The 144,179-nt window shown below is 38.1% G+C and overlaps 1 protein-coding gene and 1 long non-coding RNA gene across 2 annotated transcripts; one reads left to right on the top strand and one right to left on the bottom strand.

The window, feature by feature from the left end:
• Positions 1-35,767: 35,767 nt before the first annotated feature.
• Positions 35,768-141,954, bottom strand: LOC139730347 (alpha-N-acetylneuraminate alpha-2,8-sialyltransferase ST8SIA3-like). Its single transcript, XM_071641214.1, has 10 exons — positions 141,869-141,954; positions 90,604-90,741; positions 81,998-82,213; positions 47,066-47,164; positions 45,731-45,856; positions 42,473-42,629; positions 40,227-40,342; positions 39,763-39,852; positions 36,709-36,944; positions 35,768-36,000 (listed from the first exon to the last, which is right to left on the bottom strand). Exons 3-10 carry the CDS (start codon positions 82,192-82,194, stop codon positions 35,768-35,770), a joined length of 1,254 nt encoding a protein of 417 aa, XP_071497315.1. The 5' UTR covers positions 82,195-82,213; positions 90,604-90,741; positions 141,869-141,954.
• On the top strand, positions 65,821-67,278 carry LOC139730345 (uncharacterized). The gene is made up of 3 exons (XR_011710919.1): positions 65,821-65,999; positions 66,414-66,567; positions 67,159-67,278. It is a non-coding gene; the product is annotated as an uncharacterized lncRNA (long non-coding RNA).
• Positions 141,955-144,179: the final 2,225 nt, after the last annotated feature.

The following is a 144,179-nucleotide window of genomic DNA, read 5'->3' as shown; positions in this document are numbered from 1 at the left end:
GAGGTGAGGCCCCCATGCAAATATCCCCATCACAGGCACACCTTTCGTCTAGTGATGAAGAACAGGTAAATCTAAGGAATTTCCGGCCCCAGAAGGCAAAGAAGAAGGTAGTAGAGACTGTGCCAAAAGCAACCAGAAAGAAGTGAAATCAGCCCCCTAACTTCCTAATAAGTTTATGTTGTTTTGATCTTTACAGAAATTATTTTTTATCTGAGTGACTTTCCTGGTTCCTATTTCTTACTATGGTACATTTTCCTTTATGTTGTTTTCGTATTTTATTTGCAAACAAACTAGGTTGTCCCATGTGACAGCCCAGCTGAAAAATCACAAAAGTAGGTGGAAGTACACTCTGAAAAACAAAGTATAGAATTTTTAGCTAAATGTTAATGTATTATATAAACATGAACAAGCTGTTATTCATACGTAAATGCTTTCTAATGATACATCATATTAGAGCAAAAGACAAATTCATCACACTAAAAAGCATGAATTCAATTGCAAAGATATACCTGTGGTCTCATTACAATGTAACATCTTTGAAGCCCAAAATAACAATGAAAGCTAAAGATGATGGAGGAAAATGAAGAATTTTCTGTCAATTCAAAATTCAAGTGAAATGAGAGAAAAAGCAATAACTTATGAACTCGAAAAAGTGTTAAATTTCTCTCTTTTTTTTTTTTTTGCTGAGTGTATACTAATTATATTTAAGTACACATTAAGCACCACAAATCGTTTGAGAAATATTCTTTACTTGAATGATTTTCGTAGTTGTTATTACCTAATGATTTTATCTTCTCTTTTTGTTTTTGTTGCAAATAAACTCGATAGTCCAATTTGACAGCCCAGCTGAACCCCCCCCCCCCAAAAAAAAAGTAAATTAAAGTAGGTTAAAAATACTTCCCCATTTTTACATTTCATTGACAATAGGCTAGTAAGCTCTAAGCATGAAAAAAAAAAATAACTTCTCGGACTTGAATCATTGCAAAATGTTCAAAAGTGATCAAAATAAGAGAGAGTTAGAGATGCACAAGGCTAAAAATGAGAGAAAGAAAAACAAATTGAATGGTTAGGATCATTTTGACATGCTCTGCAGAAGTATCAGACAAAACATGTATATACTTCACGATGGATAAAGCACAGGTCTAGAAAAGGGAATAAAGAATATATATATATAAGTAACAGAACTGCAACAAAGTTCATTCTGTATTCACCAACGGTTTATTTCTTGTGAAGAAATAAACCGTTGGTGAATACAGCATTAACTTTGTTGCAGTTTTGTTACTTATCTTTTTATCTTGCCAATACGTGGACTACCTTATCAACATATATATATATATATATATATATATATATATATATGGTTCAAAAAGTTTGCGAATATCATCCATGTGACTGTAGGCAGAAAAAAGATTGTCTTCCCAGATGAGAAAAACTATAAAAAAAATGAGTCGTCAGCCGACATGCAGACAATCCTATTCGTCGACTTTTGGTGGTCACATTTATCAAATGATATTGACCAATCATATATAATATCAGCAGCTACTGCGGAATCACAACAAGGAGCATCAATGACGGCTAGCAGTCAAATGAGGAAAAGTCAAAGTCAGCGCCAAATTTATACCTTTCCATTTTCCTGGTACTGTCTGCAGTTTGTCCGCATGCCTAACTTGTGTTGTCCGGAAGGCATCCTGATTGTCCGCGTTCATTCCTTGTGTAATCCTAGATGTTTCCGCGCTGCCCGGCTACTATTAGCATATTCCGAGGTATTTCGCGCTCTTCCGGAGTGATTCCTAGGAATGTCCGCAGTCAGTCCGCGGACAGTCCGCGGACAGTCCGCGGACAGTCCTAGGAATGTCCCAGGACAAGCCGATTCACAAAGTTATTCCGCGTCTGTCGCGGACAGGATGCCGAAATGACAAAATTTGCTTCCGCAACCCTTCCGGGGCTTGTCCGCGCCCAAGTGGACGTCCGCCCTAAAGGCTTTTGAAGTTTTTGGAAACTCATAAAATTATTTCCGATTATCAATTTGATTTCGCCAGAGCACAGTACCATACAATCCAACGCAAAAGCGTGGCAGTTGTCGTTTTTTACATGTAAAGTTTAATTTTGATTTAAAGACTGCTAGTCAAACCATACCACACTTGCTTTTTCACTCCGCCAGGTTCTGCCAAAAGGTCTTAAATGGACGCGTCTATTATAATGCAAATGGTGACGCGACATTTACTCCTGCGACAATTGCTTTAGTCTTATTTTCTCAATAGAGTTATAGGGTTAGGGTTAGGGTTATGTTTGTGGGCAGAATTCATGTTTGGATTAGTGCGCAGGTTTTACATGGGGGCAATTGTCGCATAAGAAAATGTCATGGGACCAAGCAAAAGCCTCTAGTCGGCTTCATTACTTAATTCTCATCGATTTTCAGCAGCAGGTTTTACGACCTTCATCTGAGACAATTGATCATTACTTTCCTTGGCAAAAAGGAAAGGAAAGAAGGCCACCTCATCTACGATTTCAGCATTATGATATTGTCTTAACGGGGCTGTTAATAATACTTTTTCGTTTCGTCTCGTTTTGTTTTGGGTTGTTTTTGCTTTTACGAAGGGGAGATGACTTTGTACCAAGAAATTTAAGGGACATGGACACGGGAAGGGCGTCGTGCTTCGGTTGGGTATACTGCAGTCAACCTTACACCCATTTGTAGTTGAAAAATATGTTGTACAAATTTACATGCTGCTTAGCTGTTAGTGACTAACGTTAAGCAAGGGAATTTATAGAGGCGCGCTAAGTACTCATTAACCGCTTATTTATCCACTGAGCTGTTGTGGCTCAGTGAGTAAGAACACGAAATATCAAATCAGAGGCATGTTGCGGCACTTTGGTAACTGCACGTTTTGGTAAGAAAAATTTGTTACCAAAATGTGCCGATAGTGCACCTATACCTGACGGGATCAACTGTTACCAAAGTATGCAGTTAAAAGTGGATTTGCCTGCACATTTTGGACAATCTGCACATTTTGGTAACTGAACTAAAAACCCATGCATGGGCTTGAGAGTTATTATACGGTCAAGGACTTAAGGTGATAATGGTCCTGCAGTAAAGACAGGCAAGACACTTTTTTTTTATCTCACTCGAGCCAAAGGCTCGAGTGAGCTATTGCGATCGCTTTTCGTCCGCCGTCCGTCGTGCGTCGTGCATAAACTGTTTAAGCCCCTGTCACACTTTGCCGGATAGGCCCAACGTGCAAAAAACGGGCGCTATTTTGCTCATCCGTTGTTCAAATCGTCAATCCGGTGGACAAAGTGCAAAGTTTCCGTTTTAGAGGAGAGTACGTGCACGGTATGGTAGCCGAACCAAACGAAGAAACAACGAACCTGGGGCGATTGTGTACAGGACAGTGAAACGTGCGCAAACGAATGAGAAACGAATATGAACTGCTTGCCCACAGGACAAAACGCACGAGGAACAAATAGGTGACGCATGAGACGTATACATCGAACGTCAGAGATCCATTGGCATTACGGCTATCGGGCTATGCATCTATTACATCATCTAGGAGCGTCTAGTCTGGTAGGAATGGGGGGTCCCCATGCACCCCCCGAACACATTTTTTTTTTAACTTACTTTTTTGTAACCCTTAGGGTGTCTAGTTAATGATTTTTTTTTTGTTCCCAAGAAAAAATCGTGTCCCATGGGGGTCATTGGCGGCCATCTTGGCAGCCATCTTGGATTTTCAGGGAAAATCATTATCTTCCATAACTTTTGAACTACACAGCATAAAATTATAAATAAAGCATTTCTTCAGGGTAAACGTGACACGAGGATTCGATTGCAATGGTTATTTACGTGATTAAAGCAAGAAAAGCCTAAAAATATGCAAATTTCAGTGTCATTTTCGCCAAAAAATACCTAAATAGTTTAAATTTTGAATTACACAACATACAGGGACAAATAAAACAGTAATTCAGAGTTAATATGGCATGAGGAATCGTTTGAGAGAGTTATTTACATGATTAAAGCAAGTTACATACAAGAAAAGTCCAAACATGTGAGGAAAACCAGTGTCGTTTACTCTAGAAATATTCCCAAGTAGTCTATAACAATCTCATATCTCCTATCATGAGTAAACTAACCTCTTTTTCTTAACAGTCTGGTAGGATTGGGGTGGGGGTCCCATGCACCCTCCTTTTGTATCCCTTAGGGTGTCTATTTGTTTCTTTTTGTCTCCAAGTGAAAATCGTGTCACATGGGGGTCATTGGCAGCCATATTGGATTTGCGAGGAAAATCATTAATTTCTATAACTTTTGAACTTTCCAACATACAAGGACAAATAAATAATTCCTCCAGGGTAAATTTGGCATGGGGAATCGATTGACATTGTTATTTACATGATTAAAACAATTATGATACATGAAAAATTCAAACATGCGAATAAAAAAACAGTGTTGTTTGCTCTGCCCAAATAGTCCATATACATACATGACAATTATATACCTCATATGATTGACTAACCACTAAAGTCTAGGAATGGGGGATCCTCATGCACCCTAAATGTTTGTATCGCTTATGGTGTCTATTTGATGATTATTTTTTTTTTGTTTCCAAGTAAAAATCGTGTCGGGGGGGGGGGGGGGAGTCATTGGCGGCCATTTTTTATTTGAGAGGAAAATCAGTAAATTCTGTAACTTTTGAATTTCACAACATACAGGGATAAATATAACATTTCCTTCAGGGTAACTGTGTCATGAGGAATCGATTGAGATGGTTATTTATATGATTAAAGCAAGTTTGATACAAAAAGTCCAAAATACGAAAAATTTGGTGTCATTTACACCGTAGAGTACCCAAAATCCGTATACATACATGACAAACTACTTCACAAAAGTGACTTGGCACTTTGTCTTTAGATCATAGCTCAAATATGGTGTTTTGTATGTTAAAAAAAATATGCAACATGCAACTCCAAGCATTTTGACGCCTCACTTGTTGAAATCAAATGAAAAATGTAAGCACGATGGCAATGCATATGCAGATACCCCTAAAAAAGCAGATCGAAAGAGGTGAACATACAAATTTTGATCACAACATGTGAAAGTGACTAATCGACAAAATTCAAACCTAAAATGTAATTGAACACTTTTTGTGTGCATCTTCTATTTCATACAATTTTGCATTTGAAGAGTTTGAGTAAGTGTATTTTCATAAAGGAAATCACTGTACCAAAATGCTCTGTCGGTTTCACCAATTTAGGTGTCAGATTGTTATCATTAAACTTATTTAAGATTAAGTTAAAAATGGTTCATTCAAACGTATTTGTTTAAAGCCCTCCTGTCTGAAAATAAACATATGAAAATCACTTGACAGTCAGAAATCCACTCTCTCTCTATGACTTTAATTTGTCTAACATATTCTTAATTCTCATTCTATGCAATTATACAAACCACAGATTCGGTAAGCGATAATATGTTAGCTTTTGGTTTTACACTTCTGGTAATTTCCAGTCATCATCAAAACGATCATTGTAATCAATGTCTGGCCCCTCCTCTTCATCCTCCTCCGTCTACGGAGTAACTTTCTGAAGCAAATCAATGAGGGAAGTGGGAAGGATAGGGCCACTTGACCACACCGGATCCATGATACCGAAGGCTGTCTTATGCCACCTTTGTCCAGGATTAAAGAGGTAGCGCACCAGAAGATTGGCTAGTCAGATCGCTTGAAGATGGCAGGATGGTACCCATGGTTCACACATTGAAAGTGTGTAATAAGGTTGCCTCTGCCAGGTGGGAGCAAGGAGAAATCCACCTTGGATTTGGTCATCAGTTGCTCGCCCTCTCCCACCATCTGTTTCAGCATGATGCTACGAACGCCATTATGATAGACTTCTCCCGGGCCTCGCTATACATTTTAGGCATGTGAATGCTTCAATGTCATCTGTCACCTCTGGCTCCACAGACCACCCATCACCAAGAATTGTGAGGAAAAAACACTCAACTTGGCATATTGTAAAGTCATATTCTAAGATTTTAGTAGTGTTTATTATGATATAATACTGAGCAACTTATTAGATTTCAGTAAAATACTTCTGAAATCATGAAATCAAACAACTCTCACCTGAATGCTATGTGGTATATGGGATGGCTTTTGTAGATTCTTTAGGGGTCCAACTTTTCCCAACCCATTAAGGCACTTTAATTGTTACATCTTCCCCGGTAAACACATACCGTCCAGGTATCTTGGTATACAGTATATGAGCTCCCGTTGATTCTATATAAATGCAAGTTAATTGACATTGACAACCTGGCAATACGTGACAGTCCGTTTATTAACTCTTTATGTGCCATGGCGGAAACCCCCTGTGTGCCACGTTATTCTGAGACACTAAGGTATTCATGCTTTGAGAAAGAATTATGTTTTTCCAATTTGTATAACTTCTACAAATTTCTGTTAAGATGGGCATAATAGTAGGCATAGTTAAAGAGCAATGCCAAGCTTTGTTTTGATATAGATTGCCTGACGAATCTATTTCAAATTTTTCTTTTGAATTACAAGTTGCTACATTACTGTAAAGGCATGACTTTTGCACATAAAACCGTGACAGAAACATAGAATGCACGAGCAAATCTAGTTGGGAACACCGCTTGATAGCCAATTACCGCAGAGAATGCAAGCCGTATGTGAGAGGAACAAAAGCACGAGAGACGCTTTCATTGTGCCGCGGGATTAGCAGTGATTAGCGATTTATCGATCGGTTTTTCGCGGCTTTGTTTGTTGAGCAGAATATGCGAAGTTGGCACGCCGTCGACTGAGTCGGACGTGCGAACGTGGCACATAAAGAGTTAAGAAAGATACTACATTGTAGAATGGATTAAGCAAGGACCAAGGGGATCAAGAAAATGTGTGTCTGGATTCCTCACCAAAGCTACCTTGTACCCAAGTTTAGCAGCGCACTTGAGGTAGAGCACGATCCTGGTGTCCGTCTTCTTATACTGGTTAGACAGTCACTCATGGATATCGCGCCATTGTCTCTTGGAACATATCATTGTGTAAACAAAAGGAATGTAACAGAAATCACATTCTCTGAAGCTTAAGTGATTCCTGTTACATTCTTTTTGTTCACCTAATTATTCATCCCAGGAGACAATAAGCTCTATCCATGAGCTGCCGTCTAACCAGGAGAAGGACACCAGGGTAGCGCTCTACCTCGAATATTCCACTATTAAGCTTGGGTACAAAGCAGCTGTGGTAAGGACACCAGACACAGACATTTTCTTTATCTTCTTGCACCATGCTTACTCCGTCACCCTCACTATCCTCCTTGATAAATGGACTGTCGAGCATTGCCAGATTGTGAATGTTGAGGTGGCATACAGAATCAAAGGGAGCTGTACCACAATACTTGGACGACATGTGTTTACAGGGGAAGATGTAACAAGTGCCTTCAAGAGTAGGGGCAAAGTCGGACCCCTAAAGAATCTACAAAGCCACCCCATGTACCATACAGCATTCAGGAGAGAGTAGTATGACATTATAATCTCTGCAATATTGTACTGAACTGTGGTAAATTGTTCAATATTACATTATAATGAACACTGCTGAAATCTTACAACATGACTTTGAAATGTGCCAATGTTTTTTGTCCCCCTCTTAAACCTTGGAGATGGGTGGTCTGTAGAGCCAATAAGAGGTGACAGAAGACATTGGAGCATTCACATGCCTAAAGTATGACCATTAGAGCTGGAGAAGTCTACAATTGTATTTACAGCAGCATCATCCAAAGCAGATGAGAGAGGGCGAACAAATGACGACAAACTCCAATGTGGATTTCTTCATGCTCCCACCTTGCAGAGACAACCTTATCCCACACATTAAATGTGTGACCCATCGCCTTGCCATCCTAAAGAGAGCTGACCAACCAATCTTCTGGTGCTCTGTATATGACTCCTGTGATTCTGGACAAGGATGGCAGAAGGTAGCCTTTGTTATGATGGAGCCAGTGTGGTCAAGTGGCCCTATCTTTCCGACTTCCTTCATTGACTTGCTTCAGAAAATTACTGAGGAAATGAAGGAGGATGAAGAAGAGGAGCCAGACATTGATTACAATGATCGTTTTGATGATGACTACCGGTATAGAAATTAAAGAAGTGTGAAGTGAAAACCTGATATATCGCATAACCGCTTCTGTGGTTTGTACAGTTACACAGGATGAGCATTCAGAATACTTTTCAAGAAAAGTGAAGTCATATTGTGTTACTTTATATTTTTTCAATATACGTTAATTCCATACTTCATGAAAAGCATATACACATGTCACAAACGTTGAAATATATAGATGATGACTGGCGGCGGAGGGAACATACCCAATGTTCCACCCGAAGGGTTTGAAATGCTATTGAGGGATGTTATAAGTGCGGTGCGGTCCTAGGCCTTAATTCTGTCATTTGTCACGTGGAAATGTTTTCCCATGGGAGAACATTTCAAGAATGTTCGCCCATGGGCGAATATAACGAATGTACTTCCATCACGTGACTGTGTTCAGCCAATCACTAATCGGTATGTGACTAACCCTTTCAAAATATCATTATGTCTTTTGATAATAGCTTGAATATTGCGTCTTATATCAGACAACTTTTAACAGAATTCGAAAGGAAACTTAATTCCAATCAATGTGAACTTGAATTGAATGCATACAGGATGTAAGCACAAAAGCGATTCATATGCAAATATTTCTAAATTAAAGTAGCAGCAATCCACATTGATATACAGTCCCTATTCACAGGCTGATATCCGGCTGTCAAATGAAAAGTTTCTCTTTTTGTTTCGGACAATAAACTTTAAACAAATACATTTGAATGAACTGCTTTTTTAACCTGAGAATAAATGAAACCATTTTGGCATCTAATTTTTTTTAATCGGCTCGACATGTTGACAGAGTGATTGTTTTCTTGAATATATCCCAACTCAAACTCGTTTTAAATATAAAATGAAACAAAACTGAACGCGCATAAAGAGTGTTAAATTTCAGTTCAAGTTTAATATTTGTCCATTAGTCACTTTTAAGTGTTGTGATCAACATTATTATCATGTGTCACCTCTTTTTAAGGGTATTTGCATATGAATTACCACAGTGCTTACATTCTTATTCTATTTCACCAAGTGAGGGGTGACAATGCTTGAAATGAATTTTCTCTTCAGATTCTATTTAATGTTTTTGATACAAAACAAAAAGGCCTATTTGGGCAATGATCTAAAGACAGAGTTGTTAGTCACTTTTGTGAGGTATGCAATTTGTCATGTATGTAGCATGAAATATTTGGGCCATTTCCAGAGTAACAGCACTTAATTTTTCATTTTTGGGACATTTCTTGTATCAAATTTGCTTTCATCATGTAAATGACAATCTCAATTGATTCCTCATGCTGTGTTTCGTCTGAAGAAATGTTTTATTTGTCCCTGTTTGTTGTGTATAGTTCAAAAGTTGAAATATTTGGGTACTTTTCAGTGTAACCGACACAGAATTTTTCATATTTTGGACTTTTCTTGTATCAAGCATTTTTAATCATGTAAATAACCATCTCAATCGATTCCTCATGTCACATTTACCCTGAAAAAATGTTTTATTTTTCCTTGTATGTTGGAAACTTCAAAAGTTATAGAAACTAATGATTTTCCTTGCAAATCCAAGATGGCTGCCAATGACCCCCATGTGACACGATTTTTGCTTGGAGACAAAAAAAAATATCAAATAGACACCCTAAGGGATACAAAAAGGAGTGTGCACGGGACCCCCCCCCCCCCCCCTTTCCTACCAGACTGTTAAGAAAAAGAGGTAAGTTTACTCTTAGGATGTATGAGATTGTCATGTATATATGTACATAGACTACTTGGGAATATTTCTAGAGTAAACGACACTGGTTTTCCTCGCATGTCTGGACTTTTCTTGTATGTAACTTGCTTTAATCATATAAATAACTCTCTCAAACGATTCCTCATGCCGTATTAACTCTGAATGACTGTTTTATTTGTCCCTGTATGTTATGTAACTCAAAAGTTAAACTACTTGGGTAGTTTTCGGTGAAAATGACACCGAAATTTGCATGTTGTCAGGCTTTTCTTGTTTCAGCCTTGCTTTAATCATGTAAATAACCATTGCAATCGATTCCTCGTGTCATGTTTACTCTGCAGAAATGCTTTATTTATAATTTTATGCTGTGTAGTTCAAAAGTTATGGAAGATAATGATTTTCCCTGAAAATCCAAGATGGCTGCCAAGATGGCCGCCAATGACCCCCATGGGACACGATTTTTTCTTGGGAACAACAAAAAAATCATGAACTAGACACCCTAAGGTTTACCAAAAAAAGTAAGTTAAAAAATGTGTTCGGGGGTGCATGGGGACCCCCCATTCCTACCAGACTAGTCCACCACTCGGCCACTTCTGCTTCTACTACCTGTACACTTCACTTTACATCTCATATCAGCTCCCATCAATATGCCAAGGGATCGAAGGCCAAGACTTAGCCTCCTTCTCAATATGTTGGCTATAAACTTGTTGCTAGACGTATGACACCGCTTTCATCATTTTGGTCCTAAATATCACTTACATGCAGATTTACCCAAAAGTTTCTCACTTTTAATACACAAAATCACTTTCATTCGTGCCCGATGTTACTTCACAAATTCAACTTTCTCTATTTTTTGTTTCCGATTGATTTTTTTTTTCAGATGTTCTTTATAATGATTAACAGCCAGATGAACGCAAGTAAAGGCACATAATTATTCTTCATTGAACTCATCCATTGTATTTGAAGATCCTGAAGTCATGAAACACTATTTTGACTGCATTCAGAATATCAATGTCGGCAATACATTTTTCAAATTTGGACATTGACTCAAGGTTTGAAGCAGTCTCTATTCTCTCTCAAACAGTTTCTGTTATACATCAAATCAAATGCATCACAGTCACATGACAGTAAGATGGCTCACTTAGAATTCCTAATGCTATTCGAACCTTGACGTCATGGGTTTTGATTTTGATGGCTTCTACTCATTGTCTCATTTTCAACTCAAAGTTCACTCATAACTTGATATGATAGCGAATCTGATCAGGGCTGCCCTTTGGCTGGTAAAACCTACAACTAGTGTAGTAATTATGCATACTTCCATAAATTCTGTTCAGATCTCTGCAGTTCCTCAGTATTTACAACAATCTTACAACAGCCATGATACTAAACTGACTGAAAATCTTGCTTTTCCGAAAGACTTGTTTTCCTGTCACAGAGGGGTGAAAAGTCCCCCCTCCCCCCCCCCCCCAAAAAAAAGATAATGGTCTTTCCGACCTTGACACATATGATGCATTCTTTTTTATGCGCCTCTCACCTTTTCACCTGAAACACAACATTTGCATGGTAAATCGGGGAGACTTGGCAAAGTAGTTCGAATTTGTTTCGCCTTTGTGTCTGTGACAATTAGTCATTCAAACCAAAATTGCCTGTGTCTCTCAGGACCAATTTGCCACTTCTTGGACCGCATCTGCCTTCTCTGTTGCTTGCTTTCCCTCCTCCAGGCGGCAATATACTTTTGGAGGGCCATGTTGGCCTTCTGCAGCAACGGACTTTACAGGAGACCTAGCGGATCGAAACGCGAGGAAAACGACCAAGTACAGTACAGATACAGGAGAAAACATGCAACTGTAGGACAAGGGTCGGATCGCGCTATCCGTTTTTGGCGAGGAAAAACTTTGTGCATGCACAAAGTTTTCTGGTCGCTTTGACGAACATCACCGGAAGACAAACGTCCATCCAAAGGATAAAAGGGACATGAAATGCATTTTAACGGATATCAACGGATGCCAAAAATCGACCTTCGGTTCCCATGCGTTTGCCTTATCCGGCAAAGTGTGACAGGGGCATTACATTTCATCTTCTCTTCCAGAATCGTAAGCAGACTTCAAACAAGCTTGGTAGGATCATTCTTTGGGGGTAAGGACCCAATGTTGTTCATGTAGAGTATGTGGCTCCCAGGATGGTCCAGGGGAAGGTTCAAGTGAAAAGGGGTAAACCTTAAAAATCTTCTTCTCCAAACCCAAATGCAGTACAGTCTAGATATGTTGTATGTAGATACCTTTTTACATGAAGAATATAGTTTATTTATGGCAAGACCAAATATGGCCCCCTTGGTCCCTCGAGGGGGTGAAAGTTTGAGGGGTGGGGGCCAAAGGGGAAACATACGTTTTCATCTTCTCCTCCAGAACTTTCGATCAAACTTGGTGGGGATCATCCTAACGGGGTAGGGACCCAAAGTTGTTCATGTGGAGCATGTGGCTCCCACTGGGCCCAGAGAGAGAGGGCCCTCAAGGGAAAAGAGGAGTAAACTTCTTCTCCAAACCGAAAAGCAGTACAGTCCAGATGTGTTGAATGTAGATACCTTTATGTTGATGAAGAATGTAGGTTGTTTATGGCAAGACCCAAGGTGGCCCCCTTTGGCCCTAGAGGGATGGTGGGGGAGTTTGAGGGGTGGGGCCAAGGGGGGGGGGGGGCAACACGTTTTCATCTTCTTCTTCAGAACCAGTTGACGAATTTCAATCAAACTTGGTGGGGATCATCCTTAGGGGGCTGGGTCCTAAGATACTTCGGATCATGTTGGGCATGTGGCCGCCATGGGGAGCCCCCCCCCCCCCGGGAAATATGTAGAAATTTGTGCTCTAGGATCATTACACTCAAGGTATGTTGTACGTGGATATCTTTATAGCTGAAGAATATCATTTGTTTATGGGAATACCTAGGGTTCACATGGGCGTAAATCGCGGGGGGGGGGGATGGGGATATATCCCCCCCCCCCCCCACTTTTGAAGGAGGGGGGGGATGGCCTGTACAAATATCCCCCTGAAATTCTCCCAAGAAAAAGATGTAGGAACAAAAAAAAAACAAAAACAAAAAGAAATGTGGTGATATTGATTTCAGCATGATGGATTATTGCATAGCCTATAATCTAGGCGGAGAATGCAGTTATTGTCTTTGCAATCTGCTGTTAAGCTAAACGTATGATGCAGCGAGATAATTGTCTTTGTCAAGCGATACATCTGATGCGACGAGACTACGAACAGTGGACGCATCTACCGCGTCCGCTAGGCGCCACGATCGGTGGCAGTTTCTTTTTTTCCGTGTAAGAAGACTGCCACCGATTAAAAAATAAATGAAGAAAACAACGACAAACAACTGGATCATAGGCGGTGTATTCGCGCGCATCCACTGTTCGTAGTCTCGTCGCATCAGACCAGCTGCATCCCCACCTAGGTTATAGGCTACATACTGTAATGCATGAGCCATGACGTTCGCACGCCCGCCTCGTGACGAGAGCATACTGCTGAACAGTGCTAGCAGCGCTCGCGTACTTCTCTCGCACGCCAATGCATGTAGAGCAATATCGACCGTAATGCATGCTTCGGATGTTGAACTACTATAGTAGCCACACAACCAGATGGCAACCAGCTGCATGCAACCAGGGAGGTGCTCTTCCCACCTCCTTGATGCAACACAGTCTCATGGACGTAGGCGTGAACGAGTGCACCATGCCGAGCGCGATACGACTCACGTCGAGCTCCGCATGAGTTACCCAAAGATCTAGATAACAAACGAGTTCGTTAACAGCCTTGTACGAGTTTCAGTCGTAGGAATTGCAACACATTTACCCTCTCCATATTGGCAGTGATTTTGCTCAGTTAGTATAATTCGTTTGCCTCCAGAAAAAACAAAAGGAACGGGTGTCGATTCCCATATTTTGCCATATGCAAGTACCTCCTTTAATCTAATGAACATTGCTTTAGATTAATGGTTCAGACCTATTAACCAGATTTCTTTTTGTTTTCATGGGAGATGTGCAAAAACACAAGAAAGTTCACCCGTTAACAAACATACATCAATAGATTAATAGGACAAGTTTATTCGCCGCCAATTTTATTGATATGCAACATTCATCTCACGAACAGAAAAATACATTCTTTAATCCCTAATTAAACAATCCCACAGAAAGGGCAAGACATTCTAACAGTTTGCCAGAATAGTACGAAAAGATTTTAACTTTTTTTTTTCCAGTGAATAGGACCTACTTGGAATTGAGTACTGAAACGGATATTGTACCTTACCAAATCATTTTCACACGTTGGTAAGAATGTATAAAACCTGAAGTGTGCCGTGATCCAGAATGCATTTTACAACTGTATTTATGAGCCTGTTATGTTGCTTCAAAATAACGTTGCTTATCATGTCATTGTGCTTAGAAGGGGTCAGATATGAAGTCTGACAAAGATGGAAAAGAGGTGAGCAAAATAAATAGAACTATCTCTACGAAAAGGAAGGGCTGAACTCATTTTGATTTCTGCAAATATGAATGGTGTTCAAATGGTAATAACATATACAAAAGAATCTTTAAGAAAAAATCTCAGGAAATTATTCAAATTGTCGGCATCATATGCCCAATTATGTTTGAACTTTCAAAGGCTACAGTATGTTAACATCTGATAGACCTGGGCTTCAGAAGTGCTCTGATATGTAGGCCTATGTTGCGAGATTTATAGTTAGTAAACGTTGGGTTGTCTTCAATTAAAGTACGGTTTGCTTAATCTATTCCTGTGAGGTAACTGAAGTTAAAAGGTAAAATTTCCTTCAATACGAGATGAACTTTTAAGTTTTCAATCTCCTCCTATATACGGTCCTTATATAACCTTGTGTTTCTGATAATGTTTATTGTTTACTCTCCAAAGGAATGGGGTTAGACATAAAAGATAATATTCTATATGGTCAATTGGAATTACGGAACATAATTATGTTATTAGAGTCCACAAATATTGTTAAAGAGACACATACGGAGAAAAAACTGTGCTTGTTTGTTTAACCTTGTTTGCTTTGTTACTGTTTTATGTTAAGGTTTTTAACACATAATGTACAAAACTGATCTCGCAGAATAAATTTATTCATGTGAATAAAAATATATATATAATTATATTCACCTTTATCCAGCAATTTGTTCTCAATAGTGTTTTGATCAGAGGAAAACTAGTGTGTTAGTTATCGCATGTCACAAGTTATCCCGGGTTACATGAAGAGCTGTCATATACCTTGCCACTACAACTCGACTTCTGTGGAAACCGTTCTTCGTTATTCTGCCAAGTACCATTATATCCCCCCCCCCCAAAAAAAAAAGCGCAAGCGCGCGAAACCGAGCGCTTTAAAAGTTCAGTCGTGTGCAGTGGATGAAGTTGGGGGAGACAAATCATTTTGTCCCCCAAGCAATTCCCGAGATGAGGACAAATCTCGAACTTTCTTTATGGAAAATTTGACAACTATACCGCCAGAATTATGCACCGGATCGCTGAATTGCAATCATAGATATGCAAAAGCTACTGGGTCCCTTTCGATAGACTTTGTACACTTTTGAGATTGACGTTTTATTTCCTTATATTTATCAAAGAGTGTGCAGCAGATCTTTCACTTACAAAAGCTCCCTAATATGCAGAGGCGTCGATGGAGGGGGAGGGGGATGGTTCCCTCATAAAAGTATTGGGGACAAACAGATCATTTTGCTCCTCCTTGTAACTCCCGAGATGTGGAAATATTCTTACTTTCTTTGATAGAAGACTGTCTAAATATTTCACCCAAAGACGGCTGAATTTCAATTCTGAAAATACAAAATCTCCCTCGCGTAAGAGGGGGATAGGCCTAACCCCTCCCATACCCTCCCCGTTCAATCCTTTCTACTTAATACACTCTAGATTGACAGATTTCAAAATGTTTCATCCAAAGTGTGCACCAGGTCTGTTACTTCAGTTTAAAGAAATGCAAATGTTCCTTGGGTGGAAGGAGATATCTAGATACTTTCAATTAACGGAGGATCCCCCCCCCCTAAAAAAATATTATACACTTCTGGGATTGAAATTTCCCCAGATTATATCATGATAATGTGTTTACGAGATATTTGTTGCTGCCCGGGTAATTGCCAGCAGTTGCGCCCGGTACGCCCCATCCCTTGATTTCCAAAGCGAAAAAAGTACAGCTACAAACGGCAGTTTTGGGACTGTAAAATGTCAAAATTTCAAGCTCACTCGCTTCGCTCGCTCGCATTGAATAGTCATGCCATTCTCCTGATGTTGCTGCCGGGTAATTGCCAGCAGTTGTGCCCGATGTCCCAAAATACCACAGGACAATTCCTGTGGTACTGTCCTGTGGTACTATATCCTGTGGTACTTTCCTGGTACTGTCCTGTGGAACTGCCCTGTGGTATACTGTCCTGTGGTTGGTCCTGAAATACCACAGAACAAGTCGTGTGGTACTGTGCTGTGGTACTATCCTGTGGTAATATCCTGTGGTACTGTCCTGTGGTGCTGTCCTGTGGTACGTCCCAAAATACCACAGGACAAGTCGTGTGGTACTGTCCTGTGGTACTATCCTGTGGTACTTTCCTGTGGTACTGTCCTGTGGTACTGCCCTGTGGTAATGTCCTGTGGTACGTCCCAAAATACCACAGGACAAGTCGTGACGTACTGTCCTGTAGTAATATCCTGTGGTACTGTCCTGTGGTACTGTCCTGTGGTACGTCCCAAAATACCACAGGACAATTCCTGTGGTACTGTCCTGTGGTATGTCCCAAAATACCACAGGACAAGTCGTGTGGTACTGTCCTGTGGTACTTTCCTGTGGTACTGCCCTGTGGTACTGCCCTGTGGTACGTCCCAAAATACCACAGGACAAGTCGTGTGGTACTGTCCTGTGGTACTTTCCTGTGGTACTGCCCTGTGGTACGTCCCAAAATACCACAGGACAATTCATGCGGTACTGTCCTGTGGTACTGTCGTGTGGTATATGTCCCAAAATACCACAGGACAATTTGTGTGTATACTGTCTTGTGGTGCTGTCCTGTGGTACTTTCCTGTGGTAATGTCCTGTGGTACTGCCCTGTGGTACATCCTAGAGTACCACACGAACCTGTGACACAATACCACACAGTTCCTGTGTTAACATATATTTGTGTGGTACATTGTGTGGTACCAACCAGTACCACAGGGAGTACCACATGAGCCTGTAAAACAGTACCACACAGTTCATGTGGTAACATTTATTTATGTGGTACATTGTGTGGTACTGAGGTACATTGTGTGGTACTGACAAGTACTACAGGGAGTACCCTACAAGCCTGTGGTACAGTACCACACAGTTCCTGTGGTAACATTACAAGTGTGTGGTACATTGTGTGGTACCGACAAGTACCACAGGGAGTACCACAGGACTTTTTTGTTAGGGCGGTGCGCCCCCCACCCCTTATTTTTCAAAGCGAAAAAAAATATAGCTACAAACGGCAGTTTTTGGACTGTAAGATGTCAAAATTTTCAAGCTCACTCGCATCAGGGAGGTGGGAAGAGAAACACCTCCCCGCTCGCATTTAATCGTTATGTCATTCTCCTGATGTTGCTGCCAGTAATTGCCAGCAGTTGCGCCCGGTGCGCCCCCACCCCCCTTAATTTTCTAAGCGAAAAAAGTACAGCTACAAACGGCAGTTTTTGGACTGTAAAATGTCAAAATTTTCGAATTGCTCGCTTCGCTCGCTCGCATTTAATCGTCATGCCATTCTCCTGATGTTGCTGCCGGCAGTTGCGCCCGGTGCGCCCCCCTTATTTTTCAAAGCGAAAAAGATGTAGCTACAAACGGCAGTTTTTGGACTGTGAAATGTCAAAATTTTCAAGCTCGCTCGCATTTAATCGTTATGTCATTCTCCTGATGTTGCTGCCAGTAATTGTCAGCAGTTGCGCCCGGTGCGCCCCCACCCCCCTTAATTTCCTAAGCGAAAAAATATAGCTACAAACTGCCGTTTTGGGACTGTACAATGTCAAAATTTTCAGGCTCGCTTGTTTCGCTCGCTCGTATTTAATCGCTATGCTATTCTCCTGATGTTGCTGCCCGGGTAATTGCCAGCATTTGCGCCCGGTGGCCCCCCCCCCCCCTTAATTTTCAAAGCGAAAAAAATGTAGCTACAAAAAACAGTTTTGGGACTGTAAAATGTCAAAGTTTTCAAGCTCGCTCGCTTCGCTCGCTCGCATTTAATCGTTATGTCATTCTCCTGATGTTGCTGCCAGTATTAAATTGCCAGCAAATGTGCTCGGTGCTACCCCATTAATTTCCAAAGCGAAAAAGAATATAGCTACAAACGGCCGGTTTTGGACTGTACAATGTCAAAATTCATGATCGCGTTCATGATCTTCAGTGTATATTAATAAGAATTAAGACAAGAAGTTTCTCTGATACCATTTTATAGGCAAAATTGTTCAATAATAATCTACATAAAATGTACTGCTACCTTAAAACATGTTGGACTGTTTCAAGTCGATAGAACACGCAAAAAAAAAATTGTGAATCAAAATTTTAATATTGCACCATTTACTACATCAATATGCAAAAAGTTCTCACTGTGGGAGGGGGAAAACCCCCCTCCCACACCCTCCCCCCCTCGCTCGCATCTCTCCCTCGATCAAATCCTGGCTACGCCGGTGATAGGCCCCACTATTTAGAAGGCCTTCACAGTGATGTCGCACAGGCGGAGCAAGAGCTGAAATACCACGATGTAGTCATTCAATTATCTATGAATATTTCTTTTTCTTACGTGTTCTTTTATAGGAAAAAAATCCCAAATTTTACCAAAAGTGTGCACCAGATCGCTGAATTTGAGGTCTGAAAATGAACCCCCTCTCACACTCTCTCCCAGGCCGCTCCGCTCCCTCGCACTCGGAGATATTCAGACTCGAAGTCCCTCCCCTACCCCCCCCCCCCTCCCATCATTAAAACGGAACGATGGCCCTGTGATGATTGCTTCACTGACTTAACTCAAGAAAATTGAAGAATACAATTTATAGCTACAGGAAAATATCTCCTACGTTATTCAAGAAATGGATATCCTTATTAGCATTTTATTGATTTTATTTGGGCATTATTCAGGGCTGCGCTACGTTTTTGGGAGGGGGGGGGGGCAAAATCGCCTGTCAGTCAAGAAGAAAGAACATCAAAAGACAAGAGAAACAACAACAACAAAGTCTTCATACTTTTTAAGGTCTGATTTTCCGCCGAAAGTCGGCTGACAAGAAAACAACAACAAACAAACAAAAACAAGAACAAAAAGTCGTCATATTTTTCCTGCCACTTCCCTCCCACTTTGCATGGAAAAGAGTGGGACATTTGATCCCTGTAAAGTGTGTGTGTGTGTGTGTGTGAGGGGGGGGGGCAAGCTCCCCCCCCCCCCCCCCGATCTGCGCCGATCCGGTTATGGGCTTGTAATCGTGGTGATGGTGACTATCGCCAATCATCCCCCCCCCCCCCACTCCTCAGTACGGTCACACAGTATACTCGCAATTGGATTTTAAGTAGAACGCGTCCAGCAAGTAAGACACATACACTGACTCGCCCAAGTTCTTGTCCGCCCTCAGAAATTGTCCGAGATGCTGGAAAATCCCTAAACGCAACAAGCCCGTGTAGCTTGCCTGGAAAGGTGTGACAGGACCTAAACATGGTTGCGGGTAAAAAGCTTAGCGTGCGCACCTCCGGACGACTACGGGTGAGATACGTGCTAGGTACTGTCGTCTGCGGGGACCTCCGGGTAGTAAGAAATTATCCTTCGCAAGTCGAATGCAAGGCTTGCCCGGAAAGGTGTGACACGGCCTTAACATTTTCGTCATTACCCTAAATTTCATTTCTGGAGAAAAAAAAATTGCATAAATTTGCATAATTAATGAATTTCAGAATTCTGTGTTGAAGTTTCAGAGCCCTTACCTATCTCCATAAGTCAGAGCAATCAGAAGCAAAATCGGCCGAGAAATGACAGAGAGGAAGCAAATCTTATCATTTCGAGCACACATACACGTACACACACGCACACACGCACACACACAAACACACTGTTTCACAGTCCCCTTCGGCTACCGAACTCATTCGTTGGGGACAAAAACCAAATGCAATTACAACATTTGTTTTTGTGATGATTGTGGAGGCGCAGAAAGTTACCGCCAAAATGTGCCGTCATTGTCCTGCACATTTTGGTAAATTTACCAAAATACGCAGTTACCAAAATGTGCCGTAACATGTTACGGCACATTTCGGAAATTTACCAAAATGTGCAATTTACCAAAATGTGCCGTAACAAGGCCCCGGTTGGAGTCCCCAGGCTGCAGTTGTTGCGCCCTAATGCAAGACACTTTAGGAACTTATATCATTGCATATAGTCATAGTCCTTTGGCTGAAGAACTGCAGTGGTTGTTCGCGTAACACACGCAGTCATTGTCTCTAGCGGCAACGCAAAACAAATTTAAAACAAAAGTTTAAAACAAATACAAAAAATAACATCATTTTTTTTTCAAATAAAACGTGAGTTTTCTTTTCGTCACCTTTAGCACTTTATAATTGTCTTCTTCTTTTTTCTCTTCTTCTTCTTGTTCTTGTTCTTGTTCTTCTTCTTCTTTTTGTGGCTTGTTTGGCCCATCAATAGTCCAACGATATTATCAGATTTCAATCTTTGGTAGTCCGACAACGAAGTTAACTGGCACAAAAAGAAAATAGTTATTGCTATTATTATTGTCTCCATTCAGTTAGTCTGCAAAATACTTGACAGAGGGCAATGTGCCCGAAAATTTGTGAAAGCAGAATAATGTTGGTGTACAATTACAGTCACTACTGTAACATTGACTTCGGTTTCATGGAGGTGACGGATGCCTTGATGTCTGACGTCCGAGGCTGGCAGCAGGGCCCAGAAGTTTCAACCCCAGCAAGACTATTCGCCTCCCCTAACCCCCTCCCTCCTAGAACTCTGGTGGTCATCTGTACCTCATGCGCGTTCTTAATTTTTCGGGGATTTTAGGGGATCAGTTGGGGCAAAAAAAAAAATCCCGAAAATTCCTTGATATAAGGGGTCTTTTAGCATTTTTCCGCGAAATATTTCTCATCAGGGGTGGTTTTCAAATCTTTCCCAAACAATCCTGCAATAGGATCCCGAAAGTAAAAGGTTAGTTCCAAACGCCGAAAAATATGAAAAAGGGTGCATGTTTTGCTGTCCCCAAAGCATGCCAGACTGGGCTTCTTTTCGCAGGACATTTCGCCACATGCGTTGCACCTACGTCATGTTGCTTGTATTACAGATACGTACACTAGCAGATCAACGACGGTAGGCTCTGGTTTGGCTATGGTTACCGTAGCATTCCATAAACTGTACACATCGCGGTTCCACAAAAGAGGTGTTCATGTATTTCCCAGGTATTTCGTGGAGAATGCCGAAATTGACGAAATTGTCATGGCACATTCAGGTCAGTAGTTTGCCCGGTAACTTGTAGCAGCGTATACACCGTGTATCATTTTCGTACGCCAGTAAAACACAGTCCCATACGGCAAGGGACTGTGTTTTACTGGCGTACCAATATGAGTTTTGACATTTGAATTTTGACACGTAGTGTATTAGTTGCATAAGTACAACAACCACTGGGTGATCGTAACTCACAGTATATACGTACCCAGTACAACCCGGCTCACGGCATATGCCATTAAAAAAGATAACAAAAATCCAAATTTTGCTCTAAAATTTCATCTTTTCAGTATATGATACCACCAGCTCAAGTATCTTCCTTCTGAGGAAAACTTCTTTATCATGCTTATGGCATGCCCCCACTACCACCACTACCTCACACATAGGCCTATATCTGCATGGATACTAAATGGTCCACCACTTGCCAAATATGCACGCCTGCATGCATCCGTCAGCTAACAAGGATGAGGTTCTGTAGAGTGGTATGGCAAAACTAATGGGATGGGGGGGGGGGGGGAGAAACATACGGAAGTCTTTCAATTTTCTGAATGATATTGATAACATCAAATTTGCGTTTCGTAGTTTTAACTAAATGAATTAAAATGCATGGAAAAACTGAAATTTTGAAAATAAGCCTTAGCCAGAGGATTCACGTTGATGTTAGACAAATTTGTCCAACATAGTTGCCTGTTCCCATACATAGGACATGCTGTGGTAGGTACGAAAATTATTACATTTTGTGCCATTGAATTTAGGCCATATGATATGTGGTCTATTACAATGATATATATATATATATATGGTCTATTTTATGAATGACATACATGGTAGGTGTGACTCACACCTCTATGATCTACGTATACATCTTTAAACATGGTAGAAGACTTGCTTCTTTTTAAAAGAAATTATTGATGTTTCATTTATAATAATAATACTACTAATAATAATAATAATAATAAATTATTATTATTATAATAATAATGTCTTATTCATCCAGACTAGCCTCTTCAGTGTTGCCACTGCTCTACCAGAGGGCCCAGCCATTATTAATACCCCATGCAGCGTTGCCAGGTACCCTTTTATATACCTGGGTCGAGAGGGACATTGTATGTAAAAAAACATCTTGTCCAAGGACATAAGCACTGGGCGGGATTCGAACTCGGGTCCTCCGATTGGGAGTTGAGAGTCTTATCCACTATGCCACAGCGTCCCCATTATATTATGTCATTATAGGTTCTCTAAGAAATACATATGTAATCATTATACTCATGACTTATTTCAATATTTTTTTTTCTTATCAGACGCATCAATTCTATAGAAATCCCTACCTTGACAATGAGTGAAGGGAAGTGCTGCTGGAAGTACATCTTTTGTAGTATATTCAGCATGAGAACGTCCCTAAATAATTATGTGTACCTGTCCATGCAGGTGCTGAAATTGTGGACATTTTCACCTCAGCACTCTTCCTTCATTTATGGGGCGATTTCGCTAGCTTCCCTTTCCAAAACACGTGGGAAGGGGCAATTTTGCTGGCGTCCCGTCCAAAACCCTGAAATGGGGGGGGGGGGGGGGGGGGGAATCTTGATGGCTTCCCTTCTAAATAGGGATCAAAATTCTAACCCTTTTCCGTACTATCTCTAGGAATCTGGGGCAATCTGTATAATGGTTGACCGCCTGAGTGTGTGTGTTTGTGTGTGTGTGTGTGTGTTGGGGGATATGTTTCACAGACCACGTACAATCAATGATTATCTCAATCATTGGCATCGAGTCCATCAGAACTGCTAGCTAGGGGACAACTATCTCGTTAGTCCTACTCAAAACAATGCCTTTATATAACGTTTGCTTTATTTGTCTTCTTGTTTTCGTTTCTCTTCATCATTGCAAAGAAAATTAACGTAATTAATGAAACTTCCTTAATCAATTTAAAGTTAACGGGAATTATTAGACAAAGTATTGTGTAACTTTCGTTGCCACATTACTTGGACATAATCTATCTTCCAATATTTTTACAAGTAAATGTGAGCATTTTTTGTCTTTCATTTTAGAACAAATCCAAGAAGCAGTATTAAGGGCAGTGAACTGTCGCAATTTCTGGTTTATAATGAATTGTCCCATTCCTGTTACAATTGATGCGAAACCTGAAATATCAGGTTTATGATGGAGTATCGATCATAGCAAGGCTAACTGTCGGCCCCGTCTATCTCGCTATAGTGGGTTTTCCCCATCTTATAGAATTTTGTTTTCCCAGCCATATCATGAGGAAATCTCGGCTGTCCCGAAGACCTCGCTACAAGGGATTTCTTAAATAGAATTTATCATTTCAGAAAGAACATTCTCAGCTGTTAAATAAATCTGCAACTTTTTTGAGAATATTGTGATGACGAATTGCACACTATATTTTACCAATATTCGTACATATATTAATATCATATCTAAATATCATTTATGTGAAGAGTTTAAATCTGATCTATTTTTGATAAGGGATAAATGTCAGTGATACAGCAAGAAATCAACAAGAAATCCTTTTAAGATGTCAAAATTACCACATACTATGTATTACACCTCGTAATTATTTCCTTTATTTTCAGCGGATTAAATATCTCAAATTTAACTCCTTATGTGCCACGTCCGCACACCTGACTCATTCAACGGCATGCCAAGTTCGCATATTCTGCTCAAACGCACAAACCCAGCCAAACCGATCGAAATCACCAAAATGCCACAGTAAAATAAAAGGACGATTCCATCTTCCTGTCACAGGTAGCTTGTATTCAGTGTGGTGATTGACTATCAAGTGGTGTTCGGTACTGGATTTACAAGTAAATTGTAAGTTTCTGTTTCTGTTTTGCGTCTCAGCACACAGAGGGTTTACACCATGGCACATGCATCTGATTTTGCATTTAAACTCTGTATTTGAATATATATATATATACGGCATATACGGTGTACGGCATATACGGTGTATATATATATATATATATATATATATATATATATTGAAACAAAGAAAGGAAAAACTGACCAGAAACAAATGATAAATAGTGAATAGAAATCTTTGCTCAAAGTTTTCAGTATATACTATGTCCCTGTTATATTATACAATATATCAAACTCTGTATATATACATACATATATATATATATATATATATATATATATATATATATATATACATATATATATATATAAGATGACGAAGTAGGGTAGTAATGCATTTAGTTCCAACAGTGCTATCTATTCAGACCAAATTTTCGACGCATACATGTACATACGTCATAAATGTTCATGTCGACCCTGAGGAAGACGTATGTATGCGTCGAAAATTTGGTCTGAATAAATGGCACTGTTGAACTGAAATGCATTACTAACCTACTTCGTCATCGTTTTTGTACTCGTACCAACACGCGGACTACAAACATCATTTCATATATATATATATATATATATATATATATACATGTATATACATGTATATATATATATATATATATATATATATACATATATACAGTATTATCTACGATGTGTATAAAACATCACAAAGTAACGTTTGACTGCCAGACTTTAACAGTGTTTAAACTAATGTTTTATTTTATTTTTTACGTGATACACAACATTTTCTTTAATAAGTATATGACTAAACTCGGATGCAAACATCATCTTAAAGTCGAGCATATATCAAAAGACAACGTGCCAACCACACACACACACACACACACACACACACACAAATAAAATCATTTCTGCATCATTTACGTATATTTAGACTTAGTAATTTATCAAGACTGACAAATTAGGGGATTCCATTGAATGCTTGATTGGGGGCGATTGGTAATGTAACTTTTGAGATGTTCACCAAAGAACAGAGTTGCGAGGAGAAAGAAAAAAAAAACACTTACCCGCGCCAGGATTCGAATAAACTTTACATGTACATATTATGTAATTGTACAGTCCAGTGAAACCGTAGTAGAAACAATTAAAGCGCAAAGTGTCTGCTATAGGCTAACATATCGACAGCTGGGAGAAAGGATATGTAAGCTACTGCTCTACATGAACAAAATCACGTCAACTGGCATTTCGAGGAAAAAAAAATGACTGTCAAAGATGTAACTCCTAAACCGCTCCTTTTCTACGAGGTTAACTTCAATCGACTTTTTTTCAGTGATGACGTCATCTAATCGGAACCATTAATTTGATGGATTTGGAACAAAAGAACAATGATAAAAGAAAGCACGGTGATATCTTCTAAATTGGTAACGGATGACCGAGATTCGCTCAAATAAGTTGTAAATCTTTTGACGGCATTTTGATTTTTTTTTAATTTCACACAGGAATGTGATATTCTAAATTCTTGTTCAGCATCAATAAACCCATCAAATAACATCTGCAAGTCATCAGCTTTCAGCATATGAAATTCAAAATGGGAGATTGGGGTAATTTTCTATCCAAAGGAGCTGTAACAGATTACACTTTGCATTTTTCTGCTCATTTTAATGGTATATCCCCATCGACGAAAGGGCGGAATTCCAATTTGACGGGCCCGGGTGACTTCATATCAAGACTTAAAATTTGGTGAACATATCCTCCTTGATATTATAAATCTATTTCGTGTAAATAAAATCTTTTTTTTTTTTTGCTTTGCGTATGCTGTCACAAATGTACACACTAGTAGTTATGTACATGTATGATGTACTGTATGCATGGTTGTTTTAATGTGTATGTACACAGGTTGACCAAATTAATGGAGAACATTCTATGTGGTATAGATATAGTACATACAGGCTGACCAGATCAGTGGAGAATTTTCTAGGTGGTATACAATGTGGCTATGCAGTACATGCATGTAGCAGGAAATACATTATAGCTCACTCACTCTAGAATGATTTCACCCATTCCAGAAAGTTCTGGGAAGTGCTTACATGTTTACCAATGTGATTGGTAGTTATTCTTGGTAATGATGTTTTGTACATAGTTAGGCAGTGAGTCATCCAGGATTCCTGGAACTTGGACTAGCTAGAATGTGTGGCCCCAGGTTGGAGAGACTTACAGAATGTGCTAGAAGGGGTGAATAGATAGTATATAAGCTAGAGAAATTCTGCAGTAGGCAGAGTACCCAACACCTCTGCTCTGAGAGTTACGTCACTTCTGGCTCTGCAGCGACTTGTTATAGTCAGTCCTGTGTTACCTGCTGACCTGTTATGTTTGTGGAGATAAGGCCTGGGAGACATTTTTGCCTGCAGAGAATTAATGTGCCCTCATTGGAGATAGACACCATGTTTGTGTCAATGGACATTGCTACGGCAAAGCTGTGATGGGCTCGATTCTTAGCTGAACATTATTAAGTGAATCATCATTCAACGCATCAACTGGACATGGTCGTCACAACGTTTGGACTCTGCACGTTTCGCCGTGGACATATATCGTGGATTTTACCCCGGATCTATACCGTGGACTATCGTAACCTGCGCCTCTGGAGTTACGTCGGAGGAATCATTCATCGGTGCGTCAAGGATCATTCGTCTGTGCATCGAACATCGTATTTGGACACTTTCAAAGGATTATTTAATACGTGTAAGTGATTCCACTATCGATTTATAACTGTTTCTATTGATCATTGTTGTATTGATGTGACGCCGATTACCAGTCTGTACCCACAATATCACTGTTAATAAACCGCCTGAACATCAGTTGATTGTTTCTTTTGTGCGATCATTCTCAGAGTGATTTTGGTCGTAACAATGCGCATATTAGTGTAAACAACGCGTGCACGGACAAGAGAGTGCAAAAAATTTTGAAATGTTCAAAGTGGTCTGAAACGTATGCAAAATTATTTTTAGGTCATTTGACACAGTATCAAAAAAATGACGCACACGTACACTTTTTGCTTTTTTTGTTCATTGTACACACACCATGCGTAATGTACTCTATCAATTATCATTGCAAAGTGATATTAAGTAATGGAGATGTTCAGTATAAGGAATTGCATGATTTTAGTAAATGGCGTCATAGTGAGGTCACGTTTGAGTGATCACATCGAAAAAAAAGTTGTACCATCCTGAGATCATGAAAAATACGTGATGTGGGTGTCGACTCAAAGGACATTGAACCTTTTGAGATAATCGATACGCAATATCTGTACACAAGGAAATAAGTAAAAGATAAAGAATTCGTACAGACACAGGTGATCCGTAATCCCAAACAAAAACACATAATAAAAGATATGCAATCAGTCTCGTACGCAAGGAATCTCCACCATAATTTAATGAAGTGCAATGTACGTATTCAATATTTTGCCCCCAAAATGTACAGTAGTATAATCTATGTCAAAGCTCACAAATTGATGCGAAGGTCACTTCACAACATGACTACATTACTGAGGATATCTGTCAATATCAGTCACATAAAAAGATCATGTTCATTATGTGATACAGACAATAAAAAAAATAATAAGTTAGCCATTCATCGCAGCATGCACAATACAAATGTACGTTCTAAACTTACAAGAAAAGAACCTGAGCTGCAAACCTGTTCCTAAGCTTTGGTCTTCCCGCAATATTACAAATGCATATTTCTTAACATTGGATTCACTTGAACAGCAATCATCATAATTGTAAAATGAACGTTTTGGACCCATTTATTGGGAACAAAGAATTAAAAAAACAAAACAAAAAAAAAACAAGATTTGCGGGGTGCCAAATGGTGTCATTTAGATAAAATATCTGACATGATTATCTCTGTAGACCTGTATTTCTGTTTAAATTATTTCTCTCAAAAGAAAGAGTTTCACAGGGCTTGCAGATTTCCTCTTTTAAGCTCATCAATAAAGTCACTTTCATTATCGGGAGTCTTTTGGCTAATTTGATGTCATTAGTCGTGGTCACACTGGCAAAAGATCATGAAGTTTAAGACCGCGATCTTTAACATCTCAAAACTTTGTGAGAGCAATCTTCCCTCGAAACTTTTCACCAAACTTCTCGCGAAATTTCCCGGACCTCCGCCAATCTTCTCGATCTTTGGGCAGTGTGAACGCTAGGAGCTGAAACTTCGTGATGTTAGGCCTGTTGGCGGTCATTGTCACGGTCATTGTGATGTACATGTGTGCATTGTTACGTCAGACAGCGCACTTTTTCTTCTTTCTTGCTCATGCGCACCAGTGACCCAAACTTCGAGAACATACAGACCAAGAAGTTTGGCTGCGAGAGTGACGGACGACCAAAGAGTCTTCACAATTTTTTGTCAGCGTGAAAGCGGCCAACGAGTTGTTCTGCTACTTAGTTTCTTTCTTGATGAAATACTTGATGAATAGATGTTTATTTTTATTATCATTATTATTATTATTATTATTATTATCATTATTATTATTATTATTATTATTGTCATCATCATCATCATTATAAGAGCACAGAATGGACTCAGCCACGCAGGGCTCTCTCTCTCTCTCTCTCTCTCTCTCTCTTAGAAAAGGAGGATTATCTTTAAGATTCTGTTATTGGTATCATTCAGTTCATTCTCTATCCCCGTATAATACTTACAAGACTCTATTCCCAAACACAACCCGACACTAAGTCTACGTTCATCATGAGATGTACTGTTATACTCCGAACACCAGAAATAAAATATGGATGGAGGTATCGTGTTTTCTCCGTTATGGGACCAAAAACTGTGGAATCGGTTACCTATTCAGTTACGCCAAATGTCATGTACAGAAACATACAAATGCAAACTCAAAACGTATCTGAGTTTTTTTTTTTCCTCACACTGAGAATTATACATGCATATTTGCAATCAATGTTTAGAAAAATCTTTTCACATAATTTTGCGTACACATACAAGAAGTACTTTTTGTTTTCACCTTTGCTCATATGATATCAATATCTTTCATACATTTCCTTACATTACAGACTCCGAAAGGAGAGGTGCTCGTTTATTTCAGTATGTTAGCACTAATTCTTCTTAATAAGAGACTGCCTTAATTCAAAAGTTGATATTTGCACTTCTGAAAAAACAAACCAATAACAAAACAAGGGATTCAGTGGGTCTAGCGCTTACCTGTGTATCGCAAGTTCACCTTCCACACGCCCTTGCAGACTATTACCTAAGGAAAGCATAGCAACCTTTATTGCGGTACGGTGTGTCACTGTCACAGCTCTTTTCACAGCACGTTTGTGCTTCAAAATGAATATATATATATATATATATATATATATATATATATATATACAGGGCTCCACACTAACTTTTTTTTTTATTTGGTGGCCCGATGGGGCCACCAAAATCATCAATTTCCAATTTTTGGTGGCCCCCCAAAACAATAAAAAACATTAAAATTCCTGCTTTTTTTGATGAGTCAAAAATAGTAAGAATTGGAAGCTGGACATATCTACTCATATCTAACTTCAACAAACTCGCAACACTCACTCTCAGGCACTCATTCAGTCCTTTTCATCCATCCTTTAAACAAATTTAACTGCTAAATGGTAAGACTAAGTATAAATATTAATTGACAGGCACATGGGTTGCAACATCTTAACATAAAATAGATAAATGACATTTTTCAAAAAACTTTGGTGGCCCGAGGTGGGCCACCAAATTTGCCCTTTTTTTAATTTGGTGGCCCGACTTTCATTTTTGGTGGCCCCGGGCCACCGTTAGTGTCGAGCCCTGATATATATATATATATATATATATATATATATATATATTCTATTTTAGGGTTCATTAGGGTACACGGGATCGGAAACTGATGAGGTTCAAATTCTCCCGACCTTCACGGGGGGGGGGGGGGGGGGGGGGGGGGGGTGGGGGGTAAACATTCTATGAGACCCCCTACAATGGGGCGTGTCATTACTTTCATGAACTGTTTCACAAAACTTGAGTTGTTTTCTAGAACTTTAATTTTTCCTCAACAGTCGGAACGGTAATTGAATACTTACAGTTAGGTAAACCCTCCCATCAATCAGCTCCATATCCTACCACACCCCCGTTGTTTTGCCAATAGTTCTAAAGTGACACATACAAACGATTAAAGTACTTTTATTGCAATTATCATATAATTACTAGTTCATTTCTAATTACAAAGAGACAGAAACAACCACAGAGAAAACTTGCATGTATATACGTAGCTACGCCCCCTCCCCCCACACACACCAAATATTCACAGACAAGCATGCCCACTTTTATATTTTATATTCACCTTGAATTCAGTACGTTAGATATACTAGGAGGGAACTTTCAACATTCGCATTGGCAATTTTATAGTACTAATTATTTAGAAATTAGACTAATGTGTACAAATGCACATACAAACACACACACACACACACACAGACACACACGCTCTCTCTCTCTCTCTCTCTCTCTCTCTCTCTCTCTCTCTCATTCTCTCCACCGTCCTCCCACAAGTACATGCTCAAACACAACCGAACACACCAAACATTCACAGATAAGCGCGCACGCTCACACACATACTTACAAGTGCTGATATGTAAGGACAGGCTTTCGTATTTCCAGCTCTTTTGTAGTAGAAGTTAGTTGGTCCCAGGTCTCCACAGGTTTGACAGAATAACGAAACGTATTTTACAGCACTGTTGCCCGATTTCCAAAAGGTAAGCATAATCATTTACCCAATGGCAAATCCAGGTTTTAATGTTCTGATTCCAGTCTTGAAAAGCTTAGAGGAGAAAAATGTTATTTCCTTTCTATATTTCTTTCATTACACTGGTAAGTGTCGAGAACCTAATGTAATCAAGTATTTGACCGAGCAACTCAGGGGAAAGAAATCCCTGCCTGATTCTCCTGGCTGTTCAAGCAAAGGAGGACCTGGGCGACCTCCGTAAACAGCAGGATCTACTAGACCTAGTGCTAGAGTCACACCCGGCCAGGTCACAAAACGGAATTGATCCACGTGAAAATGAGCCGGATTAGTCCCGGAATGGAGGGCAATTTATGCTACAGTCACACAAGGCCGGATTTAGAAACAGGTCCATAAGGAATTAAAACCGTATCGTCCCGGTTCGACCCGTAGAGACCCGCATTGACCGGTATCGAACCGTATAAAAATCCGTTTTAAAATCCGTTAATAACTTAATCCTTTTCTACCCCTATCGGCCCGTGTCAACCCGCTTTTACCCGTACCGACCCGGATGTAAACCTTGTCATCATCCGTTGCATGAAGGCAATGTGGTATACAGCAAGGGTCCATGCGGTTTTCCGCTGCGGGTTGCAGCGGGTCGATGCGAGTCAATGCGGTTCGAACCGGGTCAATTCGGATATCAATACGGACTTCAAATCCGTGAGAATATCTTAAACATGACCAAAAAAATTTCACCGCCGTATCGTAGCCCCCGGAATCCATTAGGAATTGACACGGGTTACGATCCGGGTCACTGCGGGTCTCTACAGCTCGAACCGGGTCGATACGGTTTTAATTCCGGTTTTAATTACCGAGTCCATAATATGGACACGAAATCCGGCCGTGTGTGACTCCAGCATAAACGTTCAAAGACTGACCTTAAGGAAAAGGTGTGTCTATTCTATCAATGCGACTTCTGCTCGAAGGTTGTTCAGAAACATCGTGATTCTGATACAATAGGGCAAACGCTTTAAGTTAAAGAAGGAGACCCAGGATGACCAAGTAAGAATTTGCGTAGCAGACCTGAAGACGTTGGTGATGCTTCAGCCTTTGAAAAGTATCACAAACACTGTCTCAATGCTGCAAAACCTACATCGAAATCGATACCAGACCGTGAAAGGACAACACATACCCACACATTGTGTGATGAACACGTCATCCTCGTCGTTAAAACCACCATCAATGATGTCACACTAAACATGAGTCAGGTCAATGATGCTTACTTGTCAATCCTGAAGAGATATCACACAGATGATAATTAGACTAAAACTATCACACATACATAAAAAAAGGAAAACTTATTAACGTCTTCAGGTCAGTGCGACGCAACGAACCAAAAAAGCTTGTCAAATTGAATGTGTCAGCAAAGCTATCGATCTCAGTCTCTCAATGATGGATGATAGGGAGGTGATTGGTAACCTGCAGAATGTGGCTGGCATACTCCCACATGAATATACAATATGCAAATTCCCGGGTGGTCATTTCCAGGTACTCGTATCTCTGATGATCTCAATGATCTACCATTACTCCAATTCTTCCTAAACCACCTCCTCTATGGTATTTATGTTGTTAAAGTGTCTGGAGTGCGGGACCAAGGAGTACGCAAAATTGTTGATGTAGCTTGTCATTTTCAATTCCGACACACCCATACTGATCGGTAAGTTCAATATCAACTAAAGAGAAATCATGGATATGTCAATAATGTCTAAACACCCTTGTCAAACAGATTGCCTCTCGCTATCCACTCTCGAGTTCGTGACAAGAACTTTATTCAAAACCTTTAAAAAGTCTCCATTAGAAATAGGCCTCTAATTACCACAAGATGCTTGATCTAGAAAAAGAGAGTTGAGCAGTAGGTTCTTCAACCAATGAAGGATGCGGGGGGGGGGGGTGTCTTCCCGATTTTGTCAAGGGGGTTGTGAACATCTGGTTTGCCATTGACAACACTCATCTCTTGGACTCACAAGCAACGGAGACGCTCGGGACCCACTAGCCACTACCACACTTTACCTTACTGCTCTGGTAAATAGTTACCTCAACGACATCCCCAAAGCTACTGGACCTACAATGAGGAAAAAAAACATCATCAGACGTTGCAGTGACGTCTAATGATCTTAAACTACGTCATCTAATGGAGCTGCACTGCATAGACAATCCTTTCAAGAGTACACAATTCAAGAATCTGGATGGAACAAACATGGAACGAAAGTCATTAAATGTAATCCTGATATCAACTTACCTCTTTTATCGCTTCTGGTTGTAGAGAAGATTTTAAAGATTCTTCTTTTTTTTTCTTTTTCTTTTTCTTTTTTTTTTTGTTTGGGGGGGGGGGGATCTACGGTCCCCACGGGAAGCATGGTGCCCATTTGTGCAAATTGAGATCATTATCCCCTATGGATGCTACCTGCCAAGTTCATGGTGAAAATCCATCAATATGTTTTTAAGAAGAAGATGAAAATATATACTCCAAGGCACCCCTGGATCCGCCATGAACAAACTTGAAACTACACTCGTCAATGCACTAACTCGTAGTATTAACTTACCTCTATCGCTTCCGGTTCTTAATACAAAAGAAGATTTTGAAGGTTCCTTTTTCTTCTGAGGAGGGGTTTCCTCCCCCCCCCCCCCCCCCGGGGGGGGGGGGGGGGGAGCGGCACGGTACCCATTGGGGGAAAAAACTACATCCTATACATCCGAATACTTGTATTAGCGATCGCAACAGCTCAGGTGAGCTAGAAAAAAAAACAACAACACTATGGAATTACATACCATACTGTCCCCTAAGGGCCTGGGAATGGGGGTGGTTATTAATTTGTACAAATTACCCTTGTGAAAAACAAGTTTAGTGACAAATCTGATCGTGCGATTTAAACGAGAAGATGAGCATTTTAAAATTGGCCCCCATTTTGGTCCAACCTCCCTAATTAACCAACGGAGGCACCCAAGAATCTGACACTCCAACAAATTTGAATCCTTCATCCTTTAACCATCGAAATTCTATCCACCAAGTTTGGTGAAAATCCGTCATGGGTTTCAAGATAAAGACGCTTAAAATGTAACACGTTTTACGCACAACGAACAATGGACGCCGGACGATTAATGATCGCATAGCTCAAATGAGCCTTTGGCTCAGGGCTAAAAATACGTGTCAGAACTAATACCGGGAATACCACTGCAACTTATACAAGTGCCACTAGCATATCTGGCGATGTAAAGGATAACAATAACAGTTATGACCATGTTAATAATGGCTTGAAAGTCACTCATGTGCTGCCACTTTGTGAAATTAAGGCAACCTATTGGAAGTAACCCAAGGGTTAGTCTAACAGGTCATTTTTATCACAAAGCTGTACGAATACAAATTACTCTACGGACTTTTCGGCAAGACGATGATTATTTCTATAAGTCATCATCTCGTCACCTAGTAAAACCTAATAAATACACATTGCAAATATTGCCCCAAACACACATCTGTAAAAACAAAGTACAAAGTCAAATTATTTTCGTGAAGTAGACCACTTCGATACACAGGTGTTTTCACGTGGTCTTTTTAAGTTTACACTTAAAACCATGAACGGCGTAACTAATACAGATGTACAGGTGCAACAACCTTTGGGCAATGGAGCCGTGGACCATCAAAGGGGAAATGATATGTGATGCACCGCCTCTCTTAACATTGCGCATAGAAGAAAGTTCGGCACTGTCACAAGCGAAAAAACTCAGGGACTTTCGTGAAAACTAATCAGTATATCACAGCAACATATTAAGTGTCAGCAGCCATTCTGACCATTAACCAAATGAATGCAATCATACGCGAGGCTGACTGCAACACCCAACAGCCACCTCACACTTTCTTTGCAACAACCTTTGTTGGGAGGATATAATCCTACTACGCTACCGGGATTTTTTTTTGTGTGTGTGAATTTTTGAATTCGTCGCAAATGATCTCGCAAATATTCCAATATTATGTACGTGATACGTGATTTTCTTGACATCTCGTCGTAATCCTCGTTCTCGTTGCTGACAAGTTCCTGGTTCCTGGTTGTTCACAATGTCGAACATTCTTTGACAGTTGCTTCCATGCCGTCCCCTCTGGTGATCATTCTATGATATTATAGGCTTCTAGGTTGTTCATGAATATTCTACGGTGGTTCCTTCCACACCGGATCTTTCTTCCGCTGCACTCATACTGACAATAATACGATAATAATTATGATATTCAGCGAGGATTTCCCACTGATATTTTCAATCTTTTTTTTTATCAACTGATGTCATTGCACAAGACATTGTTGTGGCTTCCCCACTGCTACATTCCAACTCCTCTCGTGTGATCGACGCTTGAAAATTACTTTCCTACAGTGCGTCTTCCCGACGTCGTATGCAGTCATCGTCATCGGATTTACATCCGACCATGCGCGTTCACCATATAAAAGGGAACAAACTTGGCCCCATCCGGTATGTTCTTTGTGTCTCAGATGGATTCAGATGCCACCATTTCACGCGATACCGAGTACTGAATACCTGTTGCACATTTACTTTTTCTTTCACATACACATTTCGTGAGTGGGTTTTACACATCCCTTTTAACGTTCCTTCCATTTATAGACTTGCGAAAAGTTAAGTTTTATAGTACACTAAATTGATGCCCACTGATTTCAAATTCTACATCAACATTCCAGAAAAATGCATGACAATACGTCGCATTCCCTACATGACGTAATGACAACTGCAATATTTTTCTTGTTTTTTGGAAAGAGCAAGGAGGTACAAATATACGTGATAGATATACGACGACATGATTATGTCCGATAAGTACGTTATCTGCATGAACCACCGTGCAGACGTAGCACCCCCAAATTGTGCAGCTGTAGCAGGAGCGAGAACTCGTCATTCATCGAGTGCACTTTCTTGGCCTTAGAGACAGTCTCATTGTCAAAGTAATGATATGGTACATCGATCTCTTTGTCATTATACCGCGTCAGGAAAGGCCAGAACCCGAAGAGATTTAGCTCGTCGCAGACTTGTATTGCACTCATTACCAAGTAGAATCCTGTTAATTCGAAATAAGATCAAGCATTAACAATGGAATTACGGGCAAACATGTGTGGTTATCAAGCATTAGCCTAGATTAAAATGGCAATATACTTCAAACGAATGTTGAAAATGGGTCAACATTCCACTAACGTTAACTCATATTCCGCAAATTAAAAAAAAGACCAATTTCTCGAGGTGAGATGTTACGAGGGCAACAACATTACCCAAATTACGAGGCAAGTACATGGCCCAACCATATAATCAAGACATTCAAAATGTTATAGTTAATGTGACAAGATGTCGGGTTTGGGTTCCCCTCATCTTTTTAAGATGAGCTTTAGGTAAACACAAAAATAAACAAAAACAATGTGATATCTTATTCTACCCTACATTAAAATCCATACTTGGTTCGATCTCGGAAAAATAGCTTTGTATCACAATACTTATTCTTACGTTTGAATGGTTTGTGTTACTGTCAAAAAAATCATTATTTCAAACAACTTTTATTATTACAAGTGAACTGAAAGGTGTAATAGTTTATATATATATATATATATATATATATATATATATACATATATATACACGTGTATATACACGTATATATAACCAGCTCTATGTAGTGCTGATCATACACATTATAATAAATACATTAACACAATGGAGCACGTGTTTCTTCAGCACATTTCTTTCGTCGGTATTCTACCAAGACGAGGAAGCTTACCTGTTGACAGCCTCCTTGTTAATGATCGTTCGGCCCAAAATTTCAGTGATTGCTCGAAATGGGTCGGGTATCCACAGACAACCTTTGGATCCGAGCCTTTATTTGCTTTCACAGCTCTGTATGAAGCCGGAAAGAAAGCTGGCATTCCTAAGCACGGAACCCATATGTAACCCCTGTAGTTCGACAATGCTTTGTTGAATGATGCGTGGTACCTGCTATTGGCCAAGCTGCCATGCCTGTGAAAGGATTTCGATATTTATTTTCTGTTGACAGCACATGTGATATTACTACAGGAACAATAGAATAAGAGTCACAAATCAGACACATGTACATCGTTAATGTCATCGATGATTTAATATGCGCATGATATTACTGACAAAATCAGAATTATCTTCCACACTAAAACGGAGTCAACATTGTTGATCCTGTTTACAGTTGTTCAATTCTAATGGGATACTGACACTTTCTCATTTTTCTTTGTGAGCTTTGTCTTGCAATGATCTTCATAGTGACACATTTGTGTTGTATGTAATACAAAAAATCGATGTAGTAATAATTTTCGTGATTTTGAGATTATTTTCATTGCGCGTCATCAATGCAATTATTGGATACAAAAAGGGAAACGAAGCCAATACATGATGCATGAAAGAATCTTTTGATGCTTGGAGAAGACTGAAAAGTAAAAAACAAAAAACAAAAAAACAAAAACAAAAAACAAACATCACTAGTCTTGTAGCTTTAAAAAATAACGCCGAGAAAGGAGAGCAGAATCACAATTTTCGTGATTTTGAGATTATTTTCATTGTGCGTCATCAATGCAATTATTGGATACAAAAAGGGAAACGAAGCCAATATATGATGCATGAAAGAATCTTTTGATGCTTGGAGAAGACTGAAAAGTAAAAAACAAAAAACAAAAAACAAAAACAAAAAACAAACATCACTAGTCTTGTAGCTTTAAAAAATAACGCCGAGAAAGGAGAGCAGAATCACAACTATGCCCTTGAGTAAAAAACCCAAACAAAAAACGAATCAAATGCAACACAAAAAATAAATTTAATCACCAAAACAGATGTCACAGAATTTGTGTTACATGGCATCACAGTGCCATGCAGATTTGTTGTCATTTTGGGAAGATCGTCTTGGCATAGCGATAAAGTGCGTCAAAGTCATGAATCGGCACAAGATCCAGCATTGGAACATAGCTTAGGAATTGCAACTTTGAAAGTTTCCCTGTTTCATGATTTGGCATGGGTACTTTTTGGTGAAAGGCGTATTGCCTGAAGGGCAAATCTTCTGTTCCACATATAAGTTAGTTTTCGGCCGTCGAGCTCGGTACCCCTTCCCTGGATGGGTCTCCACAGAAGAACTAATGGGAAGATTGGGACTATTAAAGAACATTGCCTACACGCCCTAATGCCATCAACAGTAGTCCTAGGAGGTTACATACTGACACAGGTTATTTCCTTAGTAATTTCTCATTTCAAAGAATTACAGAACAGTAAGAGCGGATAAAATCAATGTGAATATGCCCAACTGCTTTTGCTACCGAACCAGCAACCGAGGTAGACAAATTAAAATAGAAAAGGTAAGTTTAATATATTCACTACCTGTCTTAGGAATGTAGATGTCGTACTGTTTCACAACAGGAATGCGAAATTACAAAGAATCTTCAAGAAAATGAAATCGCATCTCCATCATTGGAGATCCAGAGACCTATCCCTTTGTGAGGAAAATTCAGATTGTGAAAACTTTGGGGTCATCTCAGCTGGTAATACGTCATTAGTCTCAGTTTCAGACTAAATATGAAGGGAACGAAGTTGGCTACAAAGATTGATTTGGAGAGACCCTGAATAAGGCGTGACATATTGGTGAAAATATACGAGGAGGGAGGATTTAAAATATTTTATATGAAGTCGAGGTTGCAAGATCAATAAGTAATGGGTGCAGAGATTATTTCCTGTTTAAAAGGGAATAAACTATTTGTCTGTACTTGTTAGTACTTGCAGGAAGTGATTGTTTTTCCCTCTGCACTTCGATGTCTCAAGGTTAAAGATTACTAGCTCACACTGGTTATTAGAGGCATAAGAAGCAGGGCCCTTTCTTCAGAACAGAGAATTAAATGTACCTAATAAAGTAATATGGAACAAAAATACATTCTATGTTTATGTAATATTATCTATGTTTAATGCACGAAAGAAAAAAAAATGTTTGAAATCACGGGTATGTTAGGTAATTGAAGTCGACCGGTAAGTTGGAACGACTGCAACTGCAAAAGGGTTGCAATTTACCGGTTACTTCACTCTTTTAGATTGTTATAATGACATGCAAAGTAAGGAGAATTTTTTTTATTCACTTCAATAACAATAATAACAATAATTAAAACACTGTCTTCTTTATCCAGGGTAGTCTCTTCAGTGTTGTCACTGTTCTATCAGAGGGCCCTGCCATTATTATTACCCCAGCGTTGCCAGGTACCCATTTATACACCTGGGTCTAGAGGGACATTTTGGGTAAAAACATCTTGTCAAAGGATGTAAGAACCGGGCGGAAATCGAACTCGGGTCCTCTGTTTGGGAGTCGGGAGTCTTATCCACTATGCCACAGCGCCCCCAATCATCATCTCCTTGAATCTCTCAGCACCATCCAGTAATTCACCATTCAGTGTAGATGGGTAGATGTAGTGACGTAAAAACAAAACAGCTGTACAACAGCCATTTACAATCAAACAAATCCGGATAATCTAGTCTTTTCACCGAATTTGTCTTATATCGGTACTGGATCCACAGATCTAAAGAACCTCTTTAAATTACCAGCTAGCATGACCATTGACTAATCAATACTAAGAATATTATATATTGTAGTATATTCCAGAAATTAAACACTCGGATTCATGTTGATTTATGGCTGGCACTACACGAAGGATTTTTTCTTTAATCTTTCAAGTAGTTTTTCTTTTTTAACATTTATGAAACTTACATAATTTTAATTCAAATTTCAGTCTCATTGTCACATTCCGGTTTGCTCAATGATGGAAGGTTTGAAAAATCTTACCTCCGGGTTACAATACTGGGATTCATTGTTGTAAAATTACTCTTGGATCCAGCGTCTTCCTTGAAAGGTCCTAACGTTGCTAGGTTGCAACTTCAAAAAAGAAAGAAAGAAAGAAAGAATGAATGAAAGAAAGAAACAGACAAATAAACCAGAAGGATTGAACGCGCTTTGAATGTTCAGAAGTTCATTAAGTGCCACACTGGGGAGAAAATGTACTACTGTAAAGATCCCAGGCTCTCAAACTTTTCTTAGTTCCACCTTAGCATTTAAGAAACTGTTTATTCCTCTAAGTCATCTTGAACATGGTGTGAAACTGCATTTGAATTTGTATGATCAGTATCATGTTCTTTTTTTTCTAACTAACACGACTCAGCTAAACACAACGTGTACAAAAATAAATGGTACTTCAGCGTGCAAGAGACAAAATGAACGACATGGCCCAGGCGTGTATAGTCCATTCTTACCGAAAGACGAAATCATTGCTGTCTATTGCTGTCCCGCAGTGGCTGCCTCTCAGCAACCCGCTATTCCCAACGATGGCGCACGATTTGAATCGTTTCGTCAAGGTAAAGGGATTCGTCTTGCAAGGAATGACACAGAAACGAAAAAAAAAAACGGATTAAAAAAACCGTATATACATGTATTTGATAGTATGTAAAGAAAGGAAAACCCGTTCATCGGAACACAAACTGTTAAGTCGCCTTTACACTTTCCTTATCACGGATCCGGTGTGCGAAATCACAATTTTCCTCTCACTGCCGGTGTGGATGCATTCCTAGCTGAGGATACACGGACAAGTACGGTGTCTACACAAATAGACAATTTAGCAACGCGGACCACACCAGAAACGTGTTAACGAGGATATCAAGGACGAGCACAGATACCAATGGGCTTCTTTACAGTCATTACGCTAAAACCAAAACCCAAAGAGCAATGTGGATTGGGTGAAAGCAGCAACATTAGTGGAACATATCAGTGAAAGTCTAAGGAAAATCGGACAATCAATGCAAAAGTCATAACAATTTAAAGTTTTGGTTTTGTAATCACTGGATAAGGAGGCTACTAGAGTTCATGACGTCATGGTTTCTGCAATTTGAAAATTTCAGTGAAATCGGTGGCTTTGATTGTTTTTGATGTCAGACGGTATTTCATGGTATAGTCATTTAGTGACGGGTTTCTAGAAATACTTTCAGGGCCTGATCACCAGCAGTTGAAGTTCCATCTCAGCGGCGGGTGAACTACATGACATTGTAATCGTATGGACCGAAAACGTAACGTGCCACGACTGTTGCATGCGACACCATACTCATCTACCGGGTAATAGCCACAAGTAGTGTTTGTAGCCAGTAAGTCTTGCTTCATCTGGTGGACATGTTGTCTTGAGTACGGTCGAGACGGGGGAGAGAAGAAATGGGTTCGGATCTCGAAACTTACCTTCAAGTTTTGTTTAGATGTGTATTCTTCCAGATTATTGACTACAGTTCCTTTATACCTTACCCTAAGTACCTTGAATTCATAGTGTCGACAAGTAGAAGTATATGTTGTATATATTTTCTGGTGTGCTAGCTCTGGAGACATGTCGCCCGAGAAGGATTAAAATTTTCCAGTAACCAAATGAGCACCTACAAGGACAAGTCATTAATTGTCATCATTTCGGGGATATCAGTGTAAAGAACGTAGATATCCGTGTAAAGATCACGAAGAGACCCAGTTGTCTCCGTGCACTTCCTTGATGTCTGTGTTAGCTCCGTATACTTTTCCGGTGTCGTCCACGTTATTACCTTGTCTGTCCGTGTAGACACCCATTGGGATCGTATCCACACCGTCATTGAGAGAAAATCGGGATGTTGCACGCCGGAATGCCACAGATTACTATATCCGTGATGATCCGTGAAGTAATCCGCTGAAGTGAAAGGGGGGCTTAAGAGGGACTTAAGGAAAGCGAAAGAGCTGTAAATGATAGTAATGATTTATTATATAGTAAATATTTATTGATCTATGTTTTGAACACATCACTATAAGAATCTGTTTATCATTTACAAACTGTATATGAGATTTCAGTTGCAAAAAAAAGAAAAAAAAACCACTGAGAAAATGAGTCAAATAAACCTATTGGCCACAATGTATTACAAGTTTGTGTTATATACATATATATATATATATATATATATATATACATACATATACATATATATAAATTTATTTATTTATTTATCTATATATTGGCCCGCCTCACCCCCAATAAAATTCAAACATGGTTAATTTCTTGTTCGGTTCCAATAATTTCTAAATTTTGTTGAGACGGCGTGATTTTTTTTTCGGAGTATTTTCTTACACTTCTTTAATATGCCTTTGTTGGAAAATGACAGATTCTAAAATGTATAGTCAGGCCAGAAAAAAAAAAAAAGTTCATTTAGTAGATTACAACCATAGGCAGCTTAAGAGTAGGAAGCATAGATCGACATATCAAGCAAATGCCGCAGAGCACGCCGTGCCGAGTGTTATTTGATGAGATACCAACTGCAACTATACACATGTAGAACGCACGGACGCTCCACACATTGCACCGATAAGCGATTACGTAGGCGATAAGCGATCGCGATAAGCGCCACCTATATCTAACTGGAGCTTTTGAAAAAAAAAGTATGAAGGCGGGAGAGATGGAGTCTTTGTCTCAATATTCGTAATTTTGACACTATATGTTACTCACCTTCGGTAGCCTGTTGTAGAAATCGGATGATATGGTGACTTCTTTTTTCGACTTGGTACCATATACATATCTAATCTTCTCCTGACGCTTCACGTTTGTTTGAGTCATCACAAAGTACTCTGCGCTCAGTTTCTCGTGATATTCAGTTACCTCAGTTCTGGACGTATATTAAAACACAGAAAAACAGGGGAAACATGTGTCATTTGGGGGACTAAGTTCAGAATGACATCACAGTATAGGAGTACAAGCTGGAAAACATTCCGCACAGTGGACGCCCTTCAGTGGTATCGGTTTGCCCATTAGCACTTGTCAACGAACTCTGTCAACTTGACTGGGAGCATTATTATCAATGGCACCACTCTAAAGCTGCAATGGTAAACAGTGAAACACTTCCAGGACAAGCTGAAAGATTTAAGAAAATAGATAAGATTGATGTCATAGCACATATAACAGTAAATGTCAAATCCAGTACCCAATGTGGCTGAAGTTAATTCCGTAAAATCATTTGCAATTTTTTTTTTTTTAAATAGGGAGCTGAATACTGTCGACTGATATCTAAACGAAAACGAAACCTCAACAAATCTCTGGAAGATAAATATCTACTACATTTTAGCTCCGACCAATGCAACTGCAAGTTCGCTCTGCGATCAAGTTATGGTTAATGTCTTATAGCTAAGGCTGATGACATTACTGTGGGAATATACACATCGTCGAGAGTCTATTTACTTAATATTTGAAGACCTGAATATAAGAACGACTTTTTGGCCAAATTCAGTTTGACATGGGAAATTGTAGCTTATGCATGGACTCATCTTGTGTATAAATGATAAATCCTAACTACCCCCGGAAGTGTCTGAAATGAATGAGTGAAATCTTATATGAAAGTAAGAATGACCCACGTCCAGGACTTGGGCCATTTTTACATTCACATTATAGCGCCCTCTCTCATCGCTTCTCTCATCTCATATAGCAGCTTATCCTGTATATGATACCAAGTACGACCCAAGTCCATCATACAAAATGGCCTCTCCACAATTAAAGTAAATGTCAATTATATATGTGACCGTGCACCTCAAAACGAACGTAAAGTCGCACACACTGATTTTGCTTGAGGACTAAAAATAAGTGAAATGGGTCAAATTAGTCGAACTTGACTTTTTCATATTTTCTAAAAGAGCGGGTCTTCTTTTACATTATGCTAAAATTTGGTATCATAAAATGGGCAGGAAAGTGTGTTTTTTTAGCAGTTTATCTCGAACATTTTTGGTAGAATAGTGTCATTAAGTGTGTCTTTAGAATCCCTCTTTCATTTCTGAAAAACCTTGTCCACACTCTTCACTTTCAATTCTAATAACTTTTGAAAGGATAGTGCTACTGCTTTGAAAGTTGGCATTAATTCTGGACAGAATGTGTTAATGAGGCATGCTTAATTTCAGTTTAATCTGATAATCCCTTCATTGTTGTTACTCTGGTGGTTTACTTCCTGTTTTTTTGTCCCATTCATCGCACAGCCAGCACGGTTTGGTAAAGATTAAGCGTTTGAATAGACACTGTACTTCAGAGCCTTTTTTTCTCAGGTCACACTTTTCCTGAGTTTGAGCTTTCTTTCCAATATTTAGATAGGTTTGGAGAGTCCATTTGATTTGAGTTATACATCATTTTATAGCTTAACCCTAACTAGGCGCGGGGGGGGGGGGGGGGGGGGGGGGACTCGCTATCGCGAGAAGCTATCGCCGCGACGTTTCATGACTTTTTTCTTTCGAGTCTCCCGCATCTTTTGACACCAAATTTGCGATACCCGGGCGCACGGTTCCGAAGTTGCGCATAAATATGCACGTGCATGTCAGACCAAAAATTGCTCAAAAACGTGAATTCGTGTACAATTTCAATGCAAACTTTGTTTACAGGCAAATTTCATAAAAGCATGATTATTTTGAGGTTTTATTGATTAAAATCAATTAATAACATATTTTCTTATCTTCTTGAACGATGTCGCGGACAAATTTCATCGAAAAAACAATGAAAAACGTAAAGTCGAAAAAACAACGAAATACATAAGAAATTCAAAAAAACAATAAAATACTGTTAAAAAAAATCTGATTGCGCAGTTTTTTTCTCCTACATTTGCTAAGGTCACTAAAAAGAATATTTACACAAAAAAATGTACCTGTTTTGAGTTTTATTTAGTGATTTATACCAAATTGTCTAATTTCATGCATCATTATGCATACATTAGTATAATTTAGTGAAAATAATAATTTTTGCAAAAATTAACTTCATGGTACTTTAGATTACATCATAGGCAATGTGTGTGCCAATTTTCGTCGCGATAGCGCGGTCGACGGCCGAGATCTGGAGGGGGGCCTGGGAGGCCTCCCCCCCCCCCCCGGCTTTATCATCTACCTAAATAGCCCAGCCTAGTTAGGGTTAAAGTCTGCTCTTTCAGAATATAGTCTTAACTAAAAATTCATGTCTGGCGAATTTTTGTTTGTTTTGAGGTGCACGGTCACATAATTATGTTCTAATTTGTATATACAATGTTGCTTTCCCATCACAGTTAAATAGAATATTACTGAACAAATAAAAAGAAACCAAGTTTTTTTTAAAGTTTACTCGAAATGGCCTTCCATGGACTTGGGTCGTTCTTATTTTATTCAGATACTCATTTGTTTACAAATAATTACACAAGATAATAAAAACATGACAGATACAAAGCAAAACATTCCGGAATCATCATATCTAAGCCTATTCCATACCTATTCCATAGAGATTAAAGTGAAAAAGTCCCGCCAAGTTCATATTTTACATAATTAATGAGGTCACATCTAGGTATGAATATCGGTTGATGGAAACTGTTGCTATTGCGCGGTTTGAGGAAACAATAAATTGTATTCCCAATTGCTAAACTGAAAAAGAATATTGGTTTTGTTAATGGCGTCTTCTACTTTCCAGATATATGAATGAAATGCAAATCCCTAATTTCAGGTACATTTAAAGGACTAGCGATTTTATTTTATTTTATTTTATTTCATTAGCAAATACTTGCAAAGATTCGTCGTAAAGGCAGCCACAATATTTCCACCAATGTCTTAGTCGCACACGGGCAAGACTTCGGTTACTATACAGTGAACAGATACGGGAATTTCATTAAGCGCTCGTTCTAAAGATGCCGAAGACAACAATGTAACACAGCAGACAAGATGAGAGAGAAATAATGAGGATGGCCAAGTAATCAACGTGATAACAAAGCTTTCTCACCTCAGAGCATCAATGTTGGTGACATTGATAGTCCAGTTTTTCATTAACAGTGTTTCATAGAGGTAAAGTTGTTGATCGCTCGTGTCTTTAAAGTTCCACAAGGCACCAGTTAGAGAATGCTGCATTCTGAAAAACAATGCACAGACGCATCCTATACAGTGTGTCCCCCCAAAAATTACAATAAGATTTTCGCTTTGATAACTATCAATATGATCAACCTGTCTAAATGCTACTTCAGGGTCTTAAAATATAACACTTAGCTATACTTTGCAGAAAACCACCATCAATTTGCTTAAGTGGTTACAGAGAAATGGGAATTGTTGTAAAGCATGTCATGGGTATGATTCTTCCAAGTTTAACACTTGGATGCTCTTGGAACTGCATAATGTGTGAAGATAATGGACGGAACTTGGAGGGAAGGGATTCCTGACATGCTCTACAAAATTCCTTATTATATTTCTCTTTGAGCACTGAAGCAAATCGGATGTTTGTTTGTTTTTTTGTTAGATGTGGGTAATAAATTATAGTTTAATACCCTGAAATTGTATGTGGATTGATTTTCAATTTAAAGTTATCATTGCAAAGGTTCCCGTTGTAATTTTTTTTTGGACATACGGTACATCAACAAATCACAGACACTGTACAACATTCAAAAGCACAACCACAGGTAGTCAACATTGATGTATAAAATGGTCTGATTCCATTCCCCCCCCCCCCCCGGCAACAGCATGCTCTTAAAAATGTACTGGATCTATCGTATGCACCCTCTCTACATACCGGTAAACTGTCATTTTGTCGTTGTTTTATACTGTATAGATTTGACGAGAGGTCGAGGCCCTACAGCTTGTTGAATACTAGTAGAATAATGCAAACACAGCGACGTCCAGTGGTGTCACATCTATCGCTCCCACCATATTAAACCAAAACATCATCCCCATCATGTTCCTGAGTGTGGTCTCCTTGCTGCAACTACAAATACATTATGGACAAGACCAGGAGAATCCACAAACACCAATGTCAGTACAGTTTCCGTCCCAGGATTCTTTTTTTCCTTGTATCCTCTATGGTTTATGTTAAGTTTATGTAAGGTCAGTCAGTAAGAGCATTGGTCTTGCAATCAGGGGATCTCGGGTTCGAATCTCGGTGGAATCATTATTTTCTTCGCTCATTTTTCATTTTATCATACATACTTCTAGTCAGTTTCTCGTTGTTTACCCTTCTTAAATATGAAAGTGGAGACATTTTAATGATAGACCTCAGGAACATGGTTCGACACAGACTACATATTGACAAAAATTCATATTTAATGAATCTTTAACAGAAAGAAAAACTTACAGCTTCTTTCCTTTCAACGGCTTGATGTGATCCGAAACCTTCTCCTTGGCCGGCTTGTTTTCTATATCTGTGTCATTGTCGTTCGACAACAGACATTCGCTGTTCAGGATTGCAATGAGTAAAAACAAAAGAAAAAAAGTTCATTTCTGCTTAAGCAGGACTTTAGACAAAAGAAAAACACCAAATCACACTCATCTTATCAAGAAGGCATGAGAGATACGAATAAGTAAACAAAAAAGGACAACAATCATATTAATGCATGTTTTCTTGTGTATAAGTACACAAAATTCGTAGCAACACAACTGGATTAGGAGATTTTTACTTTGAATATTAAAAAAAAAATCTTTGTATAAAAAAAAATTTAAAACACCTTATTCAATCGATGAAAGGACAGAGATAATCTTCACTTTGTTTTATTAATCAGAGAAAATAAGAAAGAATGACCTAAAATGAAAATATTATTTAATTTGTATTGAAACTGTAGAAACAACAAGCTGTGGCAAGAAAAAAAAATGCATGACAGGCATTTACGACTAAATTTTGGGCCCTTTCCTTTGTCTACGTTTTCTTGAAGATATGCAGACTGTACTCGTTTATGGTTATGCTGGAATGTACGATTTTCAGACAGACAGAGCTTCAACGTAATCGATCGATCAATCAATCAATCAATCAATCAATCAATCAATCAATCAACGTCGCTGTTTTATTGGTTGGAAACAAATTTTGTAAATTGGAAAATACCTTAAAAAACGATTAGTGATAGGCTTAGGGTAAAGATTGTCATAAGGATCAGGGTAAGGGTTAGAATTTGGGTTAGGGTCAGGATTGGGTTCAGGATAAGAATTAGGGTTAGGGCCCGGGTTAGGGTTAAGGGAAGGGTCTGGGGTAATATCGTCCAGGGGGTAATTGTCCTAGGATCATGTGAACATAATTCACCAGTTATGTGACAAAATAATGGCCAGTACATTACAACCCAAAATACTAAAAGAAAATAGGGTACTACACACACATACACAAACACACACACACAAATGCACACACACAGATTTGCATGAATCTTGTAGTAGGACACGGAAGTTACAAAATATTATTGCATTTAGACATTAAGTACAACTCTATGGTCAATTGTATAAGAATATACCACATTTATGCCTTACGAGAGTTAAGGTTTCTGAAATGAATAAGATATTTAACGTTTGAACCACTCAGACAGGTGAGATAGCGTATTAAAGACATTAATCGAAGTATTAATGCTCCATACAGATGATAGAATATGTTTTCATCAGTAAAAGTAATTGAAAGATAAGTGACAAGAGTTCAACAATCAGGAACATGAAATTAGGATTCAGATTATAACTGCATGGTATTATTAACTCTTTTTGATTGAGAATATTTCATTCCGTGAGATCTAAAGTGATATACAAAAGCCGTTTCATCATCAATTTTATGATGGCTAATATATCATATTGCTAATATAATGGCTAATATGGCTAATATATTATATTAGCCATCATCAAATTGATGATGAAACGGCTTTTGGTTTAGGTACTGATTAAGTGAAGTTTAGCGTTTAAAGTAAGGTCTCATTGAATTGAAATGGGATATTCTATCGCCAGAAGATGTTATATTTGATCCATGTATTGCTCATGACGTGCATCCGAATGTTGTGATTTTATGAAAGTTTGCTCTGGACTAAACTTTGAGTGGCTTGTAGGTAAGAACTAACATTATGTAACATGCACTTAAAAGTGTGAGCTAATGCTATAACATGCAGCTAATAGTGTAAGTTAAGCTGGATGCACTTTGTATTACATTCTTGATTTCTTGTAAAATACGTAACATGTATTTGGATTCATTGATGAATGTTATCTCCCACATTAATTCATTCAGTGTACACTTAACGACAGACGGTATTTTATCACGTTTACAGCGTATAGTATCCCTGTTCTTTGAAAGGTGAACAGCGGTTGTTGCGACATGGGTTGTCGCCTCTACACGGATTGTCGCCCCCTGCTCGGGGCGACAATCCGTGACGGGCGTTGGCGGCACGGATTGTCGCCCGCCCTCGAAGCACATTTTGCTGGGTAATATCGTTCTGGACATAGTCATTGAAATACTAACACATAACTTACATGGCTACATCCATGCAAACATGTAATGTAAAAAGTCATGGTGAGGTTTCAAGGAAGTGGTATGTGCGCGTGCACGTGATAATTTAGTGTCCGTTTATGCGTGTGTGTGTGTGTGTGTGTATGATGGATGAATGTGTTTATTATGTCAGTTTTTTGCGTATGTGTTTTTTAGCTGCGCGAGGGGAGGGTACCTAGTAAGCTGTTGCTGGCATAAACGTTGATATTGATTTTATCAGCAGCTATGACTTTGATGAGTTTGTTTGGCGGATTTGTATATGAATTCGGAGTGGAGCTTGCGTGCGGGCGGATGCTGCTTTTCTGCATACGGTTCATTCTGTCTAATTTATCAACATTGGGAAGTCGTTTCATCAGGAAGGAATGTGGTATTGGTTCGGCTGTGCGTGTGTATGTGGGCAGGGGGTTACATTTCGTTATTGCAAAAGCTCGTTATTCTGAAGGCTCCTTAGTCCGAAGGTTCTTTATTCCGAAGGTTCGTTATTTCGAATTTCATTTTTGGATCAACGAACCTCTAGGTATAGGGAATTTTGTGTTTCGGATAAATGAAGCCTCGGAAAAAACGAAACTTCGGAATAACGAACCTTCGTGTGTGTGTGTGTGTGTGTGTGTGTGTGTGTGTGTGGTTTGTAATTACCGACTTCTGGGGACATTTTCAAGCTTTTAACCCACCAACAGGGGACGTCATTCAACCGGGGACGTCCCCGGTCGTAATTATCGTTTTTAAGTATTCCTTTTTTTTTCAAATAAATGATTTTCACCGACTCCTAGATCAAAGTCCCCATTTGGTGTGTTAAGTGCCATTTAAGTGTATAGGATGATGTTGAACAGCGCCAACTCTTGTTTATCGTATGCATGACAAGTCATGCGCGCATGCGTATATGAGTGACGACTACGCGTTTACGTTTTACACCCCATGCCAAGGCAATTTTGCCGATGACAGTACGCGACCGAGTGGCGAACGCAGTCAATAGCTTGCTTAGGTGTGGTTGTAAACGGAAATCCGCGGCCGTACGCTACGCCCGTGCGTACTCCCAATCTACTGACCGTGCGTCCCCAGTTGATCGTATAATGATAAGGTAATGGAGACAAACCTACACTCGCCACACACACACGGTATTTTGTGTGTAAAAACAAAAAGATCAAGACCGAGGACAAAATAAACTTTACTGTATTATTGGGGACAAAATTACTTCAATGTATTATTAGGGATGAAATTAAACTGACTATACACACATTCATTTTGTGTGTCATAAACGATCAAGACTGGGGACAAAATATACTTTGATGTATTATTGGGGACAAAATTACTTCAATGTATATATCATTGGGGATGAAATTAAACTGACCATACACATTCATTTTGTGTGTCTGAAACGATCAAGACTGGGGACAAAATATACTTTAAAGTATCAATGGGGACAAAAGTACACTCACCACACACATATAGTATTTCATGTGTAAAAACAAAATGATCAAGACCGGGGACAAAATAAACTTTGATGTGTTATTGGGGACAAAATTACTTCAATGTATTATTAGATCAAGACTGGGGACAAAATATACTTTGATGTATTATTGGGGACAAAATTACTTCAATGTATATATCATTGGGGATGAAATTAAACTGACCATACACATTCATTTTGTGTGTCTGAAACGATCAAGACTGGGGACAAAATATACTTTAAAGTATCAATGGGGACAAAAGTACACTCACCACACACATATAGTATTTCATGTGTAAAAACAAAATGATCAAGACCGGGGACAAAATAAACTTTGATGTGTTATTGGGGACAAAATTACTTCAATGTATTATTGGGGATGAAATTAAACTGACCATACACATTCATTTTGTGTGTCTGAAACGATCAAGACTGGGGACAAAATATACTTTAAAGTATCAATGGGGACAAAAGTACACTCACCACACACATATAGTATTTCATGTGTAAAAACAAAATGATCAAGACCGGGGACAAAATAAACTTTGATGTATTATTGGGGACAAAATTACTTCAATGTATTATTAGGGATGAAATTAAACTGACTATACACATTCATTTTGTGAGTCATAAACGATCAAGACTGGGGACAAAATATACTTTAAAGTATCAATGGGGACAAAAGTACACTCACCACACACATATAGTATTTCATGTGTAAAAACAAAATGATCAAGACCGGGGACAAAATAAACTTTGATGTATTATTGGGGACAAAATTACTTCAATGTATTATTAGGGATGAAATTAAACTGACTATACACATTCATTTTGTGAGTCATAAACGATCAAGACTGGGGACAAAATATACTTTAAAGTATCAATGGGGACAAAAGTACACTCACCACACACATATAGTAATTCATGTGTAAAAACAAAATGATCAAGACCGGGGACAAAATAAACTTTGATGTATTATTGGAGACAAAATTGTTTCAATGTATATATTATTGGGGATGAAATTAAACTGACCATACACATTCATTTTGTGTGTCTGAAACGATCAAGACTGGGGACAAAATATACTTTAAAGTATCAATGGGGACAAAAGTACACTCACCACACACATATAGTATTTCATGTGTAAAAACAAAATGATCAAGACCGGGGACAAAATAAACTTTGATGTGTTATTGGGGACAAAATTACTTCAATGTATTATTGGGGATGAAATTAAACTGACCATACACATTCATTTTGTGTGTCTGAAACGATCAAGACTGGGGCTAAAACATACTTTAAAGTATCAATGGGGACAAAACTACACTCAACTCACACACATGGTATTTTTGTGTGTCAAAGCAAAAGAATCAAGACCGGGGACAAAATATACTTCGATGTATTATTGGGGACAAAATTACGTCAATGTATTATTGGGGGAGAGATTAAACCGACTATACACATTCATTTTGTGTGTCAGATACAATCAAGACTGGGGCTAAAAATACTTTAAAGTGTCAGTGGGGACAGAACTATACTCAACTCACACACACGGTACTTTGTGTGTTAAATCAAAATGATCTGATTTTAAGACTGGGGACAAAATAAATTTTGATGTATTATTGGGGACAAAATTACTTCAATGTAGATGTATTATTACTTTGTGTGTCAAAATGATCAAGATTGGGGACAAAATATAATTTCAGTTATCAGTGGAGACAAAACCACACTCACCACATACATATGGTATTTTGTATATAAAATGATCAAGACTGGGGACAAAATATATTTTGATGCATTGCTCTGGACGATATTAATCTAACCACACACATTTATTTTGGGAGTAAGAAACAATGAAGACTGGGGACAAAATGTACATTAAGGTATTAGTGGGGACGAAATTACACTCACCACACAGACAGTATTTTGTGTGTCAAAAACTATCAAGATTGGGGGCAAAATATATTTTAAAATATCAATGGGGACAAAACTACACTAACCACACTCACAGGGTATTTTGTGTGTAAAAGAAAATGTTTTAGACCGGGGACAAAATAAACTTTAATGTATTATTAGGGATGAAATTAAACTGACTATGCACATTCATTTTTTGTGTTAGAAACGATAAAGACTGGGGCTAAAATATACTTTAAAGTATCAATGGAGACAAAACTACACTCAACTCACACAAATGGTACTTTGAGTGTGAAATGAAAATGACAAAACATCATTTGATATATTACTGGGGACACAATTACTTCAATGTAGTTGCATTATTACTTTGTGTGTCAAAAATAATCAAGATTGGGGACAAAATATGGTTTGAGAAGTCAGTGGAGACATAATCACACTCAACACATACATATGGAATTTTTGTGCATAAAATGATCAAGACAGGGGGCAATATTTTGATGCATTGGTGGGAACGAGATTAAATTCACCACAAACATTTCATTTTGTGTGTCAGAAACGATCAGGACTGGGGACAAAAATGTACATTAAAGAATCAGTGGGGACAACATCACACTTACCACATACATATGGCCATTTTTACAATCAGTGGTGTAAAACACAGTGTGGGCACTAATTGGTATATAACTTTCTTATACACTGACAGATATGCATTATTTTTTCTCATAAACTTTCCACCCACAGTGTCTACCTTGGGTAATGAACTTTCCTCTCTTTTTCTTTCAGATGTGGGAGGCACTTACATGCTTGAAATCCAACACTTTTGGTGTACTCACTCTGACATAGTATTTTTGTCAGAGCTAGCATATCAAATTGTTTATTCCTTTTCATTATTTTTGTTGTGGTGGTGATAGACAGGTATCCAACATAAAGAACTATTATGTTTACCAGGTTCTGCTTTGTCTTCTTTAAAGACTGAAATTGTCCAAGCTTTATGTTTCGGAGGTGACATTTTCCATTGACAATTAACCCCTCTTTTGAGTTAGCTCTTGTTCACAATGAAATTCAACTTTGCTAATTTTCATCAAAACAGAATAGTAATCAATCTGACTTAACTTTCATCCAAAGATTATTTAATTCAAATAGCTTATAATTTTTTGGTGAGCGTTTATAAATTTATGTAACTTTTCCGTTAACACTTCTGTCACCTCCGAGACAACAGATTTATGTATTTGATTTTTTTTTTAATTCTTGACATCAGTTATACATTACATTTGCAAAAATGTAACATATCCCCTCACATTATCTCTGAAGGAAGGTAGTAGAAATATATTCTGTTGTTTTCATTTCGGAGCAATTTACAATTTTCCGTTTATACTTGTCACCTCCGAAACAACAAGCATAATTTGATAATTTCTCGAAGACAAAGCAATTTTGTTTGATTCTGTCTAATTGACAAGGAATCTCTTTTGGATGAAAATAGTAATATGGCAACAGGAAGTGAGGATTTTCTAGAGATTAATAAAAGATCTAATAAAAACTAAGAATTACTGTTTCGGAGGTGACAAAACACTGTTAACAAGATTTTTTGCTCATTTCTGTTGAAGAGAAACCATATCATGTACACCAGTGGTTTCATTTATTTTAGTAACATAAGTCTCAAAGTTGAGAAATCAACTAACACACTCTCACTCTTTTTTTTTATTACTAGACTGTACGTTTTAGGGCAAATTTACATTTTTTCACTTTTTTTAACAATGGGAATGCACAAAATACACCCATCTGTTGTATATATTGTAATCAATATTCAATTCTCCTGCTTTAGTTAAGTAAACATATAGATGCTCTCATCTTAGAAGCTAAATTTCCAACAAGCAATTTAGTTGTGAAAATTTACCAATCACAGCTTTCGATGTAGGTTGCTTTTTCTTGTGTTTCGGAGGTGACATTGTTTGTTAACACCATATTGTTATGTGATAGTGAAAGGCAAGACTTCAGTTCCTTTTCACTATCTATTAACAGTTTCTAATACACATTTAATATCTACAAAATCATCACAACAGAAGTGACTTTTGTATACATAGCTCACCAGAATTCCCTCGATACCAAAGTGATACATGTGGCAGTTCATGCATGCCCTAGTCCACAATCTAAAAAAAAAAAAAAAAAAAAAAAAAAAAAAAAACAATGTAAAAAAAAATCATCAAATAATTAAACTCCACCAAAAGGCCACATGCCTATAGCTGGTGCACAACTTGTTCTTAAATTCTTAGTTGTTGTTTTTCCACGTACAACGTGGTAGTCATAAACAAAATTATATATATGTGATTTTTTTATATATATATGACAATAATTATTACATTTTTTAAGTTGAACCAACTGTTTATGACATTGTAGTTTTTAAGATTATTGAAGTTATGTGACAACTAAAGTGAACAGAGAAACAAGTCCCGAGGACTGGAAAGGGAAAGATCCAAGAACAAGATTTGTAGTTCTATCTCAATATAATTCTGATGAGGTGTTTACCTTGTTTTGATATCATGTTTTATCTTAGAATTTGGCTTTAAGTACTGGAATTTCAAGGAAAAGGAAATGGTTTCTTAAAGGGCAAGTCTACCTTCATATACATGTGGATTGAGTGAATGTAACAACATTAGTAGAACACATCGTTGCAAGTTTGGCGGAAATTGGACAATCCATTCAAAAGTTATGGGTTTTTTAAGTATCTGCGCATTCACTGCTGGATGAGACGACTACGACAGTGTATTATGATGTCACATGCGTACAACGATAAAGGAAAATATAATTGAATTTCACAAAACTTTACTTTTTGAAAAAAGTGCACATTTCTTCAACTTGCTACTGATGTATTTTAGGATAATATTATTCATTTTGCCTTCCAAAAGAGAGAAGTCATGTGTTCTTTTGTTATGCAAGAAAAGTGAAAATACAGTATGTTGAATTTTCTTGATACTATCTCTATTATCCTTGTACACATGTGACATCACAAGCTATAGAAGTCTTCTCATTCAGCTTTGACTGAGCAGAAACTTTCAAAAGTCTGTAACTCTGGAACGGATTGCCTTACTTTCCTCAAACTCTCACTGATGTGTTTTACTAATATTGCTGTATTTACTCAACCCTCATGTCTATTGAGGTGAACTTGTCCTTTTCCAGTTTCGGTCCCTTATAGGTCTATTTAAGACCAGTTTGTGTCCGGGACCTTCTGTGAAGTTGATGGGGAAAATTACTGAACAAAAACAAACTTTCCCCTCAAGTTCACAGAAAAGCATTATGCTGCTCTCTTCAGGTGGGAAACACAAACTGTTTTCTGAACCAAACTGTAAAAACCTGTTAAAGATTAGTATGAATTACAATCTCAAACAAAATATGAGCTGGTATCCATTATCATGAAAGAGAATAACTAAACAAAATAACAAGTAAGAACTGAAAGAAAGAGCTTATATTTGAAAATTAAAGCCATGAGGAAAGACATGAATGTTCACTATTAAAATAGTTAACACCTGAAAAGTTGGGTTGTTACTTTGTTGTGTCACCTCAAACACAATAAAATGGTTTTTCTTATCTTATACCGGTACTTTTTACTCTGAAAAGTGACTAATATGCATGATTTGCAGGTAATTTTCAAGCAATTCAGAAAGGTACGTAAAATATATTTTAGTAATGTCAACAGTTTAAATGAATCTGGTGTATAGAAAATTTATCCCAGATGAACCAAACACCTTTCACCAGTATTATAACATTTGTATGGTGGCTATCAAGGATGATGAAGAATTCATGAATATCCTTGAATTAATCTGATTTATAAAACTATGTGCAAACAAATGCGTACACAAGTCAAATAAGAATTTTTGTTTTTGGTATTCATACCGTATGTCCCCACCTAAAAATTACAGTGATACCCTCCGCAACGATAATTTTAAAGATAGTGAATCAATCTACAATTTGAGGGATTGAAACTATAACTCATAGCCCACACCTTACAGAATACCCCATTCAATTTGCTTCAGAGGTCAAAGAGAATTAAGGATTTTTAAAGAGCATGTCAGGAATTCCTTCCCTCCAAGTTCTGTATATTGTGTTTACACATTAATATGCAGTTCCAAGAGCATCCAAGTGCTGAACTTGGAAGAATCAGACTCCTGACATCCTTTATAACAATCCAGATTTCTTTGAGATCACTTTAAACCAAATTGACTGGGGCTTTCTGCAAAATAGAGCTAAGATGTTATAATTTAAGACCCCAAAGTAGAATTTAGATGATTTAATTGGGTGCTATCAATGCAAAAGTCTAATTGCATTTTTTTTTTTTTTTTGGGGGGGCATACTATATGAATACTTGAACACAATGTCAACATTGAATGTCACCTCCGAAACAAAGTTATTCTTCCCTGGTGTTGTGGAATAAAATGATCTGAGAGCAAGGAAACATTACTAAAATGATCTTACACCCTCATTTCAATTTAAGGTAGAAAATGGAATGCCATGTTTCTTCAGGTTACAATATCTAGCTTATGTCCGTCATATTCTTACTGTATATGAATATTTCAACACAATGTTAGCATTAAATGTCACCTCCGAAACGAAGTGATTCTTCCCTGGTGTTGTGGAATAAAATGTTCTGAGAACAAAGAAACATTACTAAAAATGATCTCACACCCTCATCTCAATTTAAGGAAGAAAATGGAATGCCATGTTTCTTCAGATTACTTTATTTAGTTTACATCCTTCGTCCAAATGGAAGGCAAACTACCGGTACCCATGCTAATTCATGAAGTGTAAAAAAACCCACTTGTTCTGTGTGGTCTATCTGCTTGAAACAGGAGTTAATTTCTTGTTCTCGAGTTATAATTATTAAAAACATTGATAAAAAGAAGTTTTTGTGTTATTGTCACTTGTTCTAAAAAAAGGTGAGTGTCAAATATTAATGTCACCTCCGAAACATTCTAATATGTTAACTGTCACCTCCGAATCATCCATGTGTGAAAAATACAAGTTTTAAAAAAATGATTGGAATTTCATTTAACCTACATAGGAAGGTTGCCTTTCTTAAAGACTTGTTATAGTAAGAATTTGACCTGGCCTGCCCTCCAATAAATAGTTAAAATCTTAAAAATTACATGTCAATACGTATTTTTAGCAAAAAATTATAAATCTCATGTATTTTTTTAATTCACTTTATATTAAACCCCCAAATAGTTTTGATTCACAAACTATATATTGTTGTTAACCATATAAACTTTGCATGGTGAAGTTTGACTACAGAGTTTTGTCAATATGGTGCAATTCATGAAAGCAAAATTTTGCTTAAATTTACTTCAGGTGCAAGGGTTTTCCCTAAATTACACCAATAACCCTTCAGTTGAAGGTCTAAAATGTTATTTTTCAAAAATTTGAATACTTTCAAACAGGAATCAAACAGAATAATGAAAAAAATAATTGTGTTTGAAATTTTGACCCTCCGAGTACAAAAGTTACACCACTGATCGTAAAAAAAAAAAGGTCATATGGAAATTTGTGTATAAAATGGTCAGAACTGGGGACAAAATATATTTTAATGCATTGGTGGGGACGATATTAATCTCACAACACACACTTATTTTGTGTGTCAGAAACGATCAAGACTGGAGACAAGGGTGGGGACGAAATTACACTCACCACACACAGTATTTTGTGTGTCAAAAACTATCAACACTGGGGACAAAATATATTTTAATGCATTGGTGGGAACGAAATTAAACTCACCACAAAAATTTCATTTTGTGTGTCAGCAACGGTCAAAACTGGGGCTAAAATATACTTTAAAGTATTAGTGGGGACAAACCTACACTCATCTCACACACATGGTGTTTTGTATGTAAAAAAAAAAAATTATCAAGACGGGGGACAAAATATACTTTAATGTACAATTGGGGAAATTTTACTTCAGTGTACATATATTATTACTTTGTGTGTAAAACATTATCAAGACTGGGAACAAAATATAATTTAAGATATCAGTGGGGACAAAATCACATTCACCAAACGCATACGGCGTTCGGCATAAATGATGGAGACTGGGGACAAAATATACATTAAGGTATCAGCGGGGACGAAATTACACTCACTACACACAGTATTTTGTGTGTCAAAAACTATCAACACTGGGGACAAAATATATTTTAATACATTGGTGGGGACGAAATCAATTCGCCACAAACATTTCATTTTGTGTGTCAGAAACAATCATGACTGGGGACAAAATATACTTTTTAAGTATCAGTGGGGATGGCTACACTCACCACACGCGTTGTATGTGTGTTCAAAACGATCAAGACTGGGCGCTATTATACTTTAAAGGAACATTCCAGACGATTTTCATAATTTCACATCATCTAGTAGATAAATCGACAATTCCGGGTATAGATTTGTGGAATTTATTGTGGTTCTTGAGCAGAGAAACAATACTTTGAAAAACCTTAACAAATTACACTGAATAAGGATGATGACATAGGAGGTTCACATATTTCAGAAATGTAGCAGTGTAATTCCATTACAATACCGCCTGCTTGTGCTTGCGAGTTCACCTGTGTATAATCTATGCATGCCCTCTTCTTTTGTTCTGCTTCCTTGAGCCCCAACTCATGCGTTCTTACAGTGACTCTGCCATGTCATCATCTTTGTTCATTGCAATTTGTCCTAAATTTTGAAAATATTCCTATTCTTCATCCAAATTATCACAAATTCTGAAACTCTGTCCTCAGTATAACTAATCTATAGTTGTTCAAATATAAAAATCTGAAAATCATCAGGAGGTCTCCTTTAAAGTACATGCGTGTGGGGAGTGTGGTTAGTTTTTGTCCCCAATGATACCTTACAGTATATCAATGTCCCCGGTCTTGATCACTTCTGTGCACATAAAATATTATGTGTATGATAATTATGTGTAATTTGTCCCCACTGGTACCTCAAAGTATATTTTGTCCCCAGTCTTGATCGTTTCTGACACACAAAACACCGTGTATGGGGAGAGTTTAATGTCTTCCCCACCTACACGTTAAAGTATATTTTGTCCCCGGTCTTGATTATTTTTGATGCACAAGTGCAATGTGTATGTTGTGTGTGATGTTGTCCCCATTGAAATCGTTAAAATATATTTTGTCCCCTGTCTTGATCATTACATGTACACGTTAGTCCCCGTTTGACACATTACCTAGATGTGTGTATGTTGTGTGTAATTTTGTCCCCACTGATACCCTTAAATGTATGTTCTCCCCAGCCTTGATCATTTATAACACACAAAACACCGTGTGTGTGGTGTGAGTAATTTCGTCCCCACTCATAGCTTAAAGTATAAATTTGTCCCCGGTCTCATCATTTTTGTACACACAAAATACCATGTGTTTGATGTGTGTAATTTTTGTCCCCATTGATACCTTAATATATATTTTGTCCCCGGCATTGATCATTACAGGCATATAGTCCCCGTTTCACACATAACTTACGATTTGTATGGTGTGTGTAATTTTGTCCCCACTGATACCTTAAAGTATATTTTGTCCACAGTCTTCATCATTTATGATACACAAAATGTCGTGTGTGTGGTGTGTGTAATTTGGTCCCCACTCATACCTTAAAGTATATTTTGTCCCAGTCTTGATCATTACATGTAGTCCCCGTTTGACACATAACTTACGATTTCTATGGTGTGTGTAATTTTGTCCCTACTGATACCTTCAAGTATATTTGGTCCCCAGTCTTCATCATTTATGATACACAAAATGCCGTGTGTGTGGTGTTGTGTAATTTCGTCCCCACTCATACCTTTAAGTATGTTCTGTCCCCAGGCTTGATCATTACATGTATTATAGTCCCCGTTTGACACATAACTTACGATTTGTATGGTGTGTGTAATTTTGTCCCCACTGATACCTTAACGTATATTTTGTCCCCAGTCTTCATTTATGATACACAAAATACCGTGTGTGTGGTGTGTGTAATTTGGTCCCCACTCATACCTTAAAAGTATATTTTGTCCCCAGTCTTGATCATTACATGTATATAGTCCCCGTTTGACACATAACTTACGATTTGTATGGTGTGTGTAATTTTGTCCCCAGTGATACCTTAAAGTATATTTTGTCCCCAGTCTTCATCATTTATGATACACAAAATGCCGTATGTGTGGTGTGTGTAATTTGGTCCCCACTCATACCTTCAAGTATATTTTGTCCCCAGTCTTGATCATTACATGTATATAGTCCCCGTTTCACACATAACTTACGATTTGTATGGTGTGTGTAATTTTGTCCCCACTGATACCTTAAAGTATATTTTGTCCCCAGTCTTCATTTATGATACACAAAATGGTGTGTGTGTGGTGTGTGTAATTTGGTCCCCGCTAGTACCTTAAAGTATATTTTGTCCCCAGTGTTGATCATTACATGTATGTGTGTGTGCGTGTGTGTGTGTGTGTGTGTGTGTGTATGTATGTACGTATGTGGGTTGGTGAATGTGGGTGTGGGATGATTTAGGTTTTGGTTAATCAGGGGTAGGTGGGTTGGGGATTGGATTTGAAGAAGGATAGTTATAAATTGTATACATATTTCTCAAAAAGTGGCTCTGAGAGCTATAACATTTTCGACTTTACGAACACATTCAGAACCATTGTTCCAACGATTCAAACTTCTAGATGTTGTTAGGTTACATAAGTTCTCAGTTTTAACATTTATGTACGATCTCTGCAATGGAACTATTCCGCACCCTCTGTATGACTATTGCCAAATTGTGCATCATACTTACAGGACAAGAACAAATGAAAAAAGAATGTCGTACTTACCAAAATTTAGAACCACACAGGGACAATTTTCGATTTCTTACTTAGGACCAAAACTTTGGAACACATTGCCACGAGAAATGCGTGAACAAAGCAAAAGATCTACATTTCGTAAATGCCTTGCAGATTTCCCTCTCTAATAGATATTATATACTGTATCAAGTATAATTAGTTTTCTACGTTAGAAAATATATGATGTACGTTGTATTTAAATATTAACAGCCATTTCAACCAACCATGTAAAAATTTTTCGTTTGTGTTTAGCTTTTAGTATGAAGATCAAGGTGACCAATCTCGACTAGCACGTATGCTAACTTTTGGTTTCCTTGTTAACAACAACAACTTTGTAGAATTACGCTACATGTATCACATTTAAATCTCAAATGTCTTCATTTAATATCATGTTATTGTAAAGGAGTAATAGATAAGTATTTTTTCCATATTATGTATGTAAATACAATTGTATAATGATTGAAAATGTACATGCTCAAATGTTGTTGCTAATAAAACTTCAAACTTCAAACTTCAAATGGTATGACAGATGTTGGTAGGGTTTAATGTCGGGGGCGACAATCCGTGTCGCCAACTCCGTCATGGATTGTCGCCCCGAGCCGGGGGTGACAATCCGTGTCGCAACAGCGGTAGTTACGAAATTTGCTGCCGTCTTACTTCGTGATATTATAATTTAAGCAGTATCTGGTGTGACATTTCGCGGCTTGCTTTTAGATTTTTCTTTACTCGTTTTCTGCATTTCGGAAATACTTTATACGTGTATTTCACCTGTGTTTTTGTCAGCTTAGGTGTTTAGAGTATGACCTAAAGGCATTTTTTCGCACTGAATGAGACAATGGGTATACAAAAGTTGCTCTGAAATATTAGTGTTAGGTCAAGTGATCAGAGTAGACTGCAGAAAGGTAATTAACAAACTACACTGCAAGCCATCTTCCACAAAAATATGCAGAAGATGTCTCAACCCCTGTAGCTGGCGAAGTACACAAGGATAAGACATATCAAGGGACAAGAAATACTTTTGTCCTGGAAATGACTGAAGTGGTACAAATTTAATATTGTTTACCTAAGCTACAATTTAGCAAAATCAGAATGAAAGAAGTGGCGATATGCGTACCTGAACGTATTTTGCTTTATCATCAAACAATCTACTTTGAAGTTAAAAAAAATACTTGTCCTATGTACACACAGTTTTCTGGATTTAATTTTGAAGCATACGGCAATAAGAAGTCAAAATTTCGTAATCCCTTCACTTATGATATTAAGTCAATTGGTATATAAAAATGTGACTTGCGTGACACATGAGTGAGACTCATGTGACAAGTGTCATTCAGGACTCACAGTTGAGCCAACTTTAATGATTTTATCAAGATAAATGAGCCAAATTTTTAACCTAACATGTTATTTATGGTTAATTACCTTACACACATGTTTAAAACAAAGGAATCATCTAGTTCCAATCTCTGATGAGATCATGGGAGGTCTTAGAACATGTAATACATAAAACAATCTAGCAAAAAATCACTTTAGCCTCTTTCTTCACCATTGAAATCTAGAGTTCTGGGAAATCATTCCTTTCTTTTCTTTCTTAGGGCGGACTCACACTGTGCGATTTTTACTGCGAATTACCCTTTGCGATGTCGCACGACGAGAAATCGCACAGTGTGAGGATGTCTGCGATACGACAACCGGCGATTTGGGGATATCGCAGGGATCGCAGCCCCATCGCAGAACTTTGAACATGTTCAAAATTCTGCGACAATCGCTTGCGACGATGATCGAAAACTTTCAGTGAAGCAAGGTGGTAGAAGAAGTACTAATCAATATTTGGCTGGATATGCTTCCTTTATTCCACAATTGCTTACTGATCTATCTCAACATGATGACGAAGATGAGATGGGGAGGGAGTTTTACAACGACTTAGAGTGCAATCGTGAGTAATTCTACCATGAATATGGGCTTCTCGCGTCCATTGCAGCCGTTTTGTCCATACGTAGTCCCATGTATAGAGTTTGAACGAGGGCAGATTACACAGTCTGTGGGTTGGTTAAAATTCTGTTTGCGTACCGCCGGACCGGTACTGTATCATATGCATAGCCTTGGACTAACTTTTTAAGTGTTAGATCTAATGTTTAGATTATACTAAGCCTAGGCCCTACTGAGTATGCTATAAACTACACCCATATCTAGCTACTTGTAGGCCTAAATACGTGTGTGGGCCTAGAAGTGGTTCTAGGCCTAGTCTGCCCTAGATCTACATACGTGTTCCAGTCGAATTTTATAAATTAAATCGACATAGTCTATAGTACACGTTGTATAAACTACTAGGGCTAGGCCCCTGGTCTGGACAGGCTCTTGTAAGTCTAGACCATAATGGCTTAGTACTATTGCACTGCTACTGGATCGACTGACGTGGACGTGAACACTAACAGTAACAATAAACACATAACGTTAGGGCCTAACGTTAGACGTGGTTTCTGTCTAACGACATAACGTTGAAAAAGAGTACAACAGTTAGAGATCTAGTCTAGTCTAGAGGCTTCAAATGTGAAACATTCTTCCTGCCCTGCACACACGACCATACTAACACACAGTTACAAAACGTTGGTGGAGTACAGTTAATTCTGAGTAGACCTCTATACCGACGGAACCGGAACAGAAACAGAAACGGATCCAGATATTTTTTACACGTTGATAGGAAAGGATATTGATAATTGAAAGTCTAGCCCATCAAGATGTAACTGATATTATTAGTGATAAGATCTCTAGAAATCTACATTTTCTTATTAAAGTCTTATATAGATTACCTAAACTAGTATGTTTAGACCCTAAGCACTAGATCTAACAGTTAATTAGTCTAGCACTAGCAGTCGTAGCATGCACTAACGTTAGCACTACTCGCAGTCAGCAGGCTTCTTCTTAGTTTTAGACCCGTTCTACAACATTAAACGATAGTAATGTTAGTCCCTGATGGTGATCTAACGTAAGGGTACTAACGTTAGATGGTCTACATTTTTTTTTTCCAAAATGTGCTCATGGATTTCCAAATCATACGGTTGGCCTACTCTGGTTAAGCTAGTGATGGCTACAGAAATACAGTGTCGATTATTACTTAGGCCTAGGCACCTACTGGATCTAGATTGTCAGTAGCTGTGCTAGCCTTTCCTGTCCTTGGCTGTGGTCTAACCCTAGAACCGTAGGCTTAGACCTATTTTGTATCAAACGTTAGAGGAATTAGAACTCTAACCGTTGGAGTTAGACCTACACTGTAATTGAGATCCATTGCTATAGTTACAAGCAGTATGAATCCAGATCCTAGACAAAAAATAAACAAACTGTTCCCAAACTTTTTTTTAGAGTAGACGTAGTGTCTAGTCTCATGGAAATTACCTAACTAAGCCAGGAGTATAGCACTCTAGATTTTTAACAATAAGGCCTAAGTGGAACTGAGGTAACTTAGATTGATCAGTTGTTCTTGGAGATTTGTACAGAAATTGTAGTCTAGAAACACACACACACACAAAACAAATGCAATGCATTGAAGTGACCCTCTCTACATGTAGGTTACTAGGTGATTAACATTTTATCCATGTTTGTCCGAGTTTTTATGTGATGATCGATCATGCACTCCAAACTGAAAGTTGTTACTGTATGAGGCTGTGACATGTTCATGCTCAGGTCTGCAGACTAGTGCTACAAAGTATTTGATTATCCGGCAGTGCGTCATTTGTTAATCTGTGGCGATAAACACAGCCTTGTCGTTGCTGCCTCAGCAAGTCACAAACGTGCTGTGCACAGCACTTGGTAAGGCTATATAGTATACAGTACAGTACAGTACCGGTGTACATGTCATACTCTCTGTTAACTTTAATTGCCCTTTAATTTCATAACAAAGTATATCAAAATGAACTCTCAGTCTGAAATCATCAAAGACCCTACCCCAATCTGTAGGGTGTACAAACTGTACTTGCAGTTTGATTGCAGAATGTAAAACATCATTCAAGGGCAATCATGAATTATCCAAAATTGCAGATTGTAGGAAACAATGCTGTATGCGTCATGTGTTACACATGTATGTATATTGACATACTTGTACTAAACGTACACTATATGTAATGCATAGTGTAATTTAGTTAAGCTTTCGAGCCCTTAGACCTTAGTAAATGACTGAAATAATTATGATTATGATATATGAATTTATGAAGCACTTATGTACAAACCTGTCCAATGATCAACAATGGTGAATAGTTGAATAAATTTGTTTATCACTATATGTGTTTGTTTTAACTCTAGATTCATTCCCAAATGTTGTCCTTTTTACCCAAATGGTAAATTTTGAGTCTACTGTAATTATCATAATGCCTGAAAATAGTTGTCCCTTTGTGTCACCCTGAACAGGTCTGAATAAAAATGAAATCTCTAAGGAATTCATACTGGAGGCTTGTCTCAATGTTGAAAAGGAAGAGCAGAAAAGGAGCAGCTGGCAACTGGTTGTCCTGCAGAAGTACATGAATCCCTCTCTTACCTGCACTTTCTGAGGACAAACATGCCAAGAGGATACCTAACCAATTTTGGAGACTGAGGTACAGTATATATGTTAGAAGATAAAATAAACACTTTTTCATACTTTCCAAAATGTTTATGTGACTGCATGTGTGAATACATCAGTTTCTTTTTCTTTTTATGGTGGCTTGACAATTAAAAAAAAAACATTAAGTTGAGAGCAAGAAAGATATTATTTCAAAAAGTGTAATTTAATTGGTCTTTTACAGTATTTTGAAGAAAATGCTACCCTAAAAGTGATGAATAGTTCATTCATAGAACTTCAAATACAGTCATTGTAAGCAATTTCTAGAAATAAATGAAAACATCATTTCTTTGAAAGAATGAATCCATTGTAAGACATAGGGGGAATGCATCCCTCTTCATCATTCTAATTCAATACAATATGTAATTATGTTTGTGTGGGTTTTTTTTCTTTTTCTCCTATTTACTAGGAATTACAAGATGATAAAGACTCTACCAGCAAGGCGTCAAAGGCTGAAATGCTACACATAAGGAGCAGGAGAAGGAGAAGCAGGACCTGTCAAAGCAAAACCTAAGAAGATAAGGAGGAGTCAAGAAGCAAAGGAAACCAAAATTTTATCAGCAGTAGGTACCCTGCTGATGCACTAATGGAAAATGTTTGCTTTACCTCTAAAATAGAGAGAGAAAGAAAAACAAAAACATGCTTCTTGTTGTTTTTTTTTCCGCTCTCTCTACAGACAAGTGCAACATATTTATGTATTTGGGGTGTACCCGAAAATCCCAAATTTGATTTACATACTTCAAAGAACATTGTTGAGTAGACTTTATTCAAAGAATTATCATCCAGGGATACTTCTTTTTGTCAGGGCGTTCAGATCTATGATCACTGTCGAAAGGATTATTCAGGCGTAAGTTCTCTAAGTATAAAACAAAAACATGCCACATTGTTCTTTTACTTTTTCAAGAAAATAAAATTCCACAGTCAATTCCATGGTCGAGGAACTTCATAAAAACTCAACTCGATAACTCAACTGTGGTTGTCAGTTGCTAATGTGTGTAGTTCAAGTGCTGTAAACACTGTAAGCAAATGGGCGGAAAGTTGGAGGCATCCTAAACTACAAACATTTGCTTCACAGGGAACCTTATGCATTTTTGTAACAATTAATATTTCCCCTATTTTCTCCCTTTTGCTCTCTTTTTTTTGTGTTTGTTTAGCCCTTGTCATGTAGTTCACCTCAACACTTACACCTGTAACTGCAAGATCGGTGTGGGATGACATTGCTGTCTCTCTGGGACTTACTGGAAACAAAAGCTACTACAAAGCTACTACAGCAGACAGTCGTGAAGGTGGAACTTGAAGAAACTGACATATTGACTTGTTTCTTTCATTTATGTTGGACCAGTGCAAGTTTCCATGAACTTTACATGCATTTGATGTTAACTTACAATGATTTGATTTCTGTTTTCCCACCAACTACAAACACAGCTACTCTCGAAAAACTCAAATTTACGTGCAATCACCGTGAGTCTTTTTTTTTTTTCTGAAATACCATCAAACAGCTGAAGAGTTTCAATGTGCAAGGTTTTGTCATGATTTTAAGGCGATTATGCACTGTTACTCCGACAATGCACTTTCCCTTTCTCTTTAAAATGTATCCTGCAACTTTAGATCATGTACAACAAATGTACCATGTTTTGTTTGTATCACTGGAAAACTGGAGAGGGAAAAATTCCACAAGCTTTTGTTTGATTTGTGAGGGCCATTACAATGTTCAGAGACAATAGCAACACTCTTTCCACTACTGTTTAGAAATGTATGTTTTGTGCAACTTTACATTAAACTCAACATGTGGGCCAAACATTGTTTTAATGGCTCGAAAACTGGGGAAGAAAGCTGTTCTTAAAGCCGTTACATAACTTTGAGGGCAATTAGTGCTGTTACCACGGCAACACACTTTGCAGTGAGCTGAACATGTAAGCAAAACTTCTTTTGAATCGATGGAAAACTTCAGAAGTTCAAGAGATGTTTTACCTTGAAGTTGTTGTATATGACTTGCACTGTTGCAAAAGTGGTAGTGACATGACATCATATTTCTTCGTCACTCACAGGACTGCACAGAGTAAAAACACCTTAGGCCTTTGTGGAAGTGAGAGCTTATTGCAAGTTGTCTAATATTAGTTTAACTTGACCATTGAACAACTTAGTTTTGTAAACTTATTAATCACCCAAATAATGCCAGTCTACATCAACAAGGCTTTTAATAATCATTGCACAATGATGGAATTGCACAGTGTGTTTTCATCGCCCTTGTCTAAGCGTATTGAAATGTGAGTCTGACAATGATACATGTATTGTCAGAAATGTTTGAGCTAGAAAAATGGAGAATGGCACACGTATCATTGCAATAAGTTGTACTATAGCTGCAAACAAGAAATCATGTTACTGTGCAATTCTGAATTTAGAGCAATGTGAATGCAGCAGTCAGCGTTCTGAGATAGCTATTTTTTTTCCTATGCAGTCGTATATATGCTACCGTATAAGTGCTGCATGGTATTTTAATCATACATATTTTAACTGCTGATCTCCCCCCTCTGCACAAAATTATGTTTGTTTGTTTGCTTGTTTTTTATCATACCTCTATCTGTATCAATGGATAACATTTATTACTGGACTCAACATCTGAGAGTTTGAGTCAGAAAATTGTTATAGTTGTATTTGCTACATTGTAGGCTACAATTTGCCACTTACCCTTATCAGTCAAAGCAATTCAATGTTCATTCATTTGTATCTTCCTGATTTATTGGTAACACAATTGTATATTTCTTGCTTATAAGTCAATTCTGGAAAGTAATATGTGTAACCAAAATTACATGTACTCTAGCCTTGAACCTTTTTTTTTTCCTTCCGCACATTTTAACCAGCACATCTTCTTCTTGCAAAGAATGCCTAAGGTAGGCACCAACATAATCTGGGATGGACAGAAAATGGGCAATGTTGAAGATGAGATCTCCTGTAATGATATTACATTTTTAAGGTATACAATTGACAAGGTTCACACACAGTTGGAATTTCAATTCAAATGACGGCTTTGCCACAGTATTTTGCAGTGTATGCAGTGTCTGATTAATCTGGATTAGGACCAGTAGCACATTTAGTGCATCTCAAAGCACCCCTTCGTATGCTGGTATGATCATTTCAATTTGGCATTTTTCAAAATACACTATATGTTTACAGTAAGTGTTTATGTACCTTTGTACACAAACTCTAACTGTAAACATTGCTTGTAGAGTATGTTAGATTGCAGCAATTTCCTCTCTGAGGTTTGTTTGTTTGTTTTTGCAACATTATTTGGGAAATTGTAGTGGCATAGGTAGTTGTCTCATGCAAATTGTAATGGTAACTCGTTGAGCTTAACTTATTGTAGATGTTCAAGTTGACTGAATTTATTCATTGTTTATGTGGAAAAGAAATGGAAGTTGATGTTTTTTGTCACTTTGTGTGATACTTTTAAGAACTATGACATCCATACTGCAGTATGTATATATGAATTGTACAGCACAATTATGATATTGCTTTTCCTACTAGTTTTGCATTTTTTTTTGCATTTTTTTGACAGTACAGTGTACAATTGTATTGAACTAATTGAAGCATACAGCTGTACTCATGATATAGAAAGACAAATCGACAACTTGAACTGCTTTGTACCATCTTATCTTTTTCTTTTTTGATGATGGAAATAGATAAACTATTGAATTGACTTTAATTGTGATCAATGTGTCTATATTTTAGATTTAATTTAATGACTTGAATATATCATTATCTTTATTCTTGTCACGTTTTTATTTGTGAATCAATATATATTGTAAATAAGTGTGATTCCCTTACATCTGGATGGTAATTACATACCGTACACAAAACAAGAGTGAATTTTTCAAGGGCCAACCAGAAAAATATGTCAGCACAATATTTTATGTGTTTGAGAAACCACAATGCTATAATTCCACTATCAAAGCCTTAGAAAAGCACTCAGAGAATACAGACCTCCACCAAGCAGTACTCTTTCACCCTTACTCTGATTTCTACCCATTGTAATAATAACATCAATATGCGTAATATGCTGTAAGTGACTATTTCCAATGATCAAGAATCCTACAACCACGTAACCCCCCCCCCCCCCTCCTCAAAAAAAAAAAACGGGGGGGGGGGATTTGATCCAGGCAGTGATCCAAATTAATACCAAAATATGGCATTTCATTTTTCTATCATTAACTTTATTTCTTAGAATATACACTGTTATTCGATTCATATCTAGTAATTTCTGTAGTTACTTTGGAATGATAAAAAAAAGCAAGCTTGAACATACATGTACTTTTCAAACCAACGTCGCCAAAAAAAAAAAAAAAAAAAAAAAAAGTCACGAGTGACTTCATTCATGGTAAACATTCTTTGTGATGAACAGGTGCCGTAATGTACGATGTACGCATGCGCACGGTGTAAATCGTAGGCCACAAATCGCACAGTGTGCGGTGTACATCGCAGCACCTGCGACAGAGTGCAACAGGCTGCGATATCGCACATTGTCGCAGCGCAGCGCATCGCAGTAAAAATCGCACAGTGTGAGTCCGCCCTTATTTGACGTAATTGTATTAGCAAGTCTTCTATTACAAATGAGTCAAATTCAAACTTTCCTTAAGTTCAATTGCATATTTGCTTGGGGATTTGTATGGATCCATTAGCTCTTTTTGAAACGTAAAAGTCACTATGATGCACAAAGAGGCCGCAGTACTTCTTATAAAGATTTTTTCCTTGTTATGTACCATTACTGAGTCTGATATTACGACTGATCAACATTTTATTTAATAGTAAATTGCACATACTACAGTTAATTGATTTTTCTTTCCCAGAGTGCCTATTTCTGTAAATTGTGAGAAAGTTTGTCACTGTTTTATGAAGACGGTTTTCATGCCTAGTTTGTTGAGGAGATTTTTTTTTGTTCATATTTGTTTTAGACTCGATCTCTTCATTCACGAACTTTAACTAGGACTCATATTGTTGTCAAGATATGGCTGCTGTACTTTGCGTATTAAGATGTCTCATGCAGGCTGCCACGGCTCTTTTGTCCAGCCATTGGTAAAGATTTCCCTTTTTCTCTAGATGATGAAGGTAAACTTTCCGCCCACTTGGGGGCTTGTACCCTGTATATAGATGCTGTGGGGATGCTTTCTGCTGAAGACCAGTGCCATCGCACCATCTCATTGACTTTTGGGCCTGCACTTGTAGTGCTTATGCTCTGGATGGTATCCTCATTTCCACCATCATCATAACCGTTACCAGATAGATCACCACTGCTTCTCTGAGAAGTGAACCTTTTTTTTTTGTGACAAGCTGTCCACTCTTTGAAGGTGATATATTGAAGTAAAGATACGCTTTAAGTGGAGCAGCTACTCCATAGATGCCATGCAGGTTCAAGCCTCAGAACAATCTTCAGCTTCCCTTTACTGTGATGAGTGCCGTAGGAACAGCTGAAAAATTTACAGCAAGATGGACGTCTTTCAGAAGTGGAGATTGAATACGTTCGATTTTTCACAAAATCGAAGATCTGCCGCTCTAGGCTTGCTCCAGTGCCGTAATCTGGACATTCCCCATGAGTTACAATGCTGAAATTCCACTCTACATTGTAGGTCGATGTCGTGTTTTTCCTTCAGCATGCAAATGTGTAGGTGACACTCTGACAACAAATTTATTTTTGAATGGGTTTGCAGGACCATCTGCCCATATTTTAACTAGTTTCACTTCACTGCTGACCGTTGACAGAAGCTCATCCACAAAAACTACAACATAATGATGTTCTGTCGTAGACTAGGCAATCACTGATTATGATATTGATTAATTTCTCCTGGGACCACATCACTGATGCATAGAGAGCTATTTGCGCCTCATTCCAAAGGGCAGATTGGACTTCAGTTTGATTGGAGCATGAATAATTCTCAGTGATGTCGATTTGGGGGACAGCAAAATTTGAGGCAAGACTTGAAGTCATTTTCTTGTCATCTCCGCCGCTTGCTGATTGTTGCCACTTTATGAAGCAATGTTCCAAGAACGTAACATATTTACTGGAACTGACATGGTTGTACAGTTTACGAAGAGTTCTTGATACATTTCACATTCTTGTTGATAGGGCGGCCACCCACCTCCAACCATTTCTGACATTGACCAATTAACTCAAGAGAAGTTGACAGTCCAGTTAGACATCTATACATTACCAATCATAAAAATTGTATCTCCTTATTCACCAAATAATATAAAATATCAAACTTTATTGTCATAGCTGAAAATCTTTTTTCATCATTTAGCTTCAAGGCAGATTTTTTTTTTTTTTGGAAAGGAATCTCAGTAATTCTCTTTAATTTTACAAACTTGTAAATTGTGACTCGCATGACAAGCTCAAGAAATCCTTGCGTGACATTGTTGTTCTGGTGTTTTTCGCAGAGAAGGTGTTTACAAATGGAAACCTCGTTTCCTGGTATGATAAACCCATTTTACCATATCAAATTGTTTTTTATTTGTAACGGCTTGACAAAATTGTAGATTGAAAACACACTCGAAATCTGTCACGCGGATCACAAAAAACGTAGTAGATTGCATAAACTGTAGTTGATAACTTTTGAGGGTCTTTAAGTCCTTAAAATAAGACTTCAAGCGAAAAATGATGAATCTACAGATAACAGAACTTGTCTTATAGTGAAATTATTAGAAGTATTAAAAGACATCATTTTTGTAGCAAATGTGATCTCTGTTCCGGGATATGTAACTCGGCTGTTAGAAAGTGAAAAGCAGTAAAAATCAGATTTACACCATTTGAACATATATCTAGCCAAATATGATTTTTTTCCCTCAATTGGTTGAACTTGAAATTTCAAGCACCTGGTTTCCAATTGCATGGAATGGCTGTTATTACAACGGTGGTTAAAAGAAGTTTATTTCATTTCCGAAATTACAAACCTTATTTCATTTTCGGATCAACGAACCTTCGGAATTGCGATCCTTATTTCATTTTCGGACCAACGAATCTTATTTCATCTATGGATTAGCGAACCTGCGGATTAACGAACATTTATGTCATTTTCGGAATTACGAATCTTCCGAATAACGAACTGTAACCAGTGACATATACTAGAATGGATGATGAAGTCGATTAGTCTTGCAACTCACTATTATAATACCGCTAGGGATTTTGGGTAGGACTAAGGATGAGATACTGATGGAAAAGAATGATAATGTAAATTTATTGGGTGAATAATCTATACACTTCTTTCACGTAAGAAATCACAACGTATTCAAATGATATAAGGCAGGGCTGCTTCTGAATTAGGATATAATATCCTTGCAGTGTCCAAAATGTACTTTGATACGTTTTCACATCATTGCCATCATTGTATATTATGCTTGATTGAAAGACACCATACCTGGATAAGTGTCTTGGTAACGAAGAGCATCTTCATTGTCTTTAGCGTTGTACTCTCTCGTGTAAAAGCGTGAAATATGGATACATAAACAGTGAATTTGACCAAGAATGATAACTTGACAAGCATTGATCTAATGTAACTCTACTTTCGTAAAAACAATGAAGAGATTGTAGAGATTTAGACGGATTTGTAATGATCATCTCCCTTACGTCGACGTGTAATGTGAATGAGGAATGATCGAACAGTCATCGCACTACACGATTTCCGTACGCAATGACTTCGAACGTTACACACAGGTAGGAGGGATACAACGCCGTGTACCTACAATATGTACATGAACAACGTGAGTAGACGCAAGGAAATAAAGAACTGCTCCCGTTACTTATTGACATGCAGTACAACTGAATATGGAGTGATAGCATGTCTCTGTGCGAGTGTGGATTCTGCTGTGAAGAATAAGGGAATGAATCAAGCGACAATCGTATAAAATAGGGTCAAAACGACCGTTCTACTCAGAAGGTAGCGTCCACGTCAAATACGTATGCATTTAGATAGAACCCTGCCCAGACTCTAGATCTAGGGTGCAGAAACGAATGAAGGTGACATGGCTGAGAATGTTGAAATGCCGAAATTGGTGAAGGAGGGAGGTGGGCAGCACAGAGAAGACCCTGCAAGTATAGATGCACCTAGCATCAATGAAATGGATGTCCTTGCTTTACCCAGTTCAGAGAGCAATGATAAGGTTGAAAATATTAAGACTACACCTACTATCGTGCAAATAAAGGAAAGGAAGAAAGGGAGACAGAAATAAGGACGAAATTGGCTGCCATGAAAATAAAGAGTGACATAGAGAGGAAAAGGAGAATGCTAATGAAGCGGCTAGAGCTAGAAGAAGCGGAAGAAGAAATTAGGCTAGCCTAATCCTTCAATTTCACCTCAAGTTCACAAAGGGAGAGCCACATAAATTGATAAAGTAATGTCCCCATATCCATCGAAGGCATATGCATTGGCATTGACTTTGCTTGATGAAAATCATGGGCACACCATCAACATAATGAATGCATACAAGGACAAGGCGAGAACATACGAGCACGTATGGGCAGGTGATGCACAAGGTCTACGTTCCTTCTCAATATTCCTCAACAACTGCTGCCACATAAGAAGCTCCCAAGGCCTGGCTGCAATGGATGATGTAGACATCCTTAAAACACTGGCTCAAAAGCTCCCATTACCCCTACAACAGATCAGAATGATCAGAGATGTTAAACACAGGGGCACTTCCATATCGGACTTGGCGAGCTTCATATCACAAGAGGTCAGAAACCAGAATTATCCCAGAGTAGAAGGCTTGAGATATCGTAACCCACTAGGAGTGAGCAGCCAGACAAGAAAGGGAAAGCAGTTTCAAAGGAACAAGGGAGCCACAAGATCCTTTGCTGTTGCCATGCAAAATACCAAGAGGCAAGGAATGTGCGCAGTTTGTGGGGACAAATCATCGCACAAAACTGAAGAGTGTAGGAAATTGCAAGCTTTATCCATTGAAGAACGAAGCAACACCTGCAAGAAGAAAGGAATGTGTTTCAGATGCCTATACTTGGTCACTTAAAGAAGAACTGCGAGAGTATATTACATTGTGAGAAATGCAAACTCAGTCATCACACGCCGCTTAATGACCCAGCAAAGGAAAGGAAAGAAGGTGTGATGGACAACAACCAATCTCAATCTACAAATGTGCCCCCAAATGTGCCAACTGGATCTACAAAAATGACAGGGCCTCAAACTCCAGCAATGGTAACAATCCTAGTGACTGAAGAGCAAAAACGATGAAAATAGGTCAAAACGTATTCCTTTGTCGACAGTGGATGTGGTGCTGTATTTTGTGATCACGATCTGGCAAAGGCATTAAATGTCAGCACAAAGAAAATAAAGATGGTGATCACAACGTTGAATCATGAAGAGACAGTTGAGTCAGCAGTGGTAACTGATGTCATTCAGGTGGCCAGCCTGGATGACACTGAGAGTGGCTTCATTGATCTACCCACTGTCTACATCCAAAAAATCCCTGTCTCGCTCAATGATGCTCCAACTCAGGCAGATGTCAACATCTGGGAACACATGAGAGGCATTGATGTTGAACTACCACCACTCAGTGGAACCAATGCCATCCAAAGGGTGACTCTGATGTTGGGTATGAACGTGCCAGCAGCTACGATGCCCATAGAAATCAGGACTGGAAATGACTGTGAGCCGTATGCCATGCACTCAAAGTTAGGCTAGATGGTACATGGTCTCAACAAGCAGAAGAACAAAGGACAACTGCAGGCCTTCTTTTGCAAATCACAGGAAGCCGAGGTCATACAAGGCCGCTACGACCTGGAGCAAAAGTTTAAAGCACTGTATAATGCAGAGTTCAATGAGAAGTTGAGTGATCACGGAGAAGGACTATCCATGGAAGATCAGAAGTTTTTGCAGATCATGGATGCTTCCACCAAAATGAAGGACGGTCATTACGAAATGGAATTGCCAAGGAGAAAGGAAGACATAGTGATGCCTGACAACAGATCACAGGCAACAGGATGCATGAGTGGTCTAGGAAGGGAGTTGGCCAAAAATACAAGGATGCACAAACAGTATTCTGAATACATGAACAAGCTTATCAGAGAGGGCTATGCCGAAAAAAAATACCACTAGATGAGATCCACAGAGATGATGGAAGAACATGGTACATCCCTCACCATGGGGTGTATCATCCAAAGAAGCCTGAAAAGCTAAGAGTAGTGTTCAACTGCCAAATCGAACACAAAGGAAAATCTCTCAACCGGGAGCTACTTCAAGGACCAGACATGACGAACGGACTCCTGGGAGTTTTACTGAGATGGAGAAGAGAGGAGATAGCAGTAATAGCGGACATCGAAGCGATGTTTTACCAAGTCCGTTTCAGAACGGGACCGTGATCTCCTCAGATTCTTGTGGTGGCCAGATGGAGATTTAAACAAGGACCCCGAACATTATAGGATGCTAGTTCATCTTTTTGGAGCTACATCCTCTCCCAGTGTCGCTAACTATGCCCTCAAACGGACAGCGAAGGACAATCAAGAAACCACAAGCAAGAAAGTGACTGAGTTAATCCAAGGTGATTTCTATGTGGATGACTTCCTTACTTCAGTCGCGTCGAAAGACGAGTGCATTGCAATAATACGCGAGGTGGTGAGAGTCCTCAGCACTGGAGGATTTAAGGTGACCAAATGGATGAGCATCACAAAATCTGTCCTGAAATCGGTACCAAAAGGAAGACCAAGCACCACAGCTTAGAAATTTGGATTTATTACATGACAGTTTGCCCTCCGAGAGAGCATTGGGGGTCGAGTGGAGTGCTGATACAGACAAATTGGGGTTTCAGCTAGCACAGCTTGACAGAAAGCCAACCCGAAGGAGTATTTTGTCAGTGATAAGTTCGATTTCCGACCCAATAGGACTTGCATCTCCTTACGTTTTGAAGGCGAAGGCCATCCTTCAAAGGCTCTGCAAGGAGGAGACTGATTGGGATGAGCCTATCTCTGCAGAGCACAGGGCCTCTTGGGAAAGATGGCTGGAAGAGTTAGAAGCTTTGAACGATGTTCTGCCGACGCCAGCAGTGAGGGATGTGGAGTTGTAAGTTACATGAGACAAGCAAATCGTGCAGGAAAGATACACACGGCGTTCATTGCGGCAAAGGCCAGAGTTGCTCCTTTGAAACCCATGACCATAGTGAAAGTGGAGCTGACAGCTGCTACTCTAGCAGTCAAATAAGATGCCATGCTGAAGAGGGAGTTGAAAATGCAGAGCAATCATACAGTATTCTGGACAGACAGCCAGACTGTTCTCAAATGTGACCCTGCACCTCAAAACAAACAAAAAGTCGCCAGACATGAATTTTTAGTTAAGACCATATTCTGAAAGAGCAGACTTTAAGCTTTAAAATGATGTATAACTCAAATCAAATGGACTCTCCTAACCTATCTAAATATTGGAAAGAAAGCACAAACTCAGGAAAAGTGTGAACTGAGAAAAGAGGCTCTGAAGTAGTGTCTGTTCAAGCGCTTAATCTTTACCAAACCGTGCTGGCTATGCGCTGAATGGGACAAAAAACAGGAAGTAAACCACCAGAGTAACAACAATGAAGGGATTATCAGATTAAATTGAAATTAAGCATGCCTCATTAACACATTCTGTCCATAATTAATGCCAACTTTCAAAGCAGTGACACTATCCTTTCAAAAGTTATTGTAGTTGAAAGTGAAGAGTGTGGACAAGGTTTTTCAGAAATGAAAAAGACACACCTAATCACACTATTCTACCAACTACAAAATGTCGCTGTGGCGACTGATGCCTCCGCCATAATGCATGTTTCTCCCAATAGGTGTATAGTACAATGTCTTCACAATGTGTGATGACAGTTTCACATAACTGGCAAAATATCGAGAAAAAAAATATCTTGAATGTTCACTTTCCATGAACTGGGTTTGCTATAGTTGTCTATTAAAGAGTGCAGGTACACATATTGGGGGAATTGAAAATTTTTACTTGACTTCTGACCGACCTTATTATAAGTTTATGCATTGAGTATAATTTTCAAGGTATGAAGAAAGAGTGTAATTACAGTACAAAATATATCTTTTTTTTTCATTTAAACCTGACCTTTGACCCTTAACCTTTGACCTTTGACCTTCTGGCTGGAAATTTCCAAGAGAATCTCCATTAAGTAATACATGTACATATATTAAATTTTAAAACTAACAATGCAATCATTGCATATACTAGTATATTGAGGGAAATAGTAACATCTTGAGGAGTTGACCTTGACCTTTGACCCCCTGACTATTGACCCATGACCCCTTAATTCCCTAGATAATCCCTGCCAGTCAGTACATGCATATGTACCAAGTTCCATGAAGATACATTGAACCATTTGCAAGAAAAGTGATATTGCAACTTTTTCACCTAACCTTTGACCTTTTGACCTTTAACCTTATGACATGAAACTCTCTCTGGAGAATCCTTACGCAGTAGTACATGTCTACACTAAGTTTCAAGAAAATAACTGCGGGCATTGCATAGATATGGGGGAAATAGCAACATTTTTAGCATTTGACCTTGACCTTTTGACCTTTGACCTCTTGCCAATGTCACTAAAATCTACTCAACTAATTGTCCCATCATACATCATCCTTGGACCAAGTTTGGTGAAAGCTGCTTCATCCAGTTTTGAGTTATCACGTAAACAGATAAATTTTAGGATTTGACCTTGATCTTTGACCTTTGACCTCTACCTGATTTCACTGAAAAACTAATCAAGTAATTGTCCCATCATACATCATCCTCCAACAAAGTTTGGTGAAATTTGCTCCATCCAGTCTTGAGTTATCGCGTAAACGGATACAATTTCATGATTTGACCTTGACCTTTGACCTTTGACCTTTGGCCGATTTCACCCAAAATCTAATAAAATCATTGCCCCATCATACTTCATACTTGGACCAAGTTTGGTAAAATTCCAGTAAATATTACTCAAGTTATCGCGTAAACGAAAGCGGACGGACGTATGTACGGACGTACGTACGGACGTACGTACAGACGTACGGACGTACGGACGGACGGACAACCCGAAAACATAATGCCTCCGGCACCACTTCGTGGCGGAGGCATAAAAATGTTTGAGATAAACTGCTAAAAAAAACACACTTTCCCGCCCGTTTTGTGACACCAAATTTTAGCAGAATGTAAAAGAAGACCCGCTCTTCCAGAAAATATGAAAAAGTCAGTTCAGTGCGGCTAGGTTGACCCATTTCACTTATTTTCAGTCCTCACGCAAAATCAGTGTGTGCGACTTTATGTTCGTTTTGAGGTGCACGGTCACAAATACATCTCCAACGAGGCTGCAAGATATCCGGTATTTGTCAGCAACAGATTGAGCATAATCAGAGATGGATCTGACAGTGAACAATGGAAATACGTCCCCACAAAGTTGAGCCCGGCAGACTATGCGTCACCCGGTCTCCATGCCAGTGAGTTGAAAAGTAGAGAGGATGGTTGAATGGACCAGCATTCCTCAAGGAGCCTAAAGAGATTTGGCCATCTTTTAGTGTGAAGACCTCTCAAGATAATGCCATGAGTGATGAGAACCACGTTCATGAAAGATTTAAAGTACATGTACATCAAATGGTGAAGACCACCGATGACAAGGATACGATCGACAAATGGCTATCCAGCTTTTCTGATTGGATTAAGGTTACACGTGCTGTAGCATGGCTTCTAAGACTGAAAGTTGTGCTAAAAACCAACGAAGAATCACAAACAATTGTTTGACAGCTCAAGAGCTGGAAACTGCGGAAATTGCAATCATCACACACGTCCAAGGGAGGAGCTACCCTTTGGAGATGACAGCACTGCGTGACGACAGATCGGCAAGGGGGCTTGCCAAGTCAAGTTTACTCAAACTTGACCCTCAGCTGCAGAATGGAGTGCTGAGAGTAGAAGGCAGACTGAGCAATGCCCGAATTCCGGATGAGGCCAAACATCAGATAATCCTCCCCAACAATCACCACATCTCCAACTTCATTGTCCAGCATGCGCACAGACTCATAGGACACCAGGGCCAATACCATGTGCTGGCACAATAACGAGAGAAATATTGGATAGTGGGAGCAGGCCGCATAGTCAGAAATCTCCTCAAAAAATGCATCATTTGCAGAAGGTATAGAGCAAGGCCTATATGTGATAATTTATGGTAACAAGAGTTACATTGCAACTATGTAAGATTAAGGTTAATGAGAAAGAAAAGAATCTCATTATGTCCAGTTTCAGCACACTTTCGTGCATCTACTTACAACAGATTTTGTATCAGCGCACACAGAGACACAGCCGTTTACTTCCGCGCAGCTGTTTCAGTTTGCCCAAATGTACAAGGGTACCGTAATTCAGGGCAATCTAACCTGGTGGCAGGAAATGGGAAGTGCCGTATAAATGCACGGAAAATATAGCGCTAGTAGATGAGTGTATGGCATAATATTTCAGTCCATGGAGACGTGATGTAGAAGTTTGGGCGTGACATGTTTCGAATGATGTATGTTGTGTTTTTCACCTAGAGGTATGTAGACTTACAATGTACGCTATATGTGGTGACAATATTGAGGTTTCATACAAGAATGATTAACAAAAATGCTGCCTGGGCTAAAGTAGTTTGCCCATTTGAGTTGTTTGGTAATAACCGTGCAAGTATTATCATGTTTAGATATGGTATATTTCTGGCTGTAAGAGGACATACAGTTTCATTCACAGGATTAGTTTTTCAGTACCTCGCTCTTGCCATTCAGAAAGGTCTATGAGCAGATTTTGAGAAAAAGGAGTAGGAAAATACTTAACAATAACAACAAAGAGAAATTTTGATTTTTTTTTTTTTGTTGCTTTTAATAGGACATGATTTTGATGCCGGTGTGTCGTGTAGGGTATTATAGATGTAAGCAATGACTTAATAGTGAGGATGTTATTTGAATGATGGGTATAAAGACAAAGATGTTGGACACAATCGATAATGTATCGTTGCATCTTCAGAGTTGCAACGGGGGGGGGGGGGGGGGAATGCAGCATCCAAATATACTTTGATACGTTTTCACATCATTGCCATCATTGTATATTTATGTTTGATTGAAAGACATCATACCTGGATAAGTGTTTGATTGAAAGACACCATACCTGGATAAGTGTCTTGGTAACGAAGAGCATCTTCATTGTTTTTATCGCTGTACTCTCTCGTGTAAAAGCGTGAAATATGGATACATCGTGTGTCAAACAAACAGTGAATTTGACCAAAAATAATACCTTGACCAGCATTGATCTAATGTAACTCTAAAGTCCTCTTGCAATGTGCTTCAAACAATTCGTTACCTGTCGTTGTAAATTAATGTTTGCTATCTTCATAGTAAGAATTTTCCAATTGACTTTTAATGTCTTATTCTAGCTGAGAATACTTAGTATTGGTGTACACATTGCAACTCTTTTTTCTTCTTTTTTTGTGGCCGGGTGGGGGAACAGAAACAATCTCCAGAGGTTGACGGATGTTTGCTTTGTTTTTAAAGGGATGGTATAGTTTTGTTTGAGATCTATTTTCATGTTTCTCACAATTTTTGGTGAGATAATGAGAAACCTCTTACGAAATATGAAAGAGCATGTAATTCCATGAGGAATTCATCGTTTATTTGATGAAAATTGGTTTTGAAATGGCTGAGATATCCAAAACAGAGCGATTCTAATAAAGTGTGGGACCCACATTTTATTACGATTGCTTTGTTTTTCTTTGTTTTTTGGATATTTCAGTCATTCTAAACCCGATTTTCATCAAATAAACTTTGAATTCCTCTGAAAATGGTATGCTCTTTACTATTTCATAAGTGTTTTCTTGGTATCTCGCAAAAACTTAAAAGCCCAATTCTCGTCTCCACCAATACTGTACCATCCTTTTAAATTCAATAAAATATTTCCTGTTCTTGGAATCACAATTCATTTTTTTTTTTTACATGGAGAATTCATACGAACTTCTTACTAACTTTACCAATTTGGAATGATGGATTTGTCGCCACCGAAATCCCTCGGATGCTGTTCGGACGCGCCGTCTTTCCGACTGCGAATCGGCTTATGCAAGATGGGTGGAGTGCCAGGAGATGTGTACAACACACATAAAAACACAATGAGGCTGAGAAAGAAGAAACATCCGACCAGCATCGAGTTGTTTCCAGCACGGGTAGACATCTTGCTCAAATCGATCGTCCTGTTTGTACATAGAATAAGCAATTTGTGTATAAACACTTTTGACGTTATCACAATTTGTTATTACCGTTTTCATTACTGGCGTCCGTTCATATGTGCAATCGAAAACATACAAGAGATTTTAAACAAGATAAATTTACGATATTAAACATTTTTGCTTTACCACGTTTGTGAAATACGTACGAATTTTTATTTCAATGCACTGCTGGGAGGTCTAACTTTCGTTTCTTGACAACACCAATAGGCGTGCTGAGTTTTAAATTCATTGAGATAAGCGTCTGTGATATAATGATCATCCATCTGATTCCTACAAAGAGTGCTTGCCAACATATCCAACTGACAAGACTCTTCTTCTTCAAGAAAAGGGTTGTTCATCCAATCAATGCAATGAAATGAATACTACCCCGTGTGGTAATTGATCGACCACTCTGGTCACCTGCTCTATGCCAAGTTATATAATTATTCTTCGTTTGAACATGAATTCAAAAATTAAATGTTACGTCGGACAAGCTTATATGTCGCTTTGAAAACGAATAAAGTGCCCGACCAACTCAGAAATAAGAAAGTTCATTTGTATCGTGCATGACCTAACCACTAACTGGCTTATTCCCGGTAGTTGGGGACCTAAGGGCTCAAAATGGGTTGTTTGGTTCAGATTCTTCCAAAAGCACCAAATTTGGCTCATAGGTCCCTTGTACCATACTCTTTCGATTTTTGATGGGCGCCAAGACTAAAAAACCCTTGGGGCCGCCATATTAGTGAAATCCAATATGGCCGCCATCCGGGTTAAATGTCAACTGCAGTTACAAATTGAAAAGGTTGATTAAAGTAATGAATCCCAGTGGAAGATTTTACGGGGTTAGAGAAGGTGGTTCTAAATATCATTTCTGCAATTCAAGGTCATTATCACCTCTCAAGGTCACTATCACCTCTCAAGGTCACTTTCAAGGACAAATAAGGGTCAAACAGGCATTTCGGGCATTTTTTGAAATGGCATCTGTGAGCATTCAACTGCAATTCACTGGTACCCTATTTTGTCCCATTTGTCATCTCTTCCATACTTCTTCAATGGTCAATTAGGGCCAAGAGCAGTTCCATCCCCCTACCTATCTATAATGATTATGACAAATGAAAAATTATATTGAACATATATACGTATATATATATATATATATATATATATTATAGTGAAAACTTTGATCACAGAAAATGGGTTTCCATCGGTTTCGTTTTCTTTTCTCATTTTCTTTTCTCAAAGTTTTTACTATTTATCATTTGTTTCTGGTCAGTTTTCCATTTTGTTTGTTTCAATATATATATACATGTATGTATATATATATATATATAATATGTGTTGCAATATATAAATACAAATATAAATGCAATATATAACGCAATATATATTGTGTTGCAATATATATATATATATATATATATATATATATATATATATATATATATATATATACATATATATGTTGCAACTAGCTGGTCTGTTTCTATAGCTCGCCAGTTGTATGTACTTGGGGTGGACCACTTTACCGGGTTTTGCACCTTGAGTTTTCCGATAACGGAATGCCGATTCGGGATCTTTTCATGTGTGTGTCTGGGTTTGTGATTCTTTCACACACGGGACTTCCACTTTTTTATATCCTAGTGTTGAGGTGCAAAGTATTGTGCCTCTACTAGAGGGGGCGGTATGACAACTGACACCATTGCTCAGCTAGACTTGAGATAAGTGGGATTCGAACCCGTGCCGGAACACAAGTCTTTAGACTGGAAGTCATACGCTACCGAGTGAGCCACCTCGTCACCTTTCATTGTCAGTTATACAAATTTCCAGCTGGCAAGCGATATGATTCTCCTCCTGCTGAAATTGGTGTATGCCTTCGCTCCCTTGCAAGACAGCGTCTGTATCTTCAGCGAAGGAAACAATGGCTGAAGCTTAGATTCCAGGGAATCGAGCTCCTCAATGCAAGTCAGACCAGCATTCTAGGGGTAGTTAATTACATGAGATCATTAGAGTCCTTTAATGGCAGTATCTTATCAGAGTTGGTGAAGTCAATTCAGCTGAAGGTTTTTTCTAATCTTTTTTATTCTTTTTTTTTTTATCAAACGAAACCGTTTCTTTACTGAAGGCACAAATGACTAGGGAAACTGAACACCTATTGATGTTGTGTGAGATACTGATCCTAAAGAAAATAATCTTAACATTTTTTGCGCAGCAACAATGCGCAGAATTCTGACAAGAGATGGTGATGGCACCACTCAAACCTGAAAAATAAGATTGACAAATAAAGAGCTGCCCTCGTATATCAGCGCATAGATAAATGATATAGATAGAATAAATGGGACGGAAAACTCATCCTGAGCACCTGATTCGAGACTGCAATATCCAACAGGTATTGTGATCTCACAACCCTTCAGCTTTCCAACATTTTTGATGCGATCTACGCAAAGATATCTTTACATAGGATGACATAATGTTGCAGAACACTTTCTGGAAACAGTATGCAATCGCACTGATGAGCATAACATCACATTTTCGGTATGCATTTTTTTTTTCAAATCCCTTTGATCCGAGGGAGTTACGGGTGGGTCATGGTATTGGAAAGATAAAGCTCTTAGAAAGAAAGATATTATTCAGAGGGGTGAAGGCTCAGGTTTGAGTTTCTTCAGTTTGTCTCCCTCTACAAATGAAAATTTGTTGAGATCGCAACTGCTCATCTGTAAGTTTACAAACATGTCTGAAAAAAAGGAACCAGTGGGACTCGAACCTGTCATCTACTGCTTTCCGGGCGGCGACACTACCACCAGGCTGTCCCTGGTTGCCGGCAGTGACACGATGAACAAGGAACAAATACCCAAGCTCCGAGATTCCGACATTGTTATGTTAAGTAGTCCAAGGCGGACAAGGCATATAAGCTCGGAGCTTGGGTATTTGTTCCATGTTCATCGTGTCACTGCCGGCAACCAGGGACAGCCTGGTGGTAGTGTCGCCGCCCGGAAAGCAGTAGATGACAGGTTCGAGTCCCACTGGTTCCTTTTTCCGACATGTTTGTTAATTTACAGATGAGCAGTTGCGATCTCAACAAATTTTCATTTGTAGAGGGAGACAAACTGAAGAAACTCAAACCTGACATAAAGCTCTTTCCTGTACAGCTGTTGGTCTCTTCTAGAGCCCAACAGGCATTGACAGGATGCGACATCACTTCAGACTGGCTTCGATGTGGCATGCAAAATGTCTAAGTAATATGGATCAGCAAACCAGAGCTCACTGACACATTAACTACACAGATTTCATCCTGGACCTGACTCGACGGTATCGAAACCGTTCACATGTAACGGGTAGAACACTTTAATAATCGTGCTCATGTGCAGCGAGGGCTGATTAGCAACAAGTTTTATGGTGCAGCCAGCGTCAACGAGGGTAGGCATCATCTCGTCATAACGTGGGGGCAGATCATCAGAAACCACCCTATCTGCTCAAGCGGCGCTGTATCAACATTTCGAAGATGAGTACTGCTACAAGCGAGTTTCTACTGGAATCATGACAGCATGGGTCATGATGTGATCCCTGACTTCAGGGAGTGGAGTTGGAGTAAAGATGACACAGGTACATGGCAATTACTATCAGCCACTCTCCGCTCCAGTACCAAATTTCATTCTTCTACACTATACAGCTGTTTCAAGGCATGCATTGGGAGGTGGACAAATGGAAATGGAAAAAAAATGAATGAATGAATGAATGAATGAATGAATGAATGAATGAATGAATCAATGAATGAACGAATGTGAAGATGCACAATGTAGAGCAGGTGTCAGACGAGCCATGATCAGTAGTTTGATATTGCTGCAAACTTAAAGTGGGGGGGGGGGGAATTGAAGGCCTATCTGACGGGAGGAGACATTGTCGCAATGCCAGCGTCTCGAAGAATTTTTTTTTTATTCACTGTCACAATTAACGTGATTTCCAGGGCGACGTCCGAGACGTCTTCAAACAAAGGGACAACTAATTTGCTTCGAAGTCACGGGGATGTCGGCACGACTTTTGCAGTCGCAGGGACTTATCAGAGACGTCTTTTCTCAGCGACTTCTCCTCGTCGCCATTAGGTTATTATGGGTCTCCACAAGATGCGGGGACATCTCGAAGATGTTGCAGACAAATTTACTCCCCACGACATGGCCACAGTGATGGAGACTTCGCGGAGACGTCTCGGAGACAAGCTGGAAGCCGGAAATAGTCTCTGCAAAAATCGAAAATGTTCGATTTTCCTGCGACTCCTGGAGATTGGGCTCGTCTCGTCTCGTAGAGATGTTGCGGAGACTAGAGTTGCAATCTAGTCTTCAGGCCAACGAGATACCAACTTATAAAGTCTTGTGATATCATACCCATTCGCGTCCAAGCACTTTCGAATCTTGGTAGGCGCTGGACGGTGTCATGAAAGTTGTACAATAGCATATCTAATCTGTACCCCGTTAATGGTGTCACTGTGGCACGAGTGAAATATGCTTGTTCCCTACATGGCGTCACCAGGACCGTCAAATTCTCTAAACGGCATATTTAGCTGTGGTGGCACATAAAATTTCCTATTATAAGGACTTTTGAATCGAACTCTCTTACACAAGTTCGAAAATAGCAAATTGATGCCAACCTGATCTACTAAAAACTCTCTTAAACACGACAGAATTATTATTTTTTTCATCCAGATTAGGAGTGTTCTTCATAATTATTATTCTATTGAATTTAAATATGAATTATGAAAATCTATTGTGATTGAGGATCCTGAACTGCAACAGAAAAATAAAAGCACTTCTCTTTTTAGTGGCAACGTCAATGACGTCAATGACCCCCCCCCCTTATTGCTACACTATCAATGTATTAGGTAGCAATAGGATTATATTTCTCATACAAGTATGTTTTTTATCGCATTCCTTGCAGATGAAGATGAAAATAATAATCCAATAACAAATCTTGAAAACTCTTTGAAAGGGCATTACCCATAATTCAAACTAGCTCTTTTTGCTGACATTAAAGCGAATGCAAACACATTGAATTCCGCAAATATGACCAGTCAGTGAGGACATTTCCTCTTAGCGCCTGTAAAAAAAAATGGAATGACTGTGACATGAACTATGATATTTCATAGCTTTGGACAGAACCTCACTTAAAAGCTTGTGTAGCCATATAATAACAGGCCATAATTGAAATGATGCAGGAAAAAAAATACCGTAAATAATCATTAAAATGATATTGAAGGGTGACCAAGTCTTCAAATTGAATTGTGAAAATCTGAGTAAGATCCCAAGAACCGTATTACTCTCAGAAAGGGATTCTTATTATTATTCATGACTGTATACCTAGTCTTTGAAATCTTTAACACGAAAACAAATACATTGTATATTGATGTTAATCGTGAGAAAGCCCACCCTCCCTCTCCAACAGCCCTCAACAACTGCAATTCTATTAGCAAGGTGGCATTCCTGCTACATTGATTATAGGCAAGTCATTTTTAAATTACCTATTGTGAATATGATGGTTTGACCCAAAATGACCTTTAGGGTGACCTCATAAAGAAAGGTTGACACAACAACTACAGAATCGAATTCCTTGATCCTAAGAACCTATAAATCTGACTTTTCAAATAATTGTTTTTAATTACTATACTTGCCTTTAAACGTAGGTGGCGGCCATATTGGAAGTTGCAAAAATGCCGCCCCGGAGGGCGCCCTTCACAAGAAATATGCCCCTTTTTCAGCCGTTGGCAACTGCAATTTTATTACCAAGGCTGACATTCGTGGAATATTGACCATGGGCAAGCCATTTTTAAATTACAATTGTACCTGTAATGAACACAATGGCTTAACCCCGAAATGACCTTTAGGTGACCTTATAAAGAAAAGTTGACTTAAGACCATAAAAAGAACTTCAGATTTGAATTCCTTGAAACGGAAAACCTCTAAACCTGACTTTTTAAATGATTGTAACCCTTTTATGTTTTCAATTGCAAGTGACGTTTAAACCGGTGGCGGCCATATTGGATTTTGCCAATATGGCCGTCCCAGAGGGCGAACTTCTTGGCGCCCATCAAAAACCGGAATAGTATTGTTTGGGCTACATGTGTGCCAAATTTGGTGCTTTTGGAAGAATTCGAACCAAAAAGTCCCTTGCGCCCCCCACTACGGACTTCTCCGAAGCCTTTGACCACGATCAACAATGAAATCTTACTTTATAAGTTACAGCATTACGGCTTCCGTGGAAAGGCCTACGCGTGGTTCAGGAGTTTCAAAACCTACAGACAACAGGTTTTTGTTTTGTTTTTTCGACAATGCATCTACAGGGGCGGATCCAGGAATTCAGAGAAGGGGGGCGAAAAAATATTTGCGGTGCCACTTCTGGGCCCGGTGCGTCCCCCCCCCCCCCCCCCTGATCCACCACTGATCTATGATTCGTGACATTTCTTTGTTGCGGTGTATCCCACATATCTTCTGATACGCTCTCTTTTTACTTGCCCATGACACTCTAGTCTGTTGTATTCACATAGAGATCGTGAAATTCTTTTACAAATTGCAAATGAACAGGTTCGGCAATACGGTGCAATTAACATGAATTCGTAATGGTCATCGAAGGATTGTGTGAAGCGAAGGACAAATACTGCCGAAATCTGGGAATACTGGTATTATCAAAAAGTTGAAGTATGTTCTCCCGGACCCATACTTAACTTACTTACATGTAAGTTTTATATTTCCATATCTGAACTAAGGTATACTCGCTCGGGGAAATACCCATCAATATTGATTTTGATTGACAAACCTATTACCAAAGAAAAACAAGAGACCCGCGGGTCTAGCGCTCACCTGAGTATCGCAAGTTCACCTTTCACGCAGTCACTAATCTAAATTATTCACAGCTCTACCAAAATTTGACCAGGCATTCTGAAGTAGAAGATGAAAATGTACAATAAGGGCCCAAATTTTTAAAGATTCCTTAATTTGGGGGATTGGGGGCCCCCTGGGGCCCTCTGGGTGGGGCATGGTGCCCATTTTGATAAATTGAGATCCTGACCCCCTAAGGATGCTACCTGCCAAGTTTGACGAAAATCTATCATGAGGTTTTCAGGAAGAAGATGACAATGTACGATTCAGGCCCCCATTTGGACCTTCCTAACCAACCCCCACCCCCACCCCCCACCCCCCCCCCACCCCTGCCCCCAAGAGGGGCACCCCTGGATCTCCTATGAACAAACTCGAAACTACAGTCATTAATGTACTCACTCATAGTATTATCTTAGCTGTATAACTTCTGATTCTAGAGAAATTTTTTAACGATTCCTTCATTTGGGGGGTTTGGGCCCCCCTGGGGGCCCCCTGGGTGGGACATGGTGCCCATTTTAACAAATTGAGATCCTAACCCCTTAGGGATGCTACCTGCCAAGTTTGGTGAAAATGGGTCATGGGGTTCTAAAAAAGAAGATAAAAATGTACAATTTAGGCCCCATTAGGACCCCTCCTCACCTCCCTCCCCTGGGTCCCAAGGGGGGCACCCCTGATTCTGCCATGAACAAACTTGAAACTGCAGTCATCAATGTACTAACTCATAGTATTAACTTAGCTCCATCACTTCTGGTTCTAGAGAAGAAGATTTTGAAAGATTCCTTAATTTTGGGGATTTGGGCCCCCTGGGGGTCCCCTGGGGGCCCCCTGGGTGGGGCATGGTGCCCATTTTAACAAATTGAGTTCCTAACCCCCTAGGGATGCTACCTGCCAAGTTTGGTGAAAATGGGTCATGGGGTTCTCAAGAAGAAGATGAAAATGTACAATTTAGGCCCCATTAGAACCCCTCCCCACCCCCCTCCCCTGGGTCCCAAGGGGGGCATCCCTGATTCTGCCATGAACAAACTTGAAACTACAGTCATCAATGAACTAACTCATAGTATTAACTTAGCTCTATCACTTCTGGTTCTAGAGAAGAAGATTTTTAAAGATTCCTTAAATTTGGGGGGTTTGGGCCCCCCTGGGGGCCCCCTGGGTGGGTCATGGTGCCCATTTTAACAAATTGAGTTCCTAACCCCCTAGGGATGCTACCTGCCAAGTTTGATGAAAATCGGTCTTGGGGTTTTCAAGAAGAAGATGAAAATGTAAAAAGTTTACGCACGACGCACGACGGACGACGGACGACGGACGACGGACGACGGACGACGGACGACGGACGACGCACGACGCACGACGCACGACGCACGACGCACGACGGACGCCGGACGAAGGGCGATCGCAATAGCTCACTTGAGCCTTTGGCTCAGGTGAGCTAAAAATCAGACCAACACTGTCACAACAATGTCATAAAAAGAAATCTAATCTGTACCTTTGAGAGAACCTTAATCAAGTACTTACCTGAACTACCTCTGTATGTGGAGAATAGTTTTAAACTTTATGTTCCTTTTGGTCCCATCGGTAAGTCCCCGCCGGTAGTGTACCATCTAAACCATTGGAACAGCTTTGCTTCCCCAACTCCTAGAATTCCTGCTTCATCTGTACAAATGAATAAATATACAGACAAAGAAGGAGAGAAAGAAAACAAGAAAGAAATTTACCAGGATGTGAGGTACAAATCATACATAAATCATTTGAATATTCGTAGGTATCAATCATTCTACTGAACCAATAGCGTCTTTGAACAGACTCAATTTTTAGAGCACCTTTGTCATAATTATGTACATGTATAGGGCAAAAGTCCAAGCTATTTGATCACTCATGGCTGAAACTTGAATTCATTGTAAAGCCAAGTTGTTAAAATACATGAATTCTAACAAGAAAACAGAAAATTGCTTGTGTGTGACTGGTAATAACTAAATAAATTTCCACAAATTAAAAGTTAGGGTAACGCGTGGGACATCAAAAATCGTTTCATTTTTACAGATATCTCAAAAGTTTTCCACTTTTCTAGCCCAATACTAGTGGGACCACAAAGTCTGAATGGGAAGTTATCATGACTATGAGTTCCAGTTTCTCAACTAATTAAATATGCAAATGAGGGACGTGCCAAAATTGGCATTTTCCACGTGTCATCTTTTTAGGTCACTATTTCTCATTTGCCTAAAAGCTAATAATTGAATTTTCCTGAAACTTTCAAAAGACCAAATGTACATTAGTCTCCATCATAACCAGGAGAAGAAAAGTTAGTCTGATCAATATAATTTATACGATCTTTAATTAGATTTGGCAATGCGTGGGACAGCATACATGTGTGTATTTCGATGGGAGTATAGAAATTTTGCCATAAAGAAGTAGAATTCCCCCAAACCATATAGAACAATGAATTCTCTATACAGCACTGAAAATATCAATTACTTTGGCCTTGCACATTCCTGGCATTCTTTTACTGCGCTGGAAGTAAATTTTGAAAAGTTTTGCACAAAGCAACAAACAAACAAAATAAAACAAAACAAACAGAATTTACTTCATAGGTCTTCATAAAGTCAATGAGAACTCACCATATTTGGCTTAATTGTGATATGGTTTACCACATTCACTGAAGAGATGACTTAACTTTTCCTTCAATACACAAATTACAGAGCCTTAATCTTTTTCTTTTTCTTTTTTTTTTTACAAATAAAGTGTCCGCTAATACTGCTATATTAACCCAATTTTGTTTTTCCAGTCAAAAAATGAAATGAATCTATTGTATGTTGTGTATGTACAATATTTATTTGATGTTGTATGTCTAACTACTCAATATTTATTGGCACAGTATCTTGCTTGATAAAAAGTTGTTCAAGGTTTGTGTTTGATCTTAACCCTAACTAGGCCGGGCTATTTAGGTAGATCATAGAGCCGGGGGGGGGGGGCTCCTATGCCCCCCCCCCCCTCCAGATCTCAGTCGTCGACAGCGCGATCGCAATGAAAATTGGCACGCACATTGCCTATGACGTAATCTATGGTACCACGAAGTTAATTTTTTGTAAAATTATAATTTATGCTAATTTATGCTAATTTATGCACAATGATGCATGAAATCAGACAATTTGGTATAAACCACTAAATAAAGCTCAAAATGAGTACATTTTTTTGTGTGTGAATGTTCTTTTTAGTGTCCTGAGCAAATATAAGAGAAAAGAAAAATGCGGCATCAGAATAAATTTCTTAAGTATTTTATTTTTTTTTTGAATTTCTTATATATTTCTCTGTTTTTTCGAACTTATGTTTTTCATTTTTTTTCGATTAAACTTTTCCGCGACATTGTTCCAAACAAGAAAACATGCTGTAAATTGATTTTAATTTATAAAACCCCCAAATAATCATGCTTTTATGAAATTTGCCTGTAAACACAGTTTGCATTGAACTTGTAATTCACGTTTTTCAATTTTTGATCTGACATGCACGTACATATTTATGCGCAACTTCTGAACCGCGCGCCCGGGCATCGCAAATTTGGTGTCAAAAGATGCGGGAGAGTCAAAAGAAAAAAGTCATGAAACGTCGTGGCGATAACTTTTCGCGTTAACGATACATCGCGCGGCCTAGTAAGGGTTAATATGCGACTATGAGTGTAATGTCTTACACTACACAAGCGATCACGGTCGCTCAACAATAGTAGGTATCACACAAGCTGTACAACAGACTTTCACCATAGTAATAAGTGAACAACTTTGCACTAAGGGTGGGGGAGGACTATAGGCCTACTTGTAGAGTTGTACTTGTAAATCTGCAACACCTTTCTGTCCAATGTAAGTACAATCTTAACTTTAGCAACTGAAGATTCCGTGTATAATGGCCTATGGCTTCATAAAAGATACAGCAACATTACTCTAATTTCGACAACTTTCTAATTCATATAATTTATTAAATAGTTACTGCATGTTCATTTTTGTCTATTATAAGTTATGTTTATTAGAAAGCCTATGACTTTATGAAGAGAATAGTGTGTCACAAAAATAATTCTGACATACTTTTGTTGACCTTTTATCTCTTTCAAAATATGTAATTACATATTCTATATGAAAACAATAGAAATGGTAAAGCATAAAACTATGAAAATACAGACAGGCGGTTTCGGGCGTTGCAGGGAGCAATAAGACAGGTAGTTTCAAGCAGTTGAATTACTAATGGTTAAGAGCCAACTTGTATCCATTTTCATCAGACAATTTGCATAGCCTCCATAAAAATGAAAGTTTATGATAAGACTTAATTAATTCATGAAGTGGTAAATAAAGCCTTTCTTCAAGCAAATGGAGTCAAACATTATGTATCTGTCTCACTGCCTCAAGTAATACCAAACTTAAAATTTTCTCAATAAGATGTGCCATTTTCAGAATATTACCCACAATGACAAAAAATGTCCCACGCGTTACTATACCAATCTTTTTCAACTTGATCTTGAAAGAAAACAGAAAGATGAATATTTATGAAACATGTTGTTTTATCTTAAGTAATAGGTGTATAACAAATTGTTTGCAATGATTTTTTTTTTCAGAGTGACAAGTATCTTCCCAATATTTGAGAAACAAAGTAAAAGAAAAAAGAGCCATCTTTCTTGTCCCACGCGTTACTGGAGAATAAATTAGAATAAATTAATTACCGGATGAGTAATTCGGATTATTTCTTTTGTTTTGTGTGTAGACACTTACTATCTACCAGAAACAACCTAACAATTGAGCTTTCATAAATAACTGTGAAATTTAGGGCTTAATTTGTTTGTGATGTCCCACGCGTTACTGGTGCAAAATAGCTTGGACTTGCCCTATACGGAGTATCTCAAAGTATCTAATCTGTGCATTTCTATTCTCAACACTGAAATAGAAACGAAACTGCCTACCCTTCATAGCAATAATATATGCTTCCGGTCGATCTTGCAATGTGATTCGGGTTACACACATGGATGTACTTGTGCGTTGCGTGGCACATAGTATCTCTCGCTCTCTGCATGGGAAGGTCCACACTTCTTATTGTCATCATGCATGGCTGTCAATGGGAATTCAGAAACGTAATATACTACACGATTTAGACTACAAACTGGAAATTTCTAATTGACTGTCCGGCAATGTAGTGTTTACCCGTGTGTGCGTATGGGCGTGTGTGTGTGTACAAAAATATTGCAACACCAAATGACTTTTCAAAGTATTGTTTAAAACATGACGGAAATGACCAAAGACACATTACCCGACAGTGCATATTACAAAGTATAATAGGTGATTTCCGAATACACATCAAACTGGACTTCACGGAAGACCACCTAGTGTAAGAGTTGTTGAATATAAGCTATAATAGTTATAATAGTAATAATGATAATAGTGACTACTTGCATAGTGCACAGGTCCACCTTTCGGTGCTCATAACGCTTCAAAAAAAATGAAAAGATAGATATATATTCATGTTCAAACATATGACAACATAGAAGGAAATGGAAAACAACAAACAAACACATACCAGATAAAGAATACAATTGTTCCGAACATTAAAGACTTCAATATAGTCCTCAGTGTGAGAGGAACAGATACGTTTTAAGTTTGGATTTGAATGTTTCTGTAGATAAAAGTTACCTTTGATATTACACTGAATAGGTAACTAATTCCACAATTTTGGTCCCATAACGGAGAAAGTACGATCACCCCCATCCATGTTTTACTCTGGGTGTTTCGAGGAACAATGCATCTGATGATGAATGTAGACTTTGTGTCGGATTGTATTTGGGAATACAGTCATGTAGATATAAGTGATTTGGGTGCAGTTTGGTAAAGTGGATTTTGAGACATCTACGTAAACATGGATACGAAAGTATCAGCGCCGCATAGGCGCAGCCACACAAGTTACACCCACTATACATATTTGCTTTTTGGTGCATAGCCGCAGTCCAGTGGGTTTTCGCTTACAAATGAAAAACGATATGCAGTGCGTATAAAAAAAAAACGCAACAAGATTTAATTTCGAACTTGTGAAGATTATATTAACTTTACACCAAAGTGAGTAGCAACATGTTAAAGTCACATGTCTCCTCTTTCCAATGATATCTTATTTATTCTTACACAATCATGGATGGCTGAGTAATCATTCTTTTTGTACAATGGGTCAAAGTGGACTTGGGACCAAGTTTCAGTTTCTGCATTTAACTACATATGACATCGATTTTCGTAGAGAAAAGCTGAATGTTTTGGCTGGACTTTGTGGAAATGGTTTGTTCCTAGGGCCCTTCTTCTTTGAAAACAACATGAACGGAAATGGATACTTACAAATTTTAAATGAACATGTGATTCCTGAATTAATGGAAAATGTTGGTTTGCAACAAAGGGGTGTGTTCAGAAGCCTATGGTGGGCACAGGATGGCGTACCAGCCCATTGACTAGTTGCAGAAAGAAACAGATTGGCTGAGGTATTTGGAAATCGGGTGATTGCCTTGTATCATGATGTGGAGTGGCCACCACGATCTCCGGATCTGACTTGTTGTGACCTTTTCCTTTGGGGTTATCTCAAGAGCAAAGTGTTGATTACCCCTCCACCTGACATTGTAACTCTGAGACAAAGAATCACTGATGAGTTTGAAGCTCTACGCCACCTAGCCCCAGTGATTCGCAGGGTTGTGCGTGAGATGGAGAAAAGAGCTAATCTCTTTGTGGAGAGGAATGTTGGCCATGTTGAGGGGCATGGGATGTAATGTTAAAAAGAGATATCCGAAAGAAGACGATGGTAAGTTGCGATTATTAATTTCATTATTCCATTTGTTCAGTTAATTTCTATACGGTGCATTGATTTTTGCAGTGGTCCCAAGTCCAATTTGACCCATTGTCCAAAAATAATGATTACTCAGCCATCCTTGACCGTGTATGAATAAATAAGATATCATTGGAAAGCGGAGATATGTGGATTTAAGTTGTTGCTACTCACTTTAGTGTAAAGTTAACACAATCTTCACAAATTTGAAATCAAATCTTGTTGCGGTTTTTTCTTTAATACGCACTGTATCTTCTGTTGATCCAGAAAGCTCAAAATTAATCTTCCATCCCCATTTGGGATTTGCTTGCAATCTGTAGAAAAACTCTACAAAGTGGCTTGTCTGGATGACGCGATTTGGCAGAATAATGATTTGGTTGAGAGTATTTTGAGATCAAACGTGTGAAAAAAAGAGTCAGTGTACCCGGCTTTCATTTCTGAAGCGCCCTCGCCGTTAAGTGGTTGGTAGGTCGTTACGTGACGATCGAAACGTGCCCGGTAATATTAATTCGCATACAGCTTACAAGCTGTGAGTGCGATTCATTCTCGCACGATGGATAATTCCATGGACAGATGGCCGGATATACTGTTATAGATGGGCAATTCCGCGGTAACAGGATTACAAATCAGAGAATTTTGGCTCATATTCTTTCACTCTGTATACTGGATTGATTACTTTGCCTTCTCTTGATACATTTAAAAGATGCAGAGGTAGTCACACTGTCACCCCAAATACAAATTTATCAAATGTTCTCACTTGGCTGGCTACAAAGGAGGTCTATGTGCGATGGTAACGGAATTACCAGGAAATTGAGTGGCAACTTCAACTCTGACTTTGGGACTTGTTTCTCTGAAATGTATAACACATACACTATAGGTTGTTGTTTGATTTCATCTTTGATTGTGTCAACTCCAGTTTAGTTGTATTGTTTTTCAAATATTTCATCACATTTTTCCAGCAGCAGGCTTTTTGCCTGTAAAGTCAGTGGTGACGGAATTACACAAATGGTAAAGGAATCACGCCTTCTGAAATACACTGGAAAAAATACACATTCTTGGTACTCAGGTATTCTGAAATGTCTTGATAAAGATTGTTTATGCCTTCAGCTATAATATAACCACTAAATAAGTACTCTCTAGCCTTTGACCTTGAACTGCTACAAGTGTATATGTGCCAAATGAGTTTTTATTGTCAAAAAAACATAAAATTTTCATGCTAACGACTGTGATTTTAAGTTGTAACTATGTCAATCAAGATCTCGTAACTTGTAAGTACCACATCCATCAAAATTTGTCTACTTTCAAGTTAAGAATTTCACACTCCGCAGGTAAATGACATCTAAGACACATGGTAACGGAATTACGCTAGAATAGCCCTACACAAGTACAATTCGATAAATCTAGTCAACAATACTCAAATTTTCTTGTATTTCTTTTGTTGATATCAGGCAAGACAGATTTCTTTGTTTTCTTCTTCCTAAATATGCCAATAATAGATGCTATGTGTGAATTACTTACAAGTATTGTACATAAATATTATTTGCACATGCACAAGAAAATAATAAAAAACTGTCCGGATTAACACTACATCTAAATCTAAATCATAAAGTGCCAATTTACAGTGCAAGAGCACAGTGTGCAGCCCCACCATTGAGCACAATGTTTAATATTAAGGATGAACACAAAGGATGCTTGAAACTTTTAATTTGTTAAGTGAAAAGATGCAGATGTGGTTCAATGACAAATATAACAAATTACAATTCAATCATGAATCGAAAAGAAAATTTTCTTATATGATGCAAATGGTACTGCACCAGTGCTCAATCATTATTATTTTTATGTTGTGGCTTATATTAATCACTAAAAACTTGTGACATTTTACTAATAGCTGAAGTTGCCCCCTGGTATATAATGTAGTGCATAATTTGATAATTCCCTTACAGTGCAAGTCCTACTTAAGCCCATCCAAGTAAAATGAACTAAACTAAATTGAAATAGAATGCAGCAAAATAACTTTAACAAAGTACAACTTTTTGAACCATTAGAGTGAGTCCACTAAATTCTGTTAATTCATAGAAAGGTATGGGGACCTCTTTTATCCATCTGCAGCTCACTGTGTTAGAGTCAGATTAATCAACCTGTGAATAATGTTAGTATTTACTTCTGACCACACAAAATTTCCAAATGACGTCTTCAGAAACACGACAGTGATTTAATCATTGACTGTAATCATGACTTGGCCTATAAATTTCAAGTTTCCCGTCTTTGTCTTTCTTCTTTGACTTTGTCTATTTTCTCATCCTGAGTGTTGCCATATATTTACTCACAAGAAATGCGCATCTTCTCTTTTGCAGTAAGTTGTATTTTGACTACCTGAAAGCAAATGATAAAATAACACTGTAATGGCACTTGTATGAAAGGAAACTGGATTGTACAGCAAATGGTAACATGAAAAGTAAAGGTAGAAGCAGAAGCCCATTGACTTTAATATTTAAAACCTTCTTAGGACGGGAAAGTATAGGCCTAAATGTCATATTTTAGAGCTGTATCACAATTACTGACTGGGTAAATGTTCATCACAAATGGTGTTTTTGTCTTTATTCCTTTTAAAAAGAAAGGATTAAAGAACGAATTTCAAAGGGTAGCAGATGCTCTGTATCAAATGGGCATGAAAATCAAAATACATGTCTCTGTGGGGGAAAGATCTAAGAAACAGATGAAAGGTCATAGTCATACACTTACCATTAAAGATAAAGGACTTGAGGATGAAAACAGGACATGTTCAATAAAAGGTGAGACTATTGACTTGGTGATAATAAAGCCTTTAGCATACAGAAAGATCAAAGGTGTCACATTCAGTGGGCATCCCGTGTCAAATAATGACTTTTATCACATTGTGTATGATGTTTCTCTTAAATTCTTGATCTTTCCTCACAAAAATTATCCTGTTCATTTCTCTCTGTAAGTAGCAGTGCTCTCTTTTCCTTTTAAATAAATTTTATGCCCTTCCTTTTCTTTCTGACCTTTGTTTATTTTATGCTGCATCACATCCATTCAATAGTCCCTCAGCACTATACTTAGATTTTGTATGAAACCATGAGACTTTTTAGCAAAGAAATATACATTGATATTTCAGAATTCAGTATGATTTTTTTACATTTGAGAATGAGTATCTGTAGCAAACCTTATAAAGCTTTCAGTTAGCACAGTCTCCATGTAGTTCTTGTACATGAGAAAAGGTGAAAGAAGGGAGGAGACCTTCAGCACAAGAAGTTTTGTCAAGCGTGTACCCTGATGTCAGGACTCACTGTCAGAGGCATCCAGCTATGCTGAGTCATGTCAGTGCATCATTCCATACATGTATCCAATTCAACACTTTCACTCCTAAACTGCCTATCACTCACACTGTTAAGCTCAATGATAATGCCCTGAAGCGATTTCATGAACAGATCACATACATATTGGCATGAAAGTAGGTTATGTCAATTTCTTCCATATTAGAAGTGCGTGTAATTCCGTTACCATGTAATTCCGTTACCAAAATTACAGAAGATCTAAACAATCTGCTAAAGGAGATATTTCACAAAATGTTTTGTGAGTTTTCAGGGAGTCACATGTAGAGAAAAAAATTTACAAGGGTAGAAAAAAATAATTGATTAGTTTGTTCAGGAGAAAACTTTTTTTCAATTCTATGGTAAAGGAATCACGTACATTTGTCAGTAGATCTTGAAAATTTCTCCAAACAAATATCATAATGAGAGTGACTGAATGCTTCATTAAATGTGATTGTTGAAGCATAGGAAGAAAGATGTGGAAGTATGGATAAAGCAGAGAGATATTTAAGTTGTTTCATTTTAAATTTTCATTAAATATTGTAAAATTTTAGATAAATACAATAAATAGTCTTCCAACTTTAAAAGTGTGTCCAACAAAAACTAGGAAAGTTATTGGAAAAGGGTTTTTTGTTTCCGTAAATACAACAATTTGTCTGTACGGGAAACTTAAATTTCTGAGCATTTACTTAACTTTGAATTTTGCTGTTTTTGCCCTTCCCATACGGAATTGCCTAGATGTAATCGATCAGGTAGCAGCCTCTTTGGGTAATATTTCAAATTTTCATCGTTACCTCGGTGATATCGTGTTAGCACAGCATTATTAAATTCATTTGTTACGAATAGGTCTAAAGAAGCTATAGGTCTTAGAGCAAAAAATCTTAGTCATATAATGGGAAATCATGTTCTACACTTAAATTAAGTAGGCCCTACCTAGGTATTGTTGTAAGCCTATAGGAATAGACAAATACTTCTAAAGTGAAGTCTACCTGATACACCTGGTGAAAAGAATGGAAATCTGAATTGAGAAGGTGAAGTTTTGACTTAATCATGACATAGGTCTAAACTAGATTTTATAGGTCTAGTCTCTGTTTATTCAGCATGGGTGGGGTGGAACGATTCCCCATTACAAAATTACAAAGAAAAAAAACAGCGAAAGTGAGAAGTGAATGAATCATCTTATAGGCTTCATCACGAGTTCTAACAATACATGGAATTCATCTTCAAACAAAGGATGAACTTGCGTATAGACAGGAAATGGTCCGTCATTTGACACTTCCGCAGGTATACATTTCATAGTTTTAAATTGAATGTACCAACATTTTTCTATCAATATTGCCATATTATAGACTTGCTGGCAAATGGAAGATGGATGTGCTAGCAACCACAATCTTTTCAAGGATTACATAAATAAAAATAGGACACAGGTGCCAAAAATTCAAAATGATATTTGTTTCAAACACCATACATTTTCAGACAATACTTGAGTTGAAGTTTAAGAATCATTGTGTTTTTCAATAAAAGCGGCCATTTTCATTCTCAAAATGGCTGCCAAAATATACCTTTAACTCAATGGTAAAAAGAGTGTATTGTCACATAACTTACTCTCTGTATATCCACTTTACTAGTACTCTAAATAACAATCGTTTATATGTATGCAGTTACCAGAGAAGTCTTTTACCACACGATAGAAAAAAAAAGCTGGTTGCTTTAAAGAATTTGATAAAAACTTATAATTAGTTTGACAATGATGGAGTAACGTCAGTTACCAAAAACAAGCAATTTTTAACTTTATTCATCAAAGAAAGTGAGCTGTATGATGTAACTTAAGATTTCTAATGTATGCCCATATGCCTTCCTTTTAATACCAGAAATAAGGATACTTGGCATACTGGAGAGTCAAAATGAACACTTAAAAATGTGTAACGTCAGTTACCGAATAGTCATACACGAGTATGTAACGTCATTTACCATGACAGTAATTATAACTGAGGCATTTTTTTTTTGACTTTAGGCCATTTCAATACATCTGGGAAGTCAAAGGTTATCAACAAAGAGCAGTAGTCCCTTTGATAGGGAGTAATGTCATCACCATGGTATGGTATGTATGCCCATGGATACATTTTTTTTTCCATTTTGTTTAAATAATTAATTTATTTAAATTTATCATAATTATCTCTTTTTTGGGGGGGGGGCTTGAGCTTTTGATTTTTGATTCAGCACAAGTTTGAGGTTAAATCATCTGGAAGTTTAGGTTTACCATATGCAATATATGCACTCAAATTACTATACAGTACATTCCCAGTCCTACGGGATGATAATGCAACCAAAGTTTGTAGGCCTAATCAATGACGTGGTTGCATGGTAACCACTTTCTCTATACAAAGGCGTGTGTACAGCTGTATACCAACAGTTTTATCATCTTTACTTACTAGTCTAATGATTGCTTTTGCTAACATTTTTTTCTTTTTTTTGTGGAAGCTCAGTGAAGTTTCTACCTCAAGGCAAATGCACAAACAGATATTTCTTCGCTTGCACTTAAATGTGTGGTTTAGTTGATGTGGCACATCTTGCATTATGGTACATAGGCCTACAGCGTAAGGCATGTACCAATCATTGTTTGAAACTTAACACTGATGTTATGTTGCTCAAAGTGAGAGGTGATTCTAGGGTAAAAAAGAAAATTGTTCATATTTGTTGATGGATTTGTTGTGATGGAAGTCTTGTCAATTCTTTCACCTTTTCTCATGTAAAAGAACTACATGGAGACTGTGCTAACTGATAACTTTAAAGATACTCATTCTCAAATGTTAAAATCATACTGAATTCTGAGATATCAATGTATATTTTCGTGCTAAAAAGTCTCATGGTATAGTATAGTGCTGAGGGACTATTGAATGGGTGTGATGCAGCATAAATTGAACAAAGGTTAGAAAGCACTGCTACTTACAGAGAGAAATGAACAGGATAATTTTTGTGAGGAAAGATCAAGAATTTAAGAGAAAGATCATACACAATGTGATAGAAGTCATTATCTGACACGGGATGCCCACTGAATGTGACACCTTTGATCTTTCTGTAAAGGCTTTATTGATATCACCAAGTCGATAGTCTGACCTTTTATTGTACATGTCCTGTTTTCATCCTCAAGTCCTTTATCTTTAATGGTAAGTGTATGACTGTGACCTTCTTTCATCTGTTTCTTAGATCTTTCCTCTACAGAGTCATGTATTTTGATTTTCATGCCCATTTGATACAGAGCATCTGCTACCCTTTGAAATTTGTTCTTTAATTCTTTCTTTTTGAAAGGAATAAAGACAAAAACACCATTTGTGATGAACATTTACTCAGTCAGTAATTGTGATACAGCTCTAAAATGTAACATTTAGGCCTATATTTTCCCATCCTAAGAAGATTTTAAATATTAAAGTCAATGGGCTTCTGCTTCTACCTTCACTTGTCATGTTACCATTTGCTGTACAATCCAGTTTGCTTTAATACAAGTGCCATTACAGTGTATTTTATCATTTGCTTTCAGGTAGTCAAAATACCACTTACTGTAAAAGAGAAGATGCACACTTCTTGTGAGTAAATTTATATGGCAACACTCAGGATGAGAAAATGGACAAAGTCAAAGAAGAAAGACAGAGACAGGAAACTTCTAGGAAATTTATAGGCCAAGTCATGATTACAGTCAATGATCAAATCACTGTCGTATTTCTGAAGACGTCATTACGAAATTTTGTGTGGTCAGAAGTAAAAACATGTACTAACATTATTCACAGGTTGAATAATCTGACTCTAACACAGTGAGCTGCAGATGGATAAAAGAGGCCCTCTTACCTTTAAAGATGAATTAAGAGAATTTGGTGGACTCACTCTAATGGTTCAAAAGTTGTAATTTGTTAAAGTTATTTTGCTGTATTCTATTTCATTTTAGCTCAGTTCATTCTATTTTGGTGGGCATAAGTAGGACTTACACTGTACAGTAATTATCAAGTTATGCACTACATTATATACCAGGGGGCAATTTCCACTATTAGTTAGTTTTTAGTGATTGATATAATTTTCAACATATAAATATTAATAATTGAGCACTGGTGCAGTAATAATCATATAAGAAAACATTCTTTTCAATTTATGATTGAATTGTAATTTGCTACACTTGTCATTGAACCACAACTGCTTCTTTTCACTTAACAAATCAAAAGTTTCAAGTATCCTTTGTGTTCATCCTTAATTGTTATAAAACATTGTGCTCAATGATGGAGCTGCACACTGTGCTCTTGCACTGTAAATTGGCACTTTATGATTTAGATTTAAATTCAGTGTCAATCCGGACAGTTTTTTATTGTAGTCTTTTGCATATGCACATAATATTCATGTACAATACTTGTAAGTAATTCACACATACTATCAATAATTGGCATATTTAGGAAAAAGAAAACAGAGAAATCTGTCCTGCATAATATCAACAAAAGAAATACGATAAAATTTGAGTATTGTTGACCGGATTTATAGAATTGTACTTGTGTAGGGCTATTCTAGCGTAATTCCGTTACCATGTGTCTTAGATGTCATTTACCTGCAGAGTGTGAAATTCTTAACTTGAAAGCAGACAGATCTTGATGGATGTGGTATGTACTTACAAGTTACGAGATCTTGATTGACATAGTTACAACTTCAAAACACAGTCGTCAGCATGAAAATTTCTTTTTCGACAATAGAAACTCATTTGGCACCTATTCACTTGTAGCAGTTCAAGGTCAAAGGCTAGAGAGTACTTATTTAGTGGTTATATTATAGCTGAAGGCATAAACAATCTTTATCAAGACATTCAGAATACATGAGTACAAAGAATGTGTATTTTTTTCTAGTTTCAGATGGCGTAATTCCTTTACCATTTGTGTAATTCCGTTACCACTGACTTTACAGGGGAAAAGCCTGCTGCTGAGAAAATGTGATGAAATATTTGAAAAACAATTCAATTAAATTGAAGTTGACACAATCAAAGATGAAATCAGACAACAACCTTCAGTGCATGTGTTATAGATTTCAGAGAAACAACTCCCAAAGTCAGAGTTGAAGTTGTGACTCAATTTTCTGGTAATTCCGTTACCATCGCACAAAGACCTCCTTTGTAACCAACCAAGTGAGAACATTTAACAAATTTGTATTTTGGGTGATAGTGTGAGTACCTCTGCATCTTTTAAATGTATCAAGAGAATTCAAAGTAATCAATCCAGTGCACAGGGTGACAGAATATGAGCAAAAATTCTCTGATTTGTAATTCCGTTACCGCGGAATTGCCCTTAATCCAGTCTTGAGTTATCGCCTAAACGGATACAAGTTCATGATTTGACCTTGACCTTTGACCTCTGGCCGATTTCACCCAAAATCTACTCAAGTAATTGCCCATCATTTTTTATACTTGGGACCACGGTAGGTAAAATTCCACTCAATAATACTCAAGTTATCGCGTAAACAAATGGGAACGTACGTACGCACGGACGGACAGCCCGAAAACATAATGCCTCCGGCACCCTTCTGGCGTAGGCGTAAAAAGAATGGAAGATCTACACCAGAATTTTCACAGACAGATCGAAGTCATCAAAGGGTGAAAGCAGTGCCGCTGTCTACATTTCCAGCCATAGAGTAAAAATGGAAAAGAGATTATCTTCTTTTTCGACCTACAGAACAAAGAAATTGTACTGATACTGACACTCCAGTGGATCCAGAGTCACATCCATATATTAAACTATTTAAAACTCAAAGTATAACATACTCATTAAGTACCCTACAAACAACGCAAAGCCCTTATGAATAATTCTGTATATTATATCCTACACATGATGTAAATAGAAATCATCTCTTAAAAGAGGAGTCAAGAATACATTTCGAAAAGATACCGTCCCACATGCGGATATAGTTGGAAACGATAAAGCGGACCCGCTGGAAAAATATATCCGTCCATACCAATCAATTTCTGTTTGAAATCCAAAACATCAAAACAAAATATCAAATCAATGCAAGAAATGGGAAAGAAATTAGAAATGTCGCTATGGCGACTGGTATGCCTCCGCCATAATGCATGGTTCTCGTAATAGGTCGATAGTACAATGTCTTGACAATGTGCGATGATAGTTTCTCATAATTAGCAAAATATCAAAATGACAGGCTTGTCAACAATGTGTTGAAGGTCTACTTTCTTTGGACTAGGTTTAATTGAGTGAATGGCTATATTGTTGCCTAAGAGAGCAGGTATTTGGTAATTTGAGGATTTTCACTTGACTTTTGACCCTTTCATAAGTCTATGCATTGAGTAATGTTCAAGGTATGGGGAAAAACTGTAATTTCAGTTTTAAATAGTAAAATCTTAGCATTTTTACCTAGCCTTTGACCCTGGACATTTGACCCTATGACCCTAAAATTCCCAAGAGAATCACTGTAAGGTAGAACATACATAAGTTTCATGATGATACCTTGAGTCACTTTCAAGGTAAGGAGGAAGAAGTGAAATTTAACACTTTAACTTGACCTTTGACCTTTTGGCAAGAAATTTCCCAGAGAATCTCTGTTGAGTAATACATGTATATATATACATGTAGTAAGTTTCAAGAAAAATCCTGCAGGCATTGCATGAAGATATGAGGGAAATAGCGAAATTTCGAGGAGTCAACCTTGACCTTTGACCCCTGATCATTGACCCATGACACCTACATTCCCTATATCACTGCCAATTAGTGCATGCATATGAACCAGGTTCCATGGAGATACCATGAACCATTTCCGAGACATGGAGAAAAAGTGAAATTTTAACATTTTCACTTGACCTTTGACCTTCAACTTCATGACCCGAAACTCTCCCTGGAGAATTTTATTTGGTAGTACATTGTATACACCAAGTTTTAAGAGAGAAAAAAAAAACTTCAGGCATTGCATAGATGTGGGGGAAACAGTGAAATTTTGAGCATTTCCCCTTGACCTTTTAACATTTGACCTTGAGCATGTGCACCTAAAAGTCGATAGGCACAACATCGCCCACTCATACATGCCAAGTTCCATTAGGATACCTCAAACGGTTCTTAGTTACACTGTCCTCAAAATTGATTACGGACTGACGGACGGACAACCCGAAAAACAATGCCCCCCCCCCCCCCCCGCATGTGGCGGAGGAATAAAAATACTCTAACATTCTGAACAGGCTTAGAGTATGAAGCTCCTTTTACTAAAACTAATCAAAGTCTGTTTCTACCTGTGGGACAAGTGCCTTACGTATAGGACCTGTAGGACTTTATTATGCAAAGTGAATGGAAAATCTCGTTTTGACATTGATTATGGTTGATGGTTATCTTTACCATTAGTCTGAAGTATATGTAAATTGCCCTTTTAATTCAATTAACCTCAGAGAGGATGGAAGAGAAGCATTATTTGGTCATTCCATTTTTTTTTCTTCAGGAGGGGTGTAGAATCTGTTTAGATGAGAAACTAATTCAATTGTAACGCCTAGTTTTGTTGATCAGGAGTTCTATTGAATATATTAGAGCGTCTGAAAGTACGATTTGTCAATGTCTGATATCTTTTGGACACTTTATTCTCGGACAATGCATAATTTGGATAGTATAGCTGATCTTGTCTAATACCAAATTACACTAGATCATAATATAGGGGTCACGTCCATACAGGAACTTGTTCAAAAACAAATTCATTTATATGAATATTTTGTACTTGTCCCATACTGAAAGTCTATTTTTGATTATCAATATTCAAATGAGGGCAAGGTTTATTGGAATAGTCTAACATTTTCTTCGCCAGAAATATATAATTCATATCTTTGGCTGCAATATGATATCAATCATTATTCAATCAGGTGAATTTTGAGCATCTTGGGGATGTTATCTTGGATTTTCCCACATGTATTTGTGACCCTGCACCACAAAACAAACAAAAAGTCGCCAGACATGAATTTTTAGTTAAAACCATATTCTGAAAGAGCAGACTTTAAGCTTTAAAATGATGTATACCTCAAATCAAATGGACTCTCCTAGCTTATCTAAATATTGGAAAGAAAGCATAAACTCAGGAAAAGTGTGAACTGAGGCTCTGAAGTACAGTGTCTATTCAAACCCTTAATCTTTACCAAACCGTGCTGGCTGTGCGTTGAATGGGACAAAAAACAGGAAGTAAACCACCCGAGTAACAACAATGAAGTGATTATCAAATTAAACAAACTGAAATTAAGCATGCCTCATTAACACATTATGTCCATGATTAATGCCAACTTTCAAAGCATTAGGACTATTACTCATTCAAAAGTTATTAGAGTTGAAAGTGAAGAGTGTGTACAAGGTTTTTCAGAAATGAAAAAGGGACTCTAAAGACACACCTAATCACACTATTCTACCAAATATGTTGGAGATAAACTGCTAAAAAACACACTTTGTCTCCCATTTTATGATCCCAAATTTTAGCATAATGTAAAAGAAGACTTGCTTTTTCAGAAAATATGAAAAAGTCAAGATCGGCTAGATTGACCCATTTCACTTATTTTCAGTCCTCACGCAAAATCAGTGTGTGCGACTTTTTGTTCGTTTTGTGATGCACGGTCACATTTTATCGATAAAGGAGCTTGTTATATGAAAATATTCATTCTGTCTACTTTAATACTGGACAGCACTCTGGCGTACCTTGATTTGTGTTTGTCTATTGTTTGGTAGGTCAGATTTAACATTTGGTGACGAATGCCAGCTTTCGTGTAAAATACTTTATAAAAAAAAATCAGATCAATTTAAACGCTACCCTACAAAGTCACGATAAACCTTCCAAGATGTGGACACGATTATCATACAATCTCGGTGTGGCATGGTTTGCTATGGCACAGTTGCGTTCAGTCCAGTCTGTGGCATTGTACGGTTTGCTCTGGCACTGTTGGCAGGAAATTGAACTAACCTTTCTACACTCATTCAGTGATAAAGAGTAGAGGTGGTCCACTGTGACCTGGGTTTCCTGGCTCGGTTCACTTTGGCACGCTGTACAGGAGGGTCCAGTCCAAGCTGGAAGTACGCTCTGCATTGCTTTGGCACGCTTTGAAAAGTGGTACTGGACGCATGCTTGGTGTAATGTAATACTACTAGGTCCAGTTTGGCTTTACTAGAAAGGGTAGGCCTATACTCAGATCAACAAATCTATAAAGGCTTTATCAAAATTGGACAAAAGATAAGAAAGTTATTACCAAAGTTTTACAGAAGTCCATATGTTTGTTCACAGTGAAGCAACACATACTCGTATAGATCGCGAATACACCAGAAAATTGAAAGAGGCGTTGATAATTATCATCTCACAATCTTCCTTTTTTTTACTCAAATACACGTGATCGATGGCATAGCACTAATAGCTTGTACGTTATCTGAATATGTTTGGTAGCATTACATGTGGGCGGTTCGAGAATTTTTTTAGATTCAATTCGGCATTTTCCGGGTATTCACTTGTATCAGCAACGTCGGTAAACACACCAATCCTGCAACGTGCTTACTTTTCCAGTGCCAACATTCGGAGACTGTACAAGGTATTGGTTTTATGTGCTTCCTGTTTGCGACATAGGCGGTCGTTAAAGTTATAACGTCAACTCCAGTTTACATGTGATGTCCCTTAGCCATTGGACTGTTGACACTGGTTTCCTCTTTTAAATTGTCATCCTATAACGTGTTCAGGTTGGCTTGAATAAATAAAAGTGAACCCCAGCAGGCAGAAAGACAAAAAAAGACAGGGGAAATGGTATTCCTTTCAAAGAGGGGGAATGGAATTTTACTGTTTGAAACAATTGAAAGAAACGGCAAAATGTAATTAATCTTATATTATAAGCATTGTACAAAATAGATCAGAATGATATGGATGCCATGACATCACATACCTCTACCCGCATTAACTGGCAATTATGGTAGGAACATGCCCACGCAGCTACAACATGAGAGTGTCATACCAATCCCGGATGTCAAAGTAAAGGCAGAAATCCTGCAAACGTACAATGTAAGATTAGTAAGCCTATTCACGAGACACGCAGAGTGTGTAATTGACTTACCGAACGTAAATTCTGCTTACTGTTACGTTGTTCTGCCTTGTTTTATATCGAATATACGTCTATTAAGCCGAACGTCTATGCGTTGAAATCGAATGCAATCCTCAGTCAGCAGGACAGTACAATGCGAGCAAGAATGCTCGATCAACCCACTGTGATACATGCGGGCTACGCATGCGGTATTGCTATCAAACCAGGAAGTACAAATGTCCAATAACAAGTTATAAGGGCAGTCGCGCTTGTTCTTCGTAGGAGAACATGCTTTCACTAACTCCGGCACGAACTCGGCCATTTCACGTGCACACAATACTTTTTTTAACGTACTTATGTATATATGTAAATGTGGTGTGGGAAGTGTCATGCAATGGCCTGAAACTAATTGTTTATAGGGCAAGATGAAACTGTAAAGTATGGTTTTCCTTATGTGCAGGACAAATAATAACAATAATATCAATTAATGAAGCGCAAAACCTATGTACATATATTTTCCTGAAAGCAAGTTTCTGATATGCTTGCCAATAATGCACAGGTAAATGAAAAAAAAAGGGGGGGTTGAGTCTTGATCTAAAACTGCTACGGTTGGGTATTTCCTGACTTCTAGTGGTATTAAGTCGTTCCATAGTCTGGGATGGTCAAATGGGGAAGGTAAAAAGCAGAGCTTGTAATATGCATTTCCCTCAAAACCATAATTGATAACGTACCCCCCCCCCCCAAAAAAAAAAAAAAAAAAAAACACATGTACGGGCAGAGAAATTAATGTATGAATATATATATATATATTATATTATATGTGAAAACATCACATCGTACATTGACAACAGAACTAAAACATTACAAAGTCTTTCACGAGGTCCCCTTCTTGCAGCAAAGAATGGGGGTGAGAAGGAGTCATGAGTTGAATTCGAAATGGATCATTTTGAACTGGGAAAGGAAATAGCAGATGAAAAGAATCAAATCTTCGCAAAAACTTAGAGGTCGGGCAGAGAAAAATATGCGTACTGGATGGCATTAGAATTTCGTTGGTCGAATTGCATAAATCAAAGCTCAAAGTGAAAAGGTTTCATAGATGACTTAAAATTTCAAGGCTTATAATGATTTTTCTGAACATCCAGTATAGGAACTAAACAGAAACGATTTCAGTTTTGATTTATATGACGTAATACTTGTTGCAAATCTAATACTGTCAACAAAGGAATTCCACTATACTAGGCCCAGCAGATGTAAGAATAGATGGTACTCGTTAACGGCAAGTGAAATTCGTTCGAATATCGGGTTCGATACTCATGAATTGATTTCTTTTTTGGAGCATGTTGGAAAAGTAGGAGGCAAAGTTTGATTTTCTAGCTTGTACATAAATTTACCAAGGTAATGATGGAATAAATTATAAATTTCTAGTATCTTATTTTGAGAAAATAAATCTCTATGAGAAATCTCTATGAGATCTCCAAGACGTATGACAAGTTATTCGCAGAGCTTTTTCCTGAAAAAGAGATATTCAATCAAGAAATGTTTAGTGAATGTGACCCTGTGCCAAAATACCATAATTTAAGTAAGGTAAAAATCAGTGTAGAATACAACTTTAGAATGGTGGACGACGAAAAATAATACTTGACTTTGTTGATTACTTGTGAGTTTCGACATTTGCTACAACAAATGCTATAAAATTATGAGATTTCCAGGTAAGTTTATTCTCTATGGTTAATCCTAAGAAAAAATAGAAAATGTCGCAGTGGGTACGATTTCCAGGATTGTGTCATCTATGGTTATAGCCATTGCGATGGTTAGACTATCTAATGAGTTGCTGAAAACCATACATTTTGGTGTTTTGAAGGTTCAAGGACAATGTATTTGCTTCAATCCAAGAAAGCAAATCTACGAGTTCAGAGACTAATAATAGTATGAATCAGAACGTCAGGGTCTGAGCGTGACAGGAAAACGTTTTAAGTGGGTGTAAACAGTGTAAATAAAAGAAGTTCAGAGGGGTTTTGCATGTCGTTGACATAAAGAATGAATAACAATGGGCCAAGTAAGTTACCCTGAAGGACACAAAAAATACATTTTGTTGGAAAAAAGAGCGGACATTAATGGCAGTTCCAGACGTACATTTCGGGCCCACTTTTTAGATGCCATAGACACAAAGATTGAGAATATGAAACTTGTAATCTGGCCATATATGACAAGTGTTTCGTCGAAAACAAGTGACTATAAAATAATGTCAATGACCTTAAAGGTCCTGTTTACCTTTGGGAGCAGTGGTTTTACAAATTTTGAAGATATCACTTTTGATGCATAATTATGTGTAGGTCAGCTGTATCACAAAATATCCTACCATATACAATTTTTTTGCAATACAGCCTAAATATAAGGAGATATCACTATTTTTCTCATTAAACAATAACTGTAGACGGTTTAGTCTGGAAACATTTTTATTATAACTACTGTTCACATTTTGTATATTAAACAATACTTAACATCAATATTATACTGGTTCAAATTTTTACATTGGTTATTGGTGATCCCTAACTCACATTTCATAACTATTTTGACGCACTAATGCTGGGATTTTGTTTCATCTGCAAATGGTAAATTACGTCTTTAATGATCTTAAATAACAAAACAAATGTGTTCGGCCGAACACACAAGAAGTAAAGTTTCTGACGTCTGAAGTTCATTTATACATTTCTGTGAAGTATGCAGTGCACGAAAACATATATTTTCATTAATTAGAGATGATTACAAAATCTGAAGGTACACATTACGCAAAAACCTGTTTGCATTGAGATTTTATAGTTTATTGGAACTAACTTTTTAATTCAATATTCAAAAAGGGTGCTTTCCGTTTCAGACGTACATTTAAATAATGCAAAACAGTAAAAGTGAGGAAGACAACATAAAACATAACTTTCGCATTCTCTTCCCAGTGGATATGGAAAAAGTGATTCAGTACCTTCATATTTGATGATGTAGTGAGTGGTGAGTCTTTTCCCGTGCAAAAAAAAATAGATGAATAAAATCGTGCATTGAAATAATGCATTATCAAAGTCTTTTGAGAGTAGTGGTTAAATGTCTCATTGAAATCACTCTAGAGACTTCGACCTTGATTAGGCGCATTTCTAATCTACATTCTTTTTCGAACAGCCTGAACGATTTCCTTGAAAATGCTAAATAATTTGTGTTGATAATTAGTTATTATAAAAAAAAATGACCCTCTGATTTACAAATTTACGGAAGTACCCTAATCAAACAAATCGTTTGCGATTCTCAATGTAGCTCCTTAACCACCCAAAGGACTTCCCACGTATACTAAAATCGTACAATTTGTGAACACGATGAAGAAGTATGCTGTGATCGACGGTGTAGAAGGCCTTGGAGAGGTCCAGGGATACGCCTGCCGTATATGAGAATTTGTCTATTAATATATGGTATCCTTCCCTGACATCCTATGACATCTTCCCAGGTTGACTAACTCGAAAAAGTCCAAAAGACCCGTCACTCGGTTTGCACTTATACAGTCACGTGGAGAGATACCCCATCAGGATGGACTCCATGTCCTACAATGGTCTTCTCTTTCTACATGAAGAAACTACAATGTACTTGTTATGTGCATTTGCTGTCACGTCTTTATGGTGTTTGTAGTTGTGATGCTCTCGTATGGTAACATTTTCATCAATCTCCGTCGGCTCATTACTTTGTCCTTTCTTCTTCTTCTTTTTTTCTTTCTTTTTTTGGCCATCTTTCCTCACGTACACAATCCTTTTTCTTTTTTCTCAAGACGTTTCCCTCGTGTGTGTAACACATTGGTTTAAGATGACGCTGTGCTCTCATCTCATTTCTTTCTTCATTCGTGCGTGCCTTAAAAGCATCCATTCTGAGTCATATAACTAGCATGACTAGCTTCTCCTTTTCTCTCTGTCTTTCTCTTTCTACCAATCCATTTTCAGCTAGTTTGCTCCTTGTGTCCGTCTGACTGGAGTGAATTGAACCAAGTGAATTTGTTACAAAGGCGTTAAAATGTACGATATGAAAGTCTTATTACGTGTACATAATATTTCTCTCTTTCTCATTCTCTACATCAATGTCTTTCTTTACTGGAACACCTTCCTCTCTACACTCTTTCTGTCACATTCCCCTTCTATTGCATATCTTCCCGAGTGTGGTTACACCATTGATTATTTACATCATGTATTGAATTGCAAAGTTTGCTCCATGCAGAAATAATAAATAGAATGAAGTGAAATATCACTCTTATGATTGATGTATTGAACTGATCTTTTTTACTTTTTGTTCTTTTGATGATTTTGATTCATCAGACTTGTTATTATGAACATCTTTATTATGTGCTCGGAAGTGACACAAGACATGCATCGGGGTAATAGTATAAAGATTTTTTTGTGAGCTCTGGCCCATGTGTCACTCCCTTATCATCTTATACATGTACCCTTGTATGTATTGTAATACTGTATGGCCAAATGAATGAATGAATGAATGAATAATCAAAATAATAACAATATATTGAAAATATAAACTAAACAACAACATCTATAATACTTTGTAATAAAATAATATTCATAGGGGCCTAATACCATCATATTCAGCGCTTCTTTTATCTTTTAATACTCAAAAACTCATTAAAACTCCTCTTGTAGTTGGAGGATATTTTCCCAATCTGGGAAGAATAATCATTAAAGGTATTGTCTACTTGAGTAACATCATTTTAGTCTATAGAGCACATTGACACTTCAACTTTACATATTCCTAGAGCTGTTTCAAAAAGAAGACAGGCTAGCTTTGATTTTTGTGGCCCCAAACTATGGAATAGTTTGCCAGCACATCTACGGCTATGTACATCAACAGAAATTTCAAGAGAAACTTAAAGACATACTTATTTTCATTGTTATGTCACGATATTGGAGAGTTGTGTGTAAAGCGCATAGAGCAGTTTTTAATTGATTACGTGCTATATAAGTGCCAGTTTATTATCATCATCATTTTTATTATTGTAATTATAATTATAATTATAATTAGTATTATTATTATCATTATTATTGACATACTTAACAAACGTGTGAAATGCGCTTTATGAAAAATAGCTATTATCTTTATTATCATTATCATTTATTACTACATTATCAAATGTTATCTTTATTATTTTGCTTATCATTTCTTTATCATCTCTTAATGCACTATTAATCATTGTCCATATATTTTCCATATCATTGTAAAGCAAAATATCTGATCATTGAAACATTGTATATTTGTTGCATACATAATCAGTATCCTGATAAGAATGTTTTTGCATTCGTTGTATATGAACAATGAGACTGTTCTGTGCGACTTATTTTATCTATACTCTATCAATTAGAATTCCAATTTCCAGCGTTCCAATTTCTATTTGGAATTCTCATTTCTAGTGTTCCAATTTTCAGGATTTTTTTTGAAACATTTTCAATCTGTTGCTATCGCTTTCCCTAATAATCAAAAGAATATCTTTATTATGGGGGATTTCAGTTTGAATTTACTTCATTACCGAACGATAATATCCACTGTCAAGAATTTTAGATTTGATGTTATCCAAATCCCTTATGGGCAATTCCACGGTAACTCGCGTTACAAATAATGGGTACATTTATGGGATAATGTACCAATAACTTTGTTATTGGTAGTTATTGGTAGGATCTACAAGTTACTTTTTTCATCATAGGTTACAGGAAGTAGACATTCACCATCTAAATGAATCCAAACAGAAAAATAAAGGACAAACATGGTGGGATTCTAGAATCATTTGATTTTGGTAACTCGCGTTACACAAAAAAGGACATGGTCAACTCTATAAAGACCTCTTTTTGGAAAGTCTCCTCATACTAGACAATCTTGATAAAAGTTTTCCTACCTTGATAGTCAAGGCGCTAATTCCTGTAAGGGGCTTAATTAAGGAGTTCGTTCAACCTACCCCACAGAAAAGGTTTGACCACAGGGGGTGGTAGATGGGACCTCCATGAACACCCCCAGGTAGTATGTGATTCCAAATTGTGGTATCAATAAAATTTTACAGGCCACTTTTCATCATTATTTGTTAAAACAAACGTAAAAAGGTCTGCGCACGCCAAGACTACTACTCGCACCACGGGCACTTGCAGGAAGCTCTATGGGACGCACAGTGCCAGTGGCGCGTGTAGTAGTCTTGACGCAGGCTTTTTTCGACAAAAAAGGGTTTATGCCTGCAAACTACTAGTAACTGAGCTGTCACACCTTTCCGGGTATGCTACGCCGGTTTGTAACGAGTAGGGATATTCCAGCAAGCAGGAGATATTTCTGCGGGCGGACAAGGGTGTTGGCGAGTTCTGTACTTGCGTCTTACCTGCTGGACGCCTGCTACTTACCTGTTACTTGAGTGTATTCCGTGTGACCTGCGTGAAAGCTTCGAAACCGACCCGTTTTCGGTTACGAGCGACATATGGGGACTGCGAAGTACCTGCGTGGGAGTTGCCTGCGAGGTCTGCCACTAAGGGCCTCTTACTTGTCTTCTGCGTGTACCTCTGCGGGCAAACAACCGCGACTCACCCGGAACAAGTTTTGAACATGCTCAAAGCCTTGTCAAACCGTGCCTGGGGGAAGCCTTGCGGGTTGACTTGCGGGGGGAAAAAAATAGCTACCCGGAGCTCCCCGCAGTTGACCCGCACCTGGCAGTACTTATCTGGTATCTCGCCCGTAGTTGCCCGGAGGTGCGGACGCTAACCGATACATTTACCCGCAGCCAAGTTTTGAGCATGACCAAAACATTTTCCGCGTGAGTCGCGGAGATTGCCTGCAGAGGTCCACGCAGAACACCAGTAGGAATCGAATTCCTTTAGAAGGATTCCTTAACCAAGTTTTCAGCCCTCATTCGCCACCCATGCGCCTGACACGCAGGTCACATGGAATGCACTTAAGACGAACGTAAGTAGCACGGGTCCAGCATGTAGGACGCACGTGAAACTCGCCCAAAGCCTTGTCCGCCCGCAAAAATCGTCATGCGTAACTATGGACAATATTACCTTACAATGTATCTCATTGTATTGCTGACATCCCTAGCAACATGTACATATATGGTTTAATGGAGTTTTGATGAATTCTTCATGAAGTAAATGCAAAAACTGTGATTCATTTCATAGCGACAAGTGTTACCCTAGTCTAGTTTCTAGCCGTTTTTATTTCGTCTTTATTATTTCTCTCTTGCAGCTTGTGTATGTGCAGAAGCCTGCTGGCCCATACCCAATGACTGCGACGCCTCACTCCTCATAGAGACCTTGAATATGTTTGAATATATGTTCGTATACCCAGATGATTTTAGGTGTATAAGTGCATTGTAATTTTCAGAGTGTCAAGATAAAAAATGTTGAAAGTCTTTTTAAAACAAAACATAAAAGTATCAAACCCTATCTACAAGTTAACAAAAAAGCTTACAATTTTTCAAAAATTCAAATCCTATGTTTGTGAGGAGTGAAAACTAGTTCATTTCTTTGCAACTGATTAACAAATAGACCAGAGCAGAGCAGAGCAGAGCAGAAAAGGGTCATTTGTACCAGGGCAAGTCCAAGATAATGTCCCCTCAGATGCTCAAAATTCATCTTGATTTAATCAAAAAGTTATTGATATCATGTTGTAGCTAAAGACTTAAATTATATATTTCCAGCAAAGAAAATATCTAATTATGCAAATTTATGCAAGAAATATGGCCTTAATTTGCATAAATAAAAAACAAACCTTACGTATGGGACAAATTAAAAATATTCATCTAAAATCAGTTGAATTTGTCCTTGACCTAGTTCCTTTATGGACATGACCCCTGTATGAGCTAGTATAATCTCCAATAGGTAAGACAAGGTCAGCACATTAATTATGCAAATTATGCTCTTTCCCAGAACGAAGTGTCCCATACGTAAGGATTTGTGTATGTTTTTTTAAGTTTTTTTCTGAAGATTTGTAACATTGACCAATCATACTTTAGGAAGTTCTAATTTATTCATTTTAACTCCAGATTAGCAAAACTAAATGTAGAAATTTAATTAGTCCTTCATCTTATAACTAATTAAAGTTTGCTTACGTATGGGACAAATGCCTTACGTATGGGACATTACATGCAAAGTAAATGGGAAAACCGCCTTTTGACATGGATGCTGTATGTCCTTACATTTGTTTGGTTAATGGTTATCTTTGCACCTACTCTGAAGGATATGTCTATATATCTACCTCTCCTACTTAGTTGACCTCAGGGAGAGTGTGAGAACAGCATTATTGAGTCATTCTATGATTAAGAAAGGAAATATAGAATATTCATTTATACTTGTATTTTCTTATTTTCATTACAGGCTGTGCAGCTGGTCTTCAATTAACATTCCTCCTTTTAACATTTTGATATTGGACATTTTCTTAATTCAGTTATCATTTTCAACTTTACCTCTCACAAAATGACTTTGTCCTAGAGAATGGGATTCTCTGAGTGTCATTTTAGGTGCAGTACACTGTTCAGCATGTACTACAGGCTGTACAGCCTAAAAAGGGAAATCAAAACAATTGTGCTTGTGGCGCTCATCAATGACAACATTACAGGTCTTACTGAAAAGAAAAATCACTTGAGGTGACAGCAGGTAACTTTGTCATTACTTGAGTTGATAGCAAAGGAAAAACCCTACAAGAATACTTTTTATTTTGATATGATGTTTAATATTTCAACTGCACACCCTCAGAATATGTCATGACTTATCAAGGTCATGAACATGATTTCTGAAAATCCTGTAAAATGAAGACTACAGTTTACATTTGCCATGAACCACAATATCAATACTGGTTCTGTGGTTGGAGTGCTAATAACACAAATTACACAAACAAATAGAGAATTCAATTTTCTTTTCTATATTGTGTTTGAAGAGACAGATGTGCTCTGAGTCACCTTCATCAACTCATACTTACTTTGTACCCCACATCTACACAATTATCAACAAGCATTGCAATCTCGTAGTGTACACGTATGATCAAATTACACGGTGTAGGTTATTAGAATTTATCAAAATTGTAAGTTTCAGATCAGTGAGTTACTTAAGTGTTTCAAATCTAGAATTACATTTTCTCTTAAGATTTAAATACACAAATGATAATCTTTCCTGTATCACTACACAAGCATAATGTATGTATGTACAAAGTATAAACACAAATTTTGTCGTCTTTGGTTTCATAGACCTGAAGCCAAGCAATTTGAAAAAAAAAGAAACCAGCATTGGCACATACATTCTCTTCTTCTTGTTGTTTTGTTTTGTGCTGCATCTCAAACAATTACAAAGCTCTATAAAAACTTAGACAACTTGCGAGGTAAGCCTATAACTACTGAAAGTACCCACTCAAACTGTATTTGCAAATTACACTGTACATGACATTTGATTTTACAGTTAAAATTATCAAGACTACAAATTACGCATGGTTCATGTGCATGTATGCTACATCAAGGTCGCAAGCTAGAATTTGCAATTTTTTTTTCATTTGATAAAAAAATATTGACCAGAGTATTACAAATGGGCTAGAAATAGAGTGTCAGTATACTGTATCTGTATGTGTAGACATTATGAGGACAGTGTTAATGCATGACGGAATCCAAACAAAGACATTTAATTGTAAATTGGTAATTACTTTTATTTGTCTTATTTTAGCTTTTCTTAGGTATCTGAACCGGGAAAGTACCCACTTAGAAGTCTGTTTCATTTGTTACATGTTGTAGTATGATTTGTGGAACTGAATATGACACTATGGGGAAATTTAAAGTCATTCCCATGAATACACTTGTGCACCAAAGACAAATGTCCCATACGTAAGTTGAGCCATGTCCCATACGTAAGGTGTACTTTCGTTCATTAAACGAACTTCATGAAAATATGCGCCATTCTTTTGCAGTGAAACTTTGCTGAAAGATACTTCAGTATTGTACCTTTCTTCACTTCTAAACAGAACTTAATCAGTAAGGTACTTTCAGAGAATTTTCAGTTCAAACTTTATTTTGAAAAATCCAGTTTTTCTCTGGTCCCATACGTAAGTTGCCATATTTTTCTTAATAAAATACTTAACCCAAGGTCAAATGACATCAAACTTAAACACAATATTCTTCTCAGGGATACCAGTCCTCCTGATGATAAACAGTAAAATCCAAGTGCTCCTTCATTACTTTTCAGAGGTTTGAAATCTCTGAATGTCCCATACGTAAGGTGCGCGATATCTTGGACTTGCCCACCAACAGGCATTTTGGTTTGTAAATTCACTGAGATAAGCATCTGTGATGCGATGATTATTCATGCGATCCTTATCTATACTTGCCAGCACATCCACCTGACAGCAAAAATGGTATTTCGCAATATATATATATATATATATAAGGAAACAAGCTGTTGCTGCATTCAATACAAAACAATGAAATGGATGCATGCTGAATTATAAACTGATGGGAGTATTCTGATCCCCTGATCTAAAGAGAATTTCCTTTATGGACAATAAAGCAATTCATTCATTCATTCATTCAAATGCAAGTTCATTCTTTTTTTGAACATGAATTCCATAAATTGTTATGTCGGGAAAGCTTATGCATTATGCCGCTTTGAAAACGGGTGAAGTGCCGAACCAACTGAGAAAAAAGAGAGGTCATTGCACCAATGTGTATATGAGCTACAGTGTAATTATGAACTGGCTTATTACCCTACATCGACATAAATAAGCACTGAATTGATCAGTGTTTTAGTAGTAGCCATGATAAAAAAAGTCGTGGGCGTACATACTCGAGCAGTATTCGAACCTAAGACCTCCTGTTCACCGGATGGGCATCATCTCCACTAGACCACCGAGCTTTCGCCCGACAGCAAGTGTTGGTTCTAATCCTTATAGCATGCAGTGAGTACTGCGTAATTATTCAAATTCATGAAATTCTTCCGTTGAGATATTTTCATTGCAACTGATTGACAAATTGCCCTGCATCAACATTTAGAAGCACTGAATTGATCAGTGTTTTAGTAGTAGCCATGATAAAAAATCATGGGCATACATACTCGAGCAGGATTCGAACCTGGACAGGCGTCATCTTCAGTAGACCACCGAATAAGGATCAGAACCAACACTTGCTGCTTTTATAGCATTTTGTAATAAAAATTCTGTATTACTGATGCAGGAAATTCAGAAGAAAAATTTTACGTTCTCATTCACTGCTGAATGTACATGTACACATGCAGTGAAAGCCTGGCTAGACTCTTCAATGTGGTATGTGATCAGTGGCCTTGATGCTAGTATTATACAATCAGTTTATTAGGCTGTCCTCCTTTGTTTCAGTTCAGCAGCATACTGTGTATAACACTGCATTTGACTGTTAAAATTTGCTTATGTTGGGGGATACTTATGATTAAAAGTCGGTAACTCGCGTTACATACCGGTAACTCGCGTTTCATGGTAACTCGGGTTACACTTTTCATCGACATTTTTTAATGTGATAACAGTGCTTATTCAACATTGTTCAAGTCAACATCCTGTGTACAGTACCAGGGTGTGATAAATTTAGAAAATTATGATTCCAAACAAATTACCTCCACTGCTTCCTTCAGAATTAAAAATATTTCTTGTTTCGGTAACTCGCGTGACATGGCTCAAAGGCTGAACTTTCATGTGGTGATTAAATTTTTTTGAAGGTGGCACGAAAATTTCCTCATGGGAGACTGAAGTAGAACCAATTTGCGTATTTCAAATAATTTAATTGAAGTGCTAGCAGAATTTTTCTATTAAAAAGATGTATATTAAGTTAAGCAGGCATTTTAGCCATTTGGATGACTAAAAAATTGTCTTCAACATTTGTAGCTGTTTCTCGGTAAATATTTGACCGATTGATATAACTCTTTGAGCTTCTTTAACTTCAATATATGGGTAATACATAATGAGTAATTCTTTTGCAATATGATAAACTTGAAATTTTAGTGCCATGTCCACATTCCCATGGAATTTCCTTTATACCGTTAATGAGAAAACAAACCCATGTGACTGATACATCATCCACGTTGACAGACAACATACAATGTATTTTCTAACGACATTTCGTCTGTATCATGGGGTGTTATAGTATCCGATATATCTGATCATTTCGAGATATATGCCAAGGTTCCTCTTGTGAGAAACAGATTTACTTTTCGTGATTTTTCTGACCGTAGCCTCGATGGACTCTGTGAGAGTTAGTTGACTGCTAACTGGGAAGAAGGTTTTGCTATTGATAATGATGTAGAGACTGCTTTTAATATTTTTTTCTGAAACATCTTTTTTTAAAATATATTATGCATTATGAAGAAATTATTCCTTTAGGGCAATCCACTGGTTCTACTTATAAAAGAGCACCAAAACTGCCTTGGATCACCAAATCTCTCCATAAGTCTATCAATCATAATAAAGGAATAATTCATTTTGCTAGAGGAATCTAAATGAATATACAAAAAGTAAATATTTTCGTTATCGCAATATTCTTACAACTTCTTCGAGACTTGCCAAGAAGAATTATTCAGAAGCAGTTTGATCTTTACAAAAATGATACCAAGAGTACGTGGAAAGTGATTAATGACGATCGGAACAAATGAAGAGAATATCTCAACATGGTATCTTGATCCAAAATCCTGTACATGTAACTAACGCGTTTAATGATTTTTTTTTTTTGTTGGTCTAGGCCCAGTCTTGCTAGTAGCATCCCAGTAAAAGATAAAGACTTTCATTATTTTTTAACTAATCCATATCCTCAATCTGTGCTTTTTACTCCCTTCCAAGAATACGAGGTGAAGCCGTGAAGGACGTAGTTCACAAGTTAAAAAAAGAGTCCTGGACATGATGGCATTACGAATTTCTTACTAAAAATAAATAAGATATCCGCAATTTTGTCTCCTTTAAAGGACAAGTTCACCTTCATACACATGTGGATTGAGTGAATGCAGCAATATTAGTAGAACATATCAGTGAAAGTTTGAGGAAAATCGGACAATCCGTTGAAAAGTTATGAATCTTTGAAGTTTCTGCTCAGTCACTGCTGGATGAGAAGACTACTACAGCTGATGATGTCACATGCGTACAACAGTTTAAGGAAAATATAAAGAGAATTTCACAAAATGTTACTTTTTGAAAAAAGTGCCCATTTCCTCGACTTGTCACTGACGTATGTTAAGGGTAATATTATTCTCCCTGCCTTCTGAAAGAGGGAAGTCAAGCATTCTCTTATTATGCGAGAAAAGTGAAAATATGGTGAATTTTCTTTATATTTTCTTTATATCGTTGTACTCATGTGACATCATCAGCTGTAGTAGTCTTCTCATCCAGCAGTGACTGAGCAGAAACTTCAAAAATTCATAACTTTTCAACAGATTGTCCGATTTTCCTCAAACTCTCACTGATGTGTTCTACTAATATTGCTGCATTCACTCAATCCACATGTCTAGGAGGGTGAACTTGTCCTTTAACATACAATAGGCTACATTGAATGTGTCCATTGTTACTGGCACAGTGCCTAGTCAAATGAAAATTGCTAAAGTTGTTCCAGCTTACTACAAAAAAAGGGGGGTAATAAGGAAGATGTAAGTAATTATCGTCGAATTTCTCTTTTGACCACAATTTCCAAGATTCTCGAACATTTGATATATTCTCGTGTAATATTCTCGTGTAGCACATTTTTAAATTAATGCAATACTTTTTGTGATTCTCAATTTGAATTTCGAAAAAAAAAAACACTCTACTCACGCTCTGCTTGCTTTTGTCGATAAAGTAGCTTAGCTATTGACGATTTATCACATACAGTTAGTATATTCCTGACCTGTCCAAGGCCTTTGACACTATCGATGGTGATATTTTGTTAAACTCTGTGGATACGTGGAAAGGCTTTGGACTGGATCAGGAGCTATCTAACCAGCAGGAAACACTAAGTCAGTATTAACGGTTTTAGTTCCAGTTTGAAAACACTATTTTACGAGGTCCCTCAAGGATCTTTCTTCAGCGCGCTTTTGTTAAATCTTCATGTAAATGATTTCAAAAATTCATTGAATGTTTTGTCCTTTCTTCTTTTTGCCGATGATTTGGATATCTCCTTTTCATATCGAAACCCAACAACCCTTTTAGATGTAGTGAACAGAGAAATGAAGTTAGTTCAAATCTGGATTCAGGCAAACAAGTTGTTTCTCAATGTAAACAATTAACCATTTATATGTTGTTCAGTAATTCTGTAACTTATTTGCAGGCGATATAAAATGAATAATGACTGTTTAAATCAAGCTGAATCGTCTAAATTTTTAGGTCTTTACATTTACCATGAATTACCATGGAAATATCACATAGATTACTTAGCTAAGATGCTTTCGAGAAATATTGGAATTTTAATCAAGGTCGAACATTTTTCCCAAATATATTTTTAAAAATGTATATTCCACGCTTTTTTTACCCCATCTGAATTACGGTATACTTACCTGTAGCCTTTTGCAAAGGCAGCTCGCAATGGACCCGCATACGGCGGGCGGTGGACTCGCGCGCACGCAGCGATCGGATGGGAGCTCGCTACTCTCGCATTTCGCCGGTCGCGTCCTGTGTGTGCGAGTCCTTTGCTCTCTGTGTGCTGTGCTGAAATTATAGCGAGTTGCCTTTGCAAAAGCCGAACTTGCCAGTGGAATTGTGCAAAATCACGCGAGAAAATGTTCAAAATACCACACAAAAAACCCAAAAAAACAAAAACTAGAAATGTCGCTATGGCGACTAGTATACCTCCGCCATAATGCATGATTATCCTAATAGGTCTTTAGTACATGTGGACAATGTGTGATTACATTTTCAAAAAAATTGGCAAAATATTAAAATGACATGTTTATAAATCACAAATGTGTTGACTGTTCACCTTCCTTGACCTAGGTTTAATTGAATGAATGGGAGAGCATGTATTTGGGGATTTTAGGACTTTTCAGTTTATGCATTGAGTAATTTTCAAGGTACGGAGAAAAAGTGCAATTTATGTATTGAATAGTAAATTTTTACCATTTTCATCTGGCCTTTGACCCTTGATCTTTGATCCTAAAATTCATAAGAGAACCACTGTCAGGCAAAACATGCATAAATATGTACTAAGTTTCAAGATAACTTGAGCCACTTCCGAGATATGGAGGAAGAAGTAAAGTTCAGCACTTTCACTTGATCTTTGACCTTTTGACCTTTGACTTTTTTGGCAACCCCCCCCCCCCCCCAAACTTCCCAAAGAGTCTCTATTGGGTTATACATACATACACCAAGTTAAAAAATCCTGCAGGCATCGCATAAATATGAGGGAAATAGTAAAATTTTGAAGCATTGCCTTTGACCTTTGACCCCTGACCTCTGACCCCATGAATCTAAAATTCCCTAGATAATCACTGCCAGTCAGTATATGCCTATAATACTACGTTCCATGAAGATACATTTCCAAGATATGGAAGGAAAAGTGAAATTTTAACAATTTTACTAGACCTTTTGACCTTGGACCTTTGATCTCATGACTCCAAACTTTCACCAGAGAATCTTAATTGGGTAATACATGAATACACCAGGTTTCAAGAAAATATCTTCAGGTATTGCATAGATATGGGGGAAATAGTGAAATTTTGAGGATTTGACCTTGACCGTTGACTTTTGACCTTGAGCATGTGCACCCAATAGTTGATAGGCACAACTTAACCTCCTAATACACATACATGCCAAGTTCCATTAGGATACCTCAAAAAGGTTTTTTAGTTACGCTGTCCACAAAATTCATTACGGACGGACGGAAGGACGGACAACCCAAAAAACATAATGCCTTCGCCACTACTTCGTGGCGGAGGCATAAAAAAAAAAACCAAACTATTTGTTCAGTCAACCTAGCTGGTTTTTATTGTCACGCGAATTATTTCTTCTTTGAAAACAGACTCCTTAAGGTTGCTGATTTGTTTTTATACAACTTCAAGGCAAATTATCAGTTATCAGCGAACCACTTGCCTGACACATTTACGCATGTTTCAGACTCATGATTCATGCTTACCCCACAAGACAAAGAGATTCATTTCACCTTTCACGTACTCGCACACTCTTTGCTTTAAAAAAAAAAAGCCGAAAAAAAATAATTGTTTCACCGGACCCAAATTTTAGAATGATTCCCCCGCAGATTTAATCAATTAATGTTCTTCTCTGTTTATTTTCAAACAAAAGCTCAAATTAATGCTACTGAATGAATATAGCTTGCCTGACTAGAATCACTTAACATGTTATTTTTTACCTTGTCCTCTTTCAATGCATGGCGGATCAATTTGCAGTGCACGCTTGCTTTATCTCTGGTTCCAGCGTTTATGTTCCCATATAATCACTTCACTAGTACTCATACTTTGAACTCGTTACGAACTTGACTCTAGATTATATGCTCGTATACTTTTGTAATTACATATGCTATTTTTGCACTCGGTTCTTATTCTTTTTCTTTCTTTCTTTTAACCCTTTTCTTTTTCCTTTCTTTTACTTCTTCTACCCTTTGTACCTTGCTATTCTAGCTTTCATACAGTTTCGTCATTAGTAGTTTGTGTCCTATCTCCATTGCAAAACAAATTTACATTGGTATTTCTTCCTGGGACCCGCGGATACAAGCTTTGCTTTTGATGTTCCTTCATATTTTACATGTTACAGGGAATTGTCTTTTATGTACTAGGTGTTACAAAAAAAAAAACATTTCCCACATTGGATTTTCCAACATTTGATCCTTAATAGTTCGAAAACTACATATCAGATAACACTGACGTTGGTATAAGCAATAGCCGAATGGTGTACAATTTTGTTGGAGGTAATTTCAAAATGAAGCATAAATCAGTTTCATTAAATTCAAAATTCATTTTGAAGTTAGGGTTCAGATTTTGCTCTACTTTCAACTTCCTGTAAAAAAAACTTAACTTTGCACAGGGATCAATATTGATGTGTATGGAAGTGTGTGGTTTTCATCCAGACAATGGTCCTGAACAATGGCCAGGGTTTGAATGCCTGTTACATATGCATGAGAAATTCCACTACCACAGCTAGTCTTTATTCATCCTGAAATGTAGTGTATGCAAGCTAGTCTTTATTCATCCTGAAATGTAGTGTATGCAAGCACATGAAAACATGTGCTTACTTTTTTTCATGTGCATGCATTTCACCCTTTGCCACGACTTCAGACTATAATGAGTGAGCTTATAATAACATTGTAATTGCATTGTATATGAAATTCCCTCGTGGAAAAAGTGTAAATCTGAGCTGTATTTTGTGAAAGTGTTTGAACTTTTACCCTCATGGAAAGCCGGTTTTATCACTTTTCTTCTTATTTCCGCCAATGAAACGAATATGGTATCATCTTCAAGTACAGTTCTTTATAAATTAATATGTCAGATTAGCGTACAGACACGTACAGTCGAGTAATTTTGATATCTATTTCAGCAATATTTGAGCAATTTCTATTCGCGCACCCCCGTACCTTTACCATTGTCTACCGCCCATCGTGTGTAAGTAGGGAAAGTGGCTGGTGATTATGCAATGAGACACGAGTCAATCGTCTTCCCATCTAAGCGGCAGATCCAGTTTGACACATACTTCAAATATTTTTGAGTGGCGGCTTCGAGCATGAGATCAAAGCGAATAAGACTGCATGTTGTGACTCCATTTCTCAAACCTCCTTGGTTGTACATTGTAAAGGCAATGAAGAAACTTACTTTGTTAACAATTAATGTTTATGTATAATATGGTACCAACAATGTATGTATCTGCATTTAAAGCAATGATTTAATGCAGGAATCAATCAAATCAAATCAAATCAAATCAAATATAGCAGTGCCCTGGGAAATCCATCATGAAATATCAATAATTTCATGTGCCTTGGAGCAGGAGACCAGAAGCCTAGTCAGCAGACCGCTGAAAAGGTGGTATTCGTGGTATTCATGTCTATTGTTCAGGGTCATTGAAGCACATACTCATATACACATCATTAGTTCCTGTGTAAAGTTCAATTTTGTACAGCTCTAGGGTTAAAACTTGACCAAAATCTTGAACTTAACTTAAAAATTAATCATGGATTTCATGAAAGTGATTCACGCTTTCTTATTCAAATCACTTCCAACTAAATTGTACACTATTCAGCTATTACTCATATCAATGACAGTGTTATTTGACACATGTATACACGTATAGTTTTCGAACTATTAAGGATCAAAAATCCAATGTGGGAAATGTTTTTTTGTAACACCTAGTACATAAAAGACAATTCTCTATAACATGTGAAATATGAAGGAACCGCAAAAGCAAAGCTTGTAACCGCGAGTTCCAGAAAAAAACAACAACAATGTAAATTTGTTCTGCAATGGACATAGGACACAAAGTACTAATGACGAAACTAAAATAGCAAGGGACAAAGGGCTCAAAGAATCAAAAGTGGTAAATCTTTTTTGTAACACCTAGTACATATGTATGCTGACACACTTTACTATAGTCATGACCCGCTTTATATCATATTTTGTATCTTGCTTGCTTGTATCTTTTTTTTAATTCTTTTTTTTTTTCTGCTTAGTAAGTATTATGTATTGATGTCAAGTGAAATATGAAAATAAACGTGCTGGAACTTCACTGTGTCTCGAGTGTAAGACCAATACAGTTTCAGCAATTCAATTCAATTATAAAAAAAAAGAACAATAATAAATGAATAAATAAATTACATATATTCGGAAGTGAAAGAGACTTGGAAACCCAGGAGAGCAGTGGTACCTTTTTATACTTAGATTTTGGTCTCATTCAAGGAATTTGTTTTTGTAAGTAGGTCAGGATATCTGTGAAGTTATCACAGGGTTAATTTATGTCCTGGGAGTTATAACAGACCAGTCTACTACATTCAGGGGTCATTTTTTTAAAGTTTGCAATATTGGTGGGCGTGAACTTTCTTATGCTTTCCTATGTGTTTTGGGGGTGCGCTGAACAATGGTAAAGAGGGTAATGGTCTGATATATAAAACAATACCTGCTTGGGGAAGGGGGTTGATATTACCAATTTATAAATGAATAAATAAATATATAAATGAATTAATGCTCAGACGCAGTGTTGCTTCTTCATAATAGCCATATTGAGAAGTCGGAAGGAGCGGTAGGTGTAGCTATGGATTTCAACAGGTTTAATGGAAGCCGAGCAATTTTACCTCGGGGCTGCGTTAACAGACAAGGTAAATCAAGGGACTCCTTACAGCATCACTGCTTAAAGCATTACTTGTAAGATGTACAGCATATAACATATATAGCCTATTTATCACAAAGAACACATTGACATATCATTCAGAGCAGGATGATAGCCTAGTTATGCAATATCTTGCTACTGCTAGTTCTCCAATCGGCCAAAAAAAAAATGAAAAAAGCGTTAATTCCACCCTATGGATATGGAAAAGAAAGGTGTTTCACTGCATTCATATTTAATGATGTAGTATAGTTGAAAAGTTTTCTTTTCCTTAAAAGAACAACAACACCACATTGAATAGTGCATTATAAAAGTGGTTCCACAGCTGCTGTTAAATGGCTTCATTTAAATCACTCTCGTGACCTTGACCTTGGTTAGTGCATTTCTAATTTACATTTTTGAACAGTTTGAACAATTCCCTTCAAAATAATATACAATTTCTGCGATAGGCCCTAATTTCATTTTAAGAAATTGACCCTCTGGTTGACAAATCTATGGAATTGCCCTAACAATGACCTGGAAAAATGTAGGGAGCCTTTATGTCGGTAACTCGCGTTACGGTAACTCGCGTTACATTATGTCCACTAACACAGGGTGACACAAATTGATGACATACAATTGTTCTGATGGCACTGAATCTTGTGCTGAATAATCTGAGAGATGCTTATTTGTGTAGATAGTAAAACGAATAAATGTTAAACAAAATAATATTTTACTTATAAACCCAATAGAAGAGTGTGTTTAAGACTAATAAGAGCTTCACTCCTCATAGAGACCTTGAATATGATTGAATGTATACTAGATGATATAGGTGTATTATTACATTGTAAGTTTCAGAGTGTAAAGATGAAAAATGTTGAAAGTCTTTTTAAAAAAAAACATAAAACTATCAAACCCTTATATACAAGTTTACAAAACAGCTTACAATCTTTCAAAAATTCAAATCCTATCTTTGTGAGGACTGAAAACTAGTACATTTCTTTGCAACTGATTGACAAAAAGACCAGTTCGTAATTCCACTTTGTGCATGAACAAAAAAAGATCATTTGTACGAACAGGCATTTTGGTTTGTAAATTCACTGACATAAGCATCTGTGATGCGATGATTATTCATGCGATCCTTATCTAAATGATGCTTGCCAGCACATCCACCTGACAGCAAGAATGGTATTTTGCAATATAAACGGAAATAAGCTGTTACTGCATTCAATACAAAACAATGAAATGGATGCCTGCTAAATCATAGACTGATGGGAGTATTCTGATCCCCTGATCTAAATGCAAGTTCATTCTTTTTTTGAACAGAAGTTCCATAAATTGTTATGTCATGCAAGCTTATGCATTATGCTGCTTTGAAAACAAGTGAAGTGTCGAACCAACTGAGAAAAAAGAAAGGTCATTTGTACCAATGTGTACATGAGCTACAGTGTATACGAACTGGCTTATTACCCTACATCGACGTAAATAAGCACTGAATTGATCAGTGTTTTAGTAGTAGCCATGATAAAAAAGTCATGGGCGTGCATACTCAAGCAGTATTCAAACTTACGACCTCCTGATCACCGGACAGGTGTCATCTCCACTAGACCACCGTGCTTTCGCCCGACAGCAAGTGCTGGTTCTAATCCTTATAACATGCAGTGGGTACTGCATAATTATTCAAATTCATGAAATTCTTCTGTTGAGATGTTTTCATTGCAACTGATTGACAAACTGCCCTACCTGTACATCAACGTCAATAAGCTCACTGAATTGATTAGTGTTTTATTAGTAGCCATGACAAAAAATCATGGGCATACATACTTGAGCAGGATTCGAACCCACAACCTCCTGATCTCCGGACAGGTGTCATCTTCAGTAGACCACCAAACAAGGATTAGAACCAACACTTGCTGTGCTTTATAGCATTCTGTAATAAAAATTCTGTAATACTGATGCAGGAAATTCAAAAGATAAATCTAATGGTCTCATTCACTGCTGGATACATGTACAGTATGCAGTGAAAGCCAGGCTAGACTCTTCAATGTGGCATGTGATCAGTGGCCTTGATGCTAATCACAGTTTATCAGGCTGCCCTCCTTTGTTTCAGTCCAGCATAGTGTGTATAGCACTGCACTTGATTGTTTTCACCACAATCTAGCTCAATTAAGTGCTAAAATTTGCTTATGTTGGGGGAAACTTGTGTTTATAGTTGGTAACTCGCGTTACATGCCGGTAACTCGCGTTACATGGCAACTCGCGTTACACTTTTCATTGACATTTTTTGATGTGATAACAGTGTTTATTCAAGTCAACATCCTGTGTACAGTATCAGGGTGTGATGAATTTAGAAAATTATGATTCCCAACAAATTACCTCCACTGCTTCCTTCAGAATGAAAAATATTTCTTGTTTCGGTAACTCGCGTTACATGGCTCAAGGGCTGAACTTTCATGTGGTGATTAGAATTTTTTGAAGGTGGCATAAAAATTTCCTCATGGGAGACTGAAGTAGAACCAATTTGCTTCTTTAAAATAAATTAATTGAAGTGCTAGCAGAATTTTTCTATTAAAAAAAGATATATCAAGTTAAGCATGCATTTTAGCAATTTGGATGACTGAAAAATTGTCTTCAACATTTGTAGCTGTTTCTCGGGAAATATTTGACCGATTGATATAATTCTTTGAGTTTCTTTAACTTCAATATATGGGCAATACATAATGAGTAATTCTTTTGCAATATGATAAAGTTGAAATTTTAGTGCCATGTCCACATTCCCATGGAATTGCCCATATATATATATATATATATATACACATTTATATATAATTAAATCATTGAAAGGGATTTAGATGTTTGGGATATTCTTGTAGGGTTATATCGAAATGGGAATGGAAATCACAAGACAAGATAGTACTTCGCAATTTTACCGATATTGAATATAGACATGGGTCCTAATGTCTACTTTCGTCAGATCAAAGGTGTACTCCCCCATGATATGGACTTCCTTTTGATTCTCGAGTTATTTCATAAAGTCATTCATCAAAATTATCGGTAAATATATCAGTTCTGTTACTTGGTGGCTTTTTTCAATCATAATAAAAGTATTATTGATGATTTCCACAAACAAACTTTTGCAATGTTCGGTATCAATACGAATTCTTATTTTCACACGCAGCTACATATAAATATAAAAGTTACCTCGCTATTTCTCTTTCATTCGATTAGAAGAAAACATTTTATAATATAGGTTTTCCCGGTCAATTTCATACTTTTGTCGCTCAAATTCATTAATGTGCATTCAAATTCACGCAGCGCACGCACGCGAAATTATTGGAGCATTCAGATTCAGAATCCGAGCGATCAATTTCATTTATGAGCGTTCTATTTCGTTTTCGTGAAATCAAATTCACGATTGGGCATTCAATTTCAAAATGCGAGCACCGACTTTCCTACTCGTGCATTCAAATTCATGCGATAGTCACGTGATAGTCCCAATGAGCTTGTTTGGAGCATTCCAATTCATTTTTAGGCGATCAAGTTCCTACTTCGTGCAATCAATTTAACGAGGAAAATAAAGGAGACTTTTAAGAAAGGAAAAAGGGCCAACAGAACCAATGAATGCTTGCATATAGTGTAATTAGGATTGTTTACATGTTTTACATTGTTCTCTGTTCATCGTATTCTTTGTTTTTCATCTCAATCAATTTCAAATTGCAATGTCCAATCAGCAGTGCATCCAAACAACACAACGACTAGTAATCATATTTCTTGATGATACTGCATGCTGACAATACCCCATACACCAACCACATGATGACAATTCATCAATTTAAGACAAACTGACCACAAATGATCTCACATAGTCCCGCAAAATTAAATCAATAAGACAGCAATACACAACAAACAACACGTATAAAATGCTCATGTATCAGTTTCAGTATAGTCGAAAATGTGTTTTTTTTTTCTCGAAAGTGTCAACCAACCCTCCGTATTATGCTCGTCTGTAGGCCTATACAGTGCCTATTTTTTGTTTGTTTGTTTCATTTTCTATCAAAGAAGATGGCTGGATAACCCATATTCAGCTGCAAAAGCTGGTCTTCCATATGGGGGTCCAGTTAGATGTTTTGCTCTTTGTGATGAATAAATGAAGTGGGATCTTTTACGTGCATGAGTTGTGACTCTTTTACACGTGGGACCTCCATTTTATGTCCAATCTCAGGGACATGTGCCTGTATATTCCTATTTGCTAAGCGCGAGTTCAAAGTTGTCAATTAACAGGTGGACCTCTACTGCAAAATATATAATCATCATAAATCCCAATAAATTCAAAGGCAAGTGAGAAACACATGCATACACGGCCCCAAACTAACTAAATTCAGGACTTCTTTTAAATTGAATGCAGTTATTTGGAACATGGTTGCCTATTCACGAATTTGAATGACCGACGAGATTCCGTCGCCAGCTTGACATGAATTTGAATGCTCATTGATGAAATGCGTGCTCCTCTCTTGAATTTAAATGCTCCGATAGTGAATTTGAATGTTCCAATAGTGAATTTGAATGCTCCGATAGTGAATTTGAATGCTCCGAGAGTGAATTTGAATGCTCGGATAGTGAATTCGAATGACCGGATTTTGAATTTGATTGCTGATTCAGTGCTGCGAGCGTGAAATGCGTGAAATCGAATGCTCGGAATAGGAACTTGAATGACAAAAGTATGAAATTGACCGGGAAAACCTATACTATCAAATTGAACAACTTTGGGGGCGTCGGATAACGGGTGCTGTTCGTTATTCCGAAGGTTCGCTATTCTAAAGATTCGTTATTCCGAAGGTTCGTTAATCCGAAACACACAAATTTCCTATACTTAGTGGTTCGTTAATCTGAAAATGAAAAAGGGTTCGTTAATCCGAACATTAATTTATGGCTTTATTCCGAAGGTTCGTTATTCCGAAGATTTGTTGATCCGAATTTGAAATTCGGAATAACGAACCTTCGGAATAACGAATCTTCGGACTGAAGAGCCTTCGGAATAACGAACCTTCATAATAACGAGCTGTAACCCTGATAACAGCCAAACTGATCGCGGAAAGGGAATATTTTGTAAGGAATGCACAAAAGTATTTCACAATAATCAATATGTGAATTTTAACTTCTAGCATTTCAGAAAAATTGACTGAAATCTAGAATGGGATTATACAAGTACTGAAATCACACAAAGAACAAAATTTACCAGATGAATATTCTTATATCTCATAAAGGGGTGTAACATTATGAATGAATGAAATGGGCTCATGTATCTCTGTGTTTTCAGTTTAATATATTGAGTGTTTGAATATTCTGCAAATGGCCGCCACCGAGTATAGCATGTCACCTAGTCATCTCTCCCGAATCTCACCTGGATATCAATCTTTGGATACTGACATCTATATCTCATGCTATACCAACTCATCAGAATGAATACACAGACAAAAGAGAGGTGCTGCCAAAGAAGGCAAAGCAAGATAGTAAATGCGATTTTGAGGTGGAAAACCGCGGCAGCACTCTTTCTTTTCCAAAGAAATCTACGCTTTCACCGAGCAGTCAGGCTTCCCCAATTCAGCCCGCCAGCCTGCTCTGGGAAAGCAACCGTCCCCAGACCACATCTGCTGCAGCATCAGCAGCACCAGTGTCATCCGATACCCAAGACATGCCCAACATGCAAAAAAAATCCAATGACAAAAGGGATGACGTAATAATACCTGGGGGAATTGCCCGCTACTTCCACGAAGTAACGCAGAGCTTGGAACGAATGAAACAGAAAACAGTGACATCCCTGGTAGAAAACATTCAGCAGGTGGAAACACATCTGTGATCGGCGATCGAGTTCGAGAGCAGGAGAGTGACGTCCGTAGAGGAGACGAATCTGCGTTATTCTGCATCTGGAGAAAACATGGGCGTGCTCTGCGATTGGAAGTGGAAAAGACAACTCGGCAATCAAAAAGAAAAAACATTATGTGACAGGTTCTCAAGGCGGAAAAACATTCACGTCGTGCCTGTACCAGAGTCCACCACCGGCGATGAGGATTGCGCAGCTCCTGTGGAAAAAATCGCAAAGGAAAAGTTCGGACTTGACATGAAGGTAAAGAGAGCACACAGTGATGGGAAAGCAACAGAGGATCGACCCGGGCACATCCTCTTCATGTTGTACCATGATAAAGTTAACCTCATGAAGAATCAGCGCCTGAAGCTCTACCTCTCGAAGGAGGCATATTACATGACAAATGACTCCACAGCTGACGATCTGACTGAGATAAGGAAGTGGTCAGCAGATGTTCAAGAGCTCTACAAGAACTGCGATTTTGCTGGCAAGTGGAGGAATGTTGAACCCATAAATGTAGAAACGCCCACTAATGTAGAAAAACATCAACCACAAATGTAGAAAATTCCACACAAAATGTAGGCGGATAATTCGAAAACGTCGCCCACAAATGTACAAACGGTAAATTGGTTATTGGCTTTTGTTGATGGACATACCCAGCATAATATCAGTGGCGGATCCAGAGGGGGCGCAAGAGGCGCACGCCCCCCCCCCCCTTTATTTATCGGTAAAAACAAAAGAAATAGAAATTTAAAAAAAGAAATGAAACCCGGAAGTGGCACCAAAAATAATAGTTACGCCCCCTCCCCTTCACAGAATTCCTGGATCCGCCCCTGAATATGCTGAGCACGAGTGTGTGTGTGTGTGTGTGTGTGTGTACGTGTGTGTGTGTGTGTGTGTGTGTGTGTGTTTATGAAATATGATGGTACAATGTATTTCATGCAATTGATATAGATACTAGCATGCGTGCTTTGCAGTAACATATTTTTTTTCTCTTTTTTCCCCCGCAAGTTGCTGTTTTTGCTTCGGTTCCGTCGGTATACTCAAAATTAAATATACTCCACTAACGTTGTGATTAGTATGGTCATGTGCAGGACAGGAGAGGTGTTTCACATTTGAAGACTGCACCCTTACTGGAGATAGACGTGATTGTTTCCTCATCAAGTGCTTACTTATTAAAGTTATTACTTATTAAAGATATTACCTTAAAATTGCGCAATCGAGGTAGATTTATAGACAATGTATGTGTTTTATAAAATATGTATTGCTTTCATAAATATGAAAGATGGCCATTAGAAATTTGATTTTCCTAAAAAAAAAAGGCATTAGGAGAAATTTTTGCGGGCCTAGAACCTCGAAACTTATCGGAGATCTCAGAGAATTTCAATAAAAACTACTTCACAGGGTGGTTTATACTAAGGAGCAGTTATCAAAGTTTTGTTTTGCAGTTGTTAGGATTCGTGTTCAGCAAACCCAAAATGGGGAAATAGCAACAAAAAAATAATTAAGTAAATAAACCGAAAAAAAGCTCTTCGGAAAATTTAGAGAAAAATTACAACTCGCCGCATGTACACACACACGTATTACAGCCGAAATAAACCACATAGACCACAATGTACTATGCAACTTCGTTACTATATAACATTAGTGGGCGTTTCGACATTAGTAGGGGCTGTTTGTTTCTATATTATTTTGTGGTTGAATTTTCTACATTTGTGGGCGTTTTCTACATTTGTGGGCGATGTATTTCTACACTAGTGGGCATTTCTACATTTGTTGGTTCAACAAGGAACTGCACAGGAATATTGAGCGTGAGTGTGTACGTGTGTGTCTGCATGTGCAGGTGAGGTGCCAATAATAGATATGCGTACATTCGTGTCCGGTGTATAATAATAACTGAAATGTAATTTTGTAATCTCGCTAAACGTGTATATTCAAGAATTGGGCCCCTCCCACACAACGGTATTTATCGAGTCTTATTACCCGATTCTTTCATTTTTTATTCACTTTTATGTTGTTGGTTGTTGTTGTTGTTTTTTTTTTTTTTTTTGTGGGGGTGGTCCCTAGTGGGAAACGTACAGTATTTTGGCAGGAAAGTGACTGAAACATTAAGTATACAAAGGTATAGTGACTCTTTAAAGAGACTGAGTAAAATCAAATGGTTGCTGGGGCTAGTGGAAAAAGAGAAATTTGACAATAATGGGGAAAGGTTATTTGTTGAAAACATGCTATGTCTAAACTCTTCTTCATCTTTATGGTTGTTCTATATAGTAGATCATTTCACAAACCCGTGTTTCGACTTCTGAAACTAAACTTTTACTTTACGACAAAGAAACAAGGCAATAGTTCGACTTCAAATAATTGATCGCATGCAACAAAACAAAACAAAAAATAACTCGAGCGGACTATTTCGGGGAAGATTTGTCCCCCCCCCCCCCCCCTTTTTTTTTTTTGTAATCGTCAAATTCTATGAAATCCTGATGTACTAACGACATTTCTGATATCTACGTGTAATAAATGAAGGTATCAAAGTATCATTCCATGTCTGCTAGAAGTCTGGTGACGAAAAATCAAATAATGCTTCAAAACCCATTTCCCGTCGGCTATCAGACACGAAATAATGACCGAAATGACAATATCAACTGCCAGTGCACAATAGCCAACTCTGCTCCATTCGGTAGCACCATCTTAGTAGCACTATGGCTGCATGATGCTTCATTACGCAATTATACAACAAAGGAATGCACGCCATATACAGCCATGGTAGAGCCCAGCTGAAACTGAGTTGGCCAAACTCTGTGTATGAATGGCTCTGCAGTGGAATATTGAAAACCGCCGGCCACCTCTCTTCGATAGACGAACGTTTAGCATAATATTATTAAATTCAAATTAATGATTACTGCGTCGTATTATTTGTAAATTGTATTTCAACTGATTGGCAGATTGCCCCTCATCGACAGTATAAACACCGATTATTCAGTGTTTTACTAGTACTTGAGTAGAAGCCGTGAAAAAAACAACAACAACAACACACAACCCATTCCACGCAGTAATACTCGTAATGGACTAGAATCTCTTGAATGCTGTACAGGCTGCATATCCATTAGACTACCGAGCTTTCGCCCGATAGCCAGTGATGGTTCTAATCCCTCACAGCTGCAGCAACGGGTATTGCGTAATTTGTTAATATAAAAGATATGAAATTGACAACTTCTAAACCAGAAAAGTGCCTTTATTGTTAATTTTGGTCTTTAAATAATTAATTAATTATTTGTTACAGGGGCACTGGGGGGGGGGGGGGGCAAAAACTTGTTTCGCCCCCTCCCTCCTCTTCCGACGCCCTTGATTGTGAACCACCATCGGCTTATTCCAGATTCTTCCCAATTTTTTTGTCGATGTATACATCCCCACCACGCGCGGTTTCATTCAGCAACGTTTCATGCGTGCCAACAAAATAATGTCCACTTCAGTAGTAACCAATTCTGTAACACAGAATTTGTCATGTTTTCAGGTTTGCTGCTCCCCATCATTGGTGTTTGTTCAAGGGCAGTTGAGTCTGAAAAGGCACCTCAGCCAAATAAGACCGAAATGAGGGAATGGTTCTTTTGTCAGTAACAATGCACGATTACGCAATCGTCTTTGTCCAAACATCTGAGTGTACTCATTATGCACATAATCAGGCAGCGGCAGTGATGATAGGATCAAAGAAAGACCTTCGTTATTAGTCCACGTGTGTAGTAGGTCCATGGTCCACGGGTGTAGTAGGTCCATGGTGAGACAAATCGGTCAATTTCCCCAAGGTGGGTAATTCATGTTATTTGTTTGTTTAGTCTCTCTCTCGGTCAGAGCGACAAGACAGAAAGAGGGGGGGGGGGGGAGAAAACACAAAGAAGCAAACAAAAAAACAAAAATCCAAGGAGCTTATTAGTTAAAACAACCACCGAGGGTAAATTGCTGAATTCGTCTCAGACCCCGTTTACAGTGCGGGGCCGGGCCGAGCCGCGGCCGAGCCCAGCCTCAATTGCGGGGCAATTTTGTCCGTTTACACTGCCGGGCTCGGCCGCGCTTTTAATTCAAACCTTTCAGTATTTTGTCCTAGTGGCGCTCTGCTTGTAAACAAACGCAATTTGGCATAGTCTGGTTTTCAGACCCTATGCCAACTGGATTCCATGGCGACGAAGTCGCCGTTCGGGCAAAGGCCTTTGCCAAAGGAAAAATCCTTTGCAGGACAAAACCATCTTTAACTATGCTAGTTTTCGACGTTGAGGGGGTTAATATCCTGAATAACGAAATAGTACGGGCAGAGGGTTTGGAAACCAGACTAAAATTGGCCGCGCATTTGGCCCAGTTTGCGTTTACACTGACAAAAGGCCGGGCTCGGTCGCGACTCGGCCGCGGCCGAGACCACCTCCAGAGCGTGGCCAAATGCGCGGCCAATTTTGGCCCCGCATTTGGCCTTTTGAGCGTCTAGCTGAAATGAAGGCGGGCTCGGCCAAGGCCGAGCCGCGGCCGAGCCTCGCATTGTAAACGGGGTCTCAGAGTTCAGGGGCAGGAGCGTTACAAAAGCCAGCATACCAATACGATGGTATATGCATATCCAACTCACACGGAGTCTTCATTTCCTTTTATGACTGTTATGTGCGTTTGTACAATGCTGACTCCGAGATAAGAAAATCACACACAGTTACCTTGCCTTGGTGTTAGACAGATACTCAAAGGTCTATTCTAATAATGAACTTCAGAGGAAGTGACAATTGGAGCGACATGTCGAAAGCAGGTTTTTTGTTATTTTTGTTTTTTACCGTAATGTGGAGATCAATCATAATGATGCTTTGGGAATAGGTATCAGAAGGACCGGCAGAGTGATCACAAATAGGCTGTGTTAAAGTGGTTTACGGTGAAATTCTGCTACGCAACATTCGACAGGTTAGCATAATGATAATAAAACTGGACAAACATAAAAGACTGCAGGTTGGGGGAAAGTGCTCATTCCCATCACTTGACCTTGTGACAGGAGAATGCTTGGACCAGGACCACAAGTGGTGGCCATGATCACGGGAACAAGTGATGAAGGGAACGTCTCTATGAAATTCATTTTTTTTTTTTTAAGGCCTACAATCTATTGTTGGTGGAACGAGATACTGATTTGTGCTTTAGGCATTCAATATAGCTTTCATACCGCAATCATACCTCAGTCATAGAGGTCACTGGTGCATAAAATCGAAGGCTTTATTTCTGATTTACATTCTGGGGTTATTTCAGATGAACTGCCGTGCAATATCATGTCAAGGCTATAGGAGATAACTCTGTCACCAAATATAAATCGGTATTATTGTTTGATGCAGCATTATGTGAGGGGTATAGTGTTTTGCCCTGCAATGTTATGAATGGTTGTCAAAAAGTTAGCAGGTATGTCGATTTAGGCCTGCTCAGTGATGGTGGTCATGCTGTCCGATGTTCTTTTTTTTAAAATCCAAGTTAATCATTTAAGAATCAGGCTGCTTCAGTCAACGCTCTCTCCTGTCCATTCAAATGCTGTATATGATACATTATACTTAGCCACACCCTGACAATTCATCACATTTGCTGGCTATTCTGGAAGCGAATCTTGAAGCGGCATTCGATATCTCTGCATGCACTCTGTAATATTACAGAGTGCACATCGTAGAAAAGTTGAAACATATTGTGAGAACATAAACATGTAACCCACAATATCAATGAGAGTCATTCTGAGGTCAAAACTGTGTGTGGCCCCTAAACCCATGGATTGACTATAACATACACCGATAGTAGCCTCGTCGTACCGGTGCTAGCATTCTTCATGTTCTAACAGATCTATGACAGGCAATAAAACTGCACAGTCAAACCTGCGAAGTGTCACTCCCAAGCATTAAGTAGCAACCCAAGATACAGCCATGTAGCTTGTAGTTATCCTCCAAAAAGAATACAAGAAAGTTTACCCTACTCAATTCAGCGTAAGCAGGCTTCGATCTCGTCTAGTGTTTATTATAGATCTATAACCGGCTGAATTTTTCTTTCTTCGTTTGAGGTTTGAGAGAATGATCGCTTGGTGGGTGAGTGTGAAATGGGTTGATGATGGGGAGTGAGACTTGGCAGGTTTGACTGTGCAATTTTATTGTTTGTCATAGATCTGTTAGAGCATGTAGATAGAATGCTCACCGGTACGATAAGGCTACTGTCGGTGTATGTCTCCACTCGGCGTAAGTCTCACTCCCTAGCAACCATTTCACACTCACCCACCCAGCGATCATTCTCTCAAACCTCCCAGAAAGGAAGAAATAAATATTCGGTCGGTTATAAATATATAATAAACACTAGACGAGTAGCCCGCTTACGCTGAATTGAGAAGGGTAAACTTTCTCGTATTCTTTTTAGAGGATAGCTACAGGCTACATGGCTGTATCTTACAGGCTCTATTTTCCTTGAACTAAATAAGTAATCCAAAGAGGCTTCTAAAAATATCTGATATTTACAGTTACATTTACATTTATATTTACAAGAGATTTGATGTATAGCAAAATATCTGATATAACAACCTAATTTCTCCAGTCGATCCCAATGGATTCATATCCTTTGTTTTGTATTGTTAATTGACTACTGATATAGGCCTATATCTGCTATGAAGAACAAATTGCCTTGGTCCCAAGGATCTCGTTATACCGAGATTCCACATGTACTAAGTTACGAAGTCATGCCAGTCATACCTCCTAGACTCATTTATCCTTGACGAAAATAGGGGGAGGGGACGTTCAAAATTACGTCTTGCAGGAGCATCTTCCAGAACGAATAGATGAGAATTACGCAAAATTATTGTACCAGAAGAGTACACCAAATTGCACAATTTATAATTCCAAACGGTGAAAATGCTAAATACGGGAGGGAACATCTGCTCCAGTCCCCCCCCCCCCCCCCCCCCAAGCCCCCTTCGGTTTCTTAATGATTCACTAAGCAACTCTTGCAGTTTCTGACTCCCAGCCAGTGGATATACTTGGCATCTCTGGTACAGCCATATCCCCGCTTTTTTTCTGCCAGGAATATATATTTAAAAAAAAATCAAGATTCAACCTCTGCTCGAAGGTGTAATATATTAGTTATACCATTCCTGTACTATCTCATCAAGGAGATGGGAGCCATCTCCATAATCGGATACCACATACAGTCCTTCATACGGGCTGATGCACAGACTTGTATAGTATGAAATATTCGCTCAGCGTGAAGAAGCATTGCCACAAGAAGGCAGATGGACGCTAGAAGCAGCGAGAAATTACACACCGCATTTCATCCGCAGTATTTTCGTACGGTGATGCGGCAGCAAGATACTGTTTATATACAACGTTTGCACATGACTTTTCAATCCCGAGTTACAGCTATTCATGCTACCCTTGATTTTAAATGAGACTGAGACATATAAAAGCACGATCAGTTAACATCAATACTCACAGATCATAAGATGTATCATCACGTTCATCTGATCTTCGAAGACATTCGCCCAGCTCCTATGCTTTGGGTGGAGTGATGGAGTGAATGCCTACACTGCACCGATATAACACATTCTCCGCTGTAAGAATATCCTGTGCCTCTGAACCGCGGACTGAAGAGTGTGCAGTATCATGATGGTAAAGTTGATGCGTGCTCACAACACAGGCTGTGTGTGTACCCTCCTCAATATGCCCATGCAACTCACATGGCAACGGGGGAGTCTTGTGTTCGATTCGTGAAGCTACAGTTACGACCTTGGTCGATCTGCATTTCCCTAGCAACATTTGCGTGAAGGCATCTCTCTCTCTCTCTCTCTCTCTCTCTCTCTCTCTTTCCTCTTGGCGATTCTGATACAGTGTATATTCAAAGTTATGCAGAGTGACCGACTATAAACGTTTGCGTTCTGTTTTTTTCTGCGATTTATATTGACCGCACTATCATTATTGTTAATGGGCTTGATTGTAGCCAGCTTGAAAGTGTATGGGTATGGGTCTTTGTTTCCGTCCTGCTGCCATGCATTCTTCATGGAAGGATTTCTCTCTTACTATACACTCAGTATCAAATTTGTACAACAGAAATAATGAGATCAAGTGATTACTATCATTGTCAGGAGTATGGCCATGACGTTTGTTTGTGTGTTTTTTTAAAGCATGGCTAAGTGAACCGCAAAGCAAACACTGACACTACTTAAAAGAACTACACATCTGATTCGAATGAGCGATCATAGTGATTTTTTTTCTCTCTCAATAGAAATAAACTATAGATGCTCGTAAGTGGTACATGTACACAGAGCATTTTTTTTTTGTTCTGTGAATGTAGGCCTATTTTGTTTTGGCTTCAAAGATGATCACATGGAGGAATTGATGTTGCTGGCTTGCTTGCTTGCTTGCTTCCTTGCTTGCTTGTTTCCTTGCTAATTGCTTGTATGGTATAGTAGGATAGGAATATGCGATTTTGCAGGACTCTAAATTCTATAGAATTTCGTTTTGTACCACTTCAGCGACGTGACTACTTATTGCCCGTTTAATTTCATGAACTCATACCTAATACCTCAATACCTGTGTGTGTGTGTGTGTGTGTGTGTGTGTGTGTGTGTGTGTGTGTGTGTGTGTATTTAGGACGATTCAGCAAAAATTCACGCAGATCTGTTTCCTCATCTTCCTATACAGTAGCTGTGTTGAATAATGAACTGTAATTTTTTATTACCTTTGTCAAATCGAAAACCTTTGTACCCGAAAGTGATATCAATAAGGAATTAAGGCATCCTGAGCACCCAGCAATTACAGCCTCGTTCTCACTCTAATCTACATTATCACATAATGTCCGAATAGGAAATATCAACTTGGCAGCTAGGGAACGAATTTGGCCCAGTGAATGCACGCTATACACTGAACAGATTGAAAAATATTCGATGCCAAACAATGCCAAAGATATGGTGTTGTTGCTACCAACAGCGTAAATCCCTAGTGGAGGGGGGTGGGGGAGGAGGAGGAGGAGGAGGAGCTTGGTGGGGATGGGCTGTCTCCCCCCCCCCCCCCGACACACACACACACACTTTTTTTGGGGGGGGGGCAGCAGAAGATACAAGGATCGAATGTTTGCATCCATTTCTTTGTATGTAATATGTAGTAGATATTTCCTTTTCGCTATGGCGTTTCTCAATTGTCTTGATTTAAGTCAATTCAAGCAATCATCCTCAGAGGCATCGTTCCGTTTTAGTGAGGGGGGGGGGGGGTAAAACATGGAAATTATGTGCGAGAGAGCGGAGCGACCGAGAGAGGGAAGGGAATGGGAGGGGAAGGGGCGTATCGATCCGTTTTCATGATTGTGGGAGGGTGTGGGAGGGGGTATCCCCCCTCCCCACATGAGAAAGGTTTTTCATTTTCAGACCTGAAGTTCAGCGATCTGGTGCACACTTTTGGGTGAAATTTTGGTTTCTTAAAAAAAGTAAGAAAAAGAAATATTCACAGATCATTGATGACTAAACCGTGGCTTCTCAGCTCTTAATGTTCCGCGTGTGCGACATCACTGTGTAGGCCTATACTGAATGATACATGGAAGTTGTCAGGGGGAGAGGAAGAGTGTAGTCCCTCCACACGACGGAGCATTTGCATATTTAGGATTGACATAGAACGATCTGATGCGCACTTTTGAGGAATATGTTATGAGTGGTCATTTAAACATTTTGTTGTCGACGTGTTATGACATTAGCGGTCTCTATTAAATTTGTCGTCGACGTCTTGTGATATATAAGTGGTTGTTATGTCATTAC

This window comes from Diadema antillarum, unplaced genomic scaffold (assembly GCF_040938485.1).
Source record: "Diadema antillarum isolate AM-2024a unplaced genomic scaffold, OU_Dant_1.0 seq00000302_RagTag, whole genome shotgun sequence".
Taxonomy (NCBI): Eukaryota; Metazoa; Echinodermata; class Echinoidea; order Diadematoida; family Diadematidae; genus Diadema; species Diadema antillarum.
Note: the sequence above shows the minus strand (reverse complement) of the source record. Positions and strands in the feature narration are given on the sequence as shown.

Coding starts and splice junctions, on each gene's coding strand:
- LOC139730347 (XM_071641214.1), bottom strand. CDS start 82,194: ATGTCTACCCGTGCTGGAAACAACTCGATGCTGGTCGGATGTTTCTTC. Junction 42,630..45,730: donor ACCAACATTGATGCTCTGAG/GTGAGAAAGCTT, acceptor ATATACGTCCAG/AACTGAGGTAACTGAATATC. Junction 40,343..42,472: donor TCTACAACAGGCTACCGAAG/GTGAGTAACATA, acceptor ATTCCTTGCAAG/ACGAATCCCTTTACCTTGAC.